This window comes from Ursus maritimus, unplaced genomic scaffold (genome assembly GCF_017311325.1).
Source record: "Ursus maritimus isolate PB19 unplaced genomic scaffold, ASM1731132v1 scaffold_3, whole genome shotgun sequence".
NCBI classification, from domain to species: Eukaryota; Metazoa; Chordata; class Mammalia; order Carnivora; family Ursidae; genus Ursus; species Ursus maritimus.
Window position 1 is genome coordinate 32,469,366 of NW_024425563.1, and position 144,179 is coordinate 32,613,544.

Sequence of the window (144,179 nt, forward strand, 5' to 3'; positions counted from 1 at the left end):
CATTCTCCTACTGAGGGGCATTTATAAGGTTTCCAGTTGTTGAATATATTCTTGCTAATATCTTCACTTGCTCTGTAGTTTGTGTTTTAACTCTCCTGAGGGTGTCTTTAGTGAGTGTAAAATCTCAATTTTAATGAAGTCCAAATTTTTTATGGTTATTTTGTCCTCTTTAAGAACTCTTTGCCTATACCTGAGGTTTTAAAGATACTGATGCCCAGAATCTACTCCAGATCGATTAAATCAGAATTATATGTATTTTTAAAAAGCTCCTCAGATGATTCTAATGCGCAGCTACATTTGCAAACCATTGACTTGGCCGTGAGCTTCCTGAGGTTAGAGATGGTGACTTATCTTTGTTTATACAGCCCAGCACCCACTGCCTTACATGATGGTGCTTGATAAAGACCTGATGTTTGACGGATTTGATCCATCTTTCCCAGGTCATCTCAAATTCATCTTCTCTATGAAATTCTTTCTTCCTATATGATTCCTAATGACATTGTCTTTCTCAGACTATTTTGCCCTATTAGTGTTCCTCAATTGTTTTATCTTCTGTCTCTAAGCAGTTTGCAAAACTGTTCCAATAGAGAACATTTAGGGGGAGCCCTTGTTCTCTCTTCCTCCTGTTTCTGTGGAAGTTTAGGCTCAAATCTCTGGAAGGAACAGTTGTGGAGCATTATCTCCGCTTCTTTTCTCCATCCTGTCATTTCCACTCTCCACTGTGCTCTCTCTCACAAGAAAGTTAAGTAACTAATGTGCTTGGTGAGATGGAGAGAGTCCAGAGAACATCCCACTCCACGGACAGCTAGACATTGAAAACAAGGATTCCTCCAGTTTCTCTTCCCCTAGTTGCTGCCAACATTAGTGAGAATGCCAGGCTCTCCCGTGGCCACTTTGTCTAGGGAGTGCACCAAACCTCCCCGTCTAAAGCTGGCTAGGGAAGTTATATACAGAGCCCTAGGTTCAGGGTGTCAAAGGATGATGTGACCCTCACTGCATGTATGAAATAACACAACAAAACTGAATTGATTGCTAACCATAGCAAAGGAAGCACAGTTTCTCTGTGTTGACTGCTGCTAAAACTGCGGAGACAGTTTCATGGCTGATCCGCGGAGTTCAGGGATTGGCGAATTCGCAGCAGCTTGGCGGCGAAGACACAGTCTGCAGAAGCCTGGTTACTCTTTATTCGGTGGGGCTGTTTATTGGTTGTCACTGTGGCTTATTTATTGTGGTGAGTGTGATTGGCTGACTTTCAAGTAAGGGACGGACACTGATTGGTTGGCTTGTAAAAGCCGGTCACACAGCCAGGTGAGTTGCTGATGACTCGAACCAGTTCCAGGCGGTTCTGAACGCTGCCTTTTGCTGCGGTTTAAGACGCTCATTTCTAGGGGTGTGGGAATTTATTTGTATTTTCCCATTCAGCGTCACCAGGAATAAAGTCGGTATTGTCGTCTCTTTATCATCTTCAGGCTCCTTGTGTGCCCTTATTCAGCCGGTGAGCAGCTGAAGAGAGGAAGGCGGTGACTGGTGCACCCAGCCTTCCCAGGCAGGGGGGAGTCTGGCTGCAACGGGCCGCACTGCAGCTCCAAGGCACTGGAGAGGGCTTTTGGATTAGAGATTTTCCAACATTTAAAAACAATGCAACCACCTCTTTAATAAGAAAACTTAGATGCGACATTACTGTAACCTAAGAGCTAGCGCCCCCCCCCCCCACCTTGGTCTAGGACACGTTTTTATACCCCTGGTAAGGTGGGTCTGTGAAAGCTGCTCTCTGGCATCCCCGATGCCTGCGTTGATTCTGGCTGCTGCTGGGCACCTCGCCGACGCTCGGGGCACAGGCCCAGGTGGGTGCTGTGCCCTCGCCTGGGACCAGCTCGGGGAGGACAGTGGGTGCCAGAAACTGTTAATTCTGCTGCACTGTCCCCTCAGGGTCTGGAGCACCATCATGCTGGGGGCTCAGGGGGTTCATACTTTGCACGGACAGGAGTAGGAGTTAACCTTTTGCAGAGTCCCAAGGGAAAAAAGCACAGTAAAGGCGAAACCTCTGTGCCGGGTTCCCTTGAATTCCATTCCTGCTTCCTTCCTGCTTCCCCTGCCCTCAGCCTCAGCCCTGGTTACCCGTCCTTCCTCCTGGTTTCAGGAGATCCCCAGTTAACCTCAGGCATTGACCTGGTGCCAGGGTCGGCCTTCTCTCCCCGCAGTCCTCAGTTCCTCTGGCGGAATCATCTGGCCTCGTCCAGAACGTTACAGTTACAATTTCAGTGTGCTCGCAACTCGCTCCGAATCTTGTGAAAAGGCAGATTCTGATTGGTTAGGCCTTGGGTGGGGCTTGGAACTTTGCATTTCTAACAAGTCCCAGGTGATGCCCACCCTGTTGACTTGCCACCACCGGAAGTTCTCATAATGCAGTAGTCGGATTCATCAGGACAAGCAAGGAAGGCAGCTGACGGGATTAAGTTCCAAGACACGTCACAAGGATTTGGCACTTAACGTGCAGTGGGGACGGGGCTTGGGCCCTGCACATGGGGTCCTGTTGGTGACCTTGTGCTGCTGTGAGCTGGAGGCCTCGGGGCTGCCTTATGACATTAGTGGGCTGCTAGCCTGTTTGCCTTTGTGGAGTCCTTCTTAAAAAAAAGTTTAAAATTGCATTGTATGATTGTGCTGGTACAAAGATGAATTAATCCAGGCTGAATTCATTATTGTATATAGTAATATATATTTTTTTCCTTCTGATTCTAAAAGAAATGAAAATTAAAACTTTTCCATGGGGCCCTAAAAGCATCATGGGCCCCAAGTGCTGTGCCTCCTGTGTCGAATGACTAAGTCCACCCTGGTGGGCCTGCCCAACACAAATCTGCCATCAGAAAAGGGTTTCTTAGAGACAGAGCTGTTTAAATATTAAAGGATAAAAATATTTTCTGTCTTCGATTTGCAAAGCATCGCCCTTTCTGTGGCACCCTATTCATATTCAGCACAGGAATTAACTCAATCTGTTCATACCCTCCCTGCTGCTTCCCAGACTGTGCTCATTTGGGTCTGTCATGAATTAAAGACAAGGCTATAATATTTTAATGGCTATGCCCTTAATTATAAAAAGAGGAGCCTTGAGACTCTTACTCCAGGAAGAACTTGATTACATTTTTAGTCAAGGGCTTGTATTCCGCTCTGTCTCCACCTACAGGTGTTCTGTTCTTACACTTACGAAAAATACCGAAAGCAGATGCAATTGGAGCCAGTCTGGTTGAAGTGGGGGGCTGGGGTCCTGCCAGGGCAGCGTCTCCCCACCCGTCCTGGGAGGCCTGCGGCACCAAGCTGATTTAGAGGCCCCCCACTGAACCCACGACCACCACCACACTTTACCTATGAGGAACCAGAGAGCCAGAGAGTGTGATGGTGTCTTCTGTTTTTTAAATCATAAACTTATGTGTTTCCAGGTATTAGAACTAGCCTACCTATGAACTTGGAATACTTGCCTTCCTTCCAGACAGAATAGCTAAATTACTTTGTTACTCTGAACGGTTTTGATCCCAGAACCACACCCTGATTTCCTGGAGGAAAAAAGAAAGGCCGGAATCGAATTGTCAGGGCAAACAATGTCCTACTACCCAGGAAGAGATAATAATAGCACATAGGTACTGAGAACAACTTGGGTCAGGCCTGGTTCTAAACACTGGACACATGTTAACTCTATACGCGTTCCACGGCAGGGCCATGAGGTGAGTGCCATCTCCTCCGGGCCTCCAGTGCGGAGAATTTCACCATCTTGTTCAGGGGCCCCGGGTGTTCAGATGGAGTCGGCCTCCGGAGGCCGGCTCTTAACCCCTCTGCTGTGGGGACAGTCCTAAAAGTTCCCGTCCCAGTATTGACGTTTTCTGAAATGTTCAGAAAACCTGTAGTTCCTTTCTTTTTCACTTAGCTTTTCCACTTCTCCAAGAACTGAGACATTTTTCACATCCTTTCTTGGCTAGTGATACCACTCACCTTATTCTCTCAAAATCCATCTGCAGATAAGAACTTCAGGTTACGATCTTAACTATTCCTCAATTTTGTGTTTAGGGGGAGCAGCTGTGATATGGAACAGTCTTGGGGGCACAGGGGGGGAGCTCCTGCCAGCTGCGGTGAAGTCACAGCAAGACCCAGGGTAAAGCTGGGTGCTCAGAGCTCTGCTGTCACCCTGCCTCCATCCCCCCGCCAGGCAGCGCTCCATGCCTGCACGCCGTGTCTGCATCTCAGCACTCAGACCGTTTGTCAAGCTGCGTCCCTGCCCAGGGAGCTGTGCGGTACACAGAGCTCCTGTCACCGCTGAGACTGACCCTTTCCCATACCTGGGAGGAGGTTGAGTGTTCAGAAGATGGTTTCTGGAGCCAAGCTGCTTAAATTCAATGCTCATCCTATTGCTTCCTAGCTTTGACATGTTGAATGAGTGATTTAACTCACCTGTGCCTTGGTTTTCTTATCAATAAAATGGAAATAATTATAGTACCTATCATTTAGCTGTGGCGAAGAATCAATGAGATAATACATGTAAAGCATGTAAACCAATGCCTGATTTATAGTAAATAACAAATAAACAGTGGCATTTATTATGCTGAGATGGTTAGCAGCAGGAGAGAAGACAAAGTGACCTCATACTGTCATTTAAACATATTCTAAGACTAGAATTATTGAGATATCTTGCAGCACCCTAGTGGACACCCCCCCCCCCCCGATCCATTGTATAGTCAAAGGAACAGAGATTTCCCAGACTCTGAATAAAAGTCCTCAGGGCCCCTGGGTGGCTCAGTAGGTTAAGCATCTGACTCTTGATTTCGGCTCATGTCATGATCCCAGGGTTGTGAGATTGAGGCCCACATCAGGCTCAGTGCTCAGTGGGGAGTCTACTTTTTTCCGTCTCTTTCTCTCCCTCTCCTCCTGCCCCTCCCCCCTCAAATAAATAGCTCTAAAAAAATAATAATAAAAGTCCTTATCCACATCCGTCCCTCGTAGTCAGGTGGGGACAAAGCAGGGCTCAATATGCAACATGAACTTCCTGTGAGTTGTCACACTCCCTCGCCCCATGAAGCTGACTCTTCTCTATCTGTTATTCATAATAGTCTGGGTTATAGTACCAAATCACCTCTGATTCACTGGTTTCGCCTCAACCAGCAGAAAACCTGTGTGCAACTCCACGGATAGACACTCCTAACTCTCAGCTTAGTTCATCCCTCATCCTACCTCATTGCTTTCAGTTCCTGACTTTGTCCCGTCTTGTCTGAGAGTCTGTACCACTCCTAAACAATTTCCTTGTGCATCTTGTCCTTCCTGCCTTACTTTCTTTCCTCTTAAACATTTTTTTTTTTTTTTTTTTTGGTGAAAAACACCACACATAAAACAAAGCTGTGAACACTGGGATGTGTCGCCTGACCCCTTTCATGAACGAAGGACTTAGACCCAGCTGCTGGGAGCTTGGCCAGCAAGAAACCCTCTGCTGTGAGCCCCCTGTGTGGCCATGACCGAACAAAGGTGCTGTGCTCAAGGTCAAGACCTTTTCCCAAGGGAGGCTCATATCCAATGGCTGATGGGTGTGGGTATATGAAGACCAGCCCCCATCACCAAATCAGGACGACTCTGAAGGGTCATCCCAGCTTCAAACTCTCTATATGTTGGTTGTGCCCTTCATGGAGACCTGTATTGCTGATAACGTCTCCCCAGTCCAGTCCTGCTTTCTTCAGTTCCCTTCCCTAAGTGTGTTGATCCTAAGAACGTTCCCAGAGAGACCTCTTGCATGATGATCTCCATCTCAGAGGCTGCTTCTCAGGGATCTCAACTTGCGATAGATGTACACAACATTTACACAGTTTAAAGAATAATAAAATAAGCATTCATGTACCCTCCATCCAGCTAAAGATACAATATTTTACCAGTACGTTGAAGCCCACTGTGTACCCCCTGCACTCTTACTCTAGGCAATTACAATCCTGAACTTTGTGTTAATCGCTGTTTTGTTTTTTATATTTTCTCACATATATATGGATATATGAAGATATATGTATTTACCCAATATAGTTTTCCTGTTTTTGAACTTTGAATAAGTGTAACCTCATACTGTTATATATTCTTCGGGTACTTAGTTCTTTCCTTAGATTTACCCAAAACTAAAATTGTGTGTAGATGTAGTTCTTCTTCCCACCCCCTTCATTTTTTTTTTTTGAATAACATTTCATTGTGTGAATGGACTACCATTCATTTATTCATTCAATCATCGATAGACATTTGTAGTGCTTCCAGGGTTTTTTTGCTATTATTAATAATACTGCTGGGAGTATTCTTATATCTGAGGATAGAATTCTTTGGTCACAGGGCATGCACATCCTGAACCTTACTAGATGGTGCTAACAAACAATGCAAAGTGATTGTACAAATTTATACTCTAGTGGGAGTGTTTGTGAATTCCCACGGTTCCCCATTCCAGTCTTTTTTTTTTTTTTTTTTTTTTTAAGATTTTATTTATCCATTTGATGGAGAGAGAGGGAAAGCACAACCAGGGGGAGCAGCAGGCAGAGGGAGGCTTGATCCGAGGACCCTGGGATCATGACCCGAGCGGAAGGCAGATGCTGAACCAACTGAGCCACTCAGGTGCCACCCCCCCATTCCACATTCTTGTCAACATTTGATATAGTTGAATTTTTTTTTTTTTTTTTTGCCAGTGGTGGGTGTAAAATGGTATCTCATTGCTTGATTTGCATTTCCCTAATTACTAATAATGATGAGCATATCTTCATAAATTTATGGGACATCCATCCTTCCTTTTCTGTGAAATGCTAGTTTTGTCCTTCCTACCTCATTCTTTCAAATCAGACAGACGTGTTAAAAGAGAGAAAAGTAGTCATAGCAGGGTATATGTATGTTCTGAAAATCTGAGGTTAGATGAGAGGAAGAAGTCTAAAAATCCTGGAAGGGGCGCTGGGTGGCTTAGTCGATTAAGTGTCTGTCTTGGGCTCAGATCATGATCCAGGGGTCCTGGGATCAAGCCCAGAGTCTGGTTTCCTGCTCAGTGGGGAGTCTGCTTCTCCCTCTCCCTCTGTCCTTCACCTGCTCATGCGCGTGTGCTCTCTCTCTCTCTTTCTCTATCTCAAATAAATAAAATCTTAAAAAAAAAAAATCCTGGACAAGTTTTCAAAACAAATCCACATTAAGCTTGGGAAAATCAAGTGCTTGTTCAGATTTTTAGATTCTGGGGAGAAAAATTAGGAAGAGCAACAAAAACTTGAAACAGAAGCATTCTGAGAGCAAAGCTGGGCTGGGATGCGTTGTGAGTGGACAAATATCACTGAAGTTGCTAACTGCCATCAGGGGCAGACCCTGGGGCAGATGCTGGGGCAGCAGAAGTCAGCAGGTGAAGAGTGCTAAGTCACACTTGCATAGAAGGGAACTCATTTGGGAGAGAAGCTGGAGGTCAGAAGCAGGAGAGCTGAGGCAAGGTGCTGAGGGAGAGACTTTGCATAGATAGGATGTCTTCTCCATCCTTTTCCGATCCACGTAAATGTGTTTATTAATCACAGCAGCATCTACACACCCTTGAAAAACAGATATAAAGAACATATAAACTTAAGTTTGTAGCATATATCAATCTATAGGCAATATTTGTTCTGCACATGTCAATGCTTCTCAAACTTTCATGCAGAACAGAGTGTATATTACTTTGAAATTTAAATTATATTTTTTACACACCCCATAACTAGTGTTTCAGTACAATTGCCATGTGCCTTCATTTATCTGCCTGTGCATTGCTACTGACCCCAAGGGGTGTGAAACAGAAGCATATGAATTAGGGATACCCTTACCGTCACTGAGGGCCTTCTGAGGAGGAGTCTACGAACTGCAAATTGGGCTCACTGTGGGGTAACCAGATTAGGGAAATAATATATAAAATGAAACTATGCTAATGTGTTACTTTCCCCAGCATATACTAATATTTCAATTAATATTTCAAAAAGATTCTGAGTGATATAATGGCCAGGCCAAATCAGCAGGGGAGATGTTTAGGCAGATTTTTTTTAAAGAATAAACTTGTAATTTTAGAATAGTTTTAGATTTACAGAAAAGTTACCAAGATAGTACGGAGAGTTCCCACATACCCCATACCAAGTTTCCCCATATTATTAACATCTTACATGATTATGCTATATGTGTGACAAGTGAGAAACCAATACTGATTTATTATTATTATTAAGTAAAGTCTATATTTTATTCAGATGTCCTCAATTTTTGTCCAGTGTTCTTTTTCTGTCATAAGATCTCACCTTGGAACAAGTAAATTTTTATTTACTTAATCCCTGTCCTCCTACAAATCGAACCACCCAGCAAACTGCAGAGGCTAACTGCAGGAATCATTTCCAGGGTGGCAGAGTCCCATGATGATTCTCAGAATCGCTCTGATAAAGGCCAGAAAGGTGATTAATGGTTAATTACTGGGAAAGTAGGACCTTTGAGGGGAAAAATGGACAATTTTTTTTACAGTAATGTTCCTTTGAAATTTTTGGCTTTCTATTAAGCATTTGACATCAAAAGGAAAAGCATTACTAATTCAAGAAGGGAATCTGTCCTTGATAAAGAACAAAAGCTTTTCAGAGACTTTCTGTGTAAAAATCCGTATGTACCTGTCCTAAAGTGTTCTGTGTCCTTCAAACAGCTTTGCAGACTCTTGGCTCTGGTAAAAGATTCATACTGCCTGGATTCAGATATTTGGCTCCATTACTTATTTGGGACAAGTTCCTTAATCTCAGCAAGCCTCAGTTTATTCACCTGTAAAATGGGATAATTGGAGTTGGCTAAAATATAAAACTGTCATTTTTATAGGCTATAAACAATCAGTTATCAGCAACTTCCTATGTTAAACCTGATGATTTCTACTTCACAAGGTTCTTGAGAGGATGACCTGAGATAATGACAGGCTTGGAACAGACCTGGCACTTAGTAAGGACTCAGCATATCCCAGCCATGATTAATATATACTATTTTCTTCTTCTCTGCAAGTTTAGAATATGTAACACGACAATTTAGAAACACTGCTGTCATCATGGTCAGTATACCCACTTCTTTCAAGTCAAACGTACTATGAGTTTAACTGACTTTTGCCTGAAGTCAAGGAACAAATCAAATCAGGGGCTGGAAAGGAGGCAGAGGGGCACAATGCTTCTTGGCATGACCTGAGGAGCACTGACTAAAAGATTTCACTCACCCAAAACGACTCCTGCCAAACAGTGACCCCCTGAACACCTTCTACATTCATCCTTCTATGTTTAGCATGGCATCGATCACCGTCCACTTAAACAATTCAGATAGCTTCGTTAGACAAACATATATACATAATATGACATTGAGGGGGAAATTCACCAAAAAACAGAGTCTGGTTTGAAGAGCCAAAGTCAGACTTTTCAGCTGCGAAGATTGTGTCGAGACCTCTCTGGGCAGGGCGAGTCTCAAGAGGTCTTCCATCTTATGATACTTTGAAATCATTGTATAAATAAATGCTGTGGAAAAAGAAGGAAGAATGAAGGAAAGACAGACTGTTTGGTTTCTGAGCATCTTTGGTCTCTCCATGCCCTTGTTCGCTTCCTGAAGAGAGAAGAGAGGAAAGTGTTCCTTTCCTCTCCTCTCCTTTCGGTTTTCCTATAGCATTAATATTCCTATTATTTTAACCCTGGTATTTCTAATTCCACTCTTTCTCCACCTTTCTCCTAAGTATTATGTGTTGGTTCACTCATGACATTTTTGGTATAATTAAGTATCTAAATTATTCCTTAGAAATAAAGTAAAATGAGAACAAAGAAGAAAAAGCTCATCTAATTAGGCAAAGAGCACGCTGGAGTTGTTGGGAGGAGGAGAAGGTTCTAGAGTGCCATTTGTGGTCAGTCATTTTTCTTCCTCTCCCCACTTACTTCTGCCTCAGCACCGTTTCTCTGCTCAAGTAGGAGGTTATCAACCACTTTAGAATGTGTGGCCAATACCACACTACTGGTCTGTTCTTCCTATACATAGAACTTTTCTTCACAACATGGGTCCTCAGCTACCAGCGCAAGTATGTGAAGTTAGGTAGCAGGCTCCTGGAGTCCTGTGTCCCCGAGCAGATAAAGCTTCCTCGGACGCCATGAAATCCTGTGCTCTACTACTTCATAGCTGCGTGACCTTGAGCAAGTCACTTAATGTCCTTTACCTCAGATTTTCTTATGTATCAGTTAAATTAGGCTAATAAAATACCTACTTTCTGGGGCTTTTAAGGAGAAAAATAGCTGTCAAGCACCTAACAAATGTTAATGATGACCGGGATGATTATGATCTGATAATGATGATGATGAGGGAAATACTCACTTTAACAGATTTTCAACTATATCTCTTCATTTGTCTGGGTCCCAGGAGTGTCAATGGAAAATGATTTGGTTCACAGCCATATTGGGTGTTTAGTCATATAGAGAACTGTTTGATGTACTCCTAGGGTAATGGGTTTAGGAAAGCCAGATTAAAGGAAGGGCATTGGGACACTGGAAATAAAATTCCTCATAAAGAGGTAAACAGTCTTCCGTTCAAGCCATTTATGTCAAAGTCTGAGTTAGACGGTAGAATAGGGTTCCAAATACAACGTGTGGCTGCATGTGAAGTCACCCTGACTCTGTGTCAATCCTGCCAGGCTGCTTATATATGAAAGAATGATATCTTTAGGAGTCCAAAAAATTCTGCTGTAGGAACTCCTCTAAAGAGCTTAACAGGAAAAAGGGAAGGAAGCATTAATCAGTCATTGACTTCTGGGAGCTCACATTAAAAAACAGACATACAAGTACAGGACACACAAATAGAACACAAGAATTACATGATGTGGAAATCAAAGGTAAGTGTACTTTAGAAATGGATCCCATAAGATTAATGCCATAAGATTACCAGGTAGATATTAGTTATGGTAAAAGACAGATGTCAGCTTGCCTTTGAAAGCGGCATGGTTTGGGACAAAATCATGTTAGAGCTTGGGGCAATTTTAAGTTAGGGGTTGGCCTATTTTAGATTACCATTGGAGGCTGGATCAAGAGAAAGGATCCTGGGTGTTGTCAGTTGCACTGTGTCCCTCAAAAAGATATGTGGAAGTCCTAACCCCCAGCGGCTTTATTTGGAAATAAGTTCTCTGCAGATGTTAAGATGGGGTCTTTAGGTGGGTCCTAATGCATTATGAATGGAGTCCCTATAAGAAGAGAAAAACGTTATGTGAAAAGAGACCACAGGGAGAGCACCACGAATGACAAAAGCAGAGATGCTGGCAGCAGCTGGAGACAAAGGACCACCAGGTATCGATGGCTATCACTGGAAGCTGGGAAGAGGCAAGAAAGGATTCTGCTTAGTCTTTGGACATATCACTGGTGACACCTTGATTGCAGACTGTAGGAAAATTAATTTCTGTTGTTATAAGCCACCAGTTTGTGGTACTTTATGGCAGCCCTAAAAAAGTAAACACTGGGGTGCCCGGGTGGCGCAGCTGGTTAAGCGTCTGACTCTTGGTTTTGGACCCTTGCCTCAGGTCTGATCTCAGGGTCATGGGATGGAGTCCCCTGTCAAGCTCCATGCTCAGCATGGAGATGGCTTGAGTTTCTCTCTCCCTCTCCTTCTGCCCCTCCCTCTGCTCTCTCTCTCTCAAATAAAGAAATTAATTAAAAAGAGGTAAATCCTGAGGGATGCTGATGTAATAAGTATTTTTTTAAGGATTTTATTTATTTATTTGACAGAGATAGAAAGGGAGCACAAGCAAGGGGAGTAGCAGTCAGAGGGAGAGGGAGAAGCAGAGTCCCCACTCAGCAGGGAGCTCTGTGGGGCTCGATCCCAGGACCCTGGGATCATGACCTGAGACGAAGGCAGATGATGCTTAACCAACGGAGCCACCCAGGTGCCCCATGTAATAAGTATTGTTGCTATTAATTTACTATTAAAGAGTGTTTTTTTTTTCAGGCAGCTAGTCATAGCTTTTTTAAATCTTCAGTGTGTCTTTATAAATAGAAGTTTTAGTAAATAGTTACTCTTAATAACAATATTAGAAACTATTCTGTATCTGGCAAAGAGAATTTATTTAATGTAACAACTTCTTGCTGGTCAACCTTCAATCTTTCCATTCCCTGCCTCTGACATTGCCACTTGTTTCTAGTTCAGGGATGAGGGGTCCTCATGGCCCATTCTGACCTACCACTCTGATCTTGTAGCATTTCCCACTGATTTCGTGCTGTTCTTACTGGAGTCTGGAGTTGGATATGGCATCTATTCCACTCTGGTGCAGTTAAAAAACTGTGTTTCATGTTGTTTCTTGCATTTCCACCGGCAAAGCATTTCATTACTGTGGGAAAGTTTCCCCCCTAATTCTGACATTTTAGGAGTTCTGAGTTTCTCATTTTCTTAAAAATGCAAGTGCAGGGTGGTCTCATTTCACTGAAGGCACTGGAACTGAAGCCAACGCCCAGCTAGGAGCTTCCGTAGAGTGCTTTTAATCTTTGTTGCTTTTGTAACTCATTAACTCAGGAATTCTCACTTTGTCACTGCGTCACTGCAAGATAAGCACAAACAAAGACTACTTTTCTGTGGGGACTGAGCCCCAGGGAGTCTTGAGGCCGCATCTTAACTCTTACCAGCTTCTCTTAGGAAGCCCTTGCTCTGGTTCCAATCTGTGCAAGTTTTAACCACTACATAATTATGCAAAAGTCAGGGCCCCCCTTAGTCAAAAGCAGACTGAATTTTGCCTCTACTTCTGTCCTTCTCTTTTCAGGCTTCCTTTTCTAACAAAACTTCCTGTTTCTTATCCTCCTGACCTCTCGGGGGAGCTGGTCTCTCTTTGAAAATCTGACAAACCAACAGTCATGAGAATTAATTTTTTCATGGGAGAAACCTTCCTGGGTGCTTTTGAACAGGGATTTTATAAAGATAATACGCTAAGTTGGGATAGGGCTTAAGCGAAGGGGAAGCTTGTTTTGTTTTCTTTTGAACAACAGAGACCTTATAATACAGTTTAGATGAACCTCCTATTTTAGTCTTTCAGACATTTTTAGGGGATAAAAACCAAACAAACAAAAAAAGGGCTTGTGTTTACAGTGCACTTTAACTGTCCACGCTGACGGCGGTGCAACAGTTAGAGCCGTTGTTCGTGTTCATAGAATTTTCAGGCCCCACCAAAAGAACATCAAGCTTCTCCCTTTCTTTTGGCATCTGCTCCGTGGCTCTGTATTTCCAAGGACTATTAAAAGAACTGATTTGTGCATTTGGTTGAGGAATTCCAGAATAGCCTAGAGCTCTCATAATAAGCAGACTGCTGGCTATTTTTTTCTTAATCAAAGCAATTATAAAATGCATGACAAATACTTTGTTAACTGTCCATTTTCAAAGGGACAAATGGAGGGGAGAGGCACCATGGTGACAAACAGTTCTTAAAACTGTGATTTCTAGTTTCTGAGCTTTGACCTACATTATTAAGCAGGATTTCAGAATACAGTTGACCCTGGAACAATATAGGTTTGAACTATGTGGGTCCACTTATACATGGATTTTTTTGTACTACAATACTGTAAACATACTTTCTCCTCCTATGATTTTCTTAATAACATTTCTTTAGCTTACTTTATTGTAAGACTACAGTACATAATACATATAACATACAAAATAATATGTGGGTTGACTGTTATGTAAGGCTTTTGGTCAACAGTAGACTATTAGTAAGTTGGTTTTTTGTTTCGTTTTCATTTTTTAAAAGAAACCAAGCACCCTGTGTGGAGCCCAACACACGGCTTGAACTCACAACCCTGGGATCAAGACTTGAGCCGAGATCAAGAGTCAAACTCTCACCAACTGAGCTACCCAGGTGCCCCACTATCAGTAAAGTTTGTAGGGAGTCAACTTATACATAGATTTTTGACTGTGCAGGGGTTGGTGCCCCTAACCACCCCCCTTGTTCACTGATTAACTATATAATTTTTATTCTTCCATCACTCCTTTCTGGTAAATACTGAAGAATAATAGTATACAAACTCATTCACTGGTACTTTCAAAATAATGATTTGGAAACACGACTTAGTGTTTATAATGCACGTTTATTGAGTGGCTGAATGCATTATTTTTAACTTCTTTATTTTTCTTTATCAAGAAATGTTTATTAGTGACATTTAATTACATCCCAGGCAGAGTGCTAGAGATGCAAAGCTAAAACACAGTTCCTGTCTTTGAGGAGTTGACAATATGTATCAAGCTAATACGTAGTTGCCACATAGCTTGCAAAGTAAAGTAACAAAAGTATGTATTTGTTAAAGAGGCAGCACAGCAAAAAAATGACCAACATGGATTTGAGAGATTGGAGAGGATCTTGCAGAAGAGGAGGTCCTTGAGTGGGGTATTGAAGGAGGAGTAAGAGTCCAACAAGCAGATGGGAGGGTGGGGCTGATAGAAAGGCATCTGTAGCAAAAGGAACAGTCTGCACCACACCAAAGAAGTGAAAGTTGGAAAACATTTAAAAGTCATTTGGGACTGGCTGGGGCATCTGGGGAAGCTGTGAACTGTGATGCGTGCAAAAGGCAGGGAGGGGCCCAGTCACAGGGGACCTTTCCCCACCTTACTTAGTCTGCAGAAAAGGCAGAAACTCTGAAGGCTATCAACTGAAATCTGTATATTAGGAGAAATGGATATTTTTTTAAGAATGCTGACATTGGAGGGAGGTAGACCGATTCGGAGACTGTTTAGCCTTAAGGTAAAAATGATCAAAACCTGAGGTAAGGCAGTCCACATGGGTAGGAGAAGACGAGGTAGAAATAGGAGATGTTTAAACGAGAGAATTTAATAACTACTTGAGCCTTGGGAAACGCTGACGTGTAAAATGTGGGTGGAAGCAGATAATGAGAAGAACAGGCATTTAGATAAGGCAGAAGGAACTGGCCAAGTAACAAAAGTCGAACCAAGTAGAGGATGATGGAATTCCATAGTCCCTGAGTCTCAGTTCTATATGTAGGCAGTGCAATAACAGTACTGTTTGGGTGTCTATTGTGTGTTTGGCTCTATCTAGGTGCTAAGGATACAGATGAATAGGAAAGGTCAATCCTTGCTTTCCTAGAGCTTATCATCAAATGAAGGGGAGACAGATAATACACAAGTAAACACACAGATGAACAAAATAACTTGAAATAGTCGTAAATAATAAGAAGAAAAGAAAGTGGGGTTATGTGATGAGCATGACTGAGGGGGTGAGTGCTGTTTTTGACTAGGTGAGCAGGGAAGGCCTTGCTGAGAGTGATAAGGGGTCAGCCAAGAAAAGATCTGAGGCAGAGAGTTCCAGGCAGAGGATACAGCTAGAGCAGGACTCTGAAGGGGAGACATGCGTAGAGGAAAGAAGGAAGGCTGGCAAGGCAGTGGGTAGTGTACAAAAGGGGGTGAGTAGAATGAGATGGGTTGGAGAAGAAGCTGAGGTTCCATCAAGTAAACCTTAATGAGCCCTGGTACGCAGCTTGGACTTCGTTCTAAGTGCAATGAGAAGCTATTGAAAGATTTTAGATGTGAAAGTGACATGGCTTGATTGATGTTTCTAAAATTCATTCTGGCTGCTATGGAAGAACGGACTTTTGTGGAATCTTGGAGGCCATTGGAGTAGTAGTCCAGATAAGAAATAATGGTGGCCTGGTCTTGGGGTTTGGCAGCACAGACAAATCAGATTGTGGATATAGTTTGGAAATGGAGTTAATAGCATGTGCTGAAGGGTGATTTTGGTAGAGTACCGCTGGGTGGATGATGATGATGAGGGTATTTTACTAAGATGGTGGAGGATTTGAGCAGGAGAGGTCAAGAGTTCTATTTTTTACCTGTTAAACTTGAGATGCTTATCACATGAGCATGTCAAGTAAGTAGCTGCATATATGAATTTGGAATTCAGGGGATGATGTAAATTTGGAAGTCTATAGATGTATTAAAACCACAGGATGGATATTACTTTGGAAGGAGTGAGGCCACAAAAGAAATGGGGCTCCAGGACTGAACCTGAGATAATTGAGTTTGATCTGGTAAAAAGAATCCAACAAAGGAGACTGAGAAGGAGTTTTCTGTAACATAGGCAGAAAACCAGGATGGTATGGTGTTGAAGCCATGAGAAGAAAGCTAACCACTGAGAGAGGAGTGATCGCCTGGATCAAATGCTGTGGAGATGTGGTGCAAACTGAGGACAGATTTAACACCACTGGTGACTTTGATCAAAGCCGATCCAGTGGAGTAGACAGACGAGAAACTTGATTGGAGTGAATTGAGAAAAGGAAGGGTGGACACAGAGGTTGTGTCTTTCAAGACATTCTATGGGACAAGGAAGAAGAGAAACGTAATGTTGGTAATATTTACTGAGCACTATCCTTTGCATACACTTCTGCATATATTATTTATAATTCTCACAACAACTCCATAAGGTAGGTATTTTAATTTTCATTGTTTAGATAGTTAAATAAAAGATGAAAGGATAAGAGATTTCCCTAAAGCCACATAACAGAGCTGGAATTCAATACAGGTCCATCTTGGTGCAAGTGTTATCTTGTTCCATTGCTCCATATGCCCCCGGAGTAGCAGATTACCCCATCAATGTGACCTTCTAGACCCAAAGAGTTCCCTCTCCATTTCCGGCCAGAAATATTTTTCCTGAGGCTTAGAGTGTCCTTGAAATTTCACTAACAGGGATTTTAAAAATCCCTTCTTGAAAGTTTTTCAGACTTCTGTTATTAATTAAAGTGTCAATAACCAAGGGAAAGGTGACATTGAACAGTTTAATGTGGATTCCTATTATTTTAAGTGCCGTCTATAAGCTCATGACATCCCAGTTTTTCTCTTCAAAAACTTTCCTTTGCGCTCTGGGTTCATACTTCCACCTTGACATTTAAATGGCTTATAGGCATTTAAAAATCAACATATCCCAAATGGTCCTCTTGACTTTCACAACCCCTCTTCCAATTTCCCACCTATGAGTAAGGAAATGGTGACACCGTCCAGTCAGTTCTCTATTGCAGAAACCTAGTAGTCATCTTCTACTTCTCTCTGCTTATCCCTCACATCAGATCCATCGAGCTATGTTGGTTCTGTCTTTAAGAGAGACTTTACATCTGTCTGTCCTTCTCCGTTTTCAGCATCTTTACTGCTACCCCAACCAAAGTGGATCCCTCCTACTCCATCATCTCACTACCACTGTTGATTTTCTTCTGGCACTTAACCCATGTTATGATCATTTGGTTTAATTTTTTTGTTTATTTATCTTTTTGTTTATGTCTCCCTCTAGAATGCTAGTTCCATAAGGCAGGGACTTGCTTTTGATTACCCTTGTGTCCCCAGTGTTTACCATGATGAGCACAATGCTAGGTACATGGTACACACTCAACAAATACATTGGTACTTGAAAAAAAGGAATAATGAATAGGTGATTTCCCTGTGGGTGACAGGAACTCAAGGCAAAGAAATACCCCCTGCCAACTGTGGCTGAAAAACAAAGACAAGTTCCATGGTCACCAAAGTGAGGCTGTCCAGAGTTCTGGAGGCACAGAGTTGACTGGGGCTGTCTCCCTGCCAGAGGCATTCCTTTCCTTCCCCCTCTCTGGGCTAAGTTGTCTGTTGCTGTTCTCTGACATGGCAGGAATATGAACACCAGCTTACTGTTTGGTCGTTTACAAAACACATTCGGTATGTTACTTAGATCACCTGTGAGACAGGGAATAGGTTTTACAGCTGGGAAAGTTGACGGATAAGAGAATACGTTGTAGGGTTGGTAAGAGCTGAAGCCAGTGTTGGGCCTACTTTGCATTCTGCATGCTACGCTTACAGTTTCTATCAAAAGGACATCACATCTAGTTTCAAGGCACAGCGATGGTGCAAGGTCAATGCCAGGTGATCTGCCCAAGTGTAAACCTTTCTGCTAAAAAGGGACATCTACTTTAGAATTTTACCTAGAATTCCTCTTGCTCATTTCTGAGAACCAGGAAAAAAACCCTGAACACTGTAATGATTTATCACTTACTGAGACTTCTATGTATAATGATCTCACTCCTCCAGGATGACCTGCGGAAAGAGGTAGAACAGGTTTATTACCCTCACATTTGAGATAAGTTATCTGAGTCTTAGGAAGGAAAGGGCTCAAGGTTACCTACTTATGGAACATTGGTTAAATGGTTCTTGGAGGAACCCTGCCTCTGTTTGATTCCTGGTCCAGCTCTTTATTAGCTCTGTAAACTTGGGCAAGTTCCGTAAGGCTCTGTGCCATTTCCTCATTTATAAATGGGGAATAAGAACACGTACCTCATCAGGTGATTGTGAGAATCATATGTTTTAATCCATGTAAGCAAATAATATTTGGCACATGGTAAGTTCTCAATAAATGATGGCTATTAAATAGTGACTGAGCCAGCCTTCGGACCCAGTCTTCTGGCTCCGACTCTAGTGGTCCTCCTATCATTAAGTTAGACCCACTCTTAGAAAAGCAAATTGAAATAACTTTCTTTTGAAATGCTCTTTTAAAGAACATCTGAGGCCAAGGATGTCTTACTTAACTCATACCTGGATAGCAGAGCACAGATAAGAGCTTAACATTGCTCCGTCTTATGAAATCCCACAGAATGTAGCTGTCGCAGAGGGTGTGCTACAGATCACAGGAGCAACATAAAAAGTTGCTCTTTTTCATTTTCATTTTTTTTCCTCTGAAATTTCAGACCTGGAGCAGATGTGGCCATGCCTTTTTGTTATGACACAGGCTTGGACTTATTATGTATCTAAGGAGAAATCTTTCAACTTCAGATACTTAACCTGAAATTAGAGGCTGCATCTATTACTTATTACCTTTTCTGTCTTTTTAGGACTATATCATAGAATAAAAGGCTGGTATGTTAGAAAATATGTATATTTTTGGCAACATTGTTTGTAATGCGAAATGAAACAACCACCAAAAAAGCTTGAAAACAACCTTACTGCCCATGAAGAGGGGAATGATTAAATGAAATTTTAAACTCCCATTTTACAGAATATTAGGCAATGAAAAAGACTGAGTTACAAGCCGGAGGACTACCTGTGACATACTACTAAAGCGAAAATAAATCCCATTTCAGAGGCACCTGGTTGGCTCAGTCAGTTAAGTATCTGCCTTTGGCTCAGGTCATGATCCCAGGGTCCTGGGATCGAGCCCCGCATTGGGCTTCCTGCTCAGTGGGCAGCCTGCTTCTCCCTTTCCCTCTGCAGCTCCCCCTGCTTGTGCTCTCTCTGTTAAATAAACAAAATCTTAAAAAAAAAAAAAAAAAAAAAAAAAAGAAGAAGAAGAAGGGAAATCCCATCTCAGATTATGTTCATAGCATGATCCTACCTTTATTTAAAAACCCTAAAATCTATGTAAATGAATATCTTTCTACGAGTATGAGAGGCATGAAAATATGAGGGTGAGAGAATCTACTGGAACAGGTTAGGACTGGAAGGGATTGTTAGCGTCTGCAAGAATGTGAGCTTTTACAAAGTTACATCCTGACCTTGATTGGCCTCGAGGAAGCATACATTGTTTATCCAATAAAAAGTCTCATAGGAACAGATTTTTAAAAGTGTTTTTCTTAAGCAGTGGACGATCTTTACATTCACTCTCCCAAAGGCCATTGATTTTGAGGAAACTTATTGATAAGATGTCTCGAGGCACCCAACGGTGAAGCTGTTTGTCCTGTTTAGTCATCAAACCTCTGACCTTGGTCTCAATAGCACAGAACTTCCAACTGAACTAGTGGTACCCTGTTTACAACACAATTGTAGCAAACATGGAATCAGCTTACAAGTTATACAAACATTCCCTGATAGAGGATCATATACCTCCTCAATTAACCACAATTGAATCATGTTAGCCTTTTAATTCATAAAGATGATCTTACTTGGATTTCACTAGAGTGCGAAGCTGGACCTATAAAATCGGAACCTCAGATACAATAAATGTAATTGTTTTTTCCCCACTGATTTACCAGTTTTCTTTAAAATGTGTGTTTGATGTCATTTAAGCCATATCTGCTATTGTCACAACCGCTTATAGGTTTCAGATTAGTAAAGTCTTTGAAATGTGACTCTGCTCAGCAGAAAGGAATCCGTAGCACTTGGCATAAAGATTATAATCTTTGGCCTTCCTGTGGCAAGATTTACAACTGTGACCTTAGGCTCTATTTCTTTTGGAGTTTAGTCACTTTAAGTTACCAGTGATGATTGCTTTGAGTTACTAGGTCAGCGTGAATTGCCTAATATAATGTCAGATTCGTGCTTCCCAAGGGCTGGGCAGTATTAGGGACATGAAACAAAGTGAATTTTAATGTCTGCAGAAGGCAGTGCTCTGATATATGAGCCACCCCAGTAACAATGAATTTCCACGGCAAGAGATTTTAACACCAGCTCCTAACCTCTTGCATACTATCTATCCTTTAGTTCATGAAATATTATGAGTTCACTTTTCATTAGGTGACATAGTCTGAGACTACCCAGTTAAAGAGACGAAAAGAAAAGAAAAGCTAGCTCTACCGCAGGGCCAACCTTTTCCTAGAATGTTAAAAAGAGGGAGTTGTGTCAGGGATGATGGAAAGCTGAAAACAATGCCCTCCGACTATTCTATTAACTCATCACTACCTAGAAGTTGAACTGAAGCCTTCCTCATGTTGCAGTTTCAAAACGAATATTTTGTTTAAAACTCAGATCTCTATCCGAACGGCAAGCAGTGAAAGCAATTTGAGAGTTTGGTTCTAACTAGTCAGACGTTGACTAGTTTTCAACAGGAGGAAATCACAGGATATCTAAAAGCAGACCTTTCTTGGGTACGCCGCATTTAAAAATGTTGTCGACACTAGATGGCACTCTAGGGTTGCTTTTCTGGTATGTTCCTCCAGGTCCAATGTCCTTCAACATTAATTCCCTCCTTTAAAAAGAGCAAACATGCTATTTAAACAAAGGTCCCTGTAGTTGCTCTGTAGTTCTGTTTTTATATTTATAGTCATGTAATCAATATGTTGGAAGAGTAATTAATTTTTAACCTCAATCCATGGGGAGATCAAATGTTAGTGGAGTTAATGGATAGAACAGGCTTCATTATTCTAAAGTAACACTAATGATAAGGCAGAGAAGAAAGCGGAGGGTTGTAAACAATTGTGCCATCAAACACAATCATAAAGCAACAGTGCAATGTGATCACAGGATCCTGACCTCTTACCCCTCTCTTTCGGCACAGCTGTAGTTTCTGCTTTCGTCAACTAGACTAAATTGAAACCGTCTCCTAACTGGGCTTTAAAAATATTTCTTCTTCCAATCAATGCTGTTGGAGTCATTACTCCAAATAATCGTTCTGATTTTGTTGCCCCTCTGTTTTGAAAGCCTGTTGTCATTCCCCATTTCCTAGCACCTTCAAGGCCTTTTGTGATTTGAGTCCTCCACGCTCCTGGAGCACATGGGCTCCTTAGCTCGGGGAGTGCCAAGCAATTCTTCATCCACACCATTTTTTCCAGTGCTATGTGCCTGACTGCATGCTATGTTTCTACAAGAGAGGTAGCAATCTAGCGTGGCTTCCATGCGGCACTGTATCCAGTGGCATGGAGGGTTCTGGATGGGCTCGCATGACCCACGCTGAGGGACTGGAAGCCAAAAAGGACAAAGAACTCACTCTCTTTTATCCTGATTATATCCTTCCATCACCCAACACTATTCTTGAATTTCTGAACCTACTAACCATGGTCATAAGAGAATAAGAAAGGTATTACGTTGTAGGCAAGGGAGACTTGCATCTGATTATTCACCCAGGCTCATCAGCAGTAGACACATAACTGTTTCTTCCCCCAAGCATTCTTATAGTCAAATTAACCTCTCTTGTTCCTTTACCATTCTTGCACTTTCCTGACTTCCTTGCTGACCTGACTCTGTCCAGGGTAGTCTTCTCTTCCTGTCTCTCCATCTGGGCCCAGCTCATGTGCTTCTTCTTTCACAAAACCTTCTTCAGCCCTCTTCTAGCATAATGAATCTCTTTATATGCTGAATTTCCAAGTTGCTTAATTTTTATGCTTATTACAATAACCTACCACAGTTAGGATTTTTGTCCTTATTTTTCTTTTCTAATACACGTGTAAATCATGAAAAGATTTGTAAATCTCTGTATTACCTACACTGCCTAACCAAGTACCTCATCAAATAATTTCGATCCATACATGTTGACTTTACTGAAATTAGATAGGATAAAACTTGATCAAGGGACCCAGGATGGATAGCTCTGTCAGGGACAGCTCATATTTTTTGGATTAATCATTAAAAAAAGAAGATTCTTGGGTGCCTGGGTGGCTCACTCAGTTAAGCATCCAACTCTTGATTTCGGCTCAGGTCATGATCTCAGGGTCCTGGGATTGAACCCCATGTGGGGCTCCGTGCTTAGGGGGGTGTCTGCTTGAGGAATCTTCTCTGCTTGTAGCCTCCACACCAGCCCCAACTGTCTGTTTTCCAACTTGTTTTGCGTAAAAGAAGGAAACTCTTGTCTCGTTTAAGCCACAGTTGTTTTGGGGTTTTCTGAGCCCAGTCCTGATACACACACTCTAGATTAACTGTGGATGATTACTTTTTTGTTGTTTTCAGAAACTTGCTTGAAGCGTAATAATGATCACATAAGCTTATCATCTTAGTAAAAGCAGGAGTTAAGGTGTCCAAAGTGAGCAGGCAAACACAGGATGCACGTTTTTCCAGTTTAAAATGAAAGACGACAAGTGTGGATATAATTTGTGTTGATCTAGTATTATAAACTTTAGAACAATTAGAATGACACAGAATTCTTCAGAAGGATAGAGGAGACTTGTCATTGGGATTACTGTTTGTGATGCACAATGACTGCTCAGTGTGTGGTCTTTGCCTGCTTCTTACATCAATTGGGACCTGGATAAATTGAGGTAAAAGAAGTGTTAGGTTTTAATTCCTTTGGGTACACAGTGGCTCACTTCTTTTTAGAACCAAAGTTGCACTATATTTGGATGGTGGGAGTGGGTGAGCACGAAGAGGGTTAGAAAAAAAAAAATGGAAGAAATTAACAATTGTTAAGCAGCTTTAACCAGCTAGTAGCAAAGCTTATATAATTTTATTTAATTTTTCCATATAAGTTTGCATTTTATGATGAATTAAGTAACTTCTTCTCAGTCTTACCTCCCTGACTTCTAAAGCATGTAGTTCCCTGTGGTTTGATCCTTGTTCTTTCTAGCTTCTTTCCCTAGATGATCTCTCTGGTTCCATGGCTTTATACAACCAAATATTGATGGTTTGGTTCCTCCAAGCTTAAGACTTACATATTCAAATGGCATTTCCAGTTCTTTGTCTAGGGGGCATCTTAAGTGGAAATGTCTAAAGTAGAACTCTTGATCTGACCTGTGACTTTCTCAGCTTTCTCACAATAGGTTGTGACACCATCCATCTATTTGCACAAGTCAAAAATCTAAGAGTCTAGGGGCGCCTGGGTGGCACAGCGGTTAAGCGTCTGCCTTCGTTTGGCTCAGGGTGTGATCCCGGCGTTATGGGATCGAGCCCCACATCAGGCTCCTCTGCTATGAGCCTGCTTCTTTCTCTCCCACTCCCCCTGCTTGTGTTCCCTCTCTTGCTGGCTGTCTCTATCTCTGTCGAATAAATAAATAAAATCTTAAAAAAAAAAAATCTAAGAGTCTAAGAGTTGCCTTTGATCCCCTCCGTCCAAATCCACATACAGTTCATCAGCATGTTTCATTCATTTTGCCTTCAAAATGCATCTCAAGTCTGTTCACTTATCTCTACCTTGACTGCCTCCATCCTAATGTTATTGAATAGTCGCCTTATTTCTCTTGCTTTGCTACAATCTACTTTCACTCAGCAGCTAGACTGATTTCTAAGAAACCCTGTTTAGGGGCACCTGGATGGCTCAATTGGTTAAGTGTCTGCCTTCAGCTCAGGTCATGATCCCAGGGTCCTGGGATTGAGCCCCATGTTTGGCTTCCTGCTCAGCAGGAAGCCTGCTTCTCTTTCTCCCTGCTGCTTATGCTCTCTCACTGTCTCTCTCTCTCACTGTCTCTCTCTCTCTCTCTCAAATACATAAATAAGATCTTTAAAAAAAATAAAAATAAAAAATTCTGTTTAACACCCTTCAGTAGCTTTCCCTTGCTGTTAGAATAGAAATCTAACTCATTGTTGCTTACATTTTCAACTTTGCCTCGTACCACTCTTCACCCAGCTCAACAGATTACTGCCATGTGGGTCTGTTTCCTGGGCCTTCAACAGGCCCCTTCCTGCCTTCAGAAACAGCCTTTGCACTTGGTGTTCTCACTGCCTCCAGGGCTCTGCACCAGCCCTTCACACTGCTGGCTCGTTCTTGTCTTCCAGTCTCAGCCCACATTTTGCTCTCTTAGAGAGGCCTTTCCTGATCACCCAGTGCCAAATAGCCATTGTAATCCTTACCTTTTATCTTATTTATTCCTTTCACAGCATTTAAAACAATTTGAAAATAACGTTTGTGTATCTATCTATACACCCATCCATTATCCATCTATCTTTTTTTCCCTTCCTCCCTCCCTCCCTTCCTTCTTCCCTCCCTCCTTCTCTCCCTTTCTCTCTTCCCTTCTTTCTTCCTTCCTTCGTCCTTTCTTCTCTTTCTTTCTTTCTTTCTTTCTTTCTTTCTTTCTTTCTTTTCTTTTCTTTTCTTTTCTTTTCTTTTCTTTTCTTTTCTTCTTTTCTTTCCCTTTCTTTTTCCCTGCTTTGGAATAAATGCCCCATGGCGGTAACAGTCTTGTCTGTTATATTCCCTGCCGTGTTTTCCTTCCTTAGAACAGTGCTTATCATGTCAAAGCCTCTCAAAAATATTTTAAAATTGAATAAATGAAAATCCAAAATTTTCCCTTGGCAAATGGTGAGTAGTGGCAGAGCCGGGATGGGAACCTGGCCCTTTCTTGCTTCAAACCCTTATTCTTGGGGCGCCTGGGTGGCACAGCGGTTAAGCGTCTGCCTTTGGCTCAGGGCGTGATCCCGGCGTTATGGGATCGAGCCCCACATCAGGCTCTTCCGCTATGAGCCTGCTTCTTCCTCTCCCACTCCCCCTGCTTGTGTTCCCTCTCTCGCTGGCTGTCTCTATCTCTGTCGAATAAATAAATAAAATCTTTAAAAACAAAACAAAACAAAACAAAAAAAAACCCTTATTCTTTCATTACGAGACCGCCTTACCAGTCAGTCAGGACTGAGTTTTTCTCTGTTATTAAAACAAGGGCTGTTTTAGCTAAGTAAATTGAAGAATTATAGTAATGATTTGGTTAATTTGTGTTCCCTCTAACGGATTTTAGCTGAACTCCACATATGCTTTAATCATACATTTTTATTTGAATTATTTAAATAATTATTCCAACTCCACTTTTCTTTGCTCTCATTTGTTATTCTATGTATGAAAACCATTTCCTTTTAAAAATAATGTTGTCCATACCCTTCTGAACTAGTTAATTTTCTTTCCAACATTTTCTTTTGGGCCATGTAGATATGACCTAACAGTAACCGCAATAATGCTGTTGTTTCAAAGGGTAGAGACCTTTTTTCTTATAAAAAAATTGAATGTAAAAAAAAAAAAGCCCCCCTCATACAGTGTGAGAATGCCTGTTTTTCTTGGTAATATTTCATTTCCTTAGCAAGACTATTTTCTTCTGCTTTCCATTGTCAGCAGACGAAAAAGATACAATTAAATCAAGGAAACCTGGCAGGGCCGATTTTGGAAAATAAAATGAATTCAGTTTCTGATTTAAACAAAGAGCAATTTATTATGTTGGAAAAACACTGCCCTGATGAGATTCAAACTCAACTTGTTTCATGTTAGCTCAGGACAGCACTTCGGATCTGCATTTTTGTTTATCTTTGAGAAGGGGCAGTGATTTCACCCCCAAACTTTGAACTCCAAAGAGGACGTGGAGTTGTTTCAGGGTCAGCTAGCAATGAGCACCCAGAACCCCTGCGCTGACGCCCAGGGCCGGATTCATGGCCTTTGCCAGGCCTGAGCCCACTGATTCTAAGTACGGGTCTCTTCAAACAGCTCCAGCAATTCTGCCACAGTGGAGGAAGTCTGGGGTTGGTTAGAGGAAATTTTATACATCAGATGAATTCTAAGGAGATTTTTTGAAATTAAAAAGCATATTTTGATGAATCAAAGAGCCATAATAATACCTTTGTTTGTATAAAACCTTATTATTTGATATTTACAGCTAGCTCTGTGAGTATAATTATCATCATACTTCATAGGGAAGAACAGTACAACTTAAAAAGAGTAAGTGACACTGAGGGTCACACCAGCAGTAAAGTCAGACTGGACTAGGGCCCCATTGTTCCTAACACCCAGGCTGGTCTTACTAAAAAGGATGAAGAAAACTAGCATCTGTTTTCATGGCTTTTAATTTCATATATTTCTGGATTATGCCAAACTTTGGACCTGTTTGGGGGTAACTTTATTCTAGAGTCTTCCACATTGAATCTTCCTGTGGAGTAAGGCAGGTTATAAATGATGATGATGTTGATGGGTGATGATGATAGTGATGATAATGATGATAATAGTAATAATAATAATAATAATAAAGCCAAGCTCTCCAGAAATAATTACTGCCACTTACTAAGAGCTATGCATACATTGTTTCATTCAATCCTCATGCAATGTTATGAGGAAGTCACCACTCTCATTTCCGTGCTCTCGATGTGGAGACTGAGGCTTAGAAAAGTTGAGCAACTTGTCCAAAATCACGCTGCTCATAAGTGGTGGAAGTGATTCAAACCTATGGTGTTTGATCCCAAAGTGTGTCCACCTAACCCCTACGCTATAGAGCTATCCAGAATGAGAGTAAGAGATGGGTCCGCCAGGTCACTAGGCACTGAATTATGGCCGGATTAACTCAGTAATACGATGTCAGTTGATTCAGGTTTCCACATGTGGCTCCTTATGTAACGGACAAAATTAGGTTGGGTGTGCTCCTGCCAAAAGGACAGTTGGAGTGAAGCAAAATAACTTGCTACAGTAAACAACCCATCTCTGTGGTGTATGTTTGCTGCACATTAAATACAGTTCCAGTCAGTTAAAGGTTGTCCGTCAGCTGAAATTCTGAAAATAATCCCTCACAGAATGCTGCATATCAGGAATGGGTGATTTATTTTTATTACCTAAGTTTAAAACCCTTTATAATTTCCAAGTTGGTTTGGCTGGAATATTGCAAAAGAGAACTAGAATGTTAGAAAAGTATAATATTTTGCTGATTTTTTTTTTTTAGTATATCGATTCTGTGTTGTTACATGGAAATAAACAAATCTGTTCCTTTAATTTTTGTATGAAAAGAACATAATTTCAATCTTCTATTTAAGTAAAAGTTGAGAAAATATTTAAAGAATATCAGTTTGGAGGGACACCATAGTATAAGTCAGCTTGGGTGGAGGCGGTGGTCCAAATGGCTTGGTTTAGTCCTGTTTAATACCGCTTTTATCAAAGGGAGCTATTTTTGGTGGAAGTTCAAAGTCGCAAAGGTAGAGAGATAATCTCTTGATCAGGAGATGATGATGAATGACCCTTTGATCAATAAAATGGAGGCTTTTGAAGGATGTCCTGAAAGTGTCTGGCTTAGTTTAGAACTGAAGCAAGGTGGAAATTTCTGGAAGAATATACAAGAAAGTGTTAACATTGTTTATCTTTAGGAAGCGAGGATGGAGGGTGTGAAAGAGTGGTCAGAGGATATTTCCTGTCCACTTTATACCTTTTTGTCTAAAATGTTTTTCCATGAGGATATATGCTAAGAATAAAACAAGACATAACAACATAAAGGATTGATGCAGGGACAATCTAGGAATGGGCACAGGTTTTCAAGCTGAAAAACGATGTATCAGATATATTATATAGTTTTGGCAGCTGGCTTGGGATTAAAAGGAAGAGTCAATATAGAGGGCAGAATCAGGAGCTCAGTTCTTAGAATGATGTTGGAATACGATGTTGTGTGTCGACTTTCTAAGCCAAGTGTAATTTGGAGACAGTAATCTAGAGCCCACGTGGAGGATCCGTTTCTTCACATCACAGTATTTAAAAGAAAATGATTCAAAGCAATCGTAATTTTAAATTTGATATGCCTGCAGTAGAGGGGTTACATTTTCATTTACAGGTTAATTCTCTGTCAATAAAACAATCCATAAGTCAACATATCCCCAGAGGAAAAGTGGGAGTCGGATATATAAAAGAAAAAATGATAAAGAATGTGTATTTTTTTTCTGAATCGCAAATGAATAAAAAAGTAAGAGCAGCAAATGGCACATTTTTGTGTTTAGCTTTTTTTTTTTCTCCTGTGAATCAACCAGTCTTGATGGTGGCAGCCCTGATTTTTTACTTCTGTCATTTAAAGCATTCGTTTACTAAACAAACAGCATTTCATTAAGCAAGACCAATTCCTGAGAGCATTACCTGAGCCCATTAGCCGCCAGACAGCCATTAATTCCTGCGTCCTAGGATGAGATCATTATTATCATCATTATTATTTTTATCAATTAAGCTCATTTTCAGAAAAAATATCTGTGTAGTTTTAACACTGGATATTTTCTTTCTGAAATATGTTTTTTTAGTATCTCTATGATAGTGACTTCTTGCTTTACCCACGTGTTTTCACAGACCCTTCGGCTACCACCGAAGATAATTTAAATTCCCTCTGTTTAATTCTCTTAGTCCAACAAAAAATTAGAAACAGCTTGCAAAAGTATCCTGATAGCATGTTTGGGTTTCTCTGTAATTTTTCTTTATTGGGACTTCTGAAATAATGTCTGAAGATCATGTGACTGACTTCAGATGTGTGTGGCAGGATTTCACAAAGGCTCTGATTTTAGCATTTCTGTTTACAAGAACTGTTGCCCCTGATAGAGATGGTGGTTGTTTAGTACAGTTCTACAGAAGGAAAGGCCCAGCTTGGCTATAATGGAAAGAACAGATGTCACCCAGGACATAGGGGCAAACGTCAGTGACGGCTTCAGCTGGCAGAGAGAGCAGTCTGTCCATTACCACTTCCAATACTTTTAGAATTAGAGACGGAAAGAAAACTCATAAGACAACTGTGAAAATTATAAACAACCACGAAAGGTAAATGAAATATGGTTCTTAAAAATTCCAGGCTGCCCAGTAAAAGTAGGAACTGATATAATAGGTCCCATGGACCATAATGGGGAACACAAATGGCTTGGGGAGTCAGAGAAAAACTGTTCTGACATGTTTGGATGCCAAAGATTTTTAAAGTTGATCTCTTTTGGCCTGGTAAGATTTTATGCATTTTTGTCGTTCCAACCCAGAGGTCCAAGGATTAGTGGATGTTTTTGCCAGCCTGGAGCTCATGTGGTGAAAAGAATGTACGCATGTGACAGTGAAAAAGTGAATGCATAAAGACAAAGGGCTTCTTTTCAAGAAAAGGATAAAAATTAATTATCCTTGTAGTCTGGATCCAGAGCTTCAAAATAATGTTCAATTAGAGCTAATTTACTTAAATTAAACATTCTGTTTATGCACCCTAAATATGTCCAGTCCCATGTCAGAATTGCTTCTTCAACACTAACCAGTTTTCAGAATGCTTAACCAGGTAGGGTTTTACTGCTCAGGAGAATAGGACGTGAGCCCTATTTTAAATTAGTCTATAAGCAGAATTACGTCTTCAGTAAAAAAAAAAAAATATATATATATATATATAGGAGCCATTTGAATGTTTGGATGCTAATTTTATATGGGATTAATTAACTAATTCATATCAGTTTTTAAAAAAAATCTATACTTTTATTGGTAAGAAGGGAAACACATTTATCAGAATAGCTCAGAAGCACACAATGGAAAAAAGGAAGGCAAAATCCTACTATTTCCAGCATTTGTTAAATATTTGCCTTAAAGCCAAGAGAGTACTAGTCACCTGACAGGATAGTAAGTTCTATTAATGATGGGCTTTTCATTACCATAGATATGCTTTTGCAATTTTCCTAGATTTCTGCTCCTGGGTCACATGGTAAGTCAATAGTAGTTATAAACCTCTCAGCATTGTGATCAATACCTTAGGCTGACGTAATCTAGACCTCTGGTGTAATTTACAACAAAGGACAGTTTGGGCAAGCCTCTGTTTTATTACCTTCAATTCACCAACTGAAATATTTCACTGGTTTATGACTGAACTTATTTCCAATTTTTGATAGATAGGGAATTGAGATAGTCTTGAAGAAAAATGCAAGTATGAAAAGGAAAAACATTTTATGGAATTAAAAGCAATCAGCATGTCTTACTTTGGGGCATAATGTCTGTGTACCTATCTCCTGAAATTGTCTAAATTGTGTAGTTCCCTATGTATGTCTAATCATCCAGATGGATTACAATATTAATGAAGTATTCCTTATCTTCCAAACACACATCATATAACTAAAACAATACTGTACTTAGCCTACTTTTCCTGAATCTGAATAATCATTAACCATCCATTCGAGCAAAACAAAGAACAGTAATAATCTCTAGACATGAATACTGAGAATTGTGACTCCTGTCATTGTGCCTTTGTGAAACTTTCCTGTAATTTAGACAGATTGGTTTTTTTTTTCTCGCATGTCTGTTGTATATTTGAGGTTCAAAGATTAAACAAGAGAAAAGGAAATTAGTCATTAGAGAGGTGAATAAAGAAATAGTAGGGAGTTTAAGGAAAGAAGAAGGGGTGGAGGTATTTTTCAGGTGTCCGGCACTAAGAGGAAAGGTGCTGCCATTTTGTCACTGTCTTGTCACCCTTCTCATCACCCGCCCCCACACCCCCACAACACTGCCACATAAACACTCAGGGATAAGGTGAAATCACAGCTCTGTATCTACTGTATAAAGCAGGTATGAGATGGTTGGGGAGAGGATTTGGATTTAAGGTCCCCCTTCAGGCTTAATTTCCCTATTCAGTCAAACACAGGTTACGTTTACATGGGCTCTTACTGTCCAAGATTGAAGATAATAATAATATCACAATTAATGAGCAACTATGGTATACAAGGTACCTTTCCATACTATTGTTTTAGTCTTCAAACAACTTTGTGAAGTAAGTAGGATTAGCCTATTTGAGAGAGGTTCAGTATTTTGCCCAAGGTAGGTCAGAGTTTGATTTATTTGCCTAGGAGGCTTCACTTTGGAACGTTTGAACTGTTTCCTTCTTACATTTCATACTGTATTACAAAGCCATAGGAATGAAAACAGTATGGTATTGGATACTGTATTTCATACTGTGATTTCATACTGTATTACAAAGCCATAGGAATGAAAACAGTATGGTATTGGATAAAAACAGACACACCAATCAATGGAACAGAATAGAGGGCTCAGAAATAAACCCACGCATATATGGTCAATTAATTTACAACATAGGAGCCAAGAATATACAATGGGGAAAGAACAATTTTTTCAATAAATGGTGTTGAGAAAACTGAATAGCCACATGTAAGAGAAGGAAACTGAATACCATCTTATACCATACACAAAAATTAACTCAAAATGACTTAAGGAACTGAACATAAGATCTGAAGCCATAAAACTCCTAAAAGAAAACATAGCCAATAAACTCTTTGATACACGTCTTGGCAATGATTTTTTGAGTCTGATGCCAAAAGCAATGGCAACAAAAGCAAAAATAAATAAGTGGGCTTACCTCAAACTAAAAAGCTTCTGCACAGCAGTGCCTGGGTGGCTCAGTTAGTTGAGTTGGTTCTTGATTTCGGCTCAGGTCATGATCTCAGGGTCTTGAGATTTAGCCCTGTGTTGGGCTCTGTGCTGAGCATGGAGCCTGCTTGGGATTCTCTCTCTCTTTCTCCACCCCTCCGCAGCTTGCGCGCATGCACACACACACACACACACACACACGCACACATACACACACACACTCTTTCTCTCTTTCAAAAATAAGCAAATAAATACATGAGAGAATAAATAAATACATAGCTTCTGCACAGCAAAGGAAGCCACCAACAAAAAAAAGGGCAAGCTATGGAAAGGGGGAAAATATTTGCAAATCATGTATCTGATAAGGGGTTAATATGCAAAATATATAATGAATTCAACCATTCAACAGCAAAAAAAAAAAAAAAAAAAGACTAAAAAATGGGCAGGGGATCTGAATAGACATTTTTCCAAAGATACATAGATGGCCAACAAGACACATGAAAAGATGCTCAACATCACTAATAATCAGGGAGACACAAATCAAAACCATAACGAGATATCACCTTACACATGTTAGAAGAGCTATTATCAAAAAGACAAGAATAACAGGTGTTGATAAGGACATGGAGAAAAGGGAACCCTTGTGCATTGCTGGTGGGAATGTAAATTGGAAAACAGTATGGAAGTTCTTAAAAAAATTGAAAATAGAACTACCATTTGATTCAGTAACTTCACTTCTGGGTGAAAGGAAAGGGAAGGGAAAAAGGGAAAGGGGAAAGGGGAAAAAACCCCAGTACTCAAAAGAGATATATGCATGTTCATTGCAGTATTATACACAAAAGCCAAGATATAGAAACCACCTAAGTGCCCACTGATGGATGAATGGATAAAGAAAATGTGGTATAGATACAATGGACTATTATTCAGCCACAAAAAAAGCAAATCTTGCCACTTGCCACAACATGGATGGACCTTAAGGGTATTATACTAAGAGAAGTAAGTCAGATAGAGGACAAATACCATATGATCTCGCTTGTATGTGGCATCTCTAAAAATAAAAAAAGTCACAAAAACAAAAGAACAAAAAAAACCAAGCTCATAGATTTGGAGAATAGATTCATGGTAGCCAGAGGTGGGAGATAGGATTGGGAGAAATGGGTGAAGGAGGTCCAAAGATACAAACTTCCACTTATAAACTGTGATGCTTCTTCAAGATAGTTTACAGATCTAAGAAATGCATAGTTAAACTAGGCATTAATTGTGTCATTTTGTTTGTCTCTTCCATTAAATTCCTTGGGGTGGGAGGGACTGTATTCTTAAATCACCATTACCTAGTATATGTGCTTGACATTTGTAGCTGCTCAATAAATATTAGTTGAATTAAATGAAATATGATCAGTTTCTTTTATATAATGCTAACTTGTTTCTTGAACCAAATTGGGTAGGTTATGATGTAAGACATCTGCAAACATTCGATGTGCTTTTCTAGGTTGTATATTCCTTCCCCTATTTCTTTAAGGATGCTGTGTAGGTCAGAAAGAGCAAAAATATAATCGATGCCTACACTGTGAAGTGAAAAATAGTGTAATTAAAAATTCAGAGCATCAGGGTGGCTCAGTCAGTTGGGTGTTCGACTCTTGATTTCAGCTCAGGTCTTGATCTCGGGGTCGTGAATTCAAGCCCTGTGTTAGGCTCCCCACTGGGCATGGAGCCTACTTAAAAAAAAAAATTCAGAGCATCAAGCAAAATTTTGTAAAGGAATATCCTTTCATCCCTCTCTCCCGACAAAGGTCCTCCCGTCCCCATGTCATTGTTCACCAAATATCATGCAAGCTGCATAGGTAAGAACTGCATCTGTGGTGGTTTAAGGTGATTAAGGATAGGAAAATTTGGTTTCAGGTCAGCAATTATTTCAGAATCTACTAAGTGCCAGATACTAGGAATATAGAGATGACAGGTTCTTGCCCTTCAGGGAATGGAGTCTGACTGAATTTCTTATAGAGGTGCATTTCTTGGCTGGGAGTGAGTTTGGCTGTGTACAAGAAATGAATTCTCTCTCATTAAGGATCAGCCCCCACTGTATTTTGCAGGCACCGATTTAATTTTGGGTCTTTTTTGAAATCAGATTGCTCCAAAGTGCCACATGATTTTTAGATGACTGAAATATCACCTCTGAATTCCCTTACCATTCCAAGAATATTCATGGAGATAACCTGAAGTTATGTTCTCTAGCAGCTGGGGGCCCCTGAATGGTGGGAAACTTTGTAGATAGAAAGAGTAGTTTTAAGGGGGTAAGAAGGCCTCTCTCTTCCAACACCCAACAAGATATCTCTCTGCCAACTATGGGTTTTCAGCTTTATTGTCATGGCTTCTGGTCCAAGGCTGCACCTTGTTGGAGAAGAGCATCATGCTAAAGGAGGAGATAGGTGCTCTAGCAGTTGAAACATAGAGAAATGTGAGTAATTTGGCAACTCGGGGCAAACCACTCTTAGACAGAGACTACCTGAGATTCAAGGATGCAAATTCCTTTAAGCTGCCCAGGAATCAACCCAGGTTCTCATATATGGATGATCTTGATGCAGCCAGATGAAATCAATCTTAGACTTCCTCTGTCATTATGTAAATGGAATAGGTAATCAAGCATGACTAACAATAACCGACTCTCAGTAACAAGATGATACATTATTTTAATGGTATGATTTATCAAAACAACAACTATTAACATACAAAGTACCATTCTGCTCAACCGCAGGTATAAGCAACGACAAGTATCTAACTCTTAGAAGAACCACTTATTCTCACAATCTGCCCAAACACATTAACCTAAGAACATGTTTATAAATAGCAAACATGATTTTCACATTGCAGCTTTCTCAAGCATATATACAGGTGTGTAGTCTTGTTGATGGGTTGTTTCCACATGCTCTTTCTGCTCTTGATGTATCCTCTGGATAGTAGTAGAGACATTTGTTTCTGAAGATTTTTTTTTTTTTTGTTACCCACCATTTGCAATATTTGTGCATTAGTATGACTCTTTACTCTTCTGACACAGCATTTAAATTGGAATATATCTCTACCGTACATTTCCTTGTGTCTTCTGGTAAATTCCACCACTGTCAAAGAGTTTAGGTTGTTATCACTCTCTTGCAACATCAGCCCAGCTCTACTATTGGGCTTCCGTGTAACACACCCTCTTTAGAGCTTGCTGTGTTAACCCTTGGCTTCAAGTCCTGGTGATGTAATGAGGGTGGGGTGTACTGGCAATCAGTACATTTCCTTATCACTATTTACAGCCATTGAGAACTATGCTTTTACTAATCCAAGTCTGACATACCTTTTCTGAAATGTTCACAGTGCAGTATTTTTGTGGCCTAACAAAAGTTTTCTTATATCATTAAAAATAAACATTTTTATAAAAATATAATACTTTAAATGTGTACATTGACAAAAACAGAGTATCCTGTGCCACATGCACTATACAGTAGTAAGCACAAAATCCCTTGGAACAAAACATTACAAAAGTCCTGCCCAGAAGAGCTGTTCATCCAGGTGAAATGGCCAGAACTCTCAATTGCTTTTATTTCCCCTTAAAATATGTTTTGCTTCACACAAAGCATGTCCAAATGAAAAACTGGACTCCCAGAAAGTTTTATTACCTCCAATTGTTTGTGGGGTGGGAAGCTGCCACCTGAGAAAGAGGCTAGTATTTCCAGTCCATCGATCCTTTCTTTGCCCTACATGAGCCATGATAGGAACCAATGAACCTTTTAGTCAGATGTATTCTGCTTTAACAACATGCTGAGTTACCTTTAAAAAACACTTACCACAAATCACTTATTTTATTTTCAGAGTTGTCATAAAAAAAAAAAATACAGACAAACCGTCTAAATGTCCACAATCATTAGAACAGTATAATTCTCAGTTGATTTCTAAATGACAACTAAATATTTCATTGTGACTAAGCTATTTTATGAGAACCTTCTTAATGTCATCTATGTACAATATGTAAATTCCCTATTAATTTATAAGCACATTTCATGTCCTGCCATTTTGAAATGTTCACTGCATTGTCTATGGATATTTTTCCATTAAAAGGAATGTGGTACAAAAATTTAAAAGGGAATGTTTGCCTAATGGGCAAATGACAATATCAGTAATAAAAAATGTTAGTGACCATACAACACATGAAAGTTCTTTGAAACACTTTCATTCTAAATGAGTGGCTTGGTACTGGAGCCACATCTGTCCCGGACTTTAAGATTTCTTCTGAATTTTCTGTGATCAAGAAGCCCTCAAAATTCATTGCCTCCGTTCCTCATATGAAATCCTGTAGGATCCTGATTTTTAAACATTTCAACCTAGAATCCAGGTTTTGGCCTGAAGGCACAGGAGCGTCATCACAGCTGTGGGATTGCTGTTGGTCACTGGCCTATGGGACAAAGCTTCTGGCTCTGATGCTCTGTCAGCTGAGAAATTCCTTAGACTCCACTCATTTTAAATAGCAATATAAAGTCCTATAATAGTGCAATCTTGGCAAAAGCAAAAAATATCTGGTGCCCTTTCAATGGCCAGGCAGTGAAAAAAAAATTGAACAAGTGTAGACTATTGTTTGGAAAGTTCTATGATGTTTCTCAGAAGGGGGCTGGTGAGGTATCCATCCGTCATGTGTCCCCCTCGCCGTCAATGTTATCTTGTGATGACAGCAGAGAAGGGTATGGAGCCACACATTTGACATTCACATAAGTAGCGTTCACATGGACATAGTGCTCCCCAATAAAAGTAGAGAATATTGCTGATATCCTGGAGACCAGTTCAGAAAAAGATGGGCGCAGTTCAGCTTTAGGGTGCCAGCATTTGAGCATCACTTCATATCTATTTCAAAAAGGAAGAAATGCCATGAGAGACTTCGTGAAGGCAAGCATTTCAGTAAAAGTAAAGAATACAGTAATGACAGAAGATTCTGTCGAAATTTCTACTTACAAGGGATCTGGGCAGTATTCGGGTTGTAGGAGCCTTCTGCCTTGCAACAAGTAAACTGTTATATCAAAGGTGTTGACGTCAGGATAAGGTGGTGCTCCTCTTGTCATCAGTTCCCAGAGGAGCACACCAAAGGACCACTAGTCAAACAATGGAAGGGAGAATCCAGGTGAGGACTGTGACCGTATGAACATGAAAGGTGATCAGTAGGTCTTGATAACTAAATTTGGCTTAGCATATTCAATACTATTGCTTGTTCGGGCAAAAATTTCCTTAAAGGTAATTAGTAAGCTATACATTTTATGATTTTTTAAAAAAAGATTTTATTTATTTGACACAGAGAGAGAGAGACAGGCAGTGACAGAGGGAACACAAGCAGGGGGAGTGGGAGAGGAAGAAGCAGGCTCCCAGTGGAGGAGCCCGATGCGGGGCTCGATCCCAGGACTCCGGGATCACGGCCTGAGCCAAAGGCAGATGCTTAACAACTGAGCCACCCAGGCACCCCTATACATTTTATGATTATACCAGAATTGGATAAATTTTAGATTATAAATAAATGTAAAGTTTTTAAAAAGAATATCTGAAGTCCACACGATGATTATGATTTCATCTACAGTTAGTACAGTACGGTTTCCAGGTTCTTATAGGGTTAAAATATTAACATATTTTCTATCTTTCTCTTTTCCAATAGTTTCACCACAATTTTTTGTTATTCACAAAAGAATATAAAGGAAACTTTCCAAGATTTAAATTCATTGGATTTCCAAATGAATGTAAATACTCTTTAAGAAATGTAACCATAAACAAAAAAACAAAGAAACAAAAAAGAAATGTAACCACGTATAACTGTTAATGTTAAAAGGCAAACTCTAAGTCCATGTAAGTAGAAATCCATATTAAAAATCAGAAGTGATAAAACTGCTAGGCAAGAAGGTTCTCTATTGAAAACTAATTTCAATAAAATAAATGTAATTTAAAAATGCTGAAGTACAAGATTGATATAAAACAGCTGTATCAGTACTTTGTAGGAATATTGTAGGGATACAGAGAGGTTAAGTGACCTGCTAGAAATTCCTCCAATAAATCTGATTTCACAGGGGTATAAACATTTAAGAGTTCTTGACTCTTGGGTCTTACTTAGTCTACTAAACTACACTAAATATACAATTTCTTGATTTAAAGCTACTCGGAATACACTAGGTCATACATATTATCTTCCCCTGGATGTGTGCCAAGGTGAGATGACACAAAGAGAGTAATTCGGCATGTGCGGGTCACTGCTGGCCAAAGACCCTGGAAATCAGCTTTTCCTTAGCAACGCATCTAGGCCACTCACAGACTAAGAAGCACATGGGGGTTGAAATGAGGCCCTGAAAAAAAAAGATGTTTGGAGGGAAAGCAGAACACAGACCATACAGGCAGAGCAGGAAAATAGAACATTGAGAAGCAGGTGCAGCTTGCAGCACTCAGCCAGGAAAATAAAGCATGTCCAACTTAACACTGCTACAGTCCAAAAGAAACTAGGCAGATACTATAGTTGCTAAGACAAATGTCCATTAATGGCGCTTTCCCTTTGCCCAAGCGCAGGGACCCTTTAAGGCCACTGACTGCCTTGATCTAAATAGAGAAAACACTCTTTCCCAGGTGGGAGCTAGATAACTTTGCTGTCCCCCGCAGCTTCTCAAAATTGACGTTTCCAAAGACTGAGTATCTTATGAGTCACAACTCATAGACAACTTCATTGTGTTAACCTTTAAGTTCCAGAATTTGCATTAAAGTTTAAATCAATTTGACAAGTTATCTACCGACACTTGGTGCACAATTAGGTGACTGTCCAAGTTACTAGATGGGCCTAAGGTTGATTTAACAGAATTAAGAGGATTACACAACCCACTGTCACACAGAATAGTAAGACAGAATAAATAATATAGAGCAGTAATAGAAAAGAGGTACAAATGCTGTGAAAAGTAGAAGAGATAATAGTGGGGTCCTGAGAAAGGCTTCAGGAAGAAAGCGACAGTAAAGCAGATTTTGAAGAACAGGGAGCATTTGTTTTCCAGGTACACAGAATGTGAGGGCAAGAAGAGTATTCTGGATGGAGGGAATGGGCCCAGCGGTGAGAGTACTTGTGTGTTTTTTTGAACCATATAAGAACAATAGGTCACTCTGCTTGATGTGTGGAGTAGATGGGGGGGGGCAAGGGATAGATAAGGTTGAAATGACACCATGCTGTGGGGGTTTGTGAGAGTTGAAAGTGGGTTAAGCTGAAATGGATGAGACATGCAGTTGAACTCCAGGGGATGCACCTGTAAACGCTATGCTTTAGACAAATAGGAGAAGCGGATTCACATACGGAGACCAGCTGGGGCGGGAGGTGGTTTCTGAACAGGAGTAGGTGAGAGGCGCTACTGCATCTGGGCAACACGGAGCCCAATGAGACTGAACTCCCAAATTAGGGTGGTGGGAAAGAGCATATATCATACAATAAGCCAGGAACGGCCCTCATGTCCTTTAAAAAAAGATTATTTCATTTAATCCTTATAACAACCCTGTAATGTAATTGGTTTTGTAGATGCTTTAAGGATTAGGAAGCCAATGTTTTGAGAGGCTGAGTACTTGTCTGTGATTAGGTCTCCTAACCCAAGCTGAGGCTATAGGTTGGTCTAGAGGCAAATTCACAAAAATGGGGTCAGAGTTGGGTAAATTTCTGAGGAATTATAGGACTTGGGCAATGGCTAGGAATCAGAGGAGGGTTGGAGGACTTAGGGGACAGGAGTGGTGAGAGGGACGCAGCTTCCAGGAAAAGCACAGTACTGCCTACATTCCAAATTCCCTGGAACAGCTTAGGACTGAGAAGATAGTGGGGACAGGGGCAGTGAAGGAGGAGAATGAGGCTAACCTAGAAGAGAGCGGCTGGGGGTGAGGGTAGCAAGCGGGAGGGAGAGAAAAAAGGAAGAGGAGGAGAAAGAGGAAAAGAGGAAGGGAGGGAGGAAGGGAAGAGAAGGGGAGAGAGAGAGAAAGAGAAAGCGAGAAGGGGAGGGAGAAAGAGAGGGAGAGGTAGGTTCACAATGCCTGTGCATTAGGAATGATGGAAAGAAGTCAGATTTAGTTCCTAGACAGGAGAGCTCTGTGTGCATGGCCCAGCTCTTCTGAATATCTGAGCACCAGCAGTGAGCTCATCTGAAGAATCTCTGCCTAACTTTATCAAAGGTGAAGATCAAAGCAGTTATTAGACAGGAAAGGCCATTAAAAGCCATAAAAAGCGATAGAAAGGGACACAGCTAAGGTGAGCAAGGAATGGAGACAGCCAGATTTGAGCATGTTCACCCTTTATGTAGCACAACACAGTATCTTTCAGCAAGAGGGAGAGAGACATAGCACTTCGTATCTACAGAAGCCTACGTAAATTTCTAGTCAAGTATCTGAGTGACAGTTGCTGTCTGAGAAGTGTTGGCTTCCGTGCTGTGTGTAATGTGTGTGTGGGGTTGTCAAAAAGCTCAGAATCCCAACTCTTGCCTTGCACGTTCAAGATTCATCAGGTTCTTTGCTTTGTTTTGTTTTAAAAGCTTTGCTGAGATAATTTATGTATCATAAAACTCGACATTTTTTAGGTGAGTCAGTGATATTTAGTGTATTTGTGCAGGGATAGTCACAATTCACTTTTTTAAAAAGGTTTATTTATTTATTTGAGAGAGCGAGAGAGACCACACAAGCAGGGGGAGGGGCAGAGGGAGAGGGAGAGAACCTCAAACAGGCTCCCCGCTGAGCATGGATCCAGAGGCAGGGCTGGATCTCATGACCCTGAGATCATGACCTGAGTGGAAATCAAGAGTTGGCTGCTTAACTGACAGAGCCAGCAAAGCAGCCCCACAATTCAGTTTTTTATTTTTTTATTTTTATTTATTTTTTTATTTAAGATTATTTATTTATTTGACAGAGAGAAAGGCAGCGAGAGAGGGAACACAAGCAGGGGGAGTGGGAGAGGGAGAAGCAGGCTTCCCGCTTAGCAGGGAGCCCGATGCGGGGCTCGATCCCAGAATGCTGGGATCATGATCTGAGCTGAAGGCAGACGCTTAACGACTGAGCCACCCAGGCGCCCCTAACAATTCAGTTTTCAGATCACTTCCAACACCCCAGAAATTTCCCCATGCCTCTCTGTAGTCAATCTTTGCTTCTGCCCTCAGTCACAGGCAACCACTGATCTATATTTTGTGTCTCTAGCTTTGCCTTTTTCTAGAAATTTCATATAAATTGAATCATTCACTATACAATCTTTTGAGTCTGTCTTCTTCTGCTGGACCTAATATTTTTGAGGTTTATCCATGTTGCAGCAGGCATTAGCAAGCAATTCCTTTATAGTGCTGAATGCTATTATTCCATTGTATGGAAATGTTTTGCTTATCCATTCACCAGTTGATGGACATTAGGATTGCTCCTGGTTTTTTTCCTATTATGAATAATACTACTGTGAACATTTCTGTACAAGTCTTTGTGTGGACATATGTTCCCATGTGCTTATTGCTAGCTATTCACACATCTCTTTGGTAAAAGGTCTATTCACATCTTTTGTCTATTTGAAAAAATTGAGTTACTTTGTCTTATTGAGTTGTAAGAGTTGGTCTGGTTCTTAATGGCAGACTAACAATCTGGATGGAATATATGGTCTTTGAGGACAGGTTAATTCTCCCTACCTTATGCCTTCACCTGCCATCATCACTAACATGTTCCCAGCCTACCTTTATAGCACTCATTTCTTTCATTTCTTTCAGGATCAAAATCCCAGGCATTATGCTCTAGCATGTACTATTACATCCTCTTATTAATCTTATTCACCCCAAAGTCCCATCCCTCCACCATGTTCTGTAACACATTTATTAAAAACAAACTCCTAGTCACTCTCAACCTCGTCTTTAATGTCTCCCCTACTTCCTCAGGAACTGAAACTCTGCTTTCACTCGAAGACCACAGTGTCTTTGAAACCTGCTGACTCACAGGGAGGAGGGTAGATGACTTCTCGCTTCCCAATGCCACACTCAGATCTCTGTCCCGTCATCTCTGAATAGCTGCCAACCCTTTCTCTTTTGAAGTCTATGCCCTCCATTAATATTATTTTTTGTCTACCTTGTTTGCTGATATCGCCAGTTTACATTTTTTTTCCTTTTCAGTTGTTATTTTCAAGGACTGAAAATTCATGTTTCTCTACCTCTACACATCACGGTCCTCTGTACTTACAATGTGCAAATAGAGTGAGTACTCTCTCTCCCATTCAACACCCAGGCTCCTCAGCCCACTCTAGACCTCCAAATCATTCAAATCACTCAGCTTTCAACACTGTTTTTGTATGCTGTGTAGCAGTGGACCCTGATGACCATACCCCATTTCTTCCTGAAACTTTTTCTTCCTCTGGCTCTCATGACAGCCTCTTCTAGTAGGTCTCCTACCTCTCTGCTTTTCTCCCTCATTTCCTATGTGTAGGTTCTCCTGAGTAATTGTTTTTGGACTCTAAAAAGTCTATTTTTTAGAGTCTTGACCTCTGCTATAGACTGAACTGTGGACCCTCTATCCCCATTCATATGTTGAAATTCTAATTCCTAGTGTGGTGGTATTAGGAGGTGGGGCCTCTGGGAGGTAATTAACTTAGATGAAGGTGGAGCTGTCCTGATGGCACTGGTGCCCTCATGAGAGGAGACACCCGGGAGCTTACTCTTGCTCTTTCTCCTGCATGAGGACACGGTGCAAGCCAGAAAGAGAGCTCTCGCCAGAACCCGACCATACGGCACCCTGATCTCACACTTCCAGCCTCTAGAACTGTGAGAAATAAATGTCTATTGTTTAAGCCACCCAGTCTGTGGTATTTTCTTATGGCAGCCCGAGTTGAATAAGATAACTAACGAGGTTGTACAAGCTTCAGATCCACATTTTCAAATGCCTGATGGGCCTTTCTGCCTGGATGTCTTACCCCCAAGTCAAACTCAGTATGTTCAAGCCTCAACTGGTATTTCTCCTCCTCAAACAACTTTTACTCCTTTGCTTCACATATGTGTTATTACACTAGCATATAACTTTGGTCATCTTTGACTTTTATCAACTTCTTGTTAAATATTGTTGTTATTACCTCTGAGATGCCTTTCCTTCCATCTCTTTTACAGTTTCTGTATTATTTCAAGTTCTACCTCAAAGCTCATCTTCCTGCATCTACTCCTCTCACAACACCTTACAGAATAAAGAAAGACTGTAGTGTTATCTGATTACATTTTAATGTTTCTACATGGCCAGAGAAGGAATTCCAGACTCCCTAGTTTGCTTTCCAAGAACCTCTATGACCTAGTATGAATATGGTTTTCCCAGTTTATCCTCAGAACTTCCCTCTGTGCCTTCTATTTTTGCCAAATAACCCACTGCTTACTGTTTCCTTAGAACTTTAAAGATGCATACGTTCCTGCCCCTTTGCCTCACCTGGACTGGTATTCATTTCACTGCCCACTCTATCCTCCTTTAAGGCCTATACCAAGCACCACCTCCTCCACCAGGTAGAAGGGAAGTAAGGAATCTGGCTGCCCAGGTGAGGGTCTCTCCTACACTCAGGACTCAGTGCACACCTTTTTGAAGCTTGTTCTAGGAGAGGATGACCTTTGTAGATAAAGAAGGGCACATTTCTTTCTTTCTTTTTCTTTTCTTTTTTTTTCTTAAAGATTTAACTTATTTATTTGACAGAGAGAGACAGCCGCCAGCGAGAGAGGGAACACAAGCAGGGAGAATGGGAGAGGAAAAAGCAGGCTCCCAGCGGAGAACCCTGATGCGGGGCTTGATCCCAGAATGCCGGGATCATGCCCTGAGCCGAAGGCAGACGCTTAATGACTGAACCACCCAGTTGCCCCAAGAAAGGCACATTTCTAGATTTTTGTTTTTTTTTAAAGCAGGCTTCATGCCCAACATGAGGCTTGAACTCACCACCCAACCCTGAGATTAAGAGTCACATGCTCTACCGACTGAGCCAGCCAGGCACCAAGAAGGACGTTTCTAGCTGAGTGCAGGGATAATGCCCTCACTGCTAGGCTTGTCTCAGGTACAGCTTTCAGATTTCTCAAGGCGGAATTCAGCTGCCTTTGAGCGATGAGTGGCTGGACTAATTCCAGTCTGCTCTGTGTGACCATTATTGATAGACATGCCTTCTCTTCTCTGCTGAGCCAAAGTTGCTGAAGGACAGAGTTCAGGCCTGGTTCAGCCTGGGGCTTCCTAAGGACCTAGCATGGTGCCCTGCCAGACAAATGTTTTTGATAACATTCATTTTGAATGAATTTATGAAAACAAGGTATGGGTTAGAAAATCAAGGTCATTTATACTTATGAAGAACTGAAATTATTGGTGTTGAAGGTTTCCTTTTTTGAAAAAATTAAATAGCCATAAAACTACTAAGAATGTTGGGTAAGAAAGTAGAAGAGGAGAAGGTCAGGGATGATCAGTACATTACCACATCTGACTTGGTGGTAAACTTCTGAGTTTGCAGACTTTCTAAAGCCATCCACTTCACGGGCAGCTTGGCACCTGTTTTGTTGTGTACACTATAGTATTCTTTATCATACATGTCTCTGGCAAGACCAAAATCAGCAACCTTGACAGTGAATTTTTCATCCAGCCTATGGAAAGAACAAAAATTATTACTGGTGGCTGAGACAGAATACTTTACAGTGATGCTGAGTATCTGTAACTCAGAACAAGGACTTCGTATTTGAAATCCATAACTTCCGCAGAGTGGGCTTCATCTGGCCTCTACTGACTAACGCTAAATTACAATGGAATTCTTGAATAAAAATGCTCGACATATATTATAGATTCAACAGGCCAAGGAAAGAGATCAATGAATGATGTGGCATAAGAAAATCCCTTTTGCTTTAATGGTAATAAGGTTGTTTCCCCTCCCAGCTTTCCTTTGTTGCTAAGTCGAGTATGCCAACTGACTACCCCAAGCAATCACAGGTCTCCAATTGTTATTTTACTAGTAATACTCAGCTTTAGCAGGGAGCTATGACAGAGGACTGTTATTCTACCTTTTCTTTCTCAAATGGGATAGGTTATTACATAAAACTCATTTTTCCCACCAGTGAGGTAACAGAGAAATAGGATGTACAGTAAAGCCTCTAACAAAAACAGCAAGGCTTAACAAAAATCAATTTCCGCTATCTGAGGCTAAGTATCCTTTGTTTAAGCTGGCTTTTATGTTGTTACATTGACCAAAACCAAGGTAGGAAATTAATAGCACAGCTCTCTCATTCACACATACCATAAGTCATGAATCAGTGCTATGTGAGGAAAGCACTGAATCCATTACAAACTGTTGACTGTTGAATTATACAGCCCAGGCAGCCAGACACAAATAAAGCTCTTTGTATATTCATTCCCAAATACCATTTTTGGTAGGGCTTCTGCAGGCTGACTTCAAATCCAGTCTTAGGAAGTTGCAATATGTTGGTATTTGTGTTACCAGCCCTCTCCTTTTCACTGTAAAATGCTGAAGATCAAATTCTCCCTCCCAAACACTAATGCAGTGTGAAACCACAACATTGGGGGCTACTGGTGGGAAGCGAAAAGAAACGCAAAAGCACACAACAGCTGTTTAAGACCCCCTCTGGAGAATCTCTTTAAAACTCTCCATTTGATAAAGCCTGAAAGTCCCGCCTACCTCCCCAGTGCTTACAGATCGATTTAAAACCGTAAAGGAAATAAAGGACTTTTGCATAAGAAGAGAAAACATCCTCACTAGTCTTCAACAGCGAGAAACAGATTCCTCTTTGTCACTTAATTTGGACTGTGGGCACAGAGATTCTTATACTTACATACAGTTTCTTGCAGCCAAGTCTCTGTGGACAAACTTTTTGCTTGCAAGATATTTCATGCCTTTGGCTACTTGAAGACCAAAGCCAATAAGATCTTTTACAGTTGGGTTCTGCAATCAAAGAGAATTGAAAATGCATTAAGCTAAGCATCCAATGATCTAGCTATGATCTCAGAATTCTGAAATGTTTATAAGAATTATCTTGCTTCAAACAGTAACTTGTGCCTTGTTGATGACAGCAATCATTTATTAGGTATTTATTATTTGCAAAGCACCAGGCTAGATGCTTTTGTGAATTCTGGCTAATCCTCACACACTTCTGTAGGGTGGATTCCATTTTCCAGATGGGGAAATGGAAGTATTTTAAAATTATTCTAGTATGGTGGCGCCAACAGATGGAAGGCCACTGCCATTGAAAAATAGCTAGTTACTCACAATTCCCAAGGGGAGGGGGCATGTCATGCCAGGCAAGGCCACACAGGGAAGCACCAGGGTTGGTCTAGGAGGGAGAGGGAGCAAGGGGAAAACATAGGCAAGAGCTTGTTTTGTGGTTTCTGAGGCAGGGTAAGCAGATGTAGGATTGGCTAGTTTGAATAATTTCAGGAGGTTCTGGGGTGCAGGGACTATCTGCAGTTGTCTGGTACCTGGCCCTGAAGTGATTACAGCAGGTGGATAGTGTCTCAGAGTGTGAGAATTCTTTAAAGGAGGTGATTGGGGTACAGGCTCTGAATTGGTTGGTTTGCTTGTGAAAGAAAGAGGTTAAGTTGTTTACTATCTCTGGGAATTCGCTAGTTCTGGGAAGGGCAGTCCCTCCAAGGTCAGCAAAGAACCAGAAGTCAGAGCATTAGAAATACATGGTTAACCTAAAATTTGTATGGAACCACAAAAGACCCCAAATTGCCAAAGCAATTTTGAAAAAGAAAAGCAAAGCAGAAGGCATCATGATTCTGGATTTCAAGCCGTATTACAAAGCTGTAGTCATCAAGACAGTATGGCACTGGCACAAAAACAGACACATGGGTCAATGGGACAGAATAGAAAACTCAGAAACGGACCCACAGCTATACGGTCAACCAATCTCCGACGAAGCAGGAAAGAATACCCAATGGAAAAAAGACAGTCTCCAACAAACGGTGCTGGGAAAACTGGACAGCTACATGCAGAAGATGAAACTGGACCACTTTCTTATAGCATACACAAAAATAAATTCAAAATGGATGAAATGCCTAAATATGAGACAGGAAACCATCAAAATCCTAGATGAGAACATAGGCAGCAACCTCTTTGACTTTGGCTGGAGCAGCTTCTTACTGATAAGTCTCTGGAGGCAAGGGAAACAAAAGCAAAAATGAACTACTGGGACTTCATCAAGATAAAAAGCTTCTGCACAGCAAAGGAATCAATCAACAAAACTAAAAGGCAACCAACGGAATGGGGGAAGATATTTGCAAATGACATATCGGATACAGGGCTAGTATCCAAAATCTATAAAGAACTTACCAAACTCAACATCTCAAAAATAACTAATCCAGTTAAGAAATGGGCAGAAGCCATGAATAGACATTTTTTTTCCAGAGAAGACATACAAATGGCTAACAGACATATGAGAATATGCTCTGCTCAACATCACTCATCATCAGGGAAACACAAATCAAAACTACACTGAGATCCCACCTCACACCTGTTGGAACAGCTAAAATTAATAATACTGGAAACAACAGATGTTGGTGAGGATGCGGAGAAAGGGGAACCTCTTACACTGTTGGGGGGAATGCAAACTGCTGCAGCCATTCTGAAAAACAGTATGGAGATCCCTTTTTTAACAAAAAGTTAAAAATAGAACTACCCTGTGACCAAGCAATTGCAATACTAGGTATTTATCCAAGAGATACAAAAATACTGATTTGAAGGGGCACATGCACCCCAATGTTTATAGCAGCACTATCAACAATAGCCAAATCATGGAGAGAGCCAAACATCCATCTACTGGTGAATGGATAAAGAAGTGGTATACACACACACACACACACACACACACACACACACACACACACAGAGGAATATTACTCAGCCATCTAAAAGAATGAAATCTTGCCATTTGCATTACATGGATAGAGTTAGAGTATATTATGCTAAGTGAAATAAGTTAGAGAAAGATAAATACCATATGATTTTACTCATTTGAGAAACATTAGGGCAAAAAGCTGAAGCTGATGAGAATTGACATATGTGGCTATGTTGGGGAAAGGCAGATGGAAGAGCAAATGCACAGGTCCTGAGTTAGGAGAGTAGGTGGTAAGTTTGAAGAATACTAAGGGACTCATTTGTAATTAATTCTTCAACGTTATGCCTTCTAGAGGTAAAACTCCATGTGGGCTAAAGCTCATTCTGCCTCTGCGCTTTGCTGTTTCCGGCACATGGCAGGCACTCAAAGATGATTAAATATACCTATCGGAGGGATGGTAGATCAAGGCAGCTTGCAGGACGGGTAAGAATCACTGCCCCAGGAAACCCTTCTAGGTACCACTATCTTTCCAGCAGGATAGGAGATCTTGAGATGCAAGTGAATGGAATCAGGCTCTATATATCTGAATGGTGCAAACATTTTACAGGTGCTTCTTTAAATAATTGCTTTTTAAAAAAGGTTCAAAACAGGAACATTTTGGAAGACTGGCTGGCTGACAGCTAGTTTACCAGTGAATTAGCTTGGTAATATACTTACATGAGTCTCATTCCTAATGAAATTTCGAAGATCTCCATGTTTCATGTATGGTAGGACTACCAGCGGAGACCCCTCACTTCGAAGGCAGATTCCCAAGAGTGAGAGAACATTTGGATGACTAAAATCTTTCATGATGATTCCCTCGGTCAGAAACTGGGAAACTTCTCCTATGTCAGTGATTCCTGAGAAATCCAGCAGTGGAGACATTAACTTCATTATGGACCAATAAATACACGGCTGAATCTTGTCCTGACACCCCATTCTCAGAGTGGTTTTTTATAATACATTTGAGTAAATGATGTCACCCTGTAATGTGCTTTCAAGTCATCTCCAAATTCTAGCAGTTAGTTTGTCTAAAACAGAAAAAGGAAAGGGAAGGAGGCCAGTCCATTTCTGTAGTGACTGTCTAGGGCAGGGGTTGGCAAACTTTTATAAAGGGCTGGATAGTAAATATTTTTTGGCTTTGTGGGCCATATGGCCTCTGTTGCAAATACTCAATTCTGCCATTGAGTGCAAAAGCAGCCACAATTACCTATGAAACAGGTCATTGGGCCATAGTTTTCTGATTCCTGGAATAGGAGGGTTTGAGGACCAACTGTTGTCACATGGTATCTAAGTAGACTATTCTCGTATAAGAGTTTCTAATCATGTCCAGATAGAACTCCTGAGGGTCTGACACTAGTCAGTGTTGATTAAAGGTTAATGACCTTTAATTTATTAATCTGACTACTACCAGCATCGGTGATGATATATTTTATTTTATTTTTTTACGATGCAATGCATTCTGAGACCTGGAAGTCCTCATGTAGATGGAACAGAGATTATGTGGGTGGAACAGAGATTAACGCACACCAGGGACAAAGATTTCTCGCTGTTAGGATTGCTTTGAGTACAATGAGCAGTGGTGCCATCTTGTGAGGCAGATTTACTGACAATCATTCTTAATTCTTTACAGTTTGTAGTTAGGTTTCAAATAAACTGTCCCTTTAATTACATTGTGGTCAGACTTCCAACAAAATCAACCATATAGAACACTGCTCAGCATGGGTACTTACATAAAAAAGGTTGAAATACTTCTGGCAATAACATATCTTGGAAGAAAACCTTTCACTTGTGCATTAACAGTTTATTAATTCTGATATAAATTTGTAATATAGTTGGTTAATACTTTTCAGGCTACTGCAAATTCTAAGCAGAAATGTAGCAATATGGGTAGAAAAGGCAAGCACACTGGCTTGACGTGTGAGACCTGTCAGCAAAGGCAGAGCCAGGAAAACTCTAGTCTGAGGCGCACATTGGGTTGTGCAAGATCTATGCCTTAATTATGGCTCTAGGTCATCAATAATCTTAGTTAGTATCTGGAAGCATTCCCTGTTTCTTAAACAGAGTATACTTTCCATTTAACAAATATTTTCTCAATAACATCTAAAATAAAAAAAAATTCTAGCATTAAAAGGGGGTAAGTATCACTTGTTTAGGATGTTAATTTACATAGACTACCTTATTTCCCCCCAAAATGCAGATAAATGAGATAGATATTGCCACACTTACAATTTTCCAGTTTCTGCCAGCATATTTTTCTATTTGTCTTATTTTATTTTTAAGTCTTTTTAATGAAAGTTGTGGTAAAAAAATAATTATAGTAATTCCTTTGGGTAAAATGAGTCATTACTACTGTATGTGCCAACATGCTTCCAATAGTTTCCATAAATGTTACTTGCAAAACAAATATTATAAGCCAAACACAGTTAAATGACACTCAGTTCATCCAAGAGCATCATTTCTTCAAACTCTTATTTATGAGGGCTCTGAGAAATCATTTCTGAGGGAATACTTCAGCAAGAATTTAGACCAAGCAAATTTTCAGGGTTAGATCCCTAATTCCAGCAGTAGCTGATTATTCCACAAGGGAAAGTATAAATCAACATTTTATTGTGAACTATTTATTGGTTAGTAAACCATGAAAGTGTACTCCACTGTTAAATAAAATATCACTTACGATTCAAAGATTTCACAGCACAGTGAATTTTCTTGTCATCATTGTCCAGCAAAGTCCCATGGTATACGCACCCAAAATGTCCTACATGAAAGGGAATTTGGTTAGTGTTACATTACTTTTAATTAGGCAAGAGCACTTGCAGGGCCCTTCATGATCTTTATTTCCTTCTTTTTCCTACATGGCAAAAAAATGCATTGTTTCTTATACTTTTAATTAATAGTACCACCATGTGTGTGTTTGTAAAATATGTAGATGTAAGGTATTTCACCCTAAGATATAAGCAATATGATTATTTAATACATGGTAAGAAAATTTAGGTGATGCAACTGTTATTGAAGGCTAATACAGCCAAATATTCAACCACAGTGGATACTGAACACGGGAGTAACACCTGCCTCATAAAATAAATTTATTATTTTGGGGGCGCCTGGGTGGCTCAGTTGGTTAAGCATCCGACTCTTGGTTTCAGCTCAGGTCGTAATCTCAGGGTCATGAGACTGAGCCCTGCACTGGGCTCTGTGCTGACCGCAGAATTTGCTTAAGGTTCTCTCTCTCCCTCTGCGCCTCCCCACTGTGCGCACTCGCATGCTCTTTCTCTTAATTAAATAAATAAGTCTTTTTTTTTTTTTTTTAAGATTTTATTTATTTATTTGACAGAGAGAGAGACAGCCAGCGAGAGAGGGAACACAGGCAGGAGGAGTGGGAGAAGAAGAAGCAGGCTCCCAGCGGAGGAGCCTGATGTGGGGCTCGATCCGAGAACGCTGGGATCATGCCCTGAGCCGAAGGCAGATGCTTAACGACTGAGCCACCCAGGTGCCCCTTAATAAATAAGTCTTTAAAAAAAGAAATTTATTATTTTTAAGGATCAGATAAAGTCTTTTAAATGTGAAAATAAAATTTTATTACATGAAGAAATGTAATAAAAGACTCTCCCTATATTCCAGTAAACTAAACTGAAATAAAAATGCTACCATTAGGAATAAGATTAGCATTATAGAATAAGGATTTCCCCCATTAGTCACCGGTTAATACGTAATCCAGGTTGGCAGAAACTGAAAGCCAACCGTCCAAATGAAGCAAATTCACTCTGAGTCATTTCATCTCGTTCTCTCTGGCTTTAGCCACATCACTTTCCAATGGTAGCCTTTCATCCAGTGGCAGTAATTTTCCCCAGAGGTGCCAAACGTCTGATAGCTGTGTAAGTCACTCTTTAATTAATTCATCCATCCAGCCAAGATTCCCTGAGTTCCTAATATGTGAGTGTCAGGCATTAGCTTACCCTTTTGTAATGTAAAGATGAATAAAATAAAACCTATGCTCCTGAGGGCTCATTTTCTACTGGGAAAAACATATAAGTAAATAATACTTAATATTTAAAGAATCATTAATGGTTACTACTTCCTAAGAGAAGTAACTGCCATTTTAGCACCTTTCCTGATGAAAATTAAAAATTCTAATTTTACAATGTATAGAATTAGGACATAATTGGTGAGGCCACAAATTCTAAAACTGGGGCAATGTCTGGGATTTATAGGCTAGCACTAGAACTATATATTATTCTGATGTAAAACAGGTTTGTTAATAGTGTAGCTACTATCCAGGAAGGGGGACATGCTAAGGATTAAAATCTGGAATCTGCTATAGAAGAATGTGTGGATGCTATCACAGGAAAATGGGAAAGCCTTGTGTTCATACAAGGGAAATTGTCCCATCAGCTTCTCTGCATCATGCTGGCAGATGCCTGCTACCTTTTGCAGCACATATAGAATAAAAGGGATCAGAGGCCATTCAGTATCAACGGCAAAAGCTTTTTAGAAAAAAAGAGAAGAGTGCAGTTCATTTCCTGGCTTCTGGTTGCTTTCTTTTCCTGCTAAATATTTCCTCAAACACTGTGTATGCAAGCTGTTATTGCTGTTCTGGCTGGCTTATTACAAATACCCATCCTCTTTGTATAAAGAAATTGGAGTGCATTGTAGAGATGATATATGTTGCTTCAGATCAGGGGAATGCTATAAATTCCATCTTTTGATGCTGTCCAGCAGTGTACAACCTGCTATAAACCAGGACTTCACAGAGTTAGTCGCTGTTTTCAGGGTAAAGAAAGACTAGAGGTAGATATGAGTAAAAATATTGGAACTTAATGATTTTCATAAAGAAGTAAACTGCACCTTCCAAGACACTAGAGTTGCCATTATGAAAAAGGTAAAGAATGTGATTTATTTTTCATATGTTTATGAGATTATCAAATTGCCTCCCTGCACAGGGGCAAATCCCCATGGATATGATTTGTAGGGCCCTATTTCTGCAGAACAGAAATCAAGTGCACTTGTTATCACTGCTCTGTCAGTTGCTTTCACCATTGTCTAAGCTCCTAATCTGCAAAAGCAGAAGATAAAATGCTCACTGGAAAATTGTATTTAACAAAAAGCCGAGTGGAAATACTTACCTCTTCCTATGACTTCATTGAAATGCACAATTAGGCTACTCGGCCCAATCACTACGTGCTGGACTGCCTGGACCAGCTCTGGATTTAGAGCACTGAGGTCAATGTGGACAGTATTTTGCAGTAATGGACTGGATATATCAGAGTCCCCACTGGTAAGCATGGGGGACAGGTCTGTCAGAGGATACTGAACTTGTCTGCATGATCCATTCTGAGATGAGTTAGGAAACTGGTCTGCAAGATAAAGCAAAATTATTAGAAAACAAAGCGAAACTTCACTTAGGGGAGAGCATAACAGGGCAAAAAATTAAATTAATAATGAAGTCTGGATTTTATAACTTAAGAAATGGTAGTTTTGTCGTTGAATGAGGCTAGAAAGAGCCTTTACAAAGGAATTGATTTAATAAAATTAATGATAATTCGGGAAAAGATACTGCCTTACATATACAAGAATTGGAACAAAATGTTTATAAATTTTCTTTAAAATAAACCAAGCACTAACTTTGAAAACTTGTTTACTCTCTTTCCTTAGACATTTCTCTTTTCATATATAGCAAAAAGCCATGCTGGAGGTTTATTTTTTTAATATACTGTATTCTTAAGATTGGGAAGCAGCAAAAGTAGTTTGCTTTTGAGAGACTAGTGTTTATTAATGGAATTAATTAGTATTGCTCAACATCTATACAGATTCCTGGCCAAGGAAAAGTATAGCATAATGAAATTAGAAATATATAATGGTTAAATTTTCAGAATTGAAGGTTTTTCACGTTAGTAGTAAATTCTCTCCTGTGTGGTAATGATGGCAGATATAATGGGATCACTGTTCAGAGAAGGCTAGAATTGGGTTAGTGTGCCATCCCCACTGCTTAGTTGAGGGCACTTATGGAAAGGGATCAGCATTCCTTCTAAGTTGATCTTTACCACCAAAGCTCTATAAGAGCCTCAGGCAAGGTTCTCTACTGCAAGGTGATGCTTTTTCATAAGAAATTGTGGAGCTGAAGATAAATTTCTTAGTGAGAAACAGGGCAGAGAAGCCACCAGTTCCTTTGCTCTTTCCACTGGGAATCCAAACATGTCAAGGAGAGGGGATCATATCTGCAACTGATATGAAGATAACTAGGCAGGGTGTTGAAATATATTAGTATATAACATGTGGAGAGGTGAGAGGGTTTGGGAAGGTCCCCGCTGGCACTAATACAGCTTTTTTGCAAATGACCAGGAAAATCAGAGCTTGAGAGAGGGGCATAAAAAGAAATTTGATGGTACTTTGACTATTCCTAACCCTGTTTAAGCATTTTCAGTATTTTCCATAGTGGACAGTTTGGTTAATATCAATTTGGCTAAAGCAGTAAATCTCAACATTGGTTCCACAAAAGCTTTGGGGTCACTTATAGTTACAGTAACTAGACGGAAATAAGACAGATACATCCTTAAAGGAAGGGTGTAGAACCTCAGGTGAGTACCTGAAATGTTGGATGGGCCCGGGAAGAAAGAAGCCCAGCTGGGTGCCCGGTTCCTTTAATCCCAGAGTCAGGGTTTTCAAAATGTCCCCAAGGGAAAGAAATGCAAATAAGCCTCTCTGAGCTCAGTTCCTTTGCCTTTACTTTCCAAACCTTTGCACGTGGAGATCAGAGTTCTAAATTCTCAGGGTGTGGAGACTGAAGGAAATCCTTGGTGAGATACAGGAAAAAAGTCCTCTGGCATAGAAATTCTACTGGCCCTTAGGCTAAGTTCAAACACATGCAAACCCTAATTTAAACCATTGATGTGAAATTCTGTTGTAATGCCACAGAGAATTCTGGGTCTGCATGAGACTGATCGGGAGGCTGTCTCCCACCAGACATAGAGAGGAAAGCTGCGAAGCTGCCTCTTCATTAGATGCTCGCTGTGTGTTCCCTCATTCTCCTCTCTGGTTGACCTTCTTTTGTCTATTTTACTTTTCTATGTCTTGAAGGTTCAGGTTCAATGTAGGAAAGACAATAAAACTCAAGCTTCTTAGCAATGATGAAAGAGGTTTGTTCAGTAACAAGGTTGAAGGATTAAATTAGCTTTAAAAAAATTACTTGTGAATTATAATGATCTCAGATTAGAGCTATTAAGTGTGAATATAAAATACTAATAGATGTAAATTTCAAAGCTATAAACTGGGTTTGATTTGTTCATGTTAAGGGCATGGATTTTCAAAGGCAAACAGAGTCATGTGGGCAAAGACAATATTTACATGTATCTCTATAGAACAAACATATGCTTCAAAAAATAAGAGGCAGTGAGGGTTGAAAAGTTAAAATATTAAGTGCCTTATTGCTCTTGTACTTGTTTTGATGAGCAATTTCTAGTTTTCCAGTATCCTCAACCATCTGTGACTCATTTTATTTGTCCAATGGTAAATATTCAACCAGGGAAGTGCTTGTACTTGACTCACGTCCTGGAACTTCTAAAGATAATGAAGCAGATACAATACAGACATTTTGCTTTTACCAGGAGATTTTAAATAAAACAATGTGAAATTCTCTGGTTAACCTGACCATTATTAGGCCTAGTGTTTTGCAAAGCAGATGGTGCTAACCACTCCTTTTTAAATGGCATAATTGAAGGTTTTTATTGGATAAGACGCAGAATATATTCAAGTCCTGGAATGTTGGCAGGTAAAAAGGCTGTGTACTCACAGTTCACTGAGAATCCTTTAAAGGGATACTAAAGGTATAATTTAAATGTTTGAGGATTAACAGGTAAAAAAAAAAGTATCAGTGCCCACTTATTTTTAAACAAATATAAGTTTTGTATCTTCATTCTTCCTGGGTTGTTAAAGAGAGCTTCACAATTTCTTAGCATTGAACTCAGATGATAAAGACCTTACCTTTGCTCAAAGGATTTTAAAATTAACATTTTTGTGAGAAGAAAACTTAAAGACTCTAAAGATCTAACGTAATATGTAAATGAGTCCATTTAAAAATAAGAGCCATATAATTCTGTGTCAAATTAAATACTTCTTCGGTCAAAGAAGACGTAAATACTTCTTTTTTATTTTTATAAAAATATAAAGGCAAAACCAAAAATAAACAACAAAGCCACAACCCACCGAGGTGTATATATAGGTATTTCTTAGAATGATAAACTGAAATATACCTTCTGGAAAAGTAGCTCGGTAGTCTACAGATTCATTTGAAACCATTTCTGTAGTTGGGCTTACACTTCGGGCACTTACAAGCCTATCCAAATGAGGAGTGTGTACTCTTGCATCATAGCGAACTAATTCACTGCCCAGATCTTAAAACAGAGAGAGAGAAAGAGCTTGTTAAAGACTTGGCTATCATGGGTCCCAGTAGACCTTGAACTCATGGGTTTGTGGATTGCATATAAAACAACACACATGAATCGATGGCAATTTTAAACTGTAATGACTTCAGGTAACTTCTTAAAGCAAATAGTAACAACAACAAAAAAATGCACCTTTAATTTGCTTTCTCCTTTTCAGCCACAGGAAAAGCCCGAGTAATAATAAGAGTATTAATGATATTGAGATAACACCAACAATCAATCCTGTGAAGTTCTGATCTGGTTGAACAATTACTTTTCCAAGGACGGTTGAAGAAACTGCTTGCTTCCACTAAAAATGACAAATACAGAAAAGTCAGAATTTAGCCATGATAAATACAAAATATACTACACAGGTTGAATCACTCTCCTTGGACCCAAAGTATCAGCTGGTTATTAATGTTCTAGAAGGGATATTACTGCCTTCAGAGCAATAAGGTATTCCTCAATTCTGTTTCAGTGTTCAAATAATTAGGGGTTACTGATCCCTAAAGTATTTATATGATACTTAGCTATTGTACTTGTAACTAGGTATTAGGGATAAAAAGATAAATAAAAACCAGTTTTTGATCTTGACCAACTAAATTACAGAAAGAGAGATAAACACATAAATAAGTGATATCACAATATGAAATATACCTTAGAAGTGTGAATAATCAGTAAGAAACAAATAATGAGATAGTCACTCTAGCTTGAAGGGTTGGGTAGAGGGCAGAGAAGACTTCCCATAAGAGGTAAATAATCATGTGGAATAATAAAGTTGCAAAATATTTTTATTCCACTTTTGAGACATAGAAGAAATCTTTGAGGATCCTTCTGGCTTTCACATGGTATGATTTTTAGGATTTATGGTCCTTTTGAATTCAAACTCTGATAGCATGATTCAGCCTCAAATTTTATAATATTTTTGTACTTTCCCATTTCATAACTCTCCCCCCCCTCCATTTTATAACTTTTTAGAAGACTTCAGGAACCTTTAAAATTCACTCATTCGTCAATAAACAAAATGTGGTATATCTATATGATGGAATACTACTTAGCCTTAAAAATAATGAAGTCCTGACACATACTAGAACACGTATGAACGTGAAAACATGTTAAGTAAAATAAGCCAAACACACATGGACAAATATTGTATGATTCCATTTATATGAAATATTTAGAATAGGCAAATTCATAAAGACAAAACATAGATTAGAGGTTACCTGGGGCTGGGGAAGAGGAGGGAATATGACAGTATGGCTTAATGGTTCTAGGGTTTCTGTTTGGGGTGATGAAAAAGTTGTGGAAGTAGTGGTGATGGTTGCGCAATATTGTGAATGTAATTAATGCCACTGAATTGTACACTGAAAAATAGTTAAAATGTCAAATTTTATGATACATGTATTTTGCCACAATTTAAAAAATTAATAAGGTAATATACCCAAAACCACTGAACTGTACACTTTAAATGTGTGAGTTGTATGGTGCAACATGAAAGAAGTTATTATACAATAGTTTAATTCCTATTTTACTTTGTCCATGCATTTGAGGTCACTGTGGAGAGCAGCAGTTTGTTGGCTCTGGCCTCCCGGTGCTAAGAGGTGGGGGGAGGGGCACTCTGGGATGTGCCCTTATCCCTTCTGAGAGTTACAGTAAATTTTGGCAAAAGTGGGGCATGATGGAGAGGGAGTGTGGCTAGGAGGACTTTTGAGGTCCACCCTCTGAAGCTTGGGAAGGAGACAGTGCAACAAAAACTCAATAATTCTAAAATAACAACGAAGAATCGAGGCTGAGCTGATGAGCCAAAGCCAACACACAAATGAGCTTTAATGATTTATTTTAAGCCTGCAAGTGACATAATTACACTGGCATCTTTATTTACATCATGAGAGAAATGCAGGAATCCCACCTCTATATTTAGCTCGTTGTTCAATCTCAGCAGGTCATTGGGGACCTTGCATAAAACGGCTTCAGAATCTGAGTATATAGTCTCACAGCTCTTATTTCCAACTTTTAACACTTCACCTTTAACTGCTTCAGGGTCAATATCATTTCCCTGAAAGAAAAAAAGAGGTGAAAGAACATAAATACACTGCAAACATAGGCCATGTTGTTTGCCAAGGCAGATGATTTTACGATACTCACTTTTGTGGGAATTTGGATAGTTGCAAGAGAGCATGACCATTTTGGGGCACTAATTAGGATTCACAGCATATAGATTTTTATAATTTTTTAAAGATTTTATTCATGAATAATCTCTACACCCAATGTGGGGCTCAAATTTACAATCCCGAGATCAAGAGTTGCGTGCTCTACAGACTAAACCAGCCAGGCGCCCTTATATCTTTTCTATCAAATTGGATTTTAGAGCAAAGGAGAGATTTTTGTTCCACACCCTTTCATCCAATGACCTCTTAGCCATAATCACCTTATTAATGTCTTTAGGGGGTATCAATGGTTGGCAAAAAAGGAAATAACTTAGAGATTCAGTTGTTGCACTAACACTGCCTCATGCAGTGACACTGAACCTTGTCTTTACTTTCAGAATCACATTGAGAGCTTTACAAAATACTGATGCCTGGGTCCCATCTCCAGAGATTCTGAACTAATTGATCTATGTTAATATATTCCTTTTGCGTTTGAGTTGGGCAGTTTCTTTTCATCCTTCCTGCACAGCTGAATCCTACACATAAATAAATTCAATTTTACAGAAATTCCTGCAAGATGCTGTATGACAGTCATTATGATTTGAGAGCATGATTACATTATTTTGAACACTTAGTTACATGAGGATTTAAAAAAAATTATGCAACTTGACATATTTAGTTAACTGAAGTAACTATTAGGAATTTAAGAAATATCAACATTTTGTTGAAGAAACCAATAATTAGCCTTGGGAAAGAAGTGAAAATGTAGGCACAACTTCTTACATCAAGACTTAATGAGTACAGTTATTTATTAAAAGTTAAAAGGAGGATATATCAAAACATATTACTCTTTTTCTTATGGACAAAGAGCAGCCAGTAAGAACTATAGTACTGCTACTTGTTTTATGTGATCTTTAAGTACTTGGCAAACTGCTTTTATATACAGTGTCTTACATGGATTTCAAAAGATCGGTAGGTCAGAAATCATTCTGGGAGAAGTTAGAAGAAAATACTTCTTTCTAACATGAATCTGGAGTCTAAGAAAAAATGGAAAGAGACAAACCTTATCCTTCTATTTCCTACGTATTTCTAGAGGCAGTATGTGTATGCCACTGAACCAGGTCAGCCACACAGGGCAATTCAACATAAAAGCACATAAATCTAACAGGTCACTTTGGGGCTTCAAATGACGACTTGTTGGTTAGGTCTGGGGAGGGGTAAGGCACTCACTCACATATTGGAGGGAATTCAGGGAATGACAAAGAAAAGAGATTAAAGAGTTGAAGGCTTGATTTATGAGGGAATGACTATAATGTGTCTTGCTTGCTTAGATGATAACGAAGGCTGGGGGAGGGGATGAACATACTGCATTTGCACTTCCAATACTCCTTCGTTTAGGCACAGGTCTCCTTGGATGTTGCATAAAGGCTTCTCTAAAACAAAAACAGACCACTCAGCTAACCTTGAACTCCTTTTCGTTGTGCCTAGCTGAGAACATACAATAAATTGTGACATACAAGTAATTACTATCAGCTTTGTACGTGTAATTGCTTTAAAAGTCTACCATCCAGGATGTCCCAAAAGGGATACTGGCCGTCCACTACTGTGTGCAGAGGGACCCGAGTCAGAAAAAAATAAAAATACACATAGGGTACTCTTTGTCATTTAAAATAAACATATCTTTATGGAGTTATGGGGGGAAAAATGCATATGCTTAGAACTTTTTTCATTTACTTTTTATTATTTAATATTTATTATTAAATAGAAGAACATACAAATTGGCTCAGTTCTTCAGTCATTAAAATGGTAATATACTCTTTTAAATAAAGCAGCACAGAAAAGACTTTCTGGTCTTTAATCCCCTACACAAATAGAGCAATTTAGAATTATAATTATCTCATTTTATCTTGTAAAGACAGCTCCCCTGAGGTAGGTGTTATTGTCATTCCAGCTTTACACATTGAGAACTAAGGTTCAAAAAGGGACTAAGTCTTGAAGCAAATCAAATTCCATTTGATACAAAATCTACTTACCATCCACTGTGTGTTAGACTCTATTCTAGTTACTAAGAATATAAAGATGAACAAGAGGCTTTTCTTTTCACGGTAATATTAAAATAAGTATATTTCTAAAGTGAAAACTAATTACTCCTAAGTGTTATGTTAGGATGTCCCTTATTCCTTTCATCTCCAACTCTGGCCAGGTGTGACACAGTGTTTCTAGCTAGGATTCAGGCCTGGGCACCCATGTCTGAGCTGGTTACAGAACATAATGGATGGAGGCAGTAGGTAGAATTTGAAAAATAGCATTATAGCAGGAGGGATCTTACAAGATTTCATATATCCAGGTGGCCACAAGATTGAATCTGGGAAAGCCAGCTAGAGCAGTGAGGTGCAGGTTGGGAGAGGACCCAGGGAGGCAACAGTCCAGGGAGGTTGGCAAGCAGAAAGTCAGCGAGTTGGTGGTGACAGGGTCAGGAGGGAGAGATTTATACTTCTTCCAGAGGATAGGAGTCCCTCGGTTTAGAGACTAGGCAAAAGAACCTTCACAGAAACCTTCAAAACTGAGTTCCACAGGATGTTAATAGGCATTTGCAGAAACTTCCTGGTCATTTGGGAAAAGCTGCATGAACTAAAATTAAAATGGCTTCTTCACTGGCTAGTTGGGGCACTGTGAAATTGCTGATCTTCCTGCCCCCCTTTCCTGGTTTAGCTGACTTCTCCAGACTGGACTTCTGAAGCATCTCTATGACCATATACATCAATATGCTCCAAAATAACATAAATCCCCAGGTCAGTGTCAGGCAGTCTTTGTTCCAGCATTACATACTGTACTGTCTACTTTCCATAAAATACGCTCATGCACAAAACGTCACATAATAAGGCAATTAGGGAAAAGACAGGGTTTCTTTACAAATATCTAATAATCAATTCTGTTTAAAGAATTGTTTAGAGCTATCTCACCTAATGAATTGTAAAGATAACTATATACCATATGATAGAAAAGTATCTCTATTATGAAAAGTATTTTGGTATACATTAAATGAAAGTTGATATGAAAAGCATTGTAATCTACTGTAAAGATGAAATGGAATCAAGAGACTTGAGTGTGAGTCCTAGTTCTGCTGTTTGCTCCCTAGGTAGCCCAAGCTTTCTAAACCTATGTTTACTTATTTGTTAAGTGGGGATAATCATTACTGGACCTCTAAATTGCACGGGTCCATATGAGACTGAAATGAAATATTATATATCAAAGTACTAAGTTAGGGGCGCCTGGGTGGCTCAATCATTGAGCATCTGCCTTTGGCTCGGGGCGTGATCCCAGAGTCCTGGGATCGAGCCCTACATCAGGCTCCTCCGCTGGGAGCCTGCTTCTTCCTCTCCAACTCCCTCTGCCTGTGTTCCCTCTCTCGCTGGCTGTCTCTCTCTCTGTCAAATAAATAAATAAAATCTTAAAAAAAAAAAGTACTATGTTAACTAATCTTTCACAAAAATGTGAGCTGCTGTTGACATAAACATGGTGTCCTGGTCTGTACTCCAAAGGAGATGTCTACTTTTGATGACCACTGTCCACAACCGGTCCTGACTAACTTGAAACATTGGCCATAAACTACCTCCCACATTGATGGGATTTCTGGTTCATTCTGAGGGATGACTGATCCTTGGTCTCTCTTACATTCTATTGATCCAAACTTGGCTGACTCGCTTGGTCATGGTGTACTGCTGACTGAGGCAATTCCCGCATCTAGGGCTGGAGACTATCACAATCTCTTTTTAGCCAGGGAATTCCTGTACACATGGCTGCTTGAGGACCATGAACTCTTCCTGGCAATAAGGAGCAATTCTCTCTCTAAACACGTAATTCTCTCCATAGCTTTCACTGAGGGAATACGAACCTACTTCACACTCATGTTTTGAACAGTAATTGGACAAGCACAACATGAAATAAAATGGCATCCTTTCTTTTGATAAAAACAGTCCATTGTATGTGTAGAAGAGGCCTTTTCTTTCTTTTCTTTTCTCATGCTTTGCTTTCCTTTGTTTCTGTCCCAAGAGAGGCAGAGGTTTTAATGTAATCAACGTTAGAAACTGATAAAGGGTTAAACAGCTGTCACACAATCTTTTCTTATACCTTAGATTTTCTCTTATATATAAAGAAAATGGACTATGGGCGAAGATTGAATGATGATACCAAAATAATCCCTCTCAATCTTCCCTTTTCTCCCCAAACCGCCACTTTGTGACATGACAGATGTTATAAACTTGTTAGAGAAAAGAGTTATTTTGTATGTAGAGAAAAAAAGAAAGTGTTTTGTGTCTATTTCCAGAGACCCCTTGGGCTATGTTGGGAACAGCACTGAAAGGTTGAGGATGATGTCAAATCATGTTTTCCTAGGTCCGACAATTTTGTAGGACATTGAATAATGGGTATTTAATTTACAGAAAAAGAAGTTTTCTCTTCCATATAAGACTGTGTTTGGAAGGGTAGATAAAGAACCATTTATTTCTAATCCTTCCATCAGAGATAGAGGAACAGAAAAATAGAGTTTATCTGGGTGTAAAAATATTTGCAAATAAACCTTTGTTTTCATCAAGAAAAACCAAATGGAATCTTTCAAATGGCAAACACAGTAATTGTTGAAAGCAAAAGGTCACACTAGATTAGTTTTATTGAAAAAAAAAAGTGATAAAAGCTCCTTCTCCTTTTCTAAAACTAATTAAAGAAGCAGATGAAAGAACTTTGCTGTGGTAAACATGCTGTTCACTGAAGCAGGCTTCCATTTAATTTCATGCTGGGCTTGCTTAATTATTGTACAAAACACAATTCGAGGTTAGTAAACTTATATGAGTATGAACGTGTGCATGAATTTGGCTATAGATAAAATCTTGTTGAAAAAGCAGAAAAACTTCAGTAGAAATGTATTATTACTTGGATGGAGATGATCTACAGGAACTTATATCTAAATAAGGACTATCCTATTACTTTTTATTTGTTCATGTCTGCATCCAGGCTATCTTTCAGGGTAAAAATTCTCAATGTCCAAAACAACATGGTGAAGAGTAAGTATTTTGTTGTTTCTAGTGACTGCGGTTACCGATAAAGTCTTGATCATTTTGCTGTTTTATTACCACTTGAAATAAAGATGACTGAAGTGACATAAGAGAGCTGTACTGTAGTCTTTGTTTTGTCACTGTTCCATCACTTGTCAAACCACTTAACCTCTCTGCGTTTTACTGTTTTTTGTTTGCAACAGGCTGGGTTAGAAAAGATAATTTGTTATTCTCCAATTAAATTACATTTAGAGGCTAATATATTCCTATAGTAGAGGAAATTCAGCTCTATTTAGAAATCGGCTTAGAGATGACCATGCCCAGATACAAAATTCCAAGTGTTACAAGGAAGTACAGAACTACAACTGATGCATTTACTTTCATGGTTCTTACCTTTTATCTTATAACGAGCACATTTAGGTGTCCAGGGAAATGTGTAAGAGCAGCAGGATAATGCATTACAGGCAGCCTATTTAATAGATCGTGTCCCACATTTGCTACTTTTTAACACACACACAAGAAAGACTTTTTAAATGCTTCATTAAAAAGCAGTCCATGATTATACTTAACTTTTAGTCTTATGCCAAAAAGATTTGTTTTTCAGAGCTTAGATATGTGCTGATGTAGTATAAGATAATGACCCAGTACAACAATTCTATTCATACAGCTATGAAGTCAATTAAGTTCAAGTTGATGATTTAAGAGAGCATTTTTAAGCATTTCTTACCTTAATTTCCAGTACATTTTCATTGCCTATTGAGATCATCACTGGCTTTTCAAAAGGCTTAAACACAGGATTATGTACATAAATGAGATCAAAGTTTTTGGAATGGATCCCATCTAACATGAAAAAGGCTTTGGTTTTCAGAGGGAGTTCCAGATTCAGCTGTTGCAGTGAAGGAGTTGTACAGCAGATTATCTCTGAATTAGAGCGATGTCGACATGCCTATAATAAGACACAATTATCCACTGTACACAGAATGTAGCTTGACAACATCAATAGCAACTTCCACATTTCACTGTTCTAGACAATCAATTAAAAATATATAATTTTTGAAAAAAATTCTGCATTTACTTCCCTAATGTTGAAGAACACATTTCTGGTAACATGATAGATACAAAATCATCCAAACAACACAATCTTTAAAGGAACACAGAGCTCCACTGGCCTGGAATAAGCTATACTGATCTAATTGAAGCTGGCCCTCCCTCCATCACTTTTATTTTCCTTAAGATGACAGGACAGTCACCTGGAGGGACTGCTTCTTTGTTTATGAAACACCAATGGCAGAGTGAGAGCTGGACTTAGTGTGGTTAGAAGGCCTTGATTCACATCATACCTTTAAAATAAGTTGTGAGAATCCGAGCAAAGCCCTTAGGAGGACACTCAGTGTCCCCAGTTAAGAATTAAGATTAAAATGTTATTCACAATGTGTGATACTACATGGTAAGTGCTTTGCCATACTGATGACATTATAATTAGCTACGTATTTAGGTCATTGTATTAGTGTGTTTCAAGCTATCAATTTCTATGTGCCAGATTCTGTGCAAAATAGTTTATAGGCTAGTCTCATCTCATCCTCACAACATTCCTAAGACATAAGTGCTATGATTACCCACATTTTACAGACGAAGAAACTAAACTTTTTGAGCTAATGCCATTAGACCAGGTCGTACAACTCTGAATGGCAGAGTAGGGAACATAAATCCTAGGCCATTGGCTTACATTCACGGCCTTAACTCCCATGCTGTATGGCTTCTTGCTCACTCTATAGTCTATGTAGGTAGTTCTTTTCTTATGCTATTTTACAAAGGTTCTGCTATTATTATTTCATGCACTTTTATCTCTCATTTCAAATCTTCCCCTTTGGAATTCTGATTTATGGAAGTTTGGAAAATGTGGTTTCCTCTTGATTGTGCTTAGACTAAACCAGCAACACAAAGTGGCACATTTGAGGTTAAATGGTTGCATTTTTTCCCCCAAGGAAAAGACAAACAAGCAACAACATCCTTAGATTTCCTTTTCTTTGACAAGTAGAGTTGGAGATAAAACAATTACTTATGCCCACAATAGAAAAAGGACTCAGGATATACGTAAAAAGCACAAATAAAATTGGGTATTTGATATTTTCTTCTAAAAATAATTTAAAAAAATTATCCTACATTTTAAAATGCGTGTTGTAAGCAGATTAAAAAAATACACAGATATAATAGAAACAAAATATTAGTTTTTTAATCAAATTCATATTATAATGCCAAAAGCTATTTGTTATCATCTTGAAAAATGGAAATGAACAGTTTTACTGCCAGTACAATGATTCTCTATTAACAATAAGAAATTTGAAAACTATACAATAAACTGCTGGCTTCTGGGCCATAATGTATATTAATTAATATTAATTTTGTTAAGATGGTGTGTTTTTATTTTATTTTATTATTTTTTTAGTATTTTTGTTTTAAAAGATTATAGAGTTTGCTGGACTTAAAAGTTACTGTGGCTGGATCGGTATATCTAAATCAGACCTGGCCAAGCGTTTTTATTTGTTAAATAATAAATGGGTTCAATTCATCATGGTCAGCTTCAAATTCTATAAGCACCAAGGAACGTGGAAGGAACACATATTTCTTTATGAGGTAGTTCTCACAAACAATAGTCAAATGGAATTCTTCATTCTTGCCCAATTCTAATGCACACTTTTATTGTGATAATATGCTTGTGGCTAAAACAAGAGAAGTTTACATTTCCAGATATATAGAGATAAGATTTTCATCTTCTATCATTGTTTGAATCTTCCTTGGGTTATGGAACTCTTATGTCTCACATCTAAGAGGTTTTTAAATAAATGTTTGATTACTCTGAATGAATAAAGACAAAAGGCGTCTACATGTCATCATAATGCTGGTGAGAGAGAAGGAAATTTAGCTATTACTTTAATAACCTAGGCTCAGCATGAATTAGATAAACTAGTAATTTCTCAGATTTCTAAAGAGTCACATGCCAACACCAAGAAGGGTATTCTTATTTGGTTAATGAAAAATTGTTCTGTTTGGCTGTGGAGAAGTGGTGCTCTTTAAATTAATAGCAGTGGTATTCTAACTTTATTTGTGGCCATGTGTGGGGATTGGTTTTAAAGCTCTCTACTTCATACGGTGACTCCCTAGAGTACAATCTCTCAGGAATATGATAAAAATCTAATAATACTCTTCAGAGGTGATGCAATGTGGCTGATTGAGAAGGTCAAGAAAAATCTCATTGGAGATGACCTTATTGTTTGGTGATTTGGCTTGACATTTTTAGCCCCAAATTGGTTTTTGTAATTAAAGAACACTGTGGCCTTAGTCTTCAAGAAATATTGGATGGAGAATCTAAAAGAAAGTGCTGTAATTCAATCTATCACCTGCCCAATCAAGACACTGCTTGAGAGGGGGCACTTAGAACTTTCATTTTTAGTTGAGTGCACAAGTCCAACTAGATGATGGTATTTTACATTAGAGAAAAACATCAACAAAAATATGAAATTCTTGTAAATAACTCCAATCTTCCTAAAGTCTAAACTAAAACTACCATTTCAACGTGAGCTATATAAATTGTTAGACCACAGAATAGGTCAATCACTTTTAAGGAGGCATTCATTTAATTTTGATTGGCTTTGCAAATAAAAGAAGGGAAGGTGGAGAAATACCAAACAACATACACTCTAGGACATCAGTCTTCTAATGCTCTTTCTCATTACTTGATAATATGCTAACAAAGGGACAAGAAGAACAGTAACAACACCGTTCTTACACAGGGATGTAAGAACATATGTGTGCCTGCCACTTAGAACGACAAGGATGCTGCTGCAAGATTAGAGCAAAAGGGCAATGTTCTTTGGTGCATTAAAACAAGGGAGAGAGGAATTCTATGGACTGAAAGTTTGTGCCCCTCCCCAAATCACATGTTGTAACCCTAATCCTCATCATGATGGTATTCGGAGATGGGGCCTCGGGAAGGTAATTAGGTTATGAGAGTGGAGTTCTTATAAGGAGTTGGTGCCCTTATAAGAAGAGATTTAAGGGGCCTGGGTGGCTCAGTCTGTTAATCATCTGACTTTGGTTCAGGTCATGATCTCAGGGTCCTGGGATCAAGCCTGTGGTGGGCTCCCCACTCAGTAGGGATTGCCCTCTTCCTCTGCCCCTCCCCCTGCTCATGCACAGGCTATTTCCCCCTATTTCCTCCTCCCCCTGCTCATGCACAGGCTCTCTTCTCTCACTCTCAAATAAATAAATAAATAAATAAATCTTTAACAAAAAAATAAGAGACACAAAAGAGCTTGCTTCCTCTTTCTCTTTCTGCCATGCGAGGATACAATGAGAAGGTGGTCTTCTGCAAACCAGAAACAGTGCCCTCACCAGACACCTGGATCTGCGGGCACCTTGATCTTACACTTCCCAGCCTTCAGAACTGCGAGAAATAAATGTCTGTTGTTTAAGTCACCCAGTCTATGGTATTTTTGTTATAGCATCCTGAACTAAGACAGGGAATGATGTAGTTTCTATCTGTACCAACTAGCTTTAAAAATACTGCCTCAAGTTGGAAGTCGTCATTGTCTCTAGCATTTTGTGTGTGTGTGTGTGTGCATTTTATGTGAGCCTGAGGCAAGATAATTTTAGTTGTTGTATAAAATATACTATTTGATCTGTGCTGCAAGGAAGGTAACTAGCAAAATTAAAAGCGAAACCCAAATGTCCTATGTACGCCGAAAGCCAGTGGTAAAGGCAGAGGTGCAAAGTTTTAAGTACAACCATCTCTCAAAGGACTTACCACTGTAAAGTTCCTTCTTGCTTCTAGTACACTTATTACCATCCTCAGGACACTAACTGAATGCAGGTTTTTTCCAACAGCTGTTATTGTGCTCCCACCACTGGCAAAATAAAATAGAAAAATAGCAATATTGAGAGGTTCTTTCTCTACCGAGTATTTTAAGAAAGAGTTAAAGTTCCTACATCTCTTACTAAAGTTAAGAGTTGCTACATCACATGTAGTAACTGCACCTTATAGTCAAAGCCAAAGTCAAATGGATGTTCGGTGGTGACTCTTCTTTGAAAACAACTTATTGAACTTGAAAATATGTTTTAAAATACCTATTTTATAAGTTGAAGAAATGTATTTCTCTTTTTACTCACAAAATATGCAAAAGAAAGATTTTTTTTCTCTTTTAAAAACAAATCAAAGTAAAATGAACTTAACTCTTGTTAGACAGAATTAATGGAAACAAGGCAGACTGAACTTGGCCCAAGGAAATACTGATTCAAAGGGAGGCTGGTATAGGGAAAAGCTGTGTCTAAAGCAGGCAGAGCAAAAATACACTGAAGAATGGAGGGGAAAAAAGGAATTCCACTTTTGGGCACTAAAGTTAGTACAGACTTGACCTGTACATAATGTAAGTGAATAAATGCTATGGCGGCACCTTAAACTGTTGCACGGAAATCTGTTTAAAATGTAATAGAGTCGGATAAAATGTTTCTTGGCATGAACCTAGCAATGATAAAGTCAAATTGTACTCAGAACCTGAATGTAGTTTTCACTCCTGAATTAGAAAGGCGGCCTTTAAAAGAAATGCAACAGCATCAAAGCCAGAGATAAAACTGCAACTCCTCTTGACTATTTGACAAATCATTCTTATGTTCATTATTTTCTTATACCCATCAGAAGCTTTTACTTACCTAATAAAAGATTTGGTTGGATGAATTGCATAGACAATGGGGTCTTCCTGGTAACTGAAGCTGTTCATCTCTCGGTTGGCTAAGTCAATTTTCAGTTTAATAGGGAACTCAGTTGGAGTGGTTTGAGCTGGGGTATAACATTCGAGAATACTATCTGACACACTGAACAAAAAAATTAAGAAAATTGACCTTAGCTATGAGATACACATATTTTAGAATTATATGCATAAATCAAAAGTATATCACTCAATGGCTCCTAAGTGAGAATCTCCAGATGTGTCTCGAAAAAAAGCTCTTTCTAATGTAGCCTATTTACATTTGACTGGATCCCAAACTTAGCCTTGTTGTAGACAAGGCATCTATGACTTCAAAACATTTGGGATTTTAAGCAATTTTTAAAGTAGCTTTTTGGTACTTCATTAAACTGAGCTCTTTGACCTCAAAGAATCAGAAACATAACTTCCCTCTAGACCCAATCTCCCCCATGTTTCTCACATCCCCAAAGTGATTTAGCCTAATTGTAAATCTTGTTGGAAGTGTTTAATTTACTGTCAGTTACCAGAATCTCACAGCTCACAGCATAGCCAGGATACTAAGATGTAACACTAGAGAAGGTAGATGGGAAGATGAAACTTAAAAAGTGGAATTAATAAACATAAGGGAAGGGTAGAAAAATCAGCAAAAGGGAATGGGAAGGAGGAAGTTTTATCAGTAGGGGAGTAAATAATATACATCTTGATTTTCTTCCACAAAAAAAAAAAAAAGAACAAACTTTTCTTGATTTGTTAGTTATAGATACTAATCCTACTTGACTGATGCAACAAAAAATAAATTTACAACACCTTTTTAAAGTACATGTTTTTCCACCAATTGAAATGTGTCTAGAATTCCCACTGTTTAGGTGCTTTCCAGTTAAAGTAAGCAAGGTGCCGCCAGTCTTAGGACCATAACTTGGAGAAATACTTGTTATTATAGGATCCTGAATAGGAAATAAAAACAAAACAAAACAAAGTAACTTGTTAATTTTATAACTCTAAAGAGATGAAGTAACAAATATCCTAGTTCTTGAGAACAGTAGTGTGTAGACTTACCACATAGGAAAATGCACTATATTGTGCTGTCCCTCGACCATTTGCAATAATTATGGATATATTGAAATGCTCATTCACTGCAGGACCAACTGTGCATTTCAGCCTGAAAAAAACCCCAAAGTTTAATATGTTGCAAATCCAAAGGCTTCTTCTGGTTTGGCTGTTTTATGGGAAGGAATATTAACTGTAAATTCTGAGCTGGCTAGTCTGAATAGCAAGCAGTTTTGTGGTAAGCATGAGAGCTAAAAATCATATATTTCCATTTCTGTACTATTACACTTCACACAGACAACACAGGAACTGTTAATCAATATAGACCTCACCAACTGAAAAATTCTTAGCAATCTAAGTCTAATCCTCTAAAATTGTAGGCATAATGTTTGGCATACTTAAGATAAAGTATTTCAACACCATATGAAACAGTGGGCTAATTATAAATAAACCGAATCTTTCATTAAAGTATGTCAACAGGTACATTTCTGTGGTTACATGTGTCACATGTATATTACCTTAAAAATAATGAAATTGTAACAGGCTTTCCATAGAATTATTTTTAAATTGATAAGCTTACAGTCCTGAAAAAGTATAAATATGATTTGTTTTGTTAAGCAACTTTTAAAAGAAGAGAATTAAGTATGTTTTGCTTTTACAGGCTCTCATATATAAAGCAACGAATAAGAACTTACAAGGGAGATTTCTAGAAAGAATTTGTTTTCCCATTAGCCTAAACAAGTACATGAATTGATGTTTTGGTCTCAGTAAATGAGTACATTTAGACCTCTCTGATCCTGGAAGGAATTCTACAAGGTATAAAATAACCACTTGATAGAAGAGGCTCAACCATACAACTGGAAATGTTTGTTTGTTATTACTACACGATAACTAAACATTTCTGGATACTCCGTTCATTATGGGATTTACATTTGATAGAAGGTGAATGGAGAAAATGGAGGAACAAACACACATCTCGGATCAGGAGAGTTGAGTCTGAAGGCCTGTTAAGCTCTTACTCTTTGGATTGCCTCTGCTAAACTATACTCCACCTTTTTTTCTCTTTTTAAAGATTTATTTATTTGTCAGAGCTAGAGAGCACAAGCAGGGGAAGTGGCAGGCAGAGCAAGGAGTGCGATGTGGGACTCGATCCCAGGACTCTGGGATCATGACCTGAGCAGAAGGCAGAGGCTCAACTGACTGAGTCACCCAGGCGACCCTACACGCCACCTTTCTGAACTTCAGACACCACCTTTGTAAAATCGGTATGGTATCCTGGGATGAATGGCTAAATGAGATATACTCCTTACATTACAATACCAATAAATTTCAGCTGAATATAAATTTAAGTGCATCAAAAAAATAAAAAGGAAAGAAACAAGTCTCAAAAATGTGACTGAGCTGCTTTACTATGTTTCTGGGGTTTAGAAAGTGAATTTAGAAGAGAGGGTCTTTATTGAGTTGTTTACTGATTTTTATAGAAAAAGCCATTGGAGACTCTATATTTGAAGACTTTAAAGATGGAGCAACTACAACCAGTGCTGTTCTTTCAAATCTACCCAAACAATTTCTGAAGAAATGTAACAAAAATGGTTGAAAAACTCCCAGATGCTGGATTCTTCTTCTTTTTTTTTTTTTACCTAGGTAATATTACCGTTCTCCCTCTTTTTTTAAATCCTGGTAAGTAAATAGGATTAAAAACAAAAGAGTTCCACAAGAGATATTAGAAGGCCAAGATCCTTTCTAATTCAAGACATGGACTTTTGGGACAGTCTTTACAAGCATTCATTCTAAAACACAACCTGTTTTCCAACCACACCCCAGAAAAGCATTCTAAGATCCTTACATATTTGTTGTGCTCTCACTTAAGGTCAAGGTGCAGCTGTCATTTCCAAGAAGAACTTTGGTTTTCTTTAAATCAAATTTATTATTCCTCCTGAATCCAAAGTCCCAGCCACATACGGTCAGCATTGTCCCTCCTTCCAAGGGTGCACTAGTTGGGGAAACCTACAAGGACAACCAAAACTTAAAAAAAAGCTCAAACATTATTTTTTGTTTGTGTGCAAAACAAACAAAATATGTATCCTCAGTCTGAAATTTTTCTATTCTGCCACTGTCTTAAAAAATGGAATTTTCACTGCAGGAAAAAGGGTCACAAATTTCACAGAAGCTGGAACAAATATTAAAACTATCTAAGATGTGCTGATGAAATAAGTTGTTTTGGGGAGATCCAGAGATGGGACAGAGAGCAGAGTCAGCCTGGATGGAAATGAAGGGCCTTTTCTGGGCCACTCTCAAGTGAATTCATCTGGTAATCTTCCAGGGTGGAGTAGACAGTTTGGGCCCAGAGTTTCACATTCTTGTAACTCTCATTGTAACTCTTTCATGGGCCCTCCAGATCAAACTCTGATCAAAAATCTTTCATGGGCCCTAGAAGTCAAGCACCAATATGTGTCTTGCTCTGTGCATGAGCTGGGTGTTTGCTATAGTCTTGTGCTATGGTATTCCCCACCTAGAGAAAAAAGAAAGTCACACAGTGAAAATACCTCGTGGTATCCAGTGTTTTCTCAGTTGCATTCAGCAGCTATCATAACACCAAACACATAGATGGTATTCAACATATACTTACCATTCACCATTCATTATAAATCATCTACTATGTGCCAACCACTAACAAATGAATATATGAATCAATTTCCTTATACTTATTAATTCATATTTATTACTGATTTGGAATGTTTCTTTTTTTTTTTAAATATGGTCACCATTTGATATATACCAGCTGGTTAGCTGACACACCCAGCTTTTAAAAAATGATGTAATTTTAAATAAATACATACAATATATTATTTCTATTAGAAAAAGATATTCCCCTCTTTAAGAAAACTAGAGAGAGCCCCAAATGTGATCTGTATTGTAGCAATGTTTTTAATTATCTCTCTTGGCAATATTTTACGTCTCATTTCTAGAGCTGATTTTTTTCTCCCCTCATGTTCAATGTTAAATAAATAGGTTCATTTTTCTATTGCAGGCTTACTTTTGGTGTGTCGAAAGTATAATTTGAGTTCATTAATACAATTTTGGCAACTGTGACATAAGATAGCAGTAGGTGTTTATGAAGTCTATAAGACAACTGTTCTTAGGCTAAAACTATTAAAACAAAACAAATTTCTAAGTTAAAAATAAGCTTCTCCCTGGCAGCTTTGTCACAATTGAGAAAGGAAATGCTCTTTTGGGGGGGGGGGGGACACATATTGTAAATTGTGCTGTAAAGTACAATGGTGGGAAAACATAGTGCCACCATACAGGCAACTCGAAAACCAGTAAAGGTGTTTGCTAAAGGCCAGTTAGTAAAAGTCTAAAAGTGTTTCTTTCACAATTTAGAAGGGCTTTCAGCAAAATTCAAATTTGCAAATATTCCCATTCATCCCTAGTAAACAATCGCAAACCAAAGTCTTAACTTACCCTTGCTACCAAATCCCTTTAGTCTTAGCTTAATGCTTTTACGATAGCTATTTTATCCATAAAATCCATTACACACTTGTGCTGTCCATGAAAACTTACCTTGTCCATGTCTAGGCAAATGAGAACTGCTCGAGAAAAAAATACCTGTTCACTATTATGTTAGAAATCCAGTAGGAGGGGTGCCTGGGTGGCGTAGTTGTTAAGCGTCTGCCTTCGGCTCAGGGCATGATCCCGGCGTTCTGGGATCGAGCCCCACATCAGGCTTCCCTGCTAGGAGCCTGCTTTTTCCTCTCCCACTCCCCCTGCTTGTATTCCCTCTCTCGCTGGCTGTCTCTCTCTGTTAAATAAATAAAATCTTTAAAAAAATTAAAAAAAAAAAGAAATCCAGTAGGAGAGGGCAAGGCATCTAACCCTCCCGGACTCTCTTCAGCCTGAGGCAGCCACACAGCTGCCTTTCCCTTGTTTCAGGAGGAGGTTCCCTCACAGAAAACAGCTGCCTAAGGCTGATATTGGCCCGAGCCTGCCTCTTAGATTCTCCCGTTCTATGTAAAAATTGAAGTCTGTCACTCTATATACATCATCACTTTCTACATAAGGCAAATGGATTGGGTGATGATTTGAGAAAAGACACTGAGAGTTGTTCAGTTGGTGTGCTGACAACAGAAATGGAGATGATAAAACCTTTGCTAGTCAATTGGTCAGGACTCAAAAGTTCAGCTCAACTTAGCTTTCCTCCCTGGGCTGAGATATTAGAGCAGGGCATCAAAACATTTCCCCCTTAGCTTATGGGGTAATGTTCACTCTTCCAGGGGAAAAGGAAGGAAGTGGTTTTGGACAACACACCCTCGGATAGAACCAACAATGAGCTGGCAAACTGTGAGTTATCCTGAAGGGCAGGGAAACTCTGTGGGAAGGAAATGAGTGTCCGGCATAAAGGCACAGAGGCTAGGTCTCCCACCTGTCTGGACAGGGCAGAAACAGCCACCAAAGCAGCTAACACCCTTTCATAGGTGAAAATGATTTAAACGATCACATTTTCAAAACCCACCAAGATAATACATGAGAACGCTAAAACAACAATAAAACCCCCATGGAAAATTAGAATTTGCCTCTTCAGTAGTTAAAAAGTCACAAATATATTGGTGGTAGCCTGAATGACACCCCCCTCCACCCCCGCCCCATAAGATATCACTGTTGCTTCTTATCTGAGTCTTCCAATCAATTAATAAACCATTTTATTGTCTCACTGGGACTGAATTCAATCCTACAAGATATGACAATTTTATCTTAATAAATTCAGAACGCATTGTAAAGTGCTCTTCCTTTTCTGAAGCATTTCTCATTCCTCTTTAAGTATGAGATCAGATAACATGTTTGAAACAAAATAATGGGCTTGCAATCCTGAAATCTCTCTTATGTGGAATTGCAAAGAATTTCAGTCACTGAACATCATGTACCTTGAAAAGCAGGTTAACTCACATTTACTGGAAAGTGAAACTATACACTAGTTGGGTTTTGTGCCTATAGTGTTTAAGACAGATAAGAAATAGATGAATAATCTGTCTTATTTTTTGCAGTAAGAATGCTAAATGTCACGGTCTAGTGCAGCATGAAATCTTCCTAACAACTATGAACCAAAAGGGATTTATGGACTCAGCTGCACTACTTTCCTCCTAACCGTACAGCCCAAGCCTCACTGACTCGTGCACAATGCAAAGCAACCTCTTAAAATCAGCAACTACAGAAAGTTGGAGTTAGGAAAGGTGAGAGTAGAGGGAGATTTAAACACTGTGAGAGATTCTTTGGTTCCAGAAAATCCTAAAATATTTAGTCGTTTTAAAAAAAACCCATTTTAATATGGCTTTCATGAGTAATTTGTACTTTGGTCAAATTAAATGTTCCATTTGCACAGGCTCTCAACCTGCTCTATATTTAAAACACCTAGTTTGGCTATTTTTGAAATGAAATTATTGTGACTCAATTGCACGTATGCACCCCCCCCCATATACTCTCCCCATATCTCTTTCATAGAATTGCTGAGTTCAGATTTCTAGTGTCTCAAATTGCCAAGGCTGTGTGTTTAAAAAAGTATAAAACTGCACGTAGTTTTAAAAATATACTAAACCACAAAAAGGGTGTATAATACCACAGTATAGATCTAGGTTTGTTTTCTTACTGTCTTCTAGTTTATTCCCTGGCCGATCAAGCTAAGTCTTAATAACTGTGTTTCACCTAACAGAAAATGATTTGGTTTAAAACCCAGTCACCCTGCACAAATCTTGCCCCAAACCGTAACTAAATGAAAACAGCCATGCGCTTGGGGGGCGGTTCTTGTTCTGACTTGCACACTTTGTTTACTTGGGCTTGATCCAGGCGACCGAGACCTTTAACTTGAGTCTTTCACAAGAATCATTTACTAAAGTCCAACTGTTCTATATGTGAGCAGGGAAAATACATACTGGGTCCTCACCAGGGAATTATTTTCAAGCAAAAATGTATTTGGATCGAGACATTTAAAAAAAATTGCCATGGAGATTTTCACAGTACCAAATATCTGCTTAAACAAATAAGGCAGCAGAGAGCTGGAGAGCATGGCTACAATGCCATGACTGAGCTCACTGCCAGAAGCTAAGTTCTCTAATAGGAGGAGGCACTTTTCTTTTGTTCAGACCACATTTCCTTAGTGTCTAGAAGAGCGCTGCTATATGGTATGCAGTCAATAAATATTTTTGGACTGAATTAAAGAATGAAATGGCTCACAGAGTATAGATGTTAGTATGAGTCATCAGTTGTACCTGTAGTGTTCTTCCAGGAACTCTGAAAGAAGGCACATAGCCACCCATGGGTGTTCACTGTCCACTTGCCTCCCACACTGGCCTGGGAAGTAACCTCTAGTCTTATGTGTGATGAGACAAAGTCATCACCTATACATCAGACAGGAAGAAATCTTCTGTACTTTCGGCCCCAGCATAGCTGGCATCCCTAGCTCGCATGGTTCAGTTTAAGATTCTGGGTTATGCTTAAGATCTCTGTGTGTGGTGGAGGCTCATGTCTGGGCACCCGGTAGATTAAGTAGGTGGTGAGGAATCACTGAGTCAGATGGGTCAGGTGGGAAAAGGTCCCAGGGTGAGGAAATGGGGAGCAATGTTGCTCACTAGCCACCACTCTTTTATTCACAAAGCACTAAGGGAGAGCAACTTGCTCAAGGAGAGAACTACTTAGTGAGTGTAAGGCAAGTATCAGGTACAGGGCTCAGGGTGATGTGCCCAAATGCCACCCGGAAGGAAAACCGTGGAGAAGGATGGTGCTTTGGCTGATGTCTCACGGCTAAAAGAATAAGTTGAATTTAGAATTTTTTCATTAATGGGATTTATGTTTATCAAAAGCACAGGTGACAGCTGACAGATTCCTACCTCATAGATTGTAGGCAGACAGATCTCCTGAGTCCATGTTCCAGTGGGGCATTCCTCCAATTGCACACATTTGTCATGGCACCAGCCACACTGCACAAAGGGAGGGGCGGAGAGACACTGACTGCAGGACTGGAAATGTTCACAGCCTAAGCCATTCAGTGGGATCTTGGTGATCTGTGAAGAAAAGTGATGGAAAGAGCTTCCAGAGGGGTTTTTTGTTTGTTCAATGAAAACTAAATACACTAAAGATACATGTAAATAAAATTGCATAGAGTCTACTAGAGATAGCACCTATGTGTGAAAATCATGTAATAACGACTAAGTGATTTAAACAAAAAAACCAAATTCCTTCCTTTCCTCTATTGTTAGTGTATATGTGATAAACATTACCATTACTGTCCAGGGAACACACGGACTGTCATGCAATGTTAGAGATTTTATTTACTAGGGACATTTTGCTCTGTCTGAGATGATTTTAAAATAACAAGAGAGTATAATTTAAGCTGCTGGAAAACACACTTGAACCCCTGGGAAATTCTAAGTAAGTTTACATATCATTTGGCATCAGGATGCACCTCCTTCTCTCAGAGAAGAGGGATTACCAGCTGGTGTCAGATTCCAATGTACATTTCAGGACTTATCTGTCTGCATTAGAGTTCTGCCCTTAGGACCATAATTCTCATTCTGCGCATTTGTTTTTCTCATTGAGAAATATAGGACAAAAGGAGAAGTACACATTATGAAGAGGACCTCCCTTTGGTCCAATCTTCCTGAATAAAGATTTAACTTAGTTTCAGAAGATCTCTGGAATACTCAAGAAATAATCTGAGAGAGGAGAGGTGAATGCAAGACCAAGAGAGAAGTTAAAAAAGACCATATGATACACACTGTAAAAATCCACTCAGGGAAAACCTCCCTGTGGGAACAGGGCTTACTTTCTTCCCAGTGACGACCAGTGTGTAGCCATTTTGGTTTAATGGGTGCTCCACAATTGCTTCTGGAGACACAGGGTGGGAATCCAGGCGAAAATTCACATGAGGGGTTGACGATCCTGATCGAGAAACCACAACCTGAGAGACAAAACACAAATGACCTTAGTCCAACAAGCTCAGTTTACATACAAGTGGAAAATGTGGATGATAATGCTAATAACAGATTAGGAGAGCTTGTGGGTATTTGAACTAAAGGCCCTGTAGTTTATCTCATTCTAAATCAATAGGACATCTCCTAATCTCCTGTCTTGAAGACAGTTCATCTGAACCCCCAAGGCAGACTTTTGCATATGATCTTTTAATGGTGTATAGGGAAGGAGATCTTTCAGTCAATCAGCCAGCACATGCAGACAAGTCCTCACAATTGTACTGGGAACTGGAGGAGCCAAAACTCTCCCCAGAACTGAAGACCTCACTTACACTACAAGGATTTCAAATTATTTTTTAAATTTATTCTCCATTCCTGCCCCACTGGACAGCTTTCCTCGACCTAATGGAACAGATAGTGGACAGGGAGTCTGGAGGACCTGGATCTAGTTCCAGCTTTGCTACTCTTAAGCCATATTTATAGATCTTCTGAGGTCAAAATAAGCCTTCAGTTACTTTAAAATAATGTGCTGTTGTTTTTATAAACCATTGTCCAGTCAGATGTTATTTCTTGGATTATAAAGTTCTGCTTCTTGACCTGGTTTTATAATAAGGTCTGATGGTTTTAACAATGCCTTGGAAATGAGGTTTGATGACTTGCGTCATTCTTGCTTTGAGGTATTTCTAATTTGGGATGTTTCTCAGCTTTATAATTTCCATTTTCTCTAACTACTAGAACCCAGTATTAATGAAGTCCAGGGATAAAATCAGAATGACTGGGGTGCCTGGGTGGCTCAATAGGTTAAGCGTCTGCCTTCGGCTCAGGTCATGATCTCAGGGTCCAGGGATCAAACCCTGCTCAGTGAGGAGCCTGCTTCTCCCTCTCCCTCTGCACTGCCCCCCACCAAAATAAATAAATAAATAAATCTTTTTAAAAAAGTTTTTAAAAAGTCAGAATGACTATCAGAGATGAACACTAAGACTTAGTGTTCACTCAGCACTTTCAAATAAAAGAAAGACTTTTATTCTTAAATAGGCAATCGATTTGTATCAATATGAGGTGCAGGAGGCCGAATGTAGCCCTGGGCTTGAAACTGCCTTTCTGAAATTGTCCAACATCCCAAATACCGCTTTATGTTTCTGTCATGAGTATGAAACCATGGGACAAACATGGGGATCTGCGAGATTATGATTAGTTAAATAACCGTTCCCTCTGCATCAGCTTTTTCATTTGTAAAATGGGAATGAAAATTACAGGTATAATTAAATGCTTAGTACTCTAACAAATTCACACACAACATATAAATATTTTGGGGAACTAGGTATAAATTTTTTCTTCAGCACAAAGAGTCAAGTTGCTTGAAACAATTTGGGAAGATGCCCAAGTATCTAATTTGCTCCCAGACAGTGCGTTGTTGATAGAGAAACTAACCAAACTCACATACATCCATAAAAGCTAAACATCATGACATTTTGTTCTAACACTTGTTCTATCCCAAACACTCAGCACTTTCAAAACATCTCCATTAAGCAGGGTGGCTATATTTGCACAGAAGTTAAATGATGGATCAAAGGTCATTTGGTCAGGATGAGAAAGGATGGAAACTGTTGTTATGCCTAAATGTAGGGCCAAATAGTTATCTGTGACTTTTGTAGCCAGAGTATAAAGAAGTTCAATTACCAGTCCTACCTCCCTCCTGGGTGCAGGTTACGAGCAGCATATCAGGATATCAGACTTTTAACACCTCTATCCCAAATTGTCCAAATTTCAGTTATCCAATTTTTCAATTTTGACTTACTTCTGGTGCTCAGCACTTGTTTTTCCTATCCACCCACCCTCATTTTTTTTTCATATTTCCCTGACTGTTGCCAATCACCTCCAACTACAAAGGCGAAAAAAAAAACTCCTTCTCTCACACACAGGTCAAAAACAAAATCAAACCCCAGCCTCTCTTAATAACTGCACTCTGTTCTCTGCCTCATTTTGTGCTTTTCATTTCACTGAAGATTATTCATCCCTCTGAACCTTCCTATGAATATTTGCATTTTGCCTCTCTCTTGTATCTTCCATTCTATTCAGACCTGCTACATAACAATCAACTCTTAGGACCCCCTTTTCTCCTATCTTTTTGCTCTCTTTAATATCATTTCTCATATTTATAATAAGCAATCCCTTCCTAATTACGAGGTCATTATCTTTGACTTTATCAAATATCTGAAGCCCATTCAAATGTTCATTTCCCAGAAAGGATTAACCTTTGTCTCTCTTTTCAGAAAGAAGCTCTTTGCATCTCTGGATCTTGGGTAGATTGATTTAAGTGTATTCCCTGTTCAGACTTTTTGTCTGGAGAGCACCATATATATGGTGACTGAGCCAGTCATTTAAGAGCTTTAAATGTTTTTTCGTTTACTTCTCACAATAATCCTACAAGGTAGGTACTATTATTTTCCATAAAGAAAATATAACAGAGAATTTTAGCTAGAAAGTACAAGAGTCAGGTTTCCAAGGAGCTTTATCTAACGCCAGAATCCGATTTGCTTGACCTCTTCTTAAACACTCAACTGCTACACTCTTGGAGCACCAGAGTAAATACCAATAAAAAGCTTCAACTCTGAGCTCTCAAGAGCCACTCGTGAGTCAAAGCATTAAAACAAATTTCACAATATATTTGCCTTGCCAAATACTCCTTGTTTCAGTAATCTTGGCTGCACAAGTTAAGTGTGCCTAAGGAGAAAGACTCCACATCTCAATAGTTTTTGGTGGCACAGAGGAAATTTTACTAGTAGAGCCAGTGAGGTCTACTTTTGATCATGAGCTAGGATGAGCATGGCTTCAAATAGAAAATGGGATGAACCAGAGAAAACAGGAAGGCTGTAGGGAAAAGTGAGATACCTGGAGTTTTAAGCAGAGGCCCTATCACAGATGCAAATACCTTTGTGCTGATCATTTCTAGTAAGGAAACCTACTTCTATAAAATGCCAAGAATGCTTTTCTATCATTCATTCCTCACTTTATCTTGTTGCTAGAATTCCAAACAATGGAGTAACCACATTAACCCTCAAAATACCCCTGTAGCAATGTTTTTAAAGAAATTAGAAGCTCCTTTTGGTTGTCATGGAGATATTTCTAAGGACAGGACTGAACCTAGCATTTAAATTTAATTCTTAGGATAACTAGTACGAAACAGAAGACTGGCAATTATCTTTGACTGTGTTGACAGCTAATCTTTAATGCTTAGGTCTCAAAACAAGAAACAAAAAACAAAAAACAAAACCTTTTCTCTAATGCTCCTGAAAATACAAGACTAATATGTTTGGGTGTGAGGGAGTTAGGGAGGAATCCACATGTACTTGATTGTTGTGGCTATGATCTCAATTATCTGGGAGAGGACATGAGGAAGAAATATATGTACAAATAAAATAAAACCTACGTGGCTAGGTTCCAAAATCCATAAACCTAAACAAATTAATTTTGGTTACTCAAAGGCCAGATTCCCTCACTCCACACATAGAGATTTATTTTTTAATTTTTATTTATTTTATAGATTTTATTTATTTATTTATTTGTCAGAAAGAGAGCAAGGGAGAGCGAGAGCACACAAGCAGGAGGAGCAGCAGTCAGAGGGAGAAGTAGGCTCCCCACAAGCAAGGAGCCCGACTCAGGACTCAATCCTAGGACCCTGGGATTGTGACCTGAGCTGAAAGCAGATGCTTAACCAACTGAGCCACCCTGGCGTTCCCAAGATTTATTTTTTATTTAACTGTTTTAAAATTTAATTTCCCCTAAGAATTTTGAATACAGGTAAACATGAGATATTTGTATGTGGCTTTTTCTCCTTTTTTTTTTTTTTTTTTAAGTAAGCTCCGTGCACAGTGTAGAGCCCAACATGGGGCCCGAATTCAAGACCCTGAGACCAAGACCTGAGCCAAAATCAAGGATCAGACACTTAACTGGCTGAGCCACCCAGGTGCCCCACTGTCCATTTTTTAGAAATGCACAATTCAGTGGTTTTTGCTGTAGTCACAGATTTATGCAACAATCACCACAACCATTTTGGAACACTGTCATTATCTCAAACAGAAACTTAACCCCCTTTAGCCACCACGTTCTTCATCTCCTCGTGCCCTCCAGTCCCTTGCAACCACTAATCTACATTCCCTCTCTATGGATTTTCCTATTCCAGACATTTTATATGAATGAAATCTTTTGTGACTGGCTTCTTTCACTTAGCATAACGTTTTCAAGGTTCATCATGTTGGAACACGTATCAGGACTTCATTCCTTTTTACTGCTGAATAATGTTCCATTATATGGACATACCATATATTATTTATCCATTCATCAGTTGACAGACACTTGGGTTATTTCGACTATTATGAATACCGCTATATGAACATTCACGTACAACTTTTTGTGAGAACATATATATTTTCATTTCTCGGGTATACACCTAGGAGTAGAATTGTTGGATCTATGGTAACTCTATATTTAACCTTTTGAGGTACTGCCATACCATTTCCATAGGTGTGCATAATTCTACATTCCCACCAACAATGTGTGAGGGTTTTAATTTCTCCACAACTTCATTGACATTTGTTATTTTCTGTTTTCTTGATTATAGCCAACTCACTGTGGGTGAAGTGGTACTTCATTGTGATTTTTGTTTGTATTTCTTTGCCAAATATTTTCTTAAATTAAGTAAAAGGCAAGCTTACTACTAGAGGTTCACAGTCTTCCATCCATTCCTTCTGCCCAAGACTGAGTACCTGAGTATCACCTATACTTAGCCTCCCAACCAGTGTTGTGAATATGCCCTCATAGTCAGACTGGGCTTTTGTAAAACAAGTCCTAGAAAGCCTGGAGCTGGGGAAGGGATAAAAGATGGAATAAAAGTGGATTTTCACTAGGAGAATCAGTCAGAGTGGGAGTAGACTCCCTGGGCCCTACTGCTTTTTTGAAACTTACTGTCTTTGGCAGCATATATACTAAAATTGCAGATCAGATAAATTCTCCTTTTGTAAGAACAGAACATATGCAGCTCTATTTCTAGGCAAATACAATCGAGTAGGACCTTTGATATCATCTAGACTGATTTCTAGTTTAAAAATTAAGAAAAATAGAGGATTTCTGTTAAGGGAATTTGTAATGAAAGATGATACAGATTACTGGAGCTTGAAACTCAATGAGAAAAAAATGTGAACTGAAAGAAAAGAAATGTGAGAGAAGGAGATGACACCATTGATAAACAGACGGGGTTATAACTAGATGTGACCTTATGGATCTTGGGAGTGGGTCTGCTTTCCCTATAGTTCCCAATACAGGGTTGGGCACATAGTAAGACCTACAGCCATATCTATTGCCTAAATATTTGAATAGCCTGAAATAAGAAGCTCATTTAAGCCTTAATGAAGGGATAAGGTTTTTAAATGCTTCAGATATTTAGATAACCTGCAAGAGTTTGATCTGCATTTTCAAGATATGTCTTTTAATGCCTCTTGCTTCTTGCCTACCACAATAGAATGAATGTTTGTGTCCACCTAAAATTCATATGTTGAAATCTTAACCCCCAATGTGATGGTTTTAGGAGGTGGGGTCTTTGGGAGGCAATTAGGTTATAAGGGTAGAGTCCTCATGAATGAAATTGGTGCCCTTATAAAAGGGACCCCAGAGAGTTCTCTTTCCCTCTTCCTACCATGTGAGAACACAGCAAGAACAGCCATCTGTGAACCAGGAATCAGGTTCTCACCAGAAACCAGATCTGTTGGTATCTTGATCTTGAACTTCCTAGCCTCCTGAACCATGAGAAATAAATGTTGGCTGTTTAAGCCACCCATTCTATGGGAATTTTTTATAGTAGTCTGAACTGGTTCAGACACCTGCTTTAGGTTTACTGTCTTCCTCAGTATGTGAGAGAAATTGCTGTTTCTGTAGAAAGAAATCAGATATGAAGAGTGGAGTTATTTATCTCAATCAAGGTAAACATCTAGTTTTCTGGAATGGGAAAAAAAAAACACAACAAAAAACAAAAAACAACCATGAGAAGAAATAGAAATTGCTGATTGGTGCTGACAGCTCAAGAAATAAAAGTGGTAAGACAAGGTACCAGGTGGCAAAAATTGAATTAAATGAAGCCTTGCTCTGTTCTTTTCTTTGTTCTTTTTGGTAAATGGTCATGAGTGCTTCTATACCAACCTGATACTACAAAGGCCAGGTTTACACAAAAAGCAAAACAATTTTCCTTATTGCTGCAGTACTGATATGCATATGTGTTTTAACTTTTTGAAATGATTGTGAGTCGAAATGAGTCAAAACCAGATTGAGACCTTTGTAAAAAAACATCAAGCATCTAAAATCCAAATAAACTAGTAAATTAAAAAAAAATTAAATAATCAATACTTTCAGATCAATACTCCAAATGCAATAATTATAGAATCTGCCAATTTATACACAGAGTATATCTGTTTTTGAATTTTAAAAGTGATAAAAGTTAAAAAAAAAAACCCTACTGATACATATACTTCATGTTTTAAAATGCCTCTCTACTCTTTCAAAAAAGCACCCAAACAAGAAATCCCAGGTATTCCCTATTACCAAAAAACAAAACAAACAAAAGCTTAGCATTTTCCCATGGTTTCAAATATTTATGATGTTTTAATTTTCTATGCATATAACAGTGTATAAAATATATGTATTTCAAAAGCATGCATGAATTCGTTTTAGGAAACTATACATGCACTGGGGTTGATTTTTAGTTATAGAGAGAGCTCTGAAATTATTATTTATAATGGTTTCTTTTTCAAACAAAAGAAGTCTCAGAATTCATGAATATATTTTCTTCTATTTTTAAAATATTTTTAAAAAGATTTATTTATTTTAGAGAGAGCGAGAGCGCAAGAATGCATCCATGCGCACGAGCGGGGGGGGGGGCAGAGGGAGAGGGAAAGAATCTCAAGCAGACTCCCTGTTGAGTGAGGAACCCAACATGCGGCTCGATTACAGGACCCTGGGATCATGACCTGAGCCCAAATCAAGACTCCGATGCTTAGCTGACTGAGCCACCCAGATGCCTCAGATTTCTTCTAAAGGAATATACCAAATCTACCATACTTTAGGGATATAACTAAATCAATGATGTACACATTAAAAAAAAAGGAAGATGATATTTTTATCTGAGCATTTTATAAAGGAGACCAGTAAATTAGCAATCCCTAAAGAGAAATGTTTAAGTTCAAGCTTCATTTGCCTGGGTCTCTGCCGGATGCTCATAGCATTGATGAGTTGATGATCTGTGTCTACATTCTCTAAAATAGCAGTAATCCCAAAGGTGATGTATGCCACAGGCTTCCAACACAAAGCTCTGACATACCATGATGGTGGCACAGGAACCGAAAGAATTTGAAGACAGGAGGTCAATAGATGAATTGATTCTTCTTACTGGAAGTAAGTAATTATCCTCAGGTTCACTGATTACTAACATACTCCTTTAAGTAATGGTCATAAGTAAAGATCACAACCAAAGGATGTCTTTTTAGGTGATCCCTATGTCCTTAACTTTCTTGCTTATGATCCAACTGGTCCGGTTAAGAGGCACAAGAGAACAGGGGTGATGAGTGGTAACAGCATCAAGGAACTGGGAAGAGAGAAAGGGGGTGGGAGAATAGCAAGGATGATGCCAAAGAACCAAATGACAGCTGTGACAGTGCCCAGGCAGTGGCCACTGTATGCAGACAAGGTAGCTGTCCAAGGAGCGCTTGTGGAGCTGAAATTGAAACAAATCTTGAAAGTGCCTCCCCTCCCCCAACCCACCCGATACACTCACTCTCCCTGGCCTGACAGTCATTATATATATATTAAGCAAGCATTGTTTTTGCAAGTTGATTAGACGAGGAGCTCAGAAGGGGAGACGTGGGCAATCCCTGTGATTAGTCCTGTGATCTTCATGAGTAACCGTCTTCCCTCTCCCACGTAGCCCTGCACACAGCACTAATGTTCCCGAGCCTTGTTCATTTCAACATCCCTTCCCCCTCTAAAATTTGTAAGAAGCCCTGTTCTCACTGTTTACTTATACTATGGTGAATAGGACTTATCATATTATTTTACTTCAAAGCATCCCAAGAGGGTAATCACACAAATAAAAACTGGTTTTGAAATCTGTATCTATGTTGAGTTGGCGCTACAGATAAACCCTAATACACATACACATCAGTATATTTAGACGGAGTTGCACCTGTATGAGATAAGTTACACATGTTTAAATGTTAGAAACATGTTAAACATGTCTTCTCTGCCATACGTATAATATTGTTAGCTAAACAATATAATTCTTTCTAACCAAATAACCACTGTGAAATACCTGATTCACTTTACACCCGACAGCTGGGGCTGAAGCTTGTATTCCCAGCCAGAGCTGAACATAAGCACAATAGGAAAGGCAGAAACAGCTGCAAACTCTTGAGAGAAAACATTTGCAAAGCAACTCTGACTTTAGGCTTCAGGGTAGGAAGGAAGTAAAAATCATTTTTCTGTTCCTTTTCATGTATGGCAGCTGTCTTTGGAAAAAAATTATGTCCATTCTATTTTATAACAGAAACTCCACTGTATTATTAAAACATGAGTTGTAGGAACTTAGGCCTGATTTAGCACTTTACAGCAGTCAAAACATTTATAGAACTTGGTAGTACTGCTTGGCTAGCTTAGGCTAGAAGGTCCTTGCTGCACGCCTGACTGACTCCTCCCCCCAACATTATTTGCTGTAAACAAACTGGATTTCAGTGATGTTGATTGTTTGATCCTTCAAGTGCCTTGGGTTTATTTACATAAAATTTAAGGGAATGGAATTCTCTTGGACCAGTGTCAGAGAAATGGATCCTACATGGGTCTCAATAGCTCTTTGTCTGTATGTCTTTGTCTTTTGCTGTCTTGATATCAGGTACATGTTTTTATCTCCCATACTAAAATTTCAGGGGCTCCTGGGTGGCTCAGTGGCTAAGTGTCTGTCTTCAGCTTGGTCATGACACCAGGGTCCTGGGGTCGAATCCCACATTAGGCTCCCTGTTTAGAGGGCAGTCTGCCCCTCTGTCTCTCCTTCTTCCTCTCCCTCTTCCCCTCCCCCAGCCTGTGCTCTCTCTCACTCTCCCTCTCTCTCTCTCTCTCATAAATAAATAAATTCTTTAAAAAAAAATAAAATTTTCGTTTCCTTCTTTCTTTCTTTCTTTCTTTCTTTCTTTCTTTCTTTCTTTCTTTCTTTCTTCTTTTTTTTGTTAAAGATTTTATCTATTTATTCGACAGAGATAGAGACAGCCAGTGAGAGAAGGAACACAAGCAGGGGGAGTGGGACAGGAAGCAGGCTCACAGTGGAGGAGCCTGATTTGGGGCTCCATCCCAGAACGCTGGGATCACGCCCTGAGCCGAAGGCAGACGCTTAACGACTGAGCCACCCAGGCGCCCCCCAAATTTTCGTTTCTTAAAGGCAGGTTCTGTGTCACTGCTTCCTTTGCTATACTTACTTGCCTAGTAGAGCAAAGCTAGTAAGTTCCCAATATATATCTGATGAATTAAGAATCGTGTGGTTTGTCAGCACTTCATATAAAATAAGTATCTACTTAGTTATTTTCATCTTTAATGTTTTGGATGCACAGATAATGGGCATAATATAGCTTCTTTTATGAAAATGCTGGGAGACAAGAATAAAACATTTGTCACAGCATTTCTGTTACGATGAGACTGATGCATGACATATCACTTAGGTGGTGGAGTCTGTCACACAGCAGAATCTACTCAAGTTATTAGAGCAATCTATCTAAAAATGGGATTTTATTACAACTTTAGAATCTGGAAATAGGCCAGGAACCTTTTGATGTAAAAGAATGTAAGACCTAAAGTGACTATAGGAAGCTTATTAATATGAAACTGGATGAATGAGGTAATAAACAATTTAGAAAAAAGGAAAGCAAAAGTAAAGATAAAAAGTCAACATAGTGAACACATTAAGAATTCAACAGATGCCAGATTATCTCATGGTCCTTCAAATTTTTTGGAATTCTGTAGAATAATAGCAATGTCGATTAAAAACACATTTAAAATAACACTATATATTTTATAAGGATAATAGATTCGACCATATTTCAATTACTTTAGAGTGCTCGTGTGTGTAGGAGGGGACCGGGCACCCAGTTTTCAGATTTTAAGGAGTTAAGACAGAACGAAATGGTTTGAGGTGGGTAAATAAGAACACTGGCCTGGGAGAGAGAGAGGAGTAGGGAGAAAGTGTAATAATTTGAAGCACTGGGAGGAAGGCTCAAGTGTGGAAGCATTTAGATAACAGGATCTGTACGATTAGTTTTAAGCTAGGAAGGTTTTATTTAGATGTTTTATGACTTTGAAAAAAATCCCACCAAGCCCTACTAGTACAAGAAAAACATGATTTAAAAAACATGGCAATGACCAATATCCAAGCACTATAAAGACAGTGATAATTTTAAAAAATATATTTTATAAATTATGAATACAGATAGAGGATGTACAGATGGGCAAGTCACAGGAAAACTTTATTGTCCTCAATTGGTTTACTAGAAGTAACTGTCTGACTAGGATGTTAATTAGATCAGACGATTATGAAATAATCGTTTCTCTCTTTAGAAGAGATTTCTAGTATTTGTAGAAAGTCAACATATCCCTGGATGCCATGGTCATTTTGCATTAACCAAGAACCTACTGATGAACTCACATTGAAAGCACTACCCAATAACTATTAAAGCAGTCAAAGAGATTCAACGCAAGAGCACTTTAATTTCTGCAAAGTGCTGATTCTTGTATCTAGGGAACACGATAACTGCAAGTCTGAAATGTGAATTTTTATTGTATGGAAATATGTTGCTATCCATTAAAAGCTTTTCTTAATAAAATCTGGATTCTTTCCCCCAGTATTTGAACTTCTTTGTGTCTGACCACATCGTTTTGCAGATTCAGGAGAGCTGGAGTTACAATGGGATCTTGATGATAACGTCCTTTACTAACTCCTGCCAATATTTCTCAATGATGTGAATGTTTCTTCTCATGGAGACACACGGTTCACACAATAGCTCTCCTTTGATCTGTAGCTTCCCTTGAAATAGGAAAACATCGCCTGGAAGTGCTTTAATTGTTTCATTTTATTCCAATCATGTGATAGAAATCATGAATGGAAAACAACAACAACAACAACAAACAAAATCCCAAACCGTTCTGGGCAAGAAAATTAAAGCAACCACATTTAAACTGAAAGCTTCAAGAATTTAACAAAAATAGGCCATACACTTCACAAAGAGTGGACCAGGCTTCATTGTTTTGCTTTCAGTCTGTCTCTAGCTTTTACTGTGATTTTCACTTTATAATATTTACAAATACCTTACTGTAAAAACAAAAACAAACTAATAGTACCATACCAGGTAAAACAGACATAGTCAGAAATGCTATGAAATGCTTAGAAAGCATTTACCTGCATGAAACGACCCTCTGACGTCCCAAGATTAGCAATGGTGAGGTCTCCTTTAATGAAGGTAGATATAGATGTTAAGAGGACTTGGTTGAATTGGCCCATGAATAAGTCAACACGCTGCAAAGCTGTGGTAAACTCCGTTCGATATTCGTCACTGCGCACTTCACAGCCTGATGAATTTCTCAAAAGTGTCTGGAATAAAATATGGTCATAGAATTAATGCAAGTCCAGATGCGAACAAGCTGGTAAAAACTTCTTAGTGTGTCTTTTCAGAGCTTGAAGAAGAATGGCAAGGATAACCATACAAATAAACAAAGAGCCCTAGACAGGCAGAAATTACTCTAGTGACCTACGTGGCTCTAGGACTGCTAGGTGCTGCCATGTGTCTATAGATGTTAACTGGGCTAAACCTTACTATCACAGTTTGCACTATGGTTGAATATGTACATACATAAAAATGGAACTCAGTGGTGCTTGTAAAAGAAAAACAAAACTATAAACCTCTCAGCCCTGGGCATAAAGGTAACGTTTCTGGCAGGCAAATCCAGTAAGATGTATTTCAACTGGAATAATAATAAATGTAAGAGTCATACGTAATACATTACATATTTTAAAATGTGTGACTTTGTGCATTTGTGTGCAGTGAGGTGGTAGGGGGTGGTAGCTGATAGATAATTCAGATAGCAGAACACAGACCCCAGACTCAAGTTCCTGCATCAGATCCTCGGTCTCTCATGTTTATTTACCTTACATAGTCCCTTTAATCTCTATGTGTTTGTGAAATTCAGGTTAACCATGTCACAAGTAAAATCGAGAGAATTATAGAAATGTGCCTACCTTGCAGAGCTGTTGTAAAGGTTAAATGAGCTAATTTATAGAAATCTCTTACCATAGAACCCAGCACCTAGAGAATACCACTGAAGTATTTGTCATCATTACGGTGAAAGGCTCAAAAAAATGTAAAAGCTGTGCACCAAATGCCACAGTTACCGACTTATAAAAAAGGCAATTACCACTCAATCTGGTATTTATCTTTTAGGTTCAGCTTCTGATTTTTAAAAATATTGTTCAGTAATATATGTCAATTAAGCACCGTGGATCCCTCCCTTCACCTTGACACCTCAGTGTCCTAGTTTTCCTTCTACTTCTCAGATTGCAACATTTAGTCCTTGTGCAGGACCATCTGTGCCTGGCTGTCAGTGTCAGGGTTTCTTAAGGCTCCATCCGAGGGCTGCTCCTCTTTTCACTCTTTACACTCTCCCTAGGCAACCTCAGTCTCTCCTGTGATGTCTATTACTATTTAGTTGACACACACATTTGTACCTCTACCCTATCCTCTCCTCTGAGCTGACTGTGTATATATCAAATTGCCTGGGAAATACACACTCAGATGTCTCCAAGGCCTCAGGTTCAACATGATCAAAGTAGAAAACACAATCTTCCCCCAGGCCTGAGCTCATGATACAACACACTCCAGTGAATGGCTTTACCATTTCTCCAGATGCACAAGTCATAAATCTAGGTGCTATCCCTGATTCCTCCCCATGTACAGTCCATTACCAATTGTCATCAACTGCACTTCCTAAATATCTCCTGGATCCATCCAGTTTTCTCTGTCTCCACGCTTTGACCCTCATCCACGCCACCCCTTCCCATTCCTGAACTACTATAATGGCTTCCAAATTAGACCTGCCATATCTGATCTCATCCATTCTCTACAGTGCAGATTTTTTTTTTCCTAAAACACAAATCTCATCATGTCACTCTGTTTAAAACACTTAATGTCTCCCTACTGCTCTCAGGATAAAAGACAAATATTTTTAACATGGCCTGGTGAGCTCTGCATCATCTGTATCCTATTGAACTTCCCAAATTCATCTTCACTGTGCTCTCCTTTGCACTCTGTGCTCCAGGAGCTGGTCTTCTTTTGGTTCTCCAAATATGCCACGTGTCCTCCCATTACAGGGTCTTTGCACATGTTCCTGGAGTGATCCTTCCACCTTCATTCACCTTATTGGCTGCTTTGCCTCCTTCAGATTGTAATATGTCGTCATTTCCTTAGGAGGCCTATTCTGACCTTAATATCTAGGTCAAATGCTTCTATTATTGACTGTTGTAATACATTTTTTCTATGTGTCATAGCACTCATAGCTGCAACTACTATTTGCTTGTGGATTACATGATTGATGTCCCTGCCATCAGAAACCATACTTGTTTACCACTGTATTGTTAGTTATTGAAATATCATACATAGACCATTAATAAATATTAATTGAGTGAATGAACAAGCAAGTGAATCAATTATGGGTGGATGGGGGATGCGTGTGGAGATAAAAACTAATATTACTAAAGATTTTTTTTTTCTTCCAGGAATAGGTGTAGTTAAAAGTTTATAAGAAATAAATAGAGTGTTTGGCTCCTGACTGTACTTATAAGACATCTGGGAATTGGTAAATTTGGGGGAGATAACAGGAAGCAGGAGGATATAATAAGGAACTGTCTTCTAACTTGGAAGAAAAAGAGAAAAAGTTTATTTTTACATATTTTTGTATGTAGTTTCAAGTTAAGGAAAATGATTTGAAGATTAGGAATTGTCTATTATTATCCTACTATATTTATAATAATCAGAAAACTTCCAGAGTATATTTCAGACTAACTTAGTGTTGAACAACAAAGTGAAATAAACTTAGTTATCTTTATGTAAAACAGCCTTACTCCTTAATGTCAAAATTCTGTCACATGGAATACAGAGTTCTTACATCTATTGACTTTTATGGTAAAAAATAATCTACAATGCTGTTTTATATAGCAATAATATTTCCTCATTGTAAGTGGCAATAAATTAACAAACAAAGAGTATCAGAGACGCTAAACCTACTGACTCTTACAAGTAATGAAATGTTCTGGTTCTAGACATTTATTTTGATATATTAATGAGTGCTATTTCACTATTTAATTAGAAGCTTTTCTTCACTGAAGTACTATGGATTGCTCTGAGGAGTAGCAGATAACTGAAACGTACCAGCAATTCAATAGTAACCGATTAATTGGTAATTAAGTTTCCATTGGTGATCAATCATCCATTTTGCAGAGATAGCCACAACCATGGAAGCTGCTTAAAGGAGCAAAGACCAGTTTTAAACCAAAGACCATCTCAAGTGTTCCATTTCAGAGGTGACTGCTCTTCAGGGTGAGCGTTGTGGTTCTTTTGTTCCACCCCCCCTTTTTTAAAAACTTTTTTCTATGTCTAGATGGCATCTTGGGAACTTAAAGCCTCAAATTTGACCTTGCAGAGATATGATGGATTTATTGGAACATAAAACAATTTGCCACATGTGGAGTAGTCATAGATTGTAAATTAGAAGCAGCTTTCTATCAACAAGAGGTCAGAAATGGTCTCATTCATCTTTTATCATCCTGCCCTGCATTGTGCTTAGCACACAGTAGGCATTTAATAACAGCTTCCTTAAAAATTACTCTATCTACAAGGTGCCCAGAGATAAGCCCATCTGCCTACCCAGCCTGCTTCCTTGTCTGCTTTGCTAAACCAGGCCAGCAGGAAAATGGAGGTGAGATGGAGCCTGCAAACCTGAAAGAACTCCTATATCTTTTTTAATTGGAGGGAAAGTAACACAACCTGAACTGCAGCCAGTATGTGCCTTCTCGTGTAGGGCGTAAATGTAGAACTCCGTACCGACTCAATAAATACTTACGTATGTTCATGTATATTTACATTTTTAGACTTCTCCCTTAGGAAATGGTAAGGTCTCTAAATGGTACCTCCTCAAGGTATTTCTTCTCCCCCAAACAAATTCCGAAGTATAAAATCATTGCACAATGCTGGAATAGGATCTACAGAACTCCTTGATCTTGAAAAATTGTGCAATTTTGAGCTAAAAAACAAACGTCATGTCAGGTTCAACTGACGTTCAAATTTTATAAGCCAAGGAATCCCAAACTTACTCTTTCTCATTTTCTCCGTAGCTGAGATCTGGAGGAGAGGGTGGGGGCAATAGCTTCTAGGAGAAAGTACCATTCCAGGATTCACTGCAGGAGAGGGGACTACTCCTTGTCTCTTTCTGCTGAGAATCTTGATAAACTCAGTGATTGGGGTCAGGGTGGCAGGAACTAGCTTACAGAGCCCCATGTTGTCTTTGAGCTTGAATAGTGGAATTTTAATCATCAGGGAGCCTTGGTTTGAGTTCTTGGCATTGCAAAGGTAAAGCACTGTGTAAATATGACTAAATCTCAGTCTGATTCACTATGTCCCTTAAAGATAATGAGCAAATGTGTTTGCTGCTCATTGGTGCAGGGAAGATGGGGTGGCTTCTCACCACTTTACATACAGTCCTTGGGTGTGGTATTTGGAGTGGGGTTGGGTCCAGAAGGAAGAGCAACTACAGACCTGCTGCCAGGGGTCTCCTTGCACTCAAGCTTCCCTCAAAGCCAGGAGGGCTTGTGCTTTGAGGTAAAACTGAGCATAGCTGGTGGAAGGCAGTTCTCTGGTAAAATACCTGCTTTGGGGCACCAAGGAAGGGTCTGCAAAGGTTTCACCCCAGCACTAGCTGGGGAGTCAGACTAACACTCTCTTTTTGGTAACAAAGGGAGGTACCTGCATCTATACTGCACCAGGCACAGAGTTGGGCATTTTCACATGCAAGCAGACTTACAGCCCTGCAAGGCTTTCAGGTTTCAGGAGAAAGAGACTCAGAGCAGCTGAGGGTGCAGCCACACTGGCTGATTCACGCTGGAACTGGCATCAGAACTGGAACAGTCATTAGAATTCGGTTCTATCTGATTTTCAAGCTCATGAATTTCTTCTGCTACTGTTTACTATTCTGGGCAAAGTTCCAAGAATTGCACAATTACAATAATGGAAGGGGCCTTAGGGACCATCTTACCCCAGCCCCTCATTTTAAGTATGAGAAACTGAAAGTCAGGGAAATCATAACTCTGAGAATTGGAATCAGTCAACAAAAGTTATCAATTAGCATGCAAAAAAACCTACAACTCTTCAAAGTAGGAAATGTAGACTCACCCACCCCTGATTCCTTTTCTGAGAGAAAAGCTGGAATTAATCACTGTTTTCTGGACAACAGCATAAAGATGACCACTAGCGTTCTGGGCTGATCTAATCAGCTTGGCTCTCGAATCTTCCTCTCTGTTGCCTATTTTGGTTTGTGAACATGACCATGTTTCCATCCAGGTAATTCTAAAATTCCAGTCATCTCTTGAACATTTCCCACATCCAACTAGTTAGTTGCTCAGTCCCTCTGAAATCTGATTAAAGTCCTCCAGCCACATCTGCACCCCTGCCCCAGGCTACGTGTTTCCTCACTGGCCTTCCAGTCTCCCATCTCATCTGCCTTGAAGCAGTTATGAGCTGTAATTCCCTTCTTGAAAACCTTTAGCTGCTTTCCAAAGGCCTGTAGGAAAAGTCCAAACTCCAAACTATGACATCCAAACCTGCCTCAATTTGTTTTTAAGTCTTTTTTCCATTAAGACAAAAGATCAAGTGACCATCTAGGACACCGAATGGATCTAAGAGTGGCTATCCTGACATGAGACCCTTTCCATTCTTGGATTCTTTCATTTGCTTTGGCAGTTGATGTCCCAGCTCCTGCTAGTCAGTGACACCCACTCCTTGGTCACGTAAACCTGAAGCCTGGCTCTTTTCTAAAGTCTCTCCTTACAAGGTCTGTTGAAGGACAGAAGTAATATGTTTTATTGGGTTGGGGGACGGGAGATAGTGACAAAGAATAAAGCGGATAGTATAAGGGTACAGGGAGATACCACATAGCTTGAGATATTTGAGTCAGGAGGGAAAAAGAAATAAGAAAAAAATTCACTCAATACAATATATTGTTTAGGCATATACACATGTACAGTGCAACTAAAGGCAAGGAAAAGATTAACAATTCACAATCATTGCTTACCCACTTTTCTGGGAGAGAGAGGGATATGACTGGGGTGGAACATAATAGGGGACTTAAAGGCTTTGGTAATATTCTCTTTTTTCAGGCTGATGGTAGAGAATTTGGCATTTGTTTTATTCCTCACACACACATGCGCACACCACATACATACACACGGAGTACATGATTCTTTTGTATATATGAATATATTATAACAAAAATAAATTTTAAAAGAAAACAGTCAACAAATGGGAAGTGAAAAAGTGGAAAGAGCCTGTTAAGAACCCTCCCCACCCCAATTTCTTGACATTCTAAGCAGGTCTGAGACGTTCTCATGGCCTTTCTCAGCTCACAGGAGCTCATAGTGACAATGTTAAATATCATCTGCATAGTGGGTTATGGTTTTCTAAGTACATTATCTCATTCAATCCTCTAAATAAGTCTGTGAATTGGATTTGTTATGATCATCATATTTCTACAGACGAAGAAACTAAAGTTCAAAGAGTTGTCAGTAAATATCAGAGCTTGAATCCTAGTTCTTGATTTCAAACTCTATGTTCTTTATACTGTATTATACTCCTTACTTATACGCTCCTATGGTATTTCTGAGATAAACTCATATTCCAGGGATGGTCTAAGGACATGGTGGAAAAGAATGAGCATGACTACAGCACAGGACTGGTTCTACTCAACTGGGATTTGATGAGTCACATGACCTTAGGCAAATCACTTGATCTCTTTGGGTCTGAGTTTTTAAAATAAAAGTTATATAATAAACTTATATAAAACTTATATAACAAACATTTGTCTAGAGTGTTTACAATCTGTCAGACACTGTTCTAAGCACTTTACAAATATTAATTCACTGAATCCTCATAAGAATGCTAGGAGGAAACTGAGGCACTGTGTGGTCACATGACCAGCAGCAGCAGCAGGGCAAGGACTAAACCTAGGTTCCATAGCACCACGGTCTTCACCCCCCTCCCTAGGCTTGACTGTAAAGGAAGGGGTTGGTGAATTGATCTCAAAGTTCTCTTTCAGTTCTACCATGCGGTGGGTCTGTGGATGGCTTTCCAATGCTTCCTCTGGGCTTGGAATTACCAAACTGCCTTCAGCCCACTGCCGGAACAAATGAATGCTCAGGATGTTTAAGATGCCATGAGTAAATAGTCACTGTCCCCCAACACCTTAGGCTACTCCAAAAGAGCCTAACAGATTTTCGATATACATGCCTATTCTTTAAGAAGTTCTGGAAGGCATGTAATTGTTCAAGGTTTATCCTCTTCTAAAATAATTCTGTGGGGGCCTCAGGGTGCTCAATCGGTTAAGCATCAGACTCAAATTCTGTGCAGGACGTGATCTCAGGGTTGTGCAATCAAGCACTGCCTCCAGCTCTGCACTCAGCGGAAAGTCAGCTTAAGATTCTCTCTCTCCCTCTGCTCCTCCCTCATCTTGCATGTGTGCTTTCTCTTGCAAAAAAAATAAAAAAAATAATGGTAATAATAGTAATTATATGACGTCAACTCTGAGAACCAATGGTAAACACCCTGTTCTGCTTTATTAAAAACTTGTTGCAAACTTGCTTCCTTAACTCAAGGGCTTATATACTGTCATGGGGTAAATAATAGGAATTACTCTACAATTTGTAAGTCTTGAAACAATAATTTAGTCTTTCTTTACTTTTTCATGAGTACTTGCTAGATTTTTTTTTACCTCAGACATATACTTTTTTTTATAAAAAGAAAATTGAAGTGCTATATACCTCAATGTATTTGATTCAAACTGTTTTCCCTAATTAACATTATGATGCATGCAGTGAATATGTAATTACATTTAATTCGGTATAATTAAGGATGTGATATATTTAAAATAGTGATTCCTTTAATTGATCTATAGGACAGATTTAGCTCAGCTATAGATAATTTAAATCAGTCTTGCAGATAGATTTTTAAAAATGTACCATTTTGTAAAATCTTTGCCAGTTCACTCATACCAGCCCTTTTTCCTTCTTGCCCATGACTAAATTAACAGAAGCATTTTAATATAAACTCTATTCATAATCGCCCTATCTACAAATTCTATTGACACATAATGGTTTTCTGGGGGATACATATTTCAAAATAGATAGTCCCTCTTTGCCTAGAACTTTTTATATAGCTGGCTAAAAACTCAGCTGCTTTAATTTCAGGAATTCCACATAACTTACTCCCCTAAATTTCATTCATGTGCTGTCTTCCATTTATTTAGTGAGACTGGGAGAGAGGTGCTGTGGAACTCACTGCAGGCAGAGGCACAGAGCTTTGAACATCAGTGTCTGGTTATGTTTCTTCCAGACATATTTATCTCCTATCAGTCTGTACTCAAACGTCTAAGATGTCAACATTGAAGCCTGATTCTCTGTAAAATGCAGAAGAGTCAGCTCTCTGACAGAGCAGGCCCTTCTTCCTTAATGCAAGGCCAGACTGTTAGGCTGGTGTGGTCGAATGCTAAGAATGTGACTATGTTGTTTTGTGCTACAAAGACAACTCTGCTTCAGTTTAAAAGAAAGATGCTTTCTCAATACTTTTGCTGCCACCGGTTCCCCTTGATGAAGTAATCCTGCCTCACAATTTCAATAGCCACGGAGTTCTTCATAATCAGAGACCTCGAGCAGGGGAGCAAAGCTGGGGAGCAGTTAAAGAAGAGCTGATCTGTCTCCAGGAAGGCAGAAAGGGTATCATCTCTAGCCCCGATCAATTCAGACGGCCCTGAACGTAATACAACCAGGCATCTGGCCAACCGGCTGCTGGCTCCACACTAGTGATTCAAGAGGTGATGGATGCTGCCTCGTGGGGATGACCTAACTTCATACACCCAGCGGCATTCTCTCTTCTGAGGACCAGCCCTGTCTCTACAACTGCCTTTAGACCAAGTTTGAATGTGCCATTGATGCCAATCAAACTCATCACTTTTCTTCCCAAACTAATTCCCTCTTCTAGCTTCCTATTTCTTTCTTTTTTTTTTTAAAGATTTTATTTATTTATTCGACAGAGATAGAGACAGCCAGCGAGAGAGGGAACACAAGCAGGGGGAGTGGGAGAAGCAGGCTCATAGCGGAGGAGCCTGATGTGGGACTCGATCCCAGAACGCTGGGATCACGCCCTGAGCCGAAGGCAGACGCTTAGCCGCTGTGCCACCCAGGCCTCCCTAGCTTCCTATTTCTGTATGGCATTGATAACCACCCTCTCCCTTTTAGTCTCAGTCATCTTTGACTTTTCCTTTTCTTTTATTGTTTATATCCACCTATCGATTCTTATAAACGTTTCTATGGAGTTAAAGGAAATCTCGCACTTGGCCTCCTATAATCTAATTCCTTTGATTCTAGAATCTCCTTGTTCAAATACACTTCTGTAACTTTTTAGTGTAAGGTTCCCCAAATACCTTCCTAGTTGCATCCAGAGGTAACCATCCCAGACTAGAGGAGAAGAGCATGGGCTCTCAAGTGCCCCTGCGCTTAACAGCTGTGCAAACTTAGAGAGGATACTTAGATCTCCAACCCTCACTTTTTCACTTGTAAAATGGAAAAATGCACACCTATCTAATAAGATTGTTTTGAGGTTTAAATAAAATGAATCCAGTGCCAGAGGCAGACCCACAAACTAACTAACAATGCAAAGTACAAAGAACATCATTGATAGATACGTTCCAAAAATACTGGTACAGGTGGTAAATGCTACAAGATTAGAAAAAAAGATCAGTGTGGGCTTAAACAGCTAGAGAAGGCTCATGGCAGAGGCCAAGGTTGACACAGGTCTTGACAGAAATGGATTAATGAAGAGGGAAGAGAGAAATACTTGGAGCAGGATGTATTTTATGTATGCGTGTGTACAGATTTATATACACATGTGTACAAATGCATTTATATATAAATGAAATAAAAATATATCCACCTTCTTCTCGAGGTATCTCTGGGATTCAAAAGACTCAGAACTCTACAATGATAGGGGTTCTGGAATTCTAAGTGTTAAAATGTTTGCTTCTTCATCATCATTTCCTAAGGTGAATCAGATCTGAAACAGACCAAGTCCATGTGGTTTGGCTTTAGCAGGCTTCATACCTCACCTCAATCAGAGCCAGGAGTGACAGAGTGATTCATAAAGAAAGTTGCTCCAAGTGAAGCAAATTTTAATGCTTAGTGTATAGAATTTTTCTGCTTCCTTCAGTTAGTTAATAGAAAACAAATTTTAATGTACTTACTCACTGAATTGTCAGAGCTACTCAAAAGACAAAGCACCAGTTACCCAGCACTAAGCAATACAACAGAAGCGGTTCTTTCTTTAGAGTATAAGAGCTATGGTCTGTTTATGTGCCTAACAGTGTCACGCTCAATAGAAACCAGGCTGATGAATGTCTTCGTGGAGAGCCAGGAGAAGTGAAAGAGAGATGACACCAGAGTTCTTCAATTGGGCCCCAGATTATTGTTTAAACCCATGACTATATCCTAGCCTGCCATGACTGTCATCACCTCTTGTCCCTCCTTTCCTCCTTACCATTGTGCAGTGAGACTCTTTACTCATCTTCTTCCTTTGTTCCTGACCAGAACTGTGTATCAGAAACCTCAATCTGTGGGCAACCCTCCTCATTGACCAAAGTCCCCAAGCCCTTTACCAAACTTTCTTCTAATCTTACTGCATCTACATCAAGGCCAAGCTTATGCTTTGTACCAAGAATGTATTTGGGACCCATGAAGTGATGCCACTGGGGAGTCTAATCCTGCGGCACTGTAAGGTATTGACAAAGACCTCCACTCTGGACTTCTTTTCCGTAACCCACTCATTATTTTCAACTTGAAATCATAGACTGGTGGTTCGTAGTGAAAAAATCTATGGATTCAAAAAGAAAACTTCCTGGGAGGGTGCCTCTACTGGTACCACTGTTTGAGCAATGTCCACCAGAAGGTGCTGCCTAACGTACTTCATACAGACAGTGTTACCCACTCAAAGGGGAAGCTATGTTGAAAGGGTCAAGAAAGCCTTAAGGAGCAGAGAAGTTACTCTGCATTTCTCCTTTTAATTGCTTTAATTATGTTTTCCCAAATTGGATTAAATGCAAAGCTCTGGAATTCCTGTCTCTTCACCCTACCGATCTTTATCTTTTCTTCTCCTCTCACTTTTCTCCTTCTTTGTTTTTTGATCCTTCTTCATTCCAAACTAGTGGATGATGGAGTGTGTGTGTGTGTGTGTGTGTGTGTGTAAGGAAGGGACTGAAACATCCCAGAATTTCTCTTCAATGCTAATTTAACTTTTGGAAATTCCCCAATTCTATAAATTAGTTTTTAGAGATTTGGGGGAGAGAATGAAAAACTGCTTTATCTAAAAATTATTTTTACTGATCAGCATTTTATTACATTATTTGAAATATGAGGCTTTGTCATAACTACGTGCCCATTTGATAAACAGATATTTTATTCAAGATATTTCGTTAGGTACTAAGGATATGGAGATTGAAAAGTCACAGCCCAAAACTTCAAGGGGCTAATGAGGAAATCAGTGAACATAATACCACAGAGTGTGGTAAGAGATATGGTAGAAATAAGCAAAGGGTGCTGCTACTGGAGTACTGAGGAAAGGCCACTTATCCAGAATGGAAGGTTAGGGGAAAACTAGAGAAAATTTTCTGGGGCAGGAAATGCCTGAGTAGAATTGTAAACAATGGGGAGAAAGTGTTAACCTGACAAAATGAGCGTTAAAGGGAATTTGAGGCAGACTAAGTAACATGTTAAGGCAGGGTTGTGAGAGATACTGATGGATTCTAGGAACTAAAAGAATGATAGGTTGACACATAACTGATAAATACACAGGTTGACTCACATTGCACTTAATATCTAAAATATACAAGGAACTCATGCAACTCAGTAGTAGCAAAAAAAGGAAAAAAAATTAAAAAATGGGCAAAGAAACTGAATAGATATTTTTCTAAAGAAAATATACAAATGGCCAACTGGAACATGAAAAGGTGCTTAACAACACTAATTAGGGAATTGCAAATCAAAACCACTATGAGATCTCACTTCACATCTGTCAGAATGGCTATTATTAAAAAGACAAGAGAGAACAAATGCTGGTGAGGATGTTAAGGGAATCCTTGTACAGTGTTGGTGGGAATGTAAACTAGTACAGCCAGTAAACAGCATGGAGGTTCCTCAAGAAATTAAAAATAGAACTACCATATGATCCAGCAATTCCACTTCCGGGTATTTATCCAAACGGAAAAAAAGAGAAACAAACCATTATCTCTAAGAGATCTCTGTACTTCCATGTCAATTGCAACACTATTCACAATAGCCAAGACATGGAAACAACCTAATTATCTATCAGTAGATGAATGGATCAAGGAGATGAGGTGTATCTGTCCATTCAGACTTAAAAAAAAAAAAGGTGTCCTGTCATTTGCCACAATATGGATGAACCCAGAGGACATTATGTTAAGTGAAATAAGCCAGACAGAGAAAGACAAATACTGCATGTTATGACTTTTATGTGAAATCTAAAAAAAAAAAAAATGTTGTGCTCATAGAAATAGACAGCAGAAAACTGGTTGCCAGGGGTTGGGGCCGTGGGGGGATGGGAGTGGGCAGTAGAGAGGGCAGCAGAAATAGGGAAACACTGGTAAAAGGGTACAAACTTTCAGTTAAAAAAGTCTGAGGACTGAATACACTGTATTACATAAAGGAAATTGGCAAAGGGAGTTTAGAAGATAGGCTGAGGGTAGGGTGGTACTGGTGTGCTTGAGTTATCTTGTACTACCTGACAGAGCCAATGGTGACTATTTCTTCCTAATTGTTGTCCAGTGACTATGGTAGCTTGAAATTGGCTTGGTGGGGGTGTTTACACCACAGAAATTGGCAAGCACTACAGATCAGGGACTTCTACTCCCCCTTTCCCTGAAAATTAGACACTTGCCAGCACACTAGTGGGTTTGAAGACCAGGAAATAGCCAAGGCCAAGGTAGGAAACTTCTTGAATACATACTAAAGAGTGTGGATTTTACTCTGAAACCATTGGGGAGCACTCAAATTATTTTAAGGGACACAGTAACATAAATGGGTTTGTTTTCAAGAAAGATTACTTATTCCAGCAGCAGTCTGGAGACAAATAGATTGGTTGGGGATGAGGATGGAGCCAGGGAGATCTACTTTTATCTTACTGGCATCATTTTCAACATACTAATAAAAGAAAATCTATCTGGAATGATAACATATAATTTTCTGTTTCTCCTTTGTGTATCTGCTGAAGGAGAGAAGTAAAGATTTTTAAGCTTCATATTTACTATAAATGAGACCAGGTTTTATTCTGAAGAAGGAATAGAAGAAGCAGGCAGAATTAGATTGTGCTAATGGAGAAGGCTGAAATAGGCTGAAAGATTCTTTGGAAATATTAAGTTCCTTGATTAAAGAGGTGTTGTTAGTTGCACCCAAATCAGCAGCTGGAGAAGGTGCTTAAAAAGTCTTCAATAAGGCTGGTACACAGAATGAGAATGTCAACTTGGGTTAATGAATGAGAGAGGTTGTGTAAACTATTACTTAATCCCAGTTGAGGGTTTCCTGAGCCACTGGGGAACTGGGCTGAGGTTGATAGACAAAAATAAGGTTAGAAGGAAATAGAGCATTAAACAAACAATAGTTCAGTTTAACTTGTAATTTAGCCAGAGTTCAGAGTATAAAATAAAACCTTGCTAGTAGCAAGAAAGATAAAATGAAGCAATGATAATATCATTATTAAAATAATTGTCTAGCCATTCACTGGAACAGAGATTTTATTATATTTCTACAGTGAAAGTAGAAAATTTGACTATTTCTTAGCCAGTCTGTGAATCCCCAGCATATAGAATATTAAATAAAGCAGTGGGAGTTATAACAGCTGGTTCTAAGGGCCCAGAGAATGTAGGAAAAGTTTTAATATCTAAAGCTCATACAAATACTAAATTAATATTTACTTATGAAAACTTAGATGCTTACTTTTCAAATATTTCATAATCCCTCTTTTTTTATGACTTTGTCTGCTTTCAATTGGATTGTTATCACTAGGGTCATAAGATACTCAGTATCATAGAGTTTGCACCATGATTACCCTGGATCCTGAAAAATATGGATTTATTTTTTTTAAGAAAGAGCTTTCTTATTAGGTGTGGCAAAGTCCTGGTGTTTATTTTTCTGTGACCTGTAACTGTGCCACAAATGGTGAACTTCAAATTTTCAACAGTGCCACCATGCCACATACCCAGGATCACAAAAAGTATTGTTTGCCTAAAAATCTGAAATCAGTGCTTATGTTTTCTTAGCATTTGATTCTAAAAAAGTATCTAGATAGAATATACCATAATTATCGTCACAATTTACTATAATATATATATCTTCAAGCAGGCACTTATTTTAGTCTTCTTTGTACATGTCAAAAACCTGACCTTACAGTGTTAATACTATTGTTAAACTACTGTTTACATATTACTCATTATTTTGCAAATACTGACTACTATTTTTTTTTTTCTAACTACTACTCTTGATATTGGGCCAGTAACAGAACTCATCTTGTGTTTTGTCTGCCCAGTTCTACTTGAAATCAGTACCTTTGTTATGACCCTTCAGAAAATCAGTGTTAAGGAACACTGCCCATTTTTTTCCATATCAGCTCTAGATAAACCCAATGTAGTTGGTATTTTCAAATTAGAAATACTTCTCGGGGCGCCTGGGTGGCACAGCGGTTAAACGTCTGCCTTCGGCTCAGGGCGTGATCCTGGCGTTACGGGATCGAGCCCCACGTCAGGCTCCTCCACTATGAGCCTGCTTCTTCCTCTCCCACTCCCCCTGCTTGTGTTCCCTCTCTCGCTGGCTGTCTCTATCTCTGTCAAATAAATAAATAAAATCTTAAAAAAAAAAAAAAAAAGAAATACTTCTCAATTACTCTTACTAATACATTTACTGGTTCTTGTTTACCATGATGTTGGAGCCACAAATAAGTTTATATTAATGAATTATCAGATATATTATAATGAATCATCAGATACATTCTATTATAAATTCCTCTTCTTTATTCTTTTAATTCAGTTCCTTAAGTACCAGGATCACCTAATTTGACCTCATATTTGCCTCTATTACTGCACTTCAGAACATTTCCACAGTCTTGGACCTTCTCATATTTTGGATATGCGAAGAAAAATAATCTCACCTCCCTATTATCTTTCCTAAGGTTTTGTATAACCTTCCCACCCCCCCAACCTCAGACACACACTGTACTCTTATAAACAATCTCTTACATTTAAGATTCTGGTTACTTTACTGGAAAATAAATAGTCCTTTGCTATAATTATAGCCTTCAGGAAGGGGCAAGCCAATGACCTCCCTGATTTGCAGGCACAGGAACGAGCCTTGAGGATTAAATGCCTCTTATTCCCTCATCTTTTCCCATGGTAGACTCCACTTCTTTTCTGACCAAACAAAAGTGAACAAAGTGAGCAAGAAAAAGGTGAGTATTTCTTTCAATTCCTCACATGTATTTTTCAGACTTGCATTTCAAATCTTCATGGTTTGTGGGGATGGCAAAAACAGTGACTTTACAACCCAGTCATAAAAATATATTTGTAGATTTTATCAAGGTTCTTTATCCAAACACTGCAGCAATTTAGATGGTCTCTACTATGTAAATTTATAGGTTTCTTTTGGAAGACAACATTTTTTTTGTCAAATAATATCAACACTATAGTCTGTGGTCTGCAAGGCATACACTTGGGTACAAAGAAGCAGGACAAACCGCCTGTCCTCTAAGACCTTAAATTTATTTAGATGTTTGCATGATTAAGTATATATAAATGAACATGATTAAAATAAAAGAGAAAGGCAAAATATCTGCAGCTAGGGATGCATTAGAACAACATAAAGGCAGCACTAACTAGAGGGCATGCCCCTGTACCTTCCTTCAGCAGGCACTCATGACATCCTCGTGAGTCCCGGGAGCATTTGCCTCTCACTTAGCCCTCTAGACCACATGATTCACATGAGAAGGAAATAGTCTAAAATGAAGACAGTTGTGCAGAGGGCGGTATATAGATGCAGAAAGATAATATGATTTGGGCCCACCTCAGCATCGCATTCCCTTGAATTCCATCAACTTTTATAATTTTGAGGGTTTCCAAGGAGCTTATTTTGTGTGTTCTTGGAATTAGGATTCACTTTGTCATAGGACTTACTGGTAATAGGACAATCCCTTCCCTCCCCAGGAAATGCAGGTTCTTTTGATGCAGAGGTTCCCCAGGGTTGGCCACAGAAGAAACGTGAGGGGGATAAGAAACAAACAACTTGGACAGATACAAGACATCAAAATGTTTCAAAGCTGATTAAAGTGATAGCCTAGGAGAGGCAGGAAGTGCTACCAACATTATGCCCTTAGCTTCTAGAAATCTACACATTATCTTCCTCATACTAACAATTACTTAGTGAAAAGTAACTTAATTCACTTACAAATCAAAGAAAAGACAAAGTTTGAATACATAAACAACTATTTAATCAACAAACTGTTAAAGAAGTTAAAATCTCCGGGATAGTTCTACCTCTTGTGATATGTTTTTCTAAGTGTAAAATAATATGCATTCATGTCCAGAATCACTTAAAAAAGCTGGCTAAATGCAGCACCATGTAGTTAAGACCTAAAGTTTATTAAATAGGTAATAACTATTAGTTTATTAAATACTGGCTATGTAGTTGGCCATGTACTAAGGACATAGGGCTTTTTTCCAAAATTTTGGGCTTTATGTAAAAGTTAACTTTTAGCCTTATGTAAAAGTTAACTGTCACCTCCTCAGAGTGGCCTTTTGTGACTATGCTATCAAATTAACATATTCCTCCTCATTTGCATTCACAGATGTTCCTTTCCCTCACACTATATTTCATAAACTACCATGATGCATATACTGGTGTGACTGAGTTTTTATTGTCATCTCTTCCCCTAGTGTGTTCGCTTCATAAAGACAAGAACCATGCCTATGTCATTCACCACTGTAATACCTGAAAGGTTAGGCACTCCATATCTATTGAATTTCTTGTTGAATCTTGGTTGTATGAACAAATTCTTTCCTGTCTTTTGCTGAAAACAATGATCACAAGTTTTTGGTCATTTTATGCACTAAATAAAATCATTAGGCTTCCAGAACTTGGTTTACACTAATAAGATGAAAGAACAAGCATGGAATGTAATTAGCTTAAAATAAATGGAAAATATTGCACATTTTATTGTCAAGATAATTTTTAGAGATATTCGTTTTTGCTATTGACTACCACTGCATTAGTGCTTGTATCTGCTTAGTGCATTAGCACTAAATACTATTGATTCACTCAGCTCACAGACCAATTTAATCTTTGCATTTGTCCCATTCCCTGAGCACCACCTCACCTATAGTGCAGTTAGTAGAGTGGCTGCTAGATGCAAGTGTTAATCAGATTTTAAATTTAAAATGTCATTAGAAAATTTAATATCATACAAATTTACACTTTTCTGGTACATGGACATAAATTCTAGCAAATCATGAATAATCCATATATTTTGAGATGACAACTCAGCAAACTTAATTTTCATAAAATCAGCTTTAGAAAAGAGTGCTTTACAAATCAAAACTGACCTTAATTCACCCCTTTTACCTAGAGCATGATTTGAAATGTCACCTACCGTTTTAATGTCCTCTGATTGATGAACATTTTGGTGATTTACCCAAATAAGACAACTGAGGTCAGACTTCAGTCTGAATTTGCAATTTTTATTTTTTGTTTTATAGTTACTATTCATAAGGCATTTCCCCTTTTTGTGAGCATCAAGAATGGTGGAAATAGCCTTTATTTTATATCAGCATGCATTTATAAGACATTTTTCTGTTCTCTTGTTGAAAAACTAGAGGATATTTTTGAAATACAGAAGGTAGACACACTTCATCTGCTCTAAGTTAGCCTAGTTCTAGGGTGAAGTGAGGTAAAACTCTTCCCCAAGGCTTTTAAGATAGGAAGTCAACACCGCTCAGCAAGTAATTCATATGCAAATGAAACAGCCTGGAACATTTTAGTTAGAAAAAATACATAATTAGCAGACTGGAATGTATCCAGGATCTTACAATCACTTACCACATTCACTATTATTAAAAACAAAACAAAACAAAACAAAACAAAACAAACAACAAAACACCAAGGGAGTTTTAATAACTTCAAGAGTAGCTGAACCCTTGGTTTCATTCCCCTGATAAATGAGCCCTTTTACAGCCCTCCCTTGGCGGCTGGAGATGTGACTTACAGCACATATCTGGGCACTGAGTCACTCTGGACTCCGTGTGCCCACTGACTCGGTATCTGTGCCAATCCATGAATAAGCAATAGCAGAAATTCCTCGTGGGTATTCTATCCAAATTCTAACAGATCCTCCTTTTTCTTGTTAGAGGAGATAAGAATGCAGGGTGGGATGACCATTGATAAGACAAATCTGAAGTAAGGGTGTAACACCCAAAATTTGATGTATTATTCTGAGTAAAAAAATCCATTATTACTCAAGGAGGTTAATAGTCTTACAAAATTCAGGATTGCACGTGCTTTCATTTGTTTCTAATCATGTAGTAGTATGACAATGAAAATATCATGTATTAGAGCTGTCTTCAAAGTTCTGTTAACACCTGCTTTTCAAAAACCAACTTAATTTTTTTGCATGAATTCCTTACTGTTTGCTACATTAATTTTACCAAGTGAATCTCCAATGTAGAAACCAACTACTTAAAAAAAAAATACAGACCATACCACCTGCTTCAAAAGACATTAAGAAGAATGAAGAATTAATTTAAAATGCATTCATCCATCATGAATCAATGTAATTCACAGGTAAACCCTAACTGTATTTTTGGTGACAGTTTTAGCATTAACTGTGTTTCTTTGCTGTTAGCTTATAAAAATGTATGCCTTTACTTTTTTATTCTTTCCTGGGGAGCTACCAAATGGTTTAAAGAAAGGTTAGCAGCAGGAAAAGAAAGAGTAGATAGAAGACATTAGTGGCTCACTATGTTACACATTTTCAATACCCTCTGGGTATGCCCAGAGATCTCAGAGAGCGTTACAAAATTCTGGAAAGAAAATAATTTTAAATTCTTTTTAATAAAATAATGCAGTATGCTAATTTTCATGGGATGGTAGCATGTAATTCAAATAAGTAAGTTAGGGATCAGCGACTCCCTGAGCCTGGGTGAGAATAAAGAAGAGTTTACAGGAGAAGAGGAATCAAATGTCAAATTAACAAATTTCTACTTAGAAAGTATAAAAAGTATATTTTAAAAAGTATATTGAATCCTTATACCTCGAGGGTTTTCTTTCTTGCAAGATTTTGCTTTGGAAGCTATTACATTTGGCATAAGGCCAAGGTATCTAGTGTTTAGAATGAAGAATCCTCAATAACATTTTTCCTATAGGATAACATTCTCTCGTTTCGGAGCACAGGAAGTAAAAAAACCCTTAAGTCTGACTTCACATTTTTCATCCCTAATACAAAAATACTCTCTTGAGAGTGCTAGATTGTTTAAATAAGACATGCCAAACCAGTATAATTACATGGATGTTATTTGTAACACTGACTCCACATTCCCTGTTCAAATGGTGTGGTGTGTGGGAGATTACAGATATATGGCCTATAAAGAGTTATAAATCTTTGTTTATATTATTAAATATTGCGAGACATGCCCTGAGGATGACAGATCAATAATGGTCCTTGTGGTTTCCTGATGGAAGGCTGCAATTATTTTCTTCCATTACAACTTAAACGTAACCCAATTTTACTCATCTATCATCTTTATAATAGTAATAAAGAAACATCACTGTATGTTTATTTTTCTGCCTATTCCTATTATTCCTTGTTTGCATCTTGTTTTGATTTTGTTTTCATTCAAAATTGTTCTAATCACTTTGCTCTCTTCCTCTGATGGCTCTGAGTGGTGACCCTTTAACTTTGGCACTCCTTGAAACGGAGATGGAAAATTACTACTTTAAGTTTCCTTTATTTTGGGAAGTGGTTGGCTACTCTTTGAATTTGAGTATAAATGATATTTAAAAACAAGGAAGCTTGATACAAACAACCTGTGAAGTGGACTTTTTCTAAAACTGCATTATCTGCAATTTCTTGAATGCACAGTATAATTTAAGTTACAGAAGCACAACATCTTACAGTGCTATGGGTAGTCAGAATTGAAGGCTGGGGAAAGGAGCATGCCTTATACCTTCTGGCTTGACTAGGGTACAGTTCTGTTTCAATTATCTTTCTCTCCAGCCCAAACCACCACCACTCCCCTGCCACCTCTCTCTCTCTTTTTTTAACTACTAAGTTTTAAGAAGGATTTACCAAATTAAGTATTCTGGAGGTGGGTCACTCATAAGAGGTAGGAAGGTAAGTGAAAGTAAGACCTTCATGAGCAGTAGAACCAGAGTGTGCTCCTTCCAGAAAATTCAATAATTTAAATTTGTCTTTCCTTACATAAGTATTCCTTACAATAATAGTTGCTGTTTATTATGTGCCAAGGACTAAATTAGGGTCTTTTGTAAACATTATTGCACTGGTTCTCCCAATGGCCCTGCATGGAGGGAAAATGCGTTCAGAGAGTTTAAATAATGCTCTTGTGACCAGATGGGTATAAAATGGTGGAGTATACACCTGAACCCAGGTCTCTTTGACTTCAGTCTTGTTTCTTTAGGCCATGCTGTCTCCCAAAGAGCTAAATTTGTGGTCATCTTGTTGTGCTAGGTACCTTATATAATATATTATATATATATATATATTCCCTAAGTTTTACAAAACCCTACGAAGTAGGTTTTGTTCTCTGTGTGTTACAAATGAGCAGACTGAGGCTCTAAGGAGTCAAGTCATGCAGCAGAAGTCACACAGCTGGTATGTAATAAGTGGGAATTTGCATCTAGGTGTGCCTGGCACCGAACTGCATGTTTCTCCCCTTCAACTAATCAATCATTGGTCATTAAGATGCTGGTGAAAATATTTTTTACTACAAGTTTATTTATTTTTTAATTCTTTCAAATGCTTACATATAGAGCAAAACTTTGAAATTGGAATTGCAAGAAAAAGTGTAATGTGATTAATTGTATTTTCTGGTTAGATGAGAGATATTTCAAGAACCCTTTTCCAAATTTCAACTCTGATTGAAAATCTTTCCAAAATGTATTAATCCACTTCTCTTAGTAAGTATAATTTAGGGAATAGGACCTTTACGATGAGGGAATTAAAAATTTTTTTTAGTCACTATTGATCTCATTTGTAGGAAACTGGGCGAAGGTATACTGATTCTAGTTTTTTCCTAGAATAATTATGTTAGTAAATCCCTTATATGTATGATACTGTTGGAGAGTCCCATCAATGTACTTAAAACAAACTGAATTTTAAAACTGTTTATTCCCAAAGAGAAAGTGACAGATTTTTTTTCTTCCCAAATTTGGGGATTTACAAAGTCTCCATATTATGGGATAGTTTCTCAACTATTTTATTTTGAATACTAATGTGCTGTTTAGGGAATATGCATTAGACTAACACAACTTCAATCAAATACCAGTTTAGTAAGTTTACAGAGGTCAAATGATGAATGAGTAAAAAAAGGTGGTAAAGATATTTAAGACTAAAGATTTAGTAATTATTTGTGGGTATGTAATCTCACAATTCTAAGTGTTAGACATCACTGTAAAAATATCCCTTAAGAATCACTTTCAAAAGCAACATAGAAAATTGTTATACTGTGAAGATCAAGAATTTATTTTTATTGAAGTGATACAGTCAACTCTAATATTACATGAGTGGGTACCTGTGGCTTAGGAAAAGTTTCCAGAAACAACATCAGATGCAGAATCAAAGAGTTCTGAAGCACACATAACTTAGATATGAAGATGATGTGCTCTGGAAACTATCAAATGACTCAAAAGAGGGCTTTGGAGATATCATCAATATGAGAAGCTGTATATGAATTGTCTGCATACACATGTTTCATAAAATGTGAGAGTGGGAAAAGCTACCAAATATGTGATCTGAAATAAGCAAATCAGGCCTATATACTGGCTTGACCCTTAGAATTTGAAAGACCCTTTTTCTTGGCGCTCTCTCTGTCTGATCCTATGACAAAAACCCTCTTTGAACATAGCAGAAGCTCAGGCAGGGCCAGAAAACGCCTGCTATGGCTTTGCCTACACACTGAGGACCAGGCAGAAGCCTCAGCAGAAAGTAACTGCTGCAGCTTTCCTTGTCTACAGAGCACACAACAGTTCCTCCATAAAGATCTGATGGATTAGAGATGTTAATAACAAAACTACAGTATATGTGTTTATTCACCAAACTTTATGCCAAAACAAAAGCTCAGTTCCAAGAAATTGTTAAAAGTGTCACCTGGTATCTTGCCAAGTAAAGTTGCCAAGACAAAATGGAGTCGTCTTATTGCTTAGTCTTTCCAAACAGGTTTGATTTTGTAAATCATTCTGTTCTGTGTGAGTAATGGCTCTCTCGGTGCCTTCATTTCAAGATGAAGCTAAGAAATGATTGTATGCTGATTATTGGAACTATCTGAGATCTTTTTGTGGACTGGTATATGAAAACTGAGAATGTGGGTAGTCTTTCTCAGAAGAATTTTGATCTTTAGTAACCAGAGAAGATAAACAGGCAAATAAAGTAGAAGAGGTTTGAAGGTATTTGTCTTTATGGAATTTGGCCAGTGCAAAAGTTGGCTTCCCCTGTAAGAAGACTATGTTGGCAAGCTCCATCCTGTTTTCCACAGGAATTTTTGCGATGGGAATGATAATGGTTTCAGGTGCAGTTGGTGCATTTTGGGCATTTTTCCTGGGTGATAAAACTGACCTGAATTTCATTGGATAATCCTGCTTTTTTGTTTCCCTTGGAACACTAAAAGAGTGAAAGGGGTAGAAAAGTTCAAATGTATTTTGACAATTTCTAGAATTGATAAGTACTTGTAAAAGTACAACACAGAGGGTTGAAATGTGCAAAATAAAATAAAGACATAGGATATCAATATACCCTCATAAGGTAAAGTCTCTTTTTAATTTTTAACAGAACAAGATTTAAATACCAAAGTCATGTGCTTTAGAGGCCCTGGAGGAACTCCTAATAGAATTTTTAAACTCGTGTTTCTGATGCAATTTATTGGATACAAAAAAAAGTGTTTTCTCTGGAATGCTATTAATATTACATTTCCCCCCTAATTCCAGGTTTCTGAAAGTCCTTTTGTTTCCTTTCATTCTTTTGTATTTTCTAGTGAAGAAAAGGGGACAGCCTCATGAGGAATCCTGTTGCTTCTTACAGAATTTACAAAATATAGGACATGAATGCAGGGAGAAATAAGTCTTAGTTGGGATTTATGTATGTTATTTTTTATTCCTAGACTTTGGAGAGGGAAGGACGGAAGTTATGTCTTTAGTTCACTAAAACATGAGTTCACTTTCTCAGAAGTATTTTTCTAGCTTTATAAAAAATTATTTAGGGGGCACCTGGGTGGCTCAATTGGTTAAGCATCCGACTCTTGATTTAAGTTCAGGTCATTCTCTCAGGGTCCTGAGACCAAGCCTTGTGTTCGGCTCCACACTCAAGAGGGGCACCGGCTTTCTCTCTCTCTCTCTCTCTCCCCCCTCACATGAGCTCTTTCTTTCTCAAATAAATAAATAAATAAATAAAATCTTTAAAAAATGCTATTTGGAGTTTCTATTTGGGGAAGTATTGCAGATATTTCAGCAAAAATGAATCAACTGTTTCTGAATTCATATGTCCTTGGTACCCTTCAGCAAATAATATACTTTCTTTCATCAAGGATATGTTTAATGTCCTTCTGCTTACAATCACAGCCTTTATTACCGAGACTGAGAACTGCTAATGTAGCGAGATGTGGATTTCCAAAGTCAAGCTGTCTTTAGAAAAGTTATACTATTTGTTCATCCATTTCTGATCACTAGTGGTTGTTATGTTAGGAGGTATAGCCAGATTCACATGCTCGAATGTGGGTCCAAACCAAGGGAGCCCGAAGTCACAACGAACTCCTGATTTGGTGTTCTTCCTCTAGCACCAAGTGATCTGATGGCTAGTAGAATAAATCCTCTGGGTATAGCTGGTAGTTTTTACTATATCTAAATCAAAGCAACAAAGAATGTCCCTAACATCTTCTGTGAAAATACCATTTCATGTAGGTATAAACAAGTATTGATCAAAATATTTGTATTTATAAATATCAAATAACAACCAGGTAAAAAGTATGCAACTAGAAGGTGGTAGACACATGTCTGTTCAAGTAGAAAGTCCATGCAAGTTCCAAAGGAAGGATTTGGGAACGAAAATTTCCTTTCTAGTTTTCTAAGTTATTCAGAGAAGTGTATTAGCTCATTTAAAAACATTTTAGACGAGTTTTTTTTTTTTTTTGGTTTGTTTTTGTTTAATTTCCTTTATAGAACGCCCAGAATATAAACCATTCATTTGTATATCAATGAGTTAATGGGGCCTCATAAGGAAAAAGCCTTCAAAGCCCACAAATTAACTTGAGCTTCTCATTCTAAATGCTGTAAAGACTGCACTGGGATCTCAATAATTGTGTTTTACAGGAATTGCTGTTGTGTTAAGCTTTGTGTAAATCTGACCAGAACTATTAAAGCTTATATGAGAAATAAGTTTAATAATCTGAAGTGTTGACAAACACGTAAACCCAAACTGTAAAATATTTTTTCTTTTAGAACCACATTAACTTTTTCCTCAAGCTATAATTTTATATTTAAATGAAGATTCAATATCTAAATTTTCTTGTAAAGAATGTACGAATATTTTGGATACAGATCATTTACCAAGCACCAAAAAGGCCTTGATATTCTTTTCTAGACTGCTACTTATTCTGACTTACACCTCATAATTTATAAGTGGGAAATGAATGTGACTTACCCTGTTAAAGCAGTGTTCGTGGTTGGGTCCATAAAAATGTTGAAGACATCTCACATTGTTTTTGTTGACGATCTTGTTGAAGAATTCGTTGACATATTTGATAGGGAATGCACAGACGGCAGAACGATTCATGGGTTCAGTAGAATCTGGTTTGCTTCGTGCAAACACTCCGTAGAGAATGTCATCATTCAGGTTGGCACCTATTTGCTTAGCAAGGTGGGCCCCAGGCTTACTGACATATGCAGCTTGGAGAATATTAAATACTTCCTCCCTTGTGGATCTCTTTCTTCTTTTTTCCGTGAGAATACACTCCAGAGGCATTTCCATGTAGGAATGCAATCCAGAGTCTACAGAACAGAACCTGATTATTCTTGTGTGAAAAGTCTGAGCATCTAGAGTTTCTCGTTGGACTGTCAAAAAGTAAATAAAATGATTGCTTTCAAAGGCGTGGACATATTTAATAGGGTAGGAATCTCTGAACTCAGGTAGAACATCAATATAAGATTGGTCTGTCAAAAACTTGAAACCATCTTGCGTTTCCTTTAGCCTTCTCACTGATATCGAATGCAATAAATGATCTGGATGGTACGAGGAATTTATGGTGTTACCCACGAAGAAGTTGATGAACCGATCCTTTTCAGATATCAGGACTTTGGTTCCCAGGGCACTCACCACACAGTCAGGGCACTGGCCGCGCTCTTCGTCTGCCTGTGGAGAGTACATGCAATGAACTTCCGACTGTATATCAGCAGTATTGCTGGGTGGAAGGACATGTCGCTGGCAGGTCCCTCTGTGGACACTGCCACAGCTAATGAGTTGGTCATCATAGTAGGTGTCAATAACTAGAGCCATGTTGATGTTATCTTCCCAAACGCCACCTGATAAATTGGCTTTGTGGCTGCAGTCCTGACATGGGAAACAATCTGGGTGTTCCAGCACGGGCCCAGTCTTGTACTCAGCAACTTTCTGAAGGTCTTTGTCATTTAAAACGTAAATATAGTTAACTGCACCGAGGTAAATATGATGCTTGTGTAAAACAACATTCTGGATGGGTGTTTCTGCAGTGAAGTTGGGAAGCTGATACTTCATGTTCACATTCATCTCAGACTTTACTAGTGCCTCTTTGCACTCCCCATAGCTCTTCTGCACCAAGGTAAACAGAAGTACAAGGATGCCAGGTGCAATCACAGCAGGGGCCTTCATGGTGAGAAGCTGATCTGCCAAAACATGTTCAAGGCGAGAGTTTAGTTGTCATTAGAAACAAAGAAGAAACTGAAAGAACCATACCAGTTAAACTATTAGAAACAAATCTTCCTAACTGGAATTTTTACATCAAGTGAAAACAAAAAACTCTAGCTGATTTCACATAAAGATGCATTGTGCAGATGGACATGACTCTACATAGTTTAATTTTAGAACTCAAGCCATGAACAAGTAATTTTAGAGAACCATTATGAGATGCAAACAATGTTCTATATTAAAGACAATACAGCAACTAAGTTAGACTCATTTAGCAGTGAAGTCAGAAACAGCAAATTTCTTTCTTAACCCCTTGCTGTTTTTTAATGTGGTTTAATATCTGTGGTAATGACTAGGTTGATATTTAAAATTTCTTAGTTAGTCAAGTAAAGGAACTGTGGTTCAGATTCATTTATTCTAGAAATCACAGCAGGCATTGTTTCCTTGGGAGCATGTAGAATTACTAGGCTAAATTTAGCTTCCTTTTGGAAGAAAACAATCATAAATTCTAGAAGCAATATGATCACATGCTGTTTATAGGATTTTGTGTGCAGAGGAAAGGTATGGTTATAATTTGGCTATAGTTGACCTATTGTTTTGGATAGACAAATGCTTAACTTAATGTAAGATCACTGGAAACATAAAAACAACAAGCTGAAATGTATAATATAAAATCTAATGTTCAGGACTAAAGTCCTAGAATTATTTCTTAGGGAAAAACAACATATTGTTCATTACCAAGTCAAAAGCTATTTAGTAAAAAAAAAACATTATTTTGACATTCCATTGTATGCACATGGACAATATTTTTAACTAGTTATCATAAGTGCATTTGTTTTTCAGTTTCGAAAAACTTAAGGCATATGAGTTACAGACACTGTTAGTTCTACTTATAAAAGTTGTAGGCAGGGTGGTAGGTTAAAAAGAAGAGGACCTGGAAGGAATAGAAACTAAATAGCTATTACTTTTTTCTCTCCTTTTTTAGTGCATAATTATGACAGGACAAAAGTTTAAAAACTTACTAGGCATTATAACCATGCCAAAGACTAACCCTAGGTCTACAAAATCACAGCAGAATTCACTAACAACTAGTATGTGCACAGCTTCGTGCTTACACTATGGAAATGGGGTGTGGTACTTACCTTTCAGTGAACCTACACTATGGTTGAGAGACAACATACATATGCAAATAACTATAGTACACAGCACTATAATACCCTACGTAGCATAAACCAAGACCTAAAAGCATTAAGAGAGACAGACATGACTTGTACTTAGAATTAGTGTGATAATGAGAAATAGGGACAAGTCCACTATGTTGTGAGGTCCAGGAAACGAAGGACAACGTCTGCTTGGCTCACCACTCTTTCCCNAGTATCTGATATAGAGCCTAGAACACAGTAGGTGTTAAATTAATATATGTTGAATAAATAAGTGAAAAAAAATCAGGCAATAAGTTCAAAGTTACAGAAAAGGTAAGTGTAGTAGCCAGAACTTGAATCCAAATTTTTTTTAAACATTTTATTTATTTGATAGAGAGAGAGGCAGCCAGCGAGAGAGGGAACACAAGCAGGGGGAGTGGGAGAGGAAGAAGCAGGCTCCCAGCAGAGGAGCCTGATGTGGGACTCGATCCCAAGACTCTGGGATCATGCCCTGGGCCGAAGGCAGACACTTAACGACTGAGCCACCCAGGTGCCCCAACCAAATCTTTTTTTTTTTTTCAAAGATTTTATTTATTTATTTGACAGAGATAGAGACAGCCAGCGAGAGAGGGAACACAAGCAGGGGAAGTGGGAGAGGAAGAAGCAGGCTCATAGCAGAGGAGCCTGATGTGGGGCTAGATCCCATAACGCCGGGATCACACCCTGAGCCGAAGGCAGACGCTTAACCGCTGTGCCACCCAGGTGCCCCCACAACCAAATCTTTTTTGACTCCAAAATGAAAGATAATTTTACTCTATCAAATTGATAGGAATTGTAGATATTATTTAAGAGATAATAGAAAAGTCAAGGATTTTGAGCTGGAAAATCATATAATCAAGGTTTTACTTTTGAAAGATTGATCTGGAGACAAGGTGGCTGAGAGCAGGGTTTAGAACCTGGCAACAGGAAGAACAGTCCATAACCTTATTATCTATAAGGGCCAGAACCAAGATGGTGTCCCCAAGAATAGAAAGGAAGGGATCAATGAGAGAATACTTGAATAAGTAAGATTTGACACCTAAATTGGTGAAGAACAGAAGAGAAGGCAGATGACTAGCAGTTATCTGCGGAAAAGGGAACGATTAACAAAACTAGGGTAGTCAATAGGAGGAAGTTAGGCTAAAGGTTGACAAATATGATAAGCTGGTTTTAAACATGTTGAGTTTCATGTGTTATTGGGAAATGAGTGAAAACGTTCTACTAAGGGATGACTAGTAGGTTTTACATTGTTCATCAGGAAGCAGGTGCCTGGAATAAGTGAGGAATAAGGATTCCAAGAAGATAGAGCATTTGTGCCAAGCAATAGAGGCAAATGACAAGAAGGATTCTGAGGAGAAGTGTGCCCTTACTAGGAAAGTGGCGTGATCGGGCTTAGGTGAGACAATATTCGTCTGGGGAGAGGCAGTAGCAAATGGAAGTATGAGTGCCATATCTGTAATAGAAGGAATGACAATTTAGAACTCAAGTCTTGGTAGAGTAATTGGGACTCTAGTGGGATTAGGAATAAATTTAGCATGTTATCTACACAGAGATAAGGGTTAAGATCAAGAGTGAGTTCATGGAGGGACAAGGTGAAGGAAGAAAAAAGGTTGAATGAAGGAAATCTTGGGATTACTCACGTTGGAGAAACAAATGAAGGAATCAAAGGAGGTAAGTTCAGTGAGGTGCCAAGATAGCCAATGTTGTACTGTGTCACAGAAGCCAGGTGAGGGGCTTGAGAAGGAGGACATGGGCCACATGGAAGCTCTTTGTTGACTTTCAAGAGAGCAATCTCAGTTGATTCAATAGTTGTATCAAATACTAAATTGCAAGGGAATGTGTGGTAGGAAGTAGAATATTTGTCAAAGGAAGGGCAAGCAAATCAGGGTTAAGAAGAGTTTACTCTTTTTTCTTTTTTCAAAAGTTTATTCTTTTTTTTTTTTTAAGATTTTATTCATTTATTTGTCAGAGAGAGAGAGAGCATAAGCAAGGGGAGTGGCAGGCAGAGGGAGAAGCAGGCTGAGCAAGGAGCCCAATGTGGGACTTGATCCCAGGACCCTGGGATCATGACCTGAGCTGAAGGCAGACGCTTAACCAACTGTGTCACCTGGTGTCCCTCAAAAGTTTATTCTTAAATTATAGGAAATATATGTGCTTATTTGTAGATCTTTCACCCACTACCATTTATTGGGTATCCACTAAGGGCCAGGCATGGTGGTAGGTTCTGGGAATACAGAGGTATGGTGCCTTTCTCTAGGAAGCTCAGAGTCACTTGATGGAGGATTGACAGACAGTTATGAGAATGCATAAAAAGGGCAGTCAACCACATTGGAAATGATGTTAGAACTGAGTCTTGAAGGAGGAGGATGATGAAGGGAAATTCCTAGTAGGCACAGCAGTTTGTAAAAAGATACAGAAGCAGGAGAGAACATATGGCATAGTCAGAAGAACTGCAAGTAGTTGCGCCCAGAGAAGTGGGGAAACCAAGGAAAGCAAATGGGGGAGATAAATGTTGTTGGAGCAGTATCCCAAAAGAGTAAAAAGGGGCATTTCCAAGAGCCCAGAACATAAGAAAGATCACTTTCTGAGACAGTAGGATAAGTCAGATGAAGTACAGAGATACTGGACTTCAGAGCATATGATCTTAAAATATAAAAATAAATTAGGGTATATGACCATCACTGAAAGTAGTAGTTACAGAAGAGGCACTAGGATCTTCAGAGTAGAGAAAGAGGTTTAGAATAGCTGCAACAAGGCATGCAAAAAGAGCTCGGCAAGAAATGAAAAGAAGGACTGCTTAATAGTTCCGAGGACTCCTTTAAGATAAAGCGCAATGTGTTGTGACTTTCTCTTCACATAGAAAGAGTTTTCATTGGACCAGAGGGCAAAGCAAAGTGTATCATTAAGGTGAAGAATTGGAAGAGGTATAAGCCACATAATAATAAAAATAACAGTAACATGTACTGAATGCTTACTATGCATGTGCCAGGCATTCTGCTAAACCCTCTGGTTTACTCTTTATGAACACCCTTTGAAGTAGAAAGTATTATTATTCTCCTCTTCTAGAGGAGCAAACTTGCCAAGAGTCACACAGAACTGAATTCAATCCCACGTCTGACTAACAAGAATCTGTCCAGGCTCTTAAATGCTTCATCAGTACTGAAACATCTTCCTGAGCTAAGAGGAGAGTACACTGGAGCAGAAGTCAGACAATCAGAGATCTGGTTCTTGCCCTTTCCTTCTCCAGCTCTATGACTCTGGGTAATTCATCTGCCTCTGAGTCCTAGGGTCCAATATCCTCATAGGTTTAAGTATCAAAAAGAGATCTCATCTTTGAAAGCTTTGATTATTATATAGTGTATGCATATATAAATACAGGGTGTTGTAATTGCTATTTATGTATCTAATTCTCATTGTTTTGAAATGTACTAGAAAATTTTGGCGGGTGCCTGGGTGGCTCAGTCAGTTAAGCGTCTGCCTTCAGCTCAGGTCATGATCCCAGAGTCCAGGAATCGAGTCCCATATTGGGCTCTCTGCTCGGTGGAGAACCTGCTTCTCCCACTGCCTTGCACCCTGATCATGCTCAGGCTCTCCATCTCTCTCTCTCTCTTTCTCTCAAATAAATAAATAAAATCTTAAAAAAAAAAGAAAGAAAAGAACATTTTTGGCCATGGTGGGGGGAATGACAAGGAATAGAAGCAAAGAAGGGCTTAAAACAAGCTGTCCTATTAGAGGACAAAAACAAATTCCAAACAAACTGCATATATGTATCTAAAACTTCTAGAATATATTATGGGGAAAAATTAAATGAACTTCTCAATATGATATTAGCGTGTCTTCTAAAATTTGTAACATTAGCCTACTACATAATTTATCACTGTATTTTCTTTAGGAAAAGTAATAAAGGAAGAAAATAAATGAACCATTACTGCCAAAAGAAAAAAAAGCATTATAACCAATTTGTATCATAGCTGATATTCATTAATGCAACGTAGAGGGTGAATGACTTTTTTTTTTTTTTTAGGTTTTTTGAAGGAGGCTTTAAAATTATCTTTTTTTAAAAAAAATCTGAACTATTATGTTTTAAAAATAAGATTCATATCTTGGGGCGCCTGGGTAGCGCAGTCGTTAAGCGTCTGCCTTCGGCTCAGGGCGTGATCCCGGCATTCCGGGATCGAGTCCCATATCGGGCTCCTCGGCTGGGAGCCTGCTTCTTCCTCTCCCTCTCCCCTGCTGTGTTCCCTCTTCCACTGGCTGTCTCTCTGTCAAAGAAATAAATAAAATCTTTACAAAAAAAAAATAAGATTCATATCTTAAAGTTGGTATATAAGTCACTCACAGTACTAATTCTCAATTAATTAAGAACCCAAGAAGATGTACAAATATACTAATGGGCTTTTTTGTTATCACACTTGATGAAATGGCAAGTCATAAGAAAACCAGGAGGGAAAGAGGATATTTTTTCTGTTTAAGGAAAAAACATTGCAGAATTCCCCGGGAATTTGTTAATCCAGTCTCCCTCATCTTCTTTACATTCTCTTGACAGCAAACAGTGATGACACTTTTCAAACTGAGAAATCAAAGAAAGGTTAATTTTTCTTAAATTAAAAAGCAAAAAAATAGGACTACAGCCCATTGTCAACAACAGGATTTTTAATTAAAATACAGGTTTCTGTTTAATCCTCAGATAATGAGAAAATGTAAACACCCCATTTCCTTGATCATTTCAATTAACTAAGTCTCCTTCCCATTAACAAAGATGTGTATTGGTCAGACTAGATCTTCTCCAGGAAATATCTGTCTTTCCTAAGGAATAGAGGGAAACCTTTTAAAAGTATTTGTTGCTGAGTGGTATAACCTGATGACACTGCTGGTTAAATAAGTGACAGCTAGGTGTTCAAGTGCACAGGCTCTGGAGACAGACTGCAAGGTTTAAATCCATTTGCTCTCTGTGTGCCCCTTGGGCAAATAACTTCTCTGAGCCTCCATTTTCTCATCTGAGATATGGGAGTGAATATAATACCTACCTCACTTGCTGAATGGTTACACTCTGATGGCTCAATGAGTTAAGGCATGTAAACCACTAAGAGCAGCGCTTGACATGTAGTAGGTCAATAAATGTTCTCTATTATTGTTGTTTGTTCATATACTCAAATACTTTTTCAGCATCTACTAGGTTCCAGATAGTGTGTAGAGTGCTGATAACACAAAATCGAATAAAATGCTTTACAACTGTCTGTGAGATCTCAGACTAGTAGGGAAGAGAGACAAATAGACCACAGTTTAAATTCGGTGTGGAAAGGTCTATGGGAGTCTCTGAGGGGAGCTTAACCAGGTTAGGGGAGTCAGGCAGGCATCAATTAATCATGATTCCTTCCTCATAAGGCACTCACACCCTGAGGTGTAGCATGGGGGAGAACCTGAGTTTTAGTTGTGGCAGTGCAGCCGAAAAGTTGTATGACCCAAAGCCAGTCACCCAACTTCTTTGGCTTCAGCTGCTTTCTTACTTGTAAATGATAGTGTTGATCTAGTCATGTGCTGGAGCCCTCTGGCTCATGATGGCTTATTGTGTGCATCTTTCCAACGTGAGTTCAGTGACCTTATGTTGGTAGCTTCAAATAGGCCATGGCTGGAGTATTTACACCACAGAAATTGGCAAACATTACAAATCAGGACTTTTTTTCTCCCTTGAAAGGACGATGATTAAATATTTACAAACACATTTCTAGGCTGAACTAATGACCTCCAAAGTTATTTTCTAACTATAATAATTTTCAACTCTGAGATTGTTTTTCTACAATCACATTTTACTTCAATGCTATTGTGTTGGCATATATTGCTTTTTCTTTCTATCTATATAATCTGCCAGATCGGGATGTGTGAGCAATTTTAATATTTATATTGGTAGTGACTCCAGAAATACTTTCACTTTTCATATATTTTTGTCTTGATACATTTATTCCTGTGATATGCCTGGATCAGGCTTTCAATATAGAATGTATTTTTTACTGTTTCTGTTTTTTCTTTCTTTCTGAAATAGTGCTGGCCACTTAGCCAACTTTGTACTCCTTACTAAAAGGAACACGTAAAGATGATTCAAACAGATTGACTAATTCATTCTCTTAAAATGTTGTACACATAGCAGGTGAAACTGAATCATCCATAAAACATTTCTTTATTTCTTTTCAGTTGATAGTTAAGATAATCTCACTGGCAAAACATTTCCTGGGAGTAATTATCTGAATGGCACCTTGGCCATTAAACTATTGGTATTTAGGAGTATTTCCTTTAAAGAGGATTTTTCTGTTAGCTAGGAAGATCAGCTCAGCCGAAACTTAAGACCAGCTACTAAACTCTGTCTGCCATCTATCTGCCTCTAGTTTTTTTCACTAAACTAGCTTACATGGGTTTTTCATTCCCCCAAAATACATTTAATTCCCTAAGAATTTATTGAGTAGCCACCTATGACTATCACCACTACTGTTGTCATTATTGTTCTCCTCATCAATAAAAACCTATCACAAAGCACTCGCGTGTTATATTCAAGCACTGATTCCTCAGGAAAAAACACCACAGGTGTAACGGGATATATTTGTAAGAGACACTTTCTAGATTTTGACAGGTGTAACTTTGCTTTCTTTAGGAACTGATTTTCTTAGAAATCATAATACAATTACATAGATAGCACTACATAGTTTACAAGGTACTGTCAGTTACATCCTTACCTCTAATGTGCATAATTATCATATAAGGTGAGCATTATTCCCTTTCAGATGATGAAACTGAGATTCAAAGAAGATTAAATATTATCTAAAATGTACTGAACGTGCAATATAGTTCTTGTGAGTATATTTCTATTGTTTTTTAAAAAATGTGTCATGCTTCTTTGAGCTGTTTTAAATTATTTGCATTTCCTAAAAATGATTTTTATTCAAAAGGTGTAATATTTTAGTAAACATTTGTTTTAACCTACCTAACTACTTTAACTCTCACTGTCTCTACTACTGGCAACTCTTTTGAAAACTCTCCCTCCTTTCTAATGGGGCTGTCATCACATGGCTTACCTCCCTTACCACAAGGTGAGCTTGCAAACCAAGCTGGCCTTTCAATGAACTTTTCTTCTGATGCAGAGCTTAGTCGGGAAGCACGTGAGGAAAGAAAGACGAATCAGAGTCTTTTTGAGATTTAACATAGATACTGGGAAAGACCCTCTCTCTTTGAAAGATCACAAGTACTAAAGATAATGTTAATTTAGAGTGTCTGATGCCCACCTTTGCCATTATGTGGAGAAAGCCTGCCTGAACACAAAACTGACCCCAAGGGCAGAGGAACCCAGACATGGAGAAAGGCAGGTTCTCCATGTTACTGTTTGAACATCTGTACCCACCATATCTTAAGCTAATAGGAACGAGTAAAATCTTTCCTCTTTCCTTTCTCTCTTTTTTCATCAGCAGTTTCATTGTGATTCTTTTACTCCTTGCTCCTGAAAAAGTCCTGACCAAATAATGTCCATTTTGAGATACTACAAACCTGTGAGTTCAAACACAAAGTCAAGTGCATAAAAGCAATTTTAAGTAAAATATTCAAGTAATTAGAACAAAGAACAATGATAGTTCCCTTATTTACTTGAATAATTACTTTAAATATCTCATTTTGCATTTGGAAATACATCTATTAGTTAAAATTTCTGAGGTGGTATACTTATTTTTTCCTGTCATATAATTTTAATTTTTTTTTTACAATAGTTACATAGCATAATCTCAAGACAGAAATAATGTATCTAAGTGAAGAAGCAAGATATAAAAAGTGGAAAACATTTCAATCCTGCTTTTAAGTATATAAAAGGGATTTATGATGATGGAAAATGGCTGAGGCCCTGTATTAAGGAAATTGCAGCCATAAAAAACACTCATAGTTAAATCTCCAGGAGGACTTGCCAGAGTGAAATCCTAAGGAAAATTCTTAGCCCTCTGTACCTTAAAAAGTAGGTCCAGAAAAGTGAAGTTAAGGAAAGAAGAGTCTAATAGGAGATTCCTGATGACAATGACAATACTGTATTTATAAACATTCACTGTTTATGAAGAATCATACTATATCACACAATATTTAATCAAATATTTGTGAGCATCCATTGCATACCACACACTCATCTAGATAGTGGGAGTTCCTACTATCAAAAAAGTATATAGTCTGTGGATTTGAAGACAGCAAGATAAATGCTAAAAATCTAAGTGTGTAACCTAAATTGAAAAGTGAATGGATCTACTGGGCTGTTGAGAAAGCAAATTTTAAAACATGCTTTGCTGAACATTTGATTCTTATGCCTAAAGATTTAGTAGTAGTATGATCATTAAAAAGTCTAAACTGACTTTAGAAAGATAAAACAATACATGTCAAAAATCCCATCTAACGTAGCCAGATACTACTTTGACAATGATTAATTTTCTTTTCTACTGTTTTTTTTTTTGGAGAGGGAGAGAGGGAGAGGGTCGGGGGAGTGTAAGAGGGAAAGGAAAAAAGAGAATCCCGAGTAGGCTCCATGCCCAGCGCAGATCTGGACATGGGGCACAACCCCACAATCACGAGATCATGACCTGAGCTGAAATCAAGAGTTGGATGTTTAACCAAGTGAGCCACCCAGGTGTCCCTACTTTGACAATGATTTCTAACAGAAAGTTGAGAGGACAGAAGAAATCTTGAGGATTTTTCAGCCATCCAACTGCTCTTTCATATGACCACATTTAAATGATCTAAATACTCGTGAGTCAGTCCTTTGTCTAATATTTACAGACAAATTTGCTTGATAACATTCTTCCCAATAGCTCATAAAACCTTCTAGAGAAGAGGTGAGGTGTTGTGGAGAGAGTATGGAGCTTTGTTATCAGATGGACTTTGAGGGTGATGTGAATCTGGGCTTAACCATTTACATATCTTATGACTAAAGTGTCATAACGGGTCAGTTTATCTAAAACATGGGGATAAAGGTATATGTCTTGTGGGCTGCCATGAGGGTTAGGGATAAATCATGAGACACTGGAATTCAATCATGCAGCATACACTGACATTCAATAAATGTGGCTACCATGCTTATCCTAAGTTGTGTTTTAGCACGTTTTTGCATGCCTTCGTCAAAAATGAGGAACTTGGCACAGTTTGCTGGGTGAGCCCACTCCAAATACTTGGTGACTTTTTCATCACCATAATCCTCTCAGTTTAAATATTGTTATTTCTTATTTTCCCACCCTTTGGCCATTTGTGGTTTTCCTCTAAACCTGTCTTAAGTTCCTGAAGTCCTTCTTAAGTTGTCCTCCAAGGCAAAGGACATGGTAAGGGCCTTCCATGCTAAGGAAGAACAAAAAAAAAAAAAAAAAAAAAAAAAAAAAAAAAAGAACCATTACTTTACCAATTTAAAGAAGAGCAAACCCACACCCCCACTTAAGTTTAGCAAATAAAGATATAGGATTCCCAGTTAAATTTGAATCTAAGATAAATAACGACTAAATTTTTAGTATAAATATGTCCCATGAATATATTTTATGTGACAATCCTAGTTGCAAGCAAAGGAAGAAAAATAAGGGAATAATTACCCTTTTTACTAACAGAACTCAGATTGAAAAGATTTTGGCCAAACATATTTATCTATCGGTGTAGAACAATATTTATAAGGTTTTTGTAGCACACGCATGTTGCAAAACTGATTATGATTATTTTTGTTTTTGTTGTGCTGTTGCTGTGTGTCTAAAACATGTTGTTTTCAAAGTGATTACCAGAGTAAAGTGTTCCTAACAGGTGATTTTAAATAATATGTGAAGGTGTAACTACGTGAAAGGGAAACAAAAAATTTTTTTTTTAATTAAAAATCAAGGAAAAGATTTGTGTGCTTGCGGAGAAAAGTTATACTGTGTATGGCAGCCTGTCTCTAACACGAAATTTCTGAAACAAAAAGTATCCATAGATTGTATACTTTATTTATAGTAAACGAGCTTAATAAAAATTTGCATATAGGCGGCTATAGGAGAAAAGTTAAACTAAACATGGTGCAAGAATACTTTTTGTGTGTTATAATTAATTAGTGTTTTAGGGGCTCTTTTAAACACTGATGCTTGATTATTATACAAATGTTATTTCTTTGAAAGAGACCTAAATAGTGCTTTTATTCAGATTCTTATCCAATATTGCATCCCTTCTTCTTTCTATAAACATTTTAAAAGTTGAAAATGATTGAATTGTAGCATCAGAAAAAGCCAACTGTACATTTTCTAGTTGTAACATATGACTGAGACCATTGTCTGACTCTGATCTGGTAAGAATAAAGATAAAAAGAGTAGAATTTCATTATATTCTCAAGGTTATCCTTCATACATTCATAATCTGTTAGTAAACATCTTTGTTCTTTTAAGAACTGCTAAAAGTATTCAAGTTCTGGGAAAGAAGAATAAAGGACATTTGTTTTAACATGGTACGTATTGTAAAAAGTCCTGTTGAGAAAAGACATTGAACTGTCAGAGTCCTGAATGATTGGACAGGCTTTTGTCCCTTAATAAGTTGTAGGTCAGACAAGAATGTTTCATTGCCCTTGAATATGTGAACATTGAACTTTCACTGTTAAGAAAGTGCTAAGAGGGGCGCCTGGGTGGCTCAGTCGTTAAGCGTCAGCCTTCGGCTCAGGGCGCGATCCCAGCGTTCTGGGATCAAGCCCCACATCAGGCTCCTCCAATGGGAGCCTGCTTCTTCCTCTCCCACTCCCCCAGCTTGTGTTCCCTCTCTCTCTGGCTGTCTCTATCTCTGTCAAATAAATAAAAAAAAATCTTAAAAAAAAAAAAAAAAGAAAGTGCTAAGATGCTTGAAATCCTATAAAAGTACTTCAAAATAATTTTCAGCCTAATGGATAAGGGTAATTTTATAGTCCAGATTGTGCAGAAGTGCTACCAGGTTTTCTTCAATTAATCCAGGAACAGTGAATAACATGAAACTACAAATCACATATGAGAAACATCTTCCTAAGTACGTAAGTTAGCTTAGCAACTTTTTCCAGTCATATTCAAACACAGGGTTGGAATATGATAAACCTGACTGAACAGTCAGAATGTGAAGCACTGAAGGGAGACAAGTTAGAGAGGAAGCTGGTACATTACTTATTAATGAATCAGACACTTGCTTCCCTCAGTGTTTGAAAATGTCCACAGCACAAGGCATGGTAAATTCCAAATGGGAGGAGTTGTGCTCAGAATTGGGACTATATAACTGATCAATCTCTCTGGTGTTATGTAAAGCAGAAATCAAATACTCGTAAGAAATGGTGGTGGTGAGTGGACTCCTTTCATGTCCTGGTGGCTATCATGTAAAGACAAACCACTATCCAGGCAAAGAGAGACAAGGGGAGAGGCACAGGGGTGCTAAACGCCAGGCCCTAACCCCCAAATAGGAGTTAAATTCATGTGAGGTGGGTGTTACCCTACAACTCTATTTTCACTTAGTTCTTAGGGTAGGTCTTAGTTTTATTTTGCTCACACCTGAGAACCTCTCTTGGAAATCAGAGTTAGCAAGTAGATTCTCTGCCAGGGGAATGAACTAGGAATCTTTCTCAAGGTAAATTTTGTCAGTATGTAAAATTTTCTTTTTCAGGAAAAGTAGAAAAAACTTTTAGAAATCATAAAAATACTGTGAATGGAAGGACTAGCCAAACTTAGTCATATTTTATATAGATGTGGATTCCCTGGGTGAACATAATGCAATTCTAGCAGTATTGGGAGAAAAACTAAAAGCATATAAATATCACTATATTGAGATCAATATATAACCAGAGAATAAAATATAACCAAACAAAACTTTCTATAAAAAATACTTTCAAAGGGATAGAGAATGCCAAGCAAAAGCTATCCTTATGAAAACAAAACAAAACAAAACAAAACAAAACAGAACAGTACAGGGATGTCTGGGTGGCTCAGTTGGTTAAGGGTTTGCTTTCAGCTCTGGTCATGATCTCAGGCTCAGCGGGGAGCCCGCTTCTCCCTCTCTCTCTGCTCCTCCCCACTCTTGTGCTCTCTCTCTCAAATAAATCAATAAAATCTTTTAAAAAAATAGAACAGTACAGAAAAATAAGTACATAAGTACAAAATCCAATTTCTAAAACTCAGTAAACACTTTGGATCCTTGAAAAATCAATAAACCAAAAGGTTAGGACAACTTAAAGACAACTGTGCTCAGGACTGCATTTATATAACTCATCAATTCAAGGAAAAATAATCCAAGGCAGTTGTGTGTGTGTGTGTGTATGCAGGGGGTATGCATGTTTGAGGGAGAGAGAAACAGAGAATGAGAATAGACAGGGCAAGGCATTAAAAAAATCAAAAACTTTTTAACCATATCGGTATTGCTTACTGACTGGCAGTCCCAGCCTCCTGCCCCACTGTGCTGTAAAGTGCTATAAAGACAGGTGCACACTGCTGAAGGAACATAGAAGGAGGAACAGCTAATTGTGGCAGACAGAGGCAGGGCCAAGGAGTATGTTAGCATGGAGATATTACTTGACCCAAGTTTCACAGTTTAAGTTGGAGTTGCTTAGGCATAGTAAAAGCAGGGGACAGATAGGACATACACCTAGGCACCTCAGAGAGAATGTGTAGGCTGTTCAGGAAGCTGTAACAGGGATAGAGACTATGTGGGTTGGGCTGGGTATGGATGAAACTGAAAGATTAGGCTGGGGCCACATCATAGAAAGCCTCATACATCCTGTTGAGGGATCTATAGTTTATCTGCAATTTATCCATAAGAGTCACTGGGAGGTTTTAAGCAGGAGATGGAAACGAGCATAGTACTTATAACTATGAATTAGACAATTCTGGTGACAGTGTGGTGAATGGACTGAAATGGAAAGAAGCTAGAGGGCAGAAGACATGACAGAAGGTCACAGCATCTGTCCAGGCAATAGAAGATGAAGATTAACAAGAATGAAGACTCTCCGATCCGTATCTTCATCTCTTAATTTCCAGAGAGTCCAGAAATCCATCTCTCAAGCACCAGTTTTGTATGTCCAACAGCTATTTAAGACTAAATCTGACAAATATTGAGGACTTAATATATGGGAGATGTTTGGGAGTGAGTGTACATCAGTAAACAAAACAAACACTCCTGCTCTTGTGGAACTTACTTTCTAGCAGTTAGATCCAGACAACAAATTATACATGTGGTGTGTTACATGTTGATGAGTGTTGAGTGTTACTGGCAAAAAAAAAAAAAAAAGAGAGAGAGAGAGAGAGAGAAAGCAGGGTTACAGAATCAAGAGCACACAGAAGGAAGGTGGTGGGAGAGGTCCGTGGCTTTGAAAAATTAGGAAGCTGGCTTTTAAGGAAAGAGTTGAAGGAGGAGAGGACTTCGCCATCTGAGATGTGAAAGATTTCTTTTTTTTCTTGCACAGGCAAGAGGGACCAAACTGAAAGCATGCCTGGTGTGTCTGAGGCACAGCAAAGGGCCAATAAGCCTGGACCCTGGTCTAGGAGATGAGACAAGATCAGAGAGGACAAAGAATCAGACCATATAGGGCCTTGTAGGTCTCTGTGAGACTTGGGGTTTTACTGGAGTGAAATGAGGAGCCGTTGCAGCCGTTGAGCATGGGAGTGAATATATTTGAATGGAATCACCTTGACTGTGTGTGGAAGAAGACTGGTGGTGGCAGGGGAATGGGATAGGGTAAAAATGAAGAAGTGAGATCAGTTAGGAGGCTGCTGCAGTAGTCCAGGTGAGTGATGGAAGTGGCTTGGGCTAGAGAGGATGGAGTGATAAGAGGTAGCTGAATTCTGGTTATATTGGAGACAGAGCTATGAGGATTTGCTAATGGATTTGGAGATGAGGTGTGTGAGAAAAAAGAAGTCATGGATGCTCCAAATATTTTGACTTTTGTAACAGAGAGATGATTTTGCCAGTTACTGACTTGGAGAAGCTGGTAGGTACAGTAAGCTTCACAGGAATGTGTGACCATCAGGGAATGTAGTTCTGTTCATGTTTGAGATACTTTTTAGGCATCCAATTGGAGATGTTGAGTATGCAGCTGGATATCTGAGTCCTTGATTTAAGGAGAAAGGTCTGCACTAGAAATTTAAACTGGGAAGTTGTCTGCATATTGATGGTATGAAAAGCCATGAAACTGGATGAGACCACCAAGAAAAGGAGAATGCAGAGGAGGCCTGTGTGCTGGGGCACACCAAAGCTGGGAAGAAGAAGGCAAATGAGATAAATAGTCAGATGTCCTTCTGGCACCTCCATTTACTCCCATGAAAACTTGTTCTACCACTCCATATCCTATCTCCATGCGTAACATTCTCACTTTTCCAGGACATCATTTTTGACTCCCACCTACCAGTGTTTTAAATATGTCCATCTGCTTCCATCCCCACTGCCATTAATAGTTGAGGGCAGTGTCACTTCTTGCCTGGATTATGACAACAGCTTCCTACCTGGTATTCCGACTCCATTCTTGCTTCTGATCATCCATTCCCCAATGTACCAGAAATATCTTTTTTTTTTTTTTTTTAAAGATTTATTTGACAGAGACAGCCAGAGAAAGAGGGAACACAAGCAGGGTGAGTGGGAGAGGAAGAAGCAGGCTCCCAGTGGAGGAGCCTGATGTGGGGCTCGATCCCAGAACGGCAGGATCACGCCCTGAGCCAAAGGCAGACGCTTAACGACTGAGCCACCCATGCGCCCCCAGAGATATCTTTCTAAAATGACAGTGTGATTATGTCACTTTGTTCTTTAAAAATAGCTGAACTCCTTAGCACAGCTTAGAAGCCATGCACGATTTGGCCTCTGCCTAACTCTCCAGCCTTGCCTTTTGCCATCGCCTCCCTAGAAATCTAGGCTCTAGCCACCTTGCCTTTCACCAAAAATTGGTGAAGCAAGCCATGTGCTCTCTTGTTCTGGGTCTCAGCACACATGGGTCCCTTTTTATAGAATACTCTTGTCCTCACTTTCACCTGGTTAACTTACTCTGTCCTCAAGTCTTACCACAGGTGACACTTCTTTCAGGAAGCCTTCTCTGATACATCTCTCACCCTCTAGGAATGGATTAGAAACTGTTTCACATGCTCACATATCAAACCTGCCTTCTTTTTAGACTTTATTATGTTGTGTTGTGATTTACTTATCTGTATCTCCCACTAGACTGAAAGATCCATTTTTAGCCCCTAGCATAGCACCATTACATAGAACTTGGCAAGGATTTGTTGAAGAATGGATGATGAAATGAATTAATAAAGAATGACCCTGAACAAAGACTCTGGCAGTATGGATATGATAGGGAAAAAAGACTAGATTAGAAAGATATTAAAGAGATAAAATTTATGTGACAATGATCCAATATGGATTTTGATCATAGGGAAGACTAAGAAGTCAGGGATAGCTAAAAAATGTCTATCTTGGGTATCATAAACAAAGGTAAGGTAAATAGGCAGAGAAAGGTTTTGGGGCAAAAAAAAAAATAGTTCAGGTCATAACTCTGAGGTATCTGTTGGTCATTCACGTGGAAGTGTCCATAAGGTAGCTAACAACATGGGCATGGTGCGCTAGAGCGGAGGGAGTTAGACATAGCAATTGTGAACCACTGGCCCAATCAGTGTAGTTGAAGTCACTGAGTTAAGTGGATCACCTTATGGGCATGTTTAGTATGTAGAAAGAAGAAATTCAAACTTTAGATGTAAAGTTTAAATCTAAACTTTAAATGTAAATAGGAAAGTCTGGTATTTCAGAGGCTAGAAATTTCAAAAAAAAGGAGCAATATATATGGTGTCGAATCTCATAGAGGGGTCAAGTGTGATAAAAACAAAAGTGTCCATCAGATTTGGCAATGAGGAGGGTGCTGGTTATTAGAGTGAAGACATCTTCTTGGTAGTTGGGAACAGACTGCATGAGCAGAATAAATTAAAGAATGAATGAGAGTGGAGACAATGAGTAAGAAATTATTTTCAAGAATTCCAAATTTATTTAAAGGATAAGGCAGAAGCAGGAGTGAATACTTAAGGTAATTGTAGAGTAAAAATACTATCAGGATATCTGCATAAGGCGGCAGCACTTTCTGTCCATGCGTCCCATCCCCATGCTTTAATAAACCACCATTTGCACCAAAAAAAAAAAAAAAAAGGATATCTGCATATGAGCTTTTTGGCTCGAAGCAGTATTGAGTAAGGGCTGAATGAAAAAAAGGGGGGGATTTTAAAAGATAGGAGGGATTGGGAGGGAGGGAAAAATGGAGCAAGGTGCTCGAAGATGTTGGGGAAGAATGGAATCAAAGACCATAGGCTGAAGAGAATATTTTATCATTTGAGAGAAGCAAGGAGGTAACAACAGGTGGCATGGAAACCATCTGGGCTTCTGTTCATTCTCTAAACTATAAAGGGAGATATTACACGGAGAATAAAGGAAGCCAAAGAGATTTCAAGAGCTTAAGAAAATGGTGAAAGTTTGAAATCATTGTGGGAATGAAGAAAATGGGAAATGACCAAAACAAAAGTTTGCTTAAGGTGATAGTTATCCTAATACACAATGCTGATTCCAATGGAGTCTAAGCAGTCAGCAAGGTAGATTTGGGAATTAAATGGTTCCATATCATGACCTTGGTAGTGAGTGCCTTGTATGATTATATAACTCATCAGATCTATGGGCCTTTATTAAAGAGCAATGCCAACATTTGATTATTTTTATTACGATACAAATTTTATTGAAATCTGCAAGGAATAATTTCAGGAAAAGGAAAAACATACTGAAATAGTTACTTTGCTCTCTTTTCAATAAAACCAACAATCTGAAGATGTTAAAGAAATGAATCAGATATAATGATCATCTAACTCTGAAAATTAAAACCCACTTAGGAATTGTGAGGGAGGCTTAATCCTAAATACCAGTCTAGTTATTCATTCAGAATCTTTAATAACATTTGGGAAGTAATTAATCAACTTATGACATAGACTCAAGGGCTGTCACCTTTCATTGCTGTTAATGAAACTGTCTGGGGTTTTATCTGCACTCCTCTGGTGATTTAAAGAACAGTTTTTTTTGTACGTTCTTTGAAGAGCAGAAGTATGTTTAAAATCATTGAATTCTGATGTATAGACTTCAATAAACAATCCAAGTATATGTTAGTAAAACTGAAATAAAATATAGAAGTATCTTAATTTTGACATGACAGAAAGTAAATTTCTGAAAAATCCAAAATGTGTATTCATTTTTGTTAGGAAGACACTTTTTTCTGTCAACAAACTTTACTTTGGCTGCTTCTTTATATAATTCAATAGAACTTAAAATATATATTGTACTATTTTATACTTAATAAAAAAAAAACCCAGCTAGGGTAATAATATTTTAAGCCCAAAGGTTTGTGCAAGCCCTAAATGATTCTATTTGCTTGCTGTCTTTATCTTAATTAGACAGTGGTCAGACCATAAGTAAACCTTGGACAGTGTAGCAGGAGCTGAAGGGATTCTACCTGAATGTGAGGCCACAGTCAGGTGACAGCTGCCCATTTAAGACCCTCAGAGGAGCAAAAAGACAGAAAGTGAAGGCAGAGTCTGATATAAGCTTTCCTCAACTTTAGACCACTGTCTGAATTTGTGTTTAGAACAAATGTAATTACTACACATACTCCAGCATGAACTCTGGATAATCAAAGTCCAAAGAAATAGCCTCGAGATATACCTGAAAGAAATATATATCCACAGCAGACGGTATTCCAATGGAGAATAGTTATGGATATAGTTTTAAAGGCTGTAACTTTTGATCCCAACAGTAATTGATATATTATAATGAGCTGATGTACTAGAAAATTCTAGTTAAGAACATGGTGTAAAAAATTTGTAGGGGCACCTGGGTGGCTCAGATGGTTAAGCATATGCCTTTGGCTCAGGTCATGATCCCCAGGTCCTAGGATTGAGCCCCAAATCGAGCTCCATGTCGGGCTCCCAGCTCAGTGGGGTGTCTGCTTCTCCCTCTCCCTCTGCCTCTCCCCCTGCTTGTGCTCTCTGTTTCTCTCTCTCAAAATCTTTTTTAAAAATTTGTAAGTTTTCTTGGTTTTTCTTTTAATACTATGAATTCCTCTAAGAATATAGAATTTCATTTGCAGTGTTTGCGAGTAGCTAATAGAATGCTTCGAATATGCCTTGAACACTCAGAATAAAAGTTCTTTCTGCTTCCTGCTACATAATGCTGCTATTCTTACTGGTATCTGAGGGTAGAATAGACTAAGAGGCCTGACTAGGACTGGGCAGATGATAGCCTTGCTTCTCCCAGAATTAAATCATGTGACAGAGGAAGTTCAGACTTTGCTTACCTATCACATGTTCCACCATTTTCCTGTGAGTGTCCCTTGATTTCCCACTCAGTTTTGACAAGGCTTTTTCCTATTTGGAAGGCAGCAGCCTGATTCCTAATTGCGACACTTTTCACTACTTGCAATGCACCCAAGCCCATGACCCCTCAGCATATCCACCCACCTCTCCCCTCCTGTAACCTCATTGATCTAACACCCCATTAAAACTTCTTCTCCTTCGTTATCTGTTTTCTCTATTTGTGGCATGAGAGTTATCACAAAAACCTTCTTAAATTGAACTACAGTTTTTCAAATGTACAAATACAAGGGCATTTGGCTGCTTATTTATCAAATTATGAGAACTTTTAATTAGAGCTTTAAAAATCATCTCAATTTGAATATGCACATATTGATATATGATTACTACTGATGGTTTGATCAATCATTGAGATAGAACTTAAGCATGTCAAAACTATATAAATAAGTTACTCCTTATACAGTGCTATCCGTAATTTAGTTTCGAAACAAGTTTAAGGGTGGTATACATATTCAGTAGACCTTCAGGTTCACCTAAAAGAACCTCTACTTAAAGACCATAATAACACAATTTTCCTTTTTCTCCCCACCAAGATATAAGAAATCACTAAATTCCATCACCCTAATGTCATATAGAAACAACACCTTTTGATCAGGAAAGGTTTTCTGAGGACAAAATGTGGGGAGCAGTGAGAAATACACAACATAGTACCAAGAAAGATCTCAATGCCCATGTTTTATTACAATGCTTTCTTCTAAATACTACTTTCTTTTAGAGAGAAGGAGTTGCTGTCTCCATAGCCATCAGTACTTTAATCATGTGCATTTCAATGGGACTTAAAGCTACATATTTGTGCTGAGTCCTTATGGGAAGTCTAGTCACCAGAAAATACACACTCATAAACAGGAAGTCTAACTACAGTAAGAAGGTGTTTTTCTCCACACAATAGAGTTCAAAGATGTGTCATCTATGTAATCTGGAGCAAAACCCAACACCCCCATTATTGTTGAGTATCCCTCTCTTCCCTCCTACGTTTCGGCAACTTATGATTATAGCATTACGTTTTCTAAGCCTGCTTGAACTTGCTTGTGGATACAAACGACCTGCCCTTTTCTGTGCATAGCTTTCAATCAGTAAGCATGTCAAGGTGGGAGGAAGAATGGCAGGAACAGTAAGAGGGGAAAAAAAAATCAATTTTCAGAAAGCATATGGTAACAACTGAATATTTAATCTAATTAGCCTAGAAATGCCTTCCTATTTTCAGCACTCTTTGCAAGGCAGTTGCTTCATGGTACAGAATGAATTTCAATAAATGTCATATATTTAGTTTGATGGCTTATTTTTAAAATTTGTCGAACCAGGTCACTGACTCAGAATAGATTCATTCTGAGACATGACAAATGGATACTGCTGTTGAATAGAAAGACTGACATTAGCTGCAAGGTTCTGGGCAGAAGAAAAAGTCATTTATTTAACATTCAACAAAACATTTACTGAGTACCTACTGTGTGTTAGGATAAAATGATAAATATTTGGACTGCATCTTTTTTTACAATAGAAAAAGGAGTGGTGCCAAAATAATTTCCTTGGAGTTAGTAAGGATTAAAACTAAATACTACTGGGTCTTCAAAAGTACTCACATTTTTCACATTGCATCAGAAAACTGCATTAGCACTCATTCAAATATTCATTCTGTTATGGTTGTGAGATTTTAGACCTAATTCAGATTTTTGAAGATGCTGTTTACTGACCCTTAGCAGAAACCAACTTCCTATTCTTGTGGAACAAAAAGGCCTTACATGGCTTCAAAGATTTCTTAGACATCAAAGAGCTTAGAGAGACATACAGTTTATGGGTAATGATTTAGGATTTAGTGAATCAAAAACACATGGATTAAATTTCCTTTAAAAGACCCCTAGGTTTAAATTTTAAGAGCTAAAATGTTGGTCTAAACACACATTGGTCTTAAGAAAAGCCAAAACTTATTTTTAAAGATTGCTTGAATTGTCTTATGGACCCAAAAACTTGTCTGGATTTTCCTTTCTCACATGATTAGACTTTAAAGGAGACAACCTGCCTTCTGTTAAACAAATTTACCCCACTTCTCTCTTTCTCTGCCTTGTGAAGACTACATTACAGCTGACCCTTCAACAACATGGTTGGAACTGCATGGGTCCACTTATACAGTATAGTACTGTAAATGTATTTTCTCTTTCTTATGATTTTCTTAACATTTTTTCACTTTACTGTAAGAATACAGTATATAATACATGTAACATAACATGCGTTAGTTAACTGCCTGTTTGTTACTGGTAAGATTTCCAGTCAACAGTAGACTACTAGTAGTTAAGTTTTGGGAGAGTCAAAATTTATATGCAGATTTTTGGCTGTGCAGCAGGTCAGTGCCCCTAGACCCCATGTTGTTCAAGGGTCAACTGTATTTCAAAGGTCTCCAGCCTTGAATGTTCTTCTTGAAATTTTCAATTAAATATTAAAAATTAGAAACATCCCATGGTCTTATGGAAAAATTGCAGTACTTTTCAGTTCCTTCAAGTCAATTCTTTTTTCTTACATACAACTTCAAAACTGGACTGGGATTTTAGATCCAACTATCAGGGAATATGGGATCACTTCAAAACAGGAAAAAGGCACTGATATTAATATGTGCACTATTTCATGATATATTACTATATTTGCATTTAAAATAGTAAGAAGAAATACAGTACATAATCTTCCGTTCTAACACAATGGCCTTCTGGAAGGCCACTAGCCTGGGCATTTCACTGAGTTTTTAGGATTAAAAGAGACAAGTCAGTGCACAACCTGTGAGCTTTCATTCCTTTGGAAAAATAGATTGCCATACTGATCTGGTGGCTTCTAAAGGGCCCTTGAAACCAATGCTGTACACGTTTTGAATTTCAATGGTAGAGAAATAACAACTAGTGAAGTTCAGGCAGTTCTAAAACAAAGCAAAACAAACCAAAAGCACCAGTATTCCAAAGAGGGAGTTTATCCTGAATGAGAACTTGGAAATGAAACCTATGCATAAAGTTAATGATGAATTGAGGTTTCAGAAAGTGATTGCATCACGTTAAGAATGAAAAAAGTAGATTACCCTTTAGTTCACAAATATACATAGCTTGATAGAAAGTACATTGGTTGATAAGTTTAGAAAAACGAGTATATGCTAATGGGTGATGAATTATATATCTTTTTTTTTTTTTTAATTGCTAAGCTAATTTTCTAGAGGGAGGAAAAATTTGAGAACTCTAGAAGATAAAACACACGGCAGAAGTGGCTCTGGGACTCTTTGGCCATGCATGCTGCTGAATTTAACAACACCTGAAGGTGACACAGGGGACCAATAGGCAGGTATAGTCATGGCTAAGGATTGCAAACAGGACCACCAGAAGCCAAATCTGGCACACAGACTTTTTGTCTATCCTGCACACTGTTTTAAAGATGCTGAGTCAACATTTTAAAGCAGAGAGGTTTCTAGCTTCTCCTGAAAATTTGAAAGACACAACCACAGGGGCCCATGCCACATACTGGGCTTCATGGCAAATGCTGGCTGCCTCCTGTTAGGTGGGGCTTTTTCTAAGCAGGCTGTTGGTCTCTAGTGAAATGGTTAGTTTCATTCATTTAGGTTACCTGCTGCAAATCTTTTTTTTTTTTTCTTTTTTTCTTAATAATCTCTATGGTCCATGCAGGGCTCAAACTCACAACCCTGAGACTGAGTCGCCTGTTCTGCTGACTAAGCCAGCCAGGTGCCCCTTCTTGGGCTGGCTGGCTTGCTTGCTTGCTTGCTTGCTTTCTTTCTTTTTTTTTTCTGTTTGCAAATCTTGATATAGGACCTGGGCAGGGCATAAAGGGGCAGGAAGAAATGCAGAAGAAAATCCAACACAGTGGTTTAACACTGGAAAGGGAAAAGAAAGGAGAGAGAGAAGAAAGAAAGAAGGACACAGCAAACACAGGCTGCATACATAGATAGCAACTGTCTGCTTTGCTGTCTCCAGATATTTACTATGGAAGGGACTGGAGACAAAAGCTGCAGGTATTACTCTCAACAAACCATTTTGAGCTCGGCTCACAGGGTAGAAAAGAAGAAGGAAAACTGGATCAATAACCTTGATCAAGGATGGCATGTGGACATGGCACCAGGTGAACACAGGAAAATACCATGGTTTTGCTTCTTCCATATACCATAAACTAAGGGATGTGGGCCACTCCTTCATTGTCACCTTTGAGACTGCAATAAACTATGGCAGGCACTGTTCAGGTACTTCCCATATAAGATCAGAGGCTCCGAGTAGAGCTGTGCAGGCTGTGCATTGCACAGTTCCAGAGACAACAAAATGAGAATGGCACTCCCGAGAAGTGCAAAGTAGAAGCCCTGCTCCAGGTATCCACACAGCTCATTATCTTATCTCCTTCAGGTTCTAGTTCAAAGGCCACCTTCAAAGTGAAGCCTTCTCTGACTCTATTACTGAATTTTTCAATTACCACTCCACCCTCTCTTATCCTTGACAGTCCTCACTTTGCTTCCTTGCAGTTATCACCACTCACAAACACATTTTTATTTATGTATTTTATTTGTTGTTTGCCTTCCTCAATATAGAATGGAGCATCATAATCTTAGAGATCTTAGTCTGTCTTACTCTCTACTGCTTTGCCAGAGTCTAGACTTATGGCTGGTAGGTGCTCAATAAATTATCCTGAAAGACTAAATCCTCAATCACATTCTTAGGAGTATAGGAACCTGGCTTTCTCTAGAACTTGTGATTATCTGACTACATTTCATAACTGCCCTGATCATATTCATAATATACTTTGTTGTATTAGAAGAAATACATTTTCTTTCTTTTTTTAAAAAAAGATCTTTATTCATTTTATGAGAGTGAGAGAGTGAGAGAGAGAGAGAGAGAGAGAGAGAGTGGGAGCACAAGCTGGGGGGGAGCAGAGCCAAAGGGAGAAGCAGACTCCCCACTGAGCAGCAAGCCTGATATGGTGCTCAATTCCAGGACTCAGGATCATGACCTGAGCAGACGCTTAACCGACTGAGCCACCAGGCACCCCAGGAGAAATACATTTTCAAATTCTATGGATCATTATATAATTTATATGACCCCTAGGCTCTTTTTTTTTTTTTTAAGATTTTATTTATTTTTAAGTAGTCTCTATACCCAACGTGGGGCTGGAACTTACAAACCCAAGATCTAAAGTCTCATGCTCTACCAACAGAGCCCCTATATGGCTCATAGGCTTTTAATATGAATTTTAGGGACTCTATAGCTACACAATTTATTACAGAAATTAAAAACAACATGTGTAACCTGCATAAATGTACTTGTGCAAATTTACACAATCATAGAAGAAATATGTATACCTGGATATACAATCAGTTAACTGTTTTTTTCCCCCCACTGAGCTCATACCTCCTGCTACAAATGCCACACATGTGATTTTTCTCTCAATTACATTTTACAGCTTATAAAAACACTTTCTTCATTTTGTCCCTTGAAAAGCAAAGGATCTGTAGTAAGATTTTACTGGATGTTTTTATTGAAACAAATCCCAAGGGGAATATACTAAACTGTTAAACACAGCTGAAGAGATATCTGAGAATGGGCTTTGTGATAGTAGGATAGATTACAAAATTACTCACAGCTCTTAATCTGATAACAGGAGCAGAATGCCTCACACATATGAATGAAGGCTTTTTCTGGTATGCTTTGCTACAAAAAAGAGAAAGAACAAAAAGGAGAACTGGAGAAACAGAAGGTGAGAAAAACTCTAGAGACCAGAAATGTTACATTCATCATTATCACTAACCTAAGGATCCCAAACTGTGCTTCAGCAGAAAATGCTTCAAATAGTTAACCTTTACTGATGGCTGGGCAGAGGTGCTGTCGAGACAGCATGGAGGCTAGGTGCAAACACAGTTTCCTTACCTAAAGGCAGGAAAGGTTACAATATTGGTATCAGCTGTGTCTATTTTGTAAGGTTGTTGTAGTATCAGAAAGAGGATATACTCAGAAACACCTTGAAAATTTTAAGAGGTCTTTAAGTTCCCATCTTCAGATTTTTAAAAATATTTCTATTATTTAAATGGGATGATTTCTAATGTCATTTTCATGTTACATCCCCTTAATAATTATGGATTTTGGGGGCTCCTGGGTGGCTCAGTCATTAAGCGTCTGCCTTCAGCTCAGGGTGTGATCCCAGAGTCCTGGGATCGAGCCCCACATCAGGCTCCTTCACTGGGAGCCTGCTTCTTCCTCTCCCACTCCCCCTGCCTGTGTTCCCTCTCTCGCTGGCTCTCTCTCTCTGTCAAATAAATAAATAAAATCTTTTAAAAAAATTATGGATTTTGGTTCTATTTTATATGTGTTATTTATCTGAATATCTAGACTGTAAACTTCAAGGGCAGAGATTTCGTTTCTCCCTTTCTTAAAAATATTTCTCTAGTACCAAACACATATGATGCTCAACATACAGTTCTTAGCTATTTTTGGTGAGGGAAATGTGAGAATGGCAGCAACTCAGTGCCAGTTAAGAAAAGGGAATCAAAGTGATCCTAAATTGACATTAGTCAGTATATTTATCATTCATTACTAAGCGGTTACTATTTATTTTGCATTGAGCAAAGCCCATGAGAAAATTGCCCTGAGGGCTCTATGTCAAAAACACCAGTTTCAACATATACCAACGAGGTAAAGGAGGTTAATTTCCTGGTACTTGAGTTTCTTCATATTTTCTTCCCTTAAGGCAGCACAATTAGGAAATTTGGTATCCCATTAACAAGCATAGCAGCCCAAGGAAAATATTAGGGATGATGGGGAAAAGAAAGCATAGCTGGCTCTGGTGAGCCTAATGACAGCAAAGAAGAAACCATGAAATTAGAGTTTTAAAATGGGGGTTTGAAAGCAACTCTGACCCAACCGACGGGAAGGGATGAGGAGGAAGGGGCAGAAAGATGGCAAGTGCTGTGAATGTGTATGTGTATGGAGCCGTGTACTTTTCATGGGTGTGTCACCATAGGCACTGGTGCAGTCACCTAGAGAAAGTTGTGTGTCTTGAAAGGAATAACCCTTTTGAGTTATTCATTCTGTTTTGAGATGACCATATTTGAGAAAAAGTTTATTTGAGGCTATTATATAGATTTGTAAGTAAAAGGAAAATTAGATTGTTATTTTGAATTATTTTTTTAACCAACAACAAAGAAAACTGACTTTTGAAATGTATTTCTTAGTCTAACCCATATTAAGACAAAATTTAAAAATGTCAGGATTATAGTGGAACATATGCTTGTACAGTGTTAAGGAATTTATAAAATGTGTATTTTTCCCACTTAGAAAAGTGTCATTTTCCTTTTATTGTAGTTTTAAAAGTCATGAAAATATTATCAGCTTTCATATTGACTTGCTGTGGTTAATCTTGTATATCTTTATCATTCAGATAAACCTCACTCATTAATTCTGAAGGCATAGAGTTTACATCTAATGTAAACCCTTACTGTGATGTATTAAGAACAAAGCAATCTTTGAAAACGTAGTACTCAGCAGATCATCTTCTATATGCTATAAAGTCCATCACATTAAAATCAAAATATATTTAGGTTAGTAATTATAGGCTTATGAACAGTTAAGTTTGAAACCTGAACAGATTTTGTAAAACACCAGTATATTTTATAGGCACTCACACACATTTTTGGTACTACAAAAATTTCTTAGGAGTAATGTAAGTGTTACTGGTATTATTCAGCAATTCAAAAAGAATGAACATTGAATACATCACAGATTTGCAGTGTATGATTGTAACCAAAGCACCTCACTTCTGTTCTATTATGGAAGTTTACATGTTAAAACAAAGCCCAATAAGCTTAGAGATAGAAAGAAAAGCTATGTACATGTAAATAATCTAAGCAGCACTTAACAGTTTACATAAAAACACAATTTATGTCCCAGTAGCACAGAGAAACATGATGTACAACATTTTCAGATCATCTTCATGCAGAAAAAATGCATTAGTCAGCTATAATAGTTTAGCTATAAAGGAAAATTATGTTTTTCTGGATCCATTTGCATGGCAATGTCCATGTGTCTGGCTGATGAAAACGACAGAAAAAACCTCCACCCAACTTTACAAAAATGTGAACCGTGTTTTTAAAATTCAAGAGAGGGTCCATATAGTCTACATTCACTCTAATGTCAGTTTTTACAATCCTCTCATATTCATTGACCATCTTAACTTGGCAATTATAGTATCCTGATTATTTTGCCTAAGAGAGTTGACAATATTTCATTCTGCCCCAGAGCTCCTCTGAACATAAAACTGTGATAAGGTAAAATACACTGGACAACTATTCATGCATGAGCCCCTGAAAATCTCTCCAAATGCCAAATTAGTAAATGGCTCTTTTAAACATAAACGGTATGAAATGGGAAACCATACTTTAGAGTAAATCCTGTATTGGCAATGGTCGGTGAAAATACTTTCATTGGTACTTAAATTATTGGGTCAATACCAGTACTAGCTAGACTGCCCGACCTCTGGTTACAATCTAGTTCACCTAATAAGATAGATGTCCTCCAAGTAGCCCCAGCAAAGAGATAAGGTAAGATTGAAAATGATGGATCACAAGCCCTGTGTATTTGCCAGAAATGTAGAATTCAGACCTTCACAAAACACCTGCCCGTTGGAAAGACCCGCACGTATTACAGATAAAGCAGGGTTGGGAACAAGGAAACCCACTCGGCTCGAATCTTGCCTGCCTCATCACCCTGGGACAGGGTGACCAAATCCCTTCTCTAAGGGCTGAGTCAGATCACAGTCTTGAAACTTGCCCGGCCATAACAGTCATACATCACCCCTCACTCCAACGACCCTCTCTCCTGAGTCATACAGGTGGCCGTCAGAAGCAAACCCCTAAAACGAAAAGCCCCACTCTAGTTTACACCTCTCCCTCGCCACATCCCTTCCGTTTCTGAAGCCCCTAACTCGCCCACCTCCCTGGTCATGCCCTTTGGAACAGCTCTCAGGTCTCTCAGGGGAACAAAGAACAGAACGCTGGGGCCGAAGGGTGGGGTGCGGGGTCTGAAGCGAGCTGTAGCTTTACCTTGCGGTGTCCGAGAACCGCGGAGAAGTCAATCGCGCAGAGACCACCCGCGTG

The 144,179-nt window shown here is 38.7% G+C and overlaps 1 protein-coding gene across 1 annotated transcript; it reads right to left on the reverse strand.

Annotated features, from left to right (window-relative positions):
* Positions 1 to 34,357: 34,357 nt before the first annotated feature.
* MET (MET proto-oncogene, receptor tyrosine kinase) lies at positions 34,358 to 115,458 on the reverse strand. Its single transcript, XM_008705785.2, has 20 exons — positions 114,256 to 115,458; positions 89,379 to 89,570; positions 77,758 to 77,892; positions 76,823 to 76,996; positions 71,791 to 71,951; positions 69,954 to 70,056; positions 69,705 to 69,841; positions 68,863 to 69,024; positions 67,961 to 68,060; positions 63,884 to 64,102; positions 57,868 to 58,014; positions 56,112 to 56,268; positions 55,788 to 55,928; positions 52,665 to 52,895; positions 50,219 to 50,299; positions 48,220 to 48,401; positions 45,499 to 45,608; positions 44,136 to 44,301; positions 36,668 to 36,804; positions 34,358 to 36,559 (listed from the first exon to the last, which is right to left on the reverse strand). Exons 1-20 carry the CDS (start codon positions 115,456 to 115,458, stop codon positions 36,349 to 36,351), a joined length of 4,149 nt encoding a protein of 1,382 aa, XP_008704007.1. The 3' UTR covers positions 34,358 to 36,348.
* Between the last annotated feature and the right edge of the window lie 28,721 nt (positions 115,459 to 144,179).

Excerpts from the sequence above, each read along its gene's own strand:
- MET (XM_008705785.2), bottom strand. The coding sequence starts at position 115,458 with ATGAAGGCCCCTGCTGTGATTGCACCTGGCATCCTTGTACTTCTGTTT. Across the intron at positions 77,893-89,378 it reads CAGAGGGTCGTTTCATGCAG|GTTGTGGTTTCTCGATCAGG; the intron begins GTAAATGCTTTC and ends TTTGTCTCTCAG. Across the intron at positions 44,302-45,498 it reads TTGGCTGCAAGAAACTGTAT|GCTGGATGAAAAATTCACTG; the intron begins GTAAGTATAAGA and ends TTCTTTCCATAG.